The sequence below is a fragment of the Denticeps clupeoides genome, chromosome 15 (genome assembly GCF_900700375.1).
Source record: "Denticeps clupeoides chromosome 15, fDenClu1.1, whole genome shotgun sequence".
Classification (NCBI taxonomy): domain Eukaryota; kingdom Metazoa; phylum Chordata; class Actinopteri; order Clupeiformes; family Denticipitidae; genus Denticeps; species Denticeps clupeoides.
In genome coordinates this window covers 4399582-4536488 of record NC_041721.1, presented here as the reverse complement: position 1 = coordinate 4536488, position 136907 = coordinate 4399582, and the positions used below count along the sequence as shown (strand labels likewise).

At 43.6% G+C, this 136907-nt stretch overlaps 2 protein-coding genes across 17 annotated transcripts in view; both read left to right on the top strand.

Annotated features, from left to right (window-relative positions):
• The window catches only part of pcloa (piccolo presynaptic cytomatrix protein a), a 59000-nt gene extending 2578 nt beyond the window's left edge, over window positions 1–56422 (top strand). Inside the window, exons 1-28 of one of the 15 annotated variants that reach the window (XM_028955519.1) lie at window positions 3046–3496; window positions 5801–6515; window positions 9418–10506; window positions 22120–24198; window positions 24334–28612; window positions 28875–29969; window positions 30294–30463; window positions 30825–32925; window positions 34252–34317; window positions 35384–35472; window positions 35563–35638; window positions 36300–36425; window positions 38855–38963; window positions 39332–39399; window positions 39484–39689; window positions 42021–42071; window positions 42208–42338; window positions 43009–43035; window positions 43356–43449; window positions 45923–45994; window positions 46741–46978; window positions 47448–47657; window positions 48853–49014; window positions 50109–50253; window positions 50347–50402; window positions 52456–52590; window positions 52740–52885; window positions 53465–56422. In XM_028955519.1, the coding sequence (XP_028811352.1) occupies window positions 3246–3496; window positions 5801–6515; window positions 9418–10506; window positions 22120–24198; window positions 24334–28612; window positions 28875–29969; window positions 30294–30463; window positions 30825–32925; window positions 34252–34317; window positions 35384–35472; window positions 35563–35638; window positions 36300–36425; window positions 38855–38963; window positions 39332–39399; window positions 39484–39689; window positions 42021–42071; window positions 42208–42338; window positions 43009–43035; window positions 43356–43449; window positions 45923–45994; window positions 46741–46978; window positions 47448–47657; window positions 48853–49014; window positions 50109–50253; window positions 50347–50402; window positions 52456–52590; window positions 52740–52885; window positions 53465–53608 (14130 nt within the window). In that variant the 5' untranslated portion in view covers window positions 3046–3245 and the 3' untranslated portion in view covers window positions 53609–56422. The other 14 variants (XM_028955514.1, XM_028955517.1, XM_028955516.1 and 11 more) reach the window with 14 other exon arrangements.
• Window positions 56423–64374: 7952 nt separating this feature from the next.
• LOC114764347 (voltage-dependent calcium channel subunit alpha-2/delta-1-like) lies at window positions 64375–135788 on the top strand. Of its 2 annotated transcripts, XM_028953893.1 has the most exons (42): window positions 64375–64587; window positions 64678–64842; window positions 80402–80483; window positions 81596–81712; window positions 96470–96529; window positions 100159–100194; window positions 100377–100503; window positions 108118–108249; window positions 109082–109151; window positions 109868–109918; window positions 111446–111545; window positions 112821–112979; window positions 113445–113549; window positions 113641–113719; window positions 113979–114028; window positions 114162–114248; window positions 114409–114486; window positions 114574–114657; window positions 115090–115164; window positions 115940–116011; window positions 116158–116229; window positions 116354–116415; window positions 118587–118663; window positions 119091–119108; window positions 119907–119939; window positions 120585–120645; window positions 120752–120849; window positions 123395–123476; window positions 124075–124140; window positions 124263–124375; window positions 124458–124529; window positions 125034–125101; window positions 126408–126446; window positions 126547–126618; window positions 127768–127920; window positions 128614–128666; window positions 129438–129493; window positions 129667–129793; window positions 131342–131448; window positions 132344–132426; window positions 133331–133422; window positions 134413–135788. In XM_028953893.1, exons 2-42 carry the CDS (start codon window positions 64754–64756, stop codon window positions 134447–134449), a joined length of 3294 nt encoding a protein of 1097 aa, XP_028809726.1. In that variant the 5' UTR covers window positions 64375–64587; window positions 64678–64753; the 3' UTR covers window positions 134450–135788. The 2 variants fall into 2 exon arrangements, with proteins under 2 accessions (XP_028809726.1, XP_028809727.1); XM_028953894.1 differs by lacking the exon at window positions 133331–133422 and having other exon boundaries at window positions 64377–64842.
• Window positions 135789–136907: the final 1119 nt, after the last annotated feature.

Here is a 136907-nt window from a genome sequence, read left to right as displayed (position 1 = left end):
ACAGTCTAAGAGGGGTGTTGGGGGCTGGATGAACGTTTCTGGCATGGCAGGTAAATCTGACAGTCATATGCTTAGAGGTGAAATTGTATGAATATCACTATAGCTGCACGATTAATCTAATCGTAATCGCGATGTCAGTCTGTGCGATTACATGAATGCAAAAAGCTGCGATTTAACTGATTAGTACATGGATTGAATCGGCAACATATCACTCATTCTCTCACAGTTCGCGAGCTGACTGAAGTCTCACTTCAGTCGAATGTGACGTGTTTGGTCACATGACTTTCGATTCGGTTCAATGGAGACCTCAGATTTGTGACTCGCATAGACATCTGGGTAGACGCCGCATGACGAGATGCATCGTACGTCAACGTCGCCGCCATATTGCGATAGGCTCTGCTGTGGCGTGAAGCATATACATGTCTATGGAGAGAAGTGCATAAAAATGCCTCACTCTTGTCCTGCTTGGGGCTGTACAAACCGCTGTACGCTACAAACCAGATCCCCGGGGATTACATTTCATAGGTAAGGCTGAACAATTTTTTTGAATATATTTGGCCATTATAAAATCCCATATTATAAGTCTTAACCTTAGCTAAGCTAGGCTAAGCTAGCGAAGCTATGCATTCCTGTGTTCAATTCAGCCTCGTTTTGGCTAAACGTAGGTATTAACTATTTAGACTGTTCTTAGCTGTATAGTTATCTTTTCTCAAACTTTGAAGGTTTCCTAAAGAAATTCATCTCAGTTTACAAATCTTAACCTTAGCTAAGCTAGCAAAGCTATGCATCCCTGTGTTCAAGTCAGCCTCCAAACAGCGTTTTGGTTAAACGTAAGAACTATAATACGGGATTTTATAATGACCAAATATAATCAAAACAGTTGTTTAGCCTTACCAGGGTTTGTCGTTCGACAGTAATGTAAAGAGTTTTTTGTGATTATTTAATTTTGTAGAATATTGTATTTTGAAAGCACTGGGCATTTCAAGTTGTTATAAGTAGTTTGTATGTTTCACTTTGAAATGAAACATTTCACTATTAGTAATTTGTTTGCGACTTTTCATTGATATACAAGCAAGTGCCCTTTATCATATCGCAATCGCATATCGCAATATTGATCTCAATAATTGCAATATGTATTTTTTCCCCAAATCGTGCAGCCCTAAATATCACCATTGGTGCATGTGACCCAGGCTGAGGCCAATCAGCTTGAATTATTGTACTTTGAAAGTGAAGTGAAATTGAAGTGATTGTCATTGTGAAACACTGCAGCACAGCACACGGTGACACAACGAAATGTGTCCTCTGCTTTTAACCCATCACCCTTGGTGAGCAGCCATGACAGGTGCCCGGGGAGCAGTGTGTGGGGACGGTGCTTTGCTCAGTGGCACCTCAGTGGCTGTTCCACTGCACCAAAGTGCTGTACAGGCATAAAAGGACGTACAGACATGCACAAGAAGTACAAAGTAAAGCACGAGGACAGTAAAAGCTAACAAATAAAATAAATAACTACAAATTGGGGAGGCTGAAGAAAGTACAAAAATACAAGGAGAGTAAACCTTTAAAAGTCTGGGCGACCTAAAGAGAACAGTTGAGTTTAAAGGCGGGATTTAAGAGGTTCAGAGGTTGTCGGGGTTCCACAGGGCTTTGAATCCAATGCCTAAAGAATAAAAAAATGTACAAGAGCGCGAAGGCAGTAGGTCTTTTTTTTTTTTTTTAAATCACTGCGCATCAACTTAAAAACATACAGAATCTCTCTGAAACAGGGCCAGACGCTGTTCCGTGTTTAAGGAATGAGAAGGGCAGCTCCCCAGACACTCACTGCCGGCTCAATCAATGAGCTTCTGAATGCGGCGTTCTCTTGTGAACAATGTGTCCTGATCCTTTCCGATAGAGGGGCTTGGCACGCAGATTTGTCAATTCTGGCTCATGGTAACACCTTCATTGGTTTTCCTTTCACGGGGCATTTAATAGAATCCCATGTGAACTGCTGTCCTTCATACGCTTATTAACGCTTACCCTTCAGGGTCATATAGCCGGAAAAGAAAGCGAGGACAGCAGGCATGGCATTTTGGAAGTCACATGACTTCTCCATCTTCAAGACTGATCTGGTTTCATTCATAGTCAAGTCCCATTAATTTGCGGAGAACATCTTTATACACAGAACAACAATTAATTTCTGAGCATTGGTGACGAAGAAGGTCCATACTTATTAGAACATTTTTAAATAAAATGGATGCAGTGGTACAAATAATATAAAACAGACATAGAAACAAGTCTAGTTAAATCAAGTTAGGGTTGGTTTCCTATTTTGAAGCATTTGAACTGTTAATTAAACATGGAATCAGGTTGCTGCCGTCTCCCAGCTCACAGTAAATACACGTTTGGACGAGACAGGAGTGGGCTGTATGGTTCCATCCGCAGAAATCTACACACTTTACTGGAGTTTCAGGCATGTGACACATATATCGATCGTGTAACCTGAGTTGCTGCAGGGGGACTTTCTCCGTTATCATTGCAACTTGAATAATATGAAGAGCAAGGTTGAAATGAATGAATGTGGTGCAGAAATGGGCAGTGGTGGCTTAAGTAAACGGCCCCGTAATCAGAAGGTTCGAATCACATTCCACCAAGGTGCCACTGAGCAAGTCCCCACACGCTGCTCCCCGGGCGCCTGTCATGGCTGCCCACTGCTCACCAACGGTGATGGTTAAAAGCAGAGGACACATTTCACTGTGTGCTGCGCTGCTGTGTATCACAATGACAATCACTTCACTTATTATATTATGACAGAGCACAGGACCAGTATTTGTACAGCATAATTTCATTATGCAGGGTAATATTCTCTAATCCAGATCTAATCGCACTTAAAAAAAAAAAAACGCCGTGGCGTTTTGGTGAGACGCAATGAAGCCGCTTGTCCCCTTTAAATGCTCCTTCTCTCTCCTCCGGTGGCGTCTTCTGATCACCTGTCAGCGGCGGAGCATGCGCGTTGCAGGCTGGGGGGGGGATAGGCAGGGAGGAGGAGGAGGAGGAGGAGGAGGAGAATCGAGACCCTCACGGAAAGCAGGGATGTGCAATATCAACACCGGGGAGGGAGAGAACCGCCCGAAAAAAACGGAGATCTAGCATGAGAGCGACCGACATCCTCCCAGGAAGACTCCTTCGTACCTAAACAAAAAAAAATATTAATCATAACCATAAAAAAAGAAAGAAATAAAGATTTTTTTGGAGGGTGCTAGATCGTCATGGGGAACGAGGCGAGCCTGGAAGGGGGAGATGGGGGTCTCTCCGGACTGCCGGAGGGCCTGGCGCCCGACGGGAAAGGAGGCTTCGTCCGGATCCCCGGCGGAGAGGAGGCGGACCTCGGCCGGCTGAGCGAGGCGGAGAGGAGGCAGCTGGCGGCGGCGATGTCAAGGGCGCACGGCGGCCGAGCCGGAGAAGCCCGGGACGCTGCGAGCCACAGGCAGGATATTACCGCGCCGGTTCGGAAAACGGGGTACGCGGGGTGTGGGGTGGGAGGAGAGGAGAGGAGAGGAGGCCGTGTTTTGACGCGCGTTACCGCAGCGGCGAGGTTCACACCCATCCATCCCCGCGATGGGAAGGAGGAGGGTGCGCGTCGTCTCCAAAAAAAAAAAAAAAAAAAAAAAACACACAAACGAGAGTTTATTTTCTTTTCTCTGCATTTCGTCTCTTTTTTTGTTGTTAACGGTGATCAGATAAATGGCACAATTCGATGCCGCGACCATTCAGACACCATTCAGTCTCCCGTTACGTCCGCCAGTGAAAAGCCAGCATCCGGCTCTGTGCAGCTATGTCGAGTGGCCTGATGGGTAAAAATGAGCCCCGTGGACCATGACTTTTTCTCTCCCGTGGTTGTAGGTTATCTGCGTTTGTCGGAGATCCGCGCATCTTAACGCGGACGATGGAGGAATAAACACAGTGGGGAAGGAGAACGTGTCCCCCCCCGATGTATCCCCAGCGGTCGCTGTCGATATTAGAATTAATAGAATTTCGATTACGGAAGGATCCCGGTAAAAGAAAAAAAAAATCGAAAAACGACGATAATAAAAAAAATAATAACGAGGTTTTAACCGTAGCCCGGAAGAGGGGGGAGGGGCCGCGATATTAATACGGCTATTTATAGGAGCGGGAGCGCAAATGTCATCGCCGTGGATCGTCTTTTGGCGCGGCCGACGCTGTCCGCGGTGCTGAAACCGGCGGCCGCGCCTTCACGTTCAACGTCGGCTCTTCCCGGCCTGCCGGGCGGAGCTTCGTTCACTTCATTTACTCTTTTTGCCAAAAGTTTTTTTTTTTTTTTTTTTTTTGTCACCCTCCAGGGCTGCTTTTTGCGAACGGAAGTAGAACAAGTCGCCGTCTTAAAGGGACCGTGCGCGCAAATCAAATCGCAGGTTCTTCAAGGTCTTGTAATTTTTTTAATTTGTGTACATCCTAGCTGGTTTGACACTATCTGGGCATATTGGCCAGTGACCAGTTGCATTAAAAAGCCTTGTGGGATGTGAGAGACATTAATATGGCCATGTGAGATGCCACAGTGTGTCATGGTTCAAGGGACTGATAGATTTATTTGAATAATTTAATAGATTTATCTGAATAACTTTTTTTTCCTGACGACCAACGCAATCGATATTTCCGTGTATCAGCATTATTTTCACTGTCTCTCTGTGTTGCTCAATTAAACGAACTGCCTCAAGAACAAATCGGCATGATTCTCATTCCGTCTAGATGTTCTGCGTGGCTGGTGGTAGTTTGTAGAAGGTCCCTTATTCACTGGGCGGACCCCAACTAGATCTAATTAAAATAGGTATAGTGCACGTTTATCTGAAGATGAACGGTTGTAGAGTAAGTACATAATAATCTGTTTTTCAATAGGGGGTGGAGCCTGTCAGCTTAGGGGCACGTAGGTGGAGTCTTGCTAAAAGAGTCTCTTGCTAAGGTCCACAGAATTCAATGCTCCAGTAGATCTCACACTTAATCAAGGTCCCTGTAGGGAAGGATTTAATACAAGATTAGTCTTCATTCTGTGATTTATGGGCATTTTAAGCAAAAAGGTATTATGCTGAGTCCAAGACATAACTTGCTTTTGATTACATGTGCAGGCCCTTTACAGGTTTTGACAGCAATTTATTATATCTATTAAATTATATAATGTACCATAAATTAATACTATGGCTCGATTTTGAGGGATTGTCTGAGATGAACAGGTGCTTGGACAGATCAATATGTTACAAACAGAAGTAAGCAATATTTCCACACCAATCAGACTTCATTAAAACCCTTTAGTGAGGGTAATTAGACTGTTGACCTGTAGTCATAGTAGTAGCAGATGATGCTAATCTCTCCGGATGGTCGTGTTTGGTCCTGCTCCAGCCCCGCAGCTGACTAATCTTGTCATTAGATATTGCACATTGATCGCAAGTGGCCATTACATTACGGATCTGGAGTCTGGGTCCGGGGTTTATAAATGTGCTCAGGGTTTCTTTTCTTTGGTCCTGACCAGCGCTGCGGATGCTCCATCAGCACGGCAAGCCCCTAACACACACACGCTCAGAGGACGTTCACTGTGATGTTGACAGGCCTAGACCCCAAGGCACTATGACTGTGTGTGTGTGTGTGTGTGTGTGCGTCTGTGTGCATTCTCTGGAAAGAGATGCCTGTGTTCTGCAATGGTCCATGAAGTCTCCTTGGTGCAGAAATTGATCCTGATCTGAGGTACAGGATCTTGGAGAGCTCCCAGTTTAGTAAGATTAGATGCGCTGATCTCCGTCTATTTCTGTTCCAGGGCTTCGGAGGGCGCCACTCGAGGACCATCTGGCCTGAGCAAGAGCCGCACGGTCGATGCCTTTGGAGAGGGTCCACCACCCAAGCCGAAGCCCGGGAGAAGCCCCTCGTCCCTCAGCCTCTTTGAGTCCCGGTTCCGGCAGGAGCCGAAGGACCCCTCGGAGCAGAGGAGCGGTATGTTCTCCTCCGGCTTCCTCAGCGGGGCCAACCCCCTGAGTGCTGTATCTTCTGCCGTCTCCTCTGCCAGCATCTCCAAGTTCAGCCTATTTGGGGATGAGGAGGAGGAAGCTTCCAAGCAGGGTGGGAAGCCCCCTGGAGCACCAGTCGGTCCAGGCAAAGGTCCCCAGCCACAAGGCCCACCTAAGGGCCAAGGGCCACCTCATCAAAAAGGAGGGCCCCCTCCTCAAGGACCTGGCAAACCTGGAGGCCCAGGACCCCAACAACAGGGTCCTCCCAAAGCCGGAGGCCCTCAGCAAGGCCCTACCAAGGGTGGTCCGCCACCAGGAGGTCCCGCTCCGCCCGGGTCGCAGCAGAAAGGCCCGTCTGGACCTGGTGCGCCACCTCCAGGGCCGGCCAAGGCCGGTGCCCTCTGTCCCCTCTGCAAAGCCACCGAGCTGAACACGCAGGCCAAGGACCAGGCGCCCAACTACAGCACCTGCACCCAGTGCAAGCAGCAGGTGTGCAGCCTGTGTGGCTTCAGTCCTCCAGACTCTGCGGTAAGCGGTGGTCTTCTGCCATCTTTCACATATAGTCATATATTTCACGAAATATATGACTACAGTAAGCCATCATAAATAAAAGCATGTACATAACAATGACACGCCCTGACTCCAACACTAGGGGTGCAAGAGGAAAAAAATTATCAATGCTATTATTTGTATACTGTATGGATAATATTTACATTTTTTACAAATATTGTAATACTTATTTTTAATTAATTGAATCAGTGATTTTTTCAGGCTGGCACGTGCTGAACTCTAGGCTTAAATCTGTTCTAGGCTTAAATCTGTTTCTAGGCTTAAATCTGTATGCACATTGGTGATATGTGCTGTGTGCTGTCATAATTACTGAATTAATTCGTGGCCGTACATATTGAATCATAACCTGAGTGGATACAGATGAGAAGCATGACTTTGTGATCATAGTAGGCATGGGAATTTTTAATAAGGAAATATAATGCCAATATTATTTTCTATTCCATATATTTATGGTGGGCTTTGCGTGAGACTCCCCTCAGCATGAAAGGTTGGGAAAGTATCAATATTTGGCCCCTAAGGTCAGTGATTTGGAGAAACCCCCCCCGGCAGTCCGAGGTTCTAGTCGTGCCACCGGCTACACAGCGCGTTTCCTCACCGCGTGGGGAGCTTATCGGCCCGAAACAAGCTGCAGCCGGGGACTGTGTTAATTAAGAGACACTTTCTACTTTTGGGTTTGAAAGATAGCCGACACCACGCGTGCGTAAGGGAGGGAGCGTCTCTCCGCCTGGGGGAGCGAGGGAACATATGGGCTCCGGGGAGACGCTGAAGGTGACTGACGTCACTGAGACAGGAAGCCGCTGCCTTTGCCTGTTTAGTTAGCAGCCTGCGAGCCATAAACTGGACGAGTAAACAAGCTTGCGATTGGACGGGTGTGTCCTGCTTCAGAGGCTTTGCAGGCTTCTTTCAAATTCACACTATTTCCATTTCCTTTCTACTTCCGCGGCGGACATTCCATTCCCATTATTTGATGAATTAACACACCAGGACACCTCCTTCAACAGGATGAGCTTCTGATCAGATCAACCAGATCTCACCGAACTAGGAAAGTTTTAAGGACCACTGCTGTGCATTTAACCCTCGTATTCAATTTGGTTTTGACTCTTGAACCCTTTCTATGTTTTTGACCAATCTGAGCTAATTAAACTGAATGAAAAATGGTGTTGAAATTGGTGTTGAACCCTGGAAAAGTGTTAAGTGAAACTGTCATTGTGATACACAGCAGCACAGCACACGGTGCACACAGTGAAATGTGTCCTCTGCATTTAACCCATCACCCTTGGTGAGCAGTGGGCAGCCATGACAGGAGCCCGGGGAGCAGCGTGTGGGGACGGTGCTTTGCTCAGTGGCACCTTGGTGGATCGGCAACCTTCTGATTACGGGGCCGCTTCCTTAACCGCTAGGCCACCACTGTCCCTTAAGTAGAATGAAAAGTAGAATGTCACACGATTAAATCAATTAAACCTGTTAATAAATGCATTAATATGTCGGGCTGAAAGCCGAACAGAACAGATGTTCTCAGCACTCTGGCAGACGTATTTTGCTGTATTCGAACACAGCGTGAAATGTCAGTCCGTCGCGCGCAGTCACCTAGAAATGAGAAATGCTCCACGTCACTCAGCCACCGCGGCCTGAATGGGCGCTGGGAGCGTTTTTGACAGCAGCTGGCAGCTGTAAAGTGTATCGCGAAGACATCTGCCGTGCCCGCATCTACGCGCCGCAGCCGCTCCACCTCGGTCGCGGGGGTGTGCACGGAGGAACCGACTCCCAACTGACCTGACTGGGCCACTCGAGGGCTTTTTGGTGTTGGTTGCTGTTCTCGTTGTCGCCTTCAACTCCCCCCTGCCGGCAGCGCTTTTGCGCAGTTTTACTAGCGTATGGCAGTAAGTTTTCCTTCTGCCCAGACAGGGAAGTGGAAAAGGTCTACGAACAGAGGGGGGTTTCAGGTGATTTGTGGTGGCACCACGTTAGGCTGCTGTATACGAGGGACGAATCATTCTGGTCAGATATGTTTATATGCTGCAGGGTTTTTTAGCCCTGAATCTGCAGTCATGTGAATTACTTTCATAACAGTGAACTGCACCTGGGCATCACATTCAAACCATCACACAGATATAATCACACTCTTCATCTTAAAGGCCCGCTTCAAGGTGTTAAAGACAGAAACACTCATTTTATGCCTACAGAAAGCATGGGGGAGGGGCCATTAATATTTTAATAGTTCTTTTTTTCTAAGCTAGGTTTTTGCGAGATGGCAGAAAGTTATATGCACAGGGACAGAACAGCATTAAAGCAAAACTGCTGCATTTTTGCTGCCTTCTCTGGCGTCAGAACGAGGTCAAAATGGTCAAAAACGCTGGACTCGGAACTGCCCTCTACTGTATGTATGGTCTAACGTAAATAAAGTACAGACATTTGTTTACTCTTGTGCGTTATTAACTGTAGGGAATGTGAACTCCAATAAGTCCTTGAATAAAGTGTTGCTCTGATAAATAATAAAATAGGTTAAAGGCGAGTGGGGATTATCTGTGGCCAACACACGCAAATCATTAATTTGTGCAAATTATGGATCAATGCTTGACCTTAATTATAATTAAACTGATCATCAAATAATTGAAACATTCATAATTCTTTCAAAAGATGCAACCTTGCAATAAAAATAGTGCAATAAAAAATAATTGTTCAAAGTGATTGCAATGGATCTTCTCTCAACTGAAGAAGGCAGCCGTGAATCAAATGTAATTAATTTTTTGCATAAACAGGGTAGGGTGGATGTGTGAGTGATTAACGATGAAGTGCATGTCCATGTGTGTGTATGCTGGTATGTACTACTGTCAGTCTAATTCTGTCTGTGTATTTGCAGGGAAAGGAATGGCTGTGTCTGAACTGTCAAATGCAGCGAGCCATGGCAGGGGCGGAGCTACCCGGCCCTCCTGCAATGAAGCCGCAGGCCTCAAAAACCGGCTCTGCCCCTCCCTCCCCACAAAGGAAGGAGCCCCCGACCTCAGGACCACCCCACAAAAGCGAATCCAGGAAACCCCCGATGCTTACTAAGCAGTCGAGTATTGTAGACTCTGGGAAAGCTGGAACCCCTCCGGTCACCCCCAAGCTTAAGTCCCCTGGTCCATTGAGTCCCGGTCCCCCTCAGAGTCTACCAGGGTCCCAGCCTGGCTCTCAGCCCAGTTCACCTGGCCCTAAGACAGGGCCTGGTGGCTCTCCTAAAGTTGACCCTAAAACCGGCCGCCCCATCCAGCAGGGTCCTACAGGCAGTCCTGGAGCTTCTCCGGCCAAGGCGGCCCCTCCACCGAAGCAGGACACTGGCTTTTTTGGAAGTTTCGGACTGGGAGGGCTTACCGATGCAGCCAAACCTGCGGCCCCCAGCCAGGCTGCAGAGTCTGTCACCGGTAAACTCTTTGGAGGTTTTGGCAGCTCTAAACCTCAGCCCTCTGAGTCGGTAACAGGGAAGTTGTTCAGTGGATTCGGGGGTCTATCAGAGTCGGCAAAGCCCCCAGCCACGGCGTCCCAAGCTGCTGAGGCAGTTTCCGGGAAAATGTTCGGGTTCGGTTCCTCCATCTTGAGCTCAGCCACCAGTCTCATCTCGTCCAATGCGGACGAGGAGGAGAAGGGAGACTCACCCCCTGGATCTCCTCCCGACTCCCCCATTGAGGCTGACTCTGCTCCCGGGTCTCCTCCGGACTCCGATTCAGCCCCTGACACACCCCCGGCCACCTCCAAGGAGCCACCCACCCCCAAAGTGCCACCAGTAGAGCCTGAGAAAGCAGGCGAACCACTCAAACCTGCTCCAGGTCCAGAGGTCCCGTCCAGCTGCCCGCTGTGCAAGACGCCACTAAACGCCACGTCTGGTGAGCCACCCAATTACAGCACGTGCACCGAGTGTAAGAAGACCGTATGTAACCTGTGTGGCTTTAACCCGACGCCACACCTCGGAGAGGTAAGACCCCCACCCACACAACACTATATGCATGTTACACAGAGCCTCCCAGGGCAGGAGACCAGGGGTTTATTCATTTATTATAATGACCACATTATGATCGTAATTTTGAAATGACCTTAAGTAATTTTTCCTCGTACTTCACCCATCAAATAGTTTGAATTGAAGCGCTGATAACATGTTTCTGTTGGTAGTGAGCTGGCTGGGTAGTTAGTTCCTTCTCAACATACTGGCAAGCAGTCACTTCGTTTTTCTGTCAGATCATTTCTGTAAATCCTGCAGAAATGAATGATGTGACACGGTCGCAGTACTGATATTTCGTACGTTGAAGAGGACACCTGAGGCGGGATACTTTGACTTTGTTTTACGCAGTAGGCAACAGTACCCTTTATTTTTTTTTAGCTTTTGTCATAAAGACCAATCAAATGGAATCTGACCTTTTCATTTGCGATTTGAGATCATTTGATTTATGGTTTGTGATTTATGATAGCTTTTATTTAGTTTTAAAAAATCCATTGACAGTTCATGCCACAGCCATCAACCCCGCGCCACGTTGCTGTGTGTCTGACGTTGCCGGAGGGCGTGGGCAGCACAACACTATGCAGTCACGTCACGGGTGACACCTTTGCATTCACAGCACAGAAGGACCGGCTCAGAGGGCCAGAATGTCCAAATCTTCATATGACAGAGAACATTGGCTGCTCATCTTAGACTGTGTCTCTATATAAACCGTCCAATCAGATGTTATGGGGAAGGGATTTAAAGCTTCACTGTGTAGGGTCAAGGCAAGGTGGAGCAGTTGAAGGTGGTGCATCGCCCTCTCACTGGTCCTTAGAGCATTTAATGGAACTTTGCGTTCGAGAATTGTTCTCGGAGGAGTGTCTCTGACGGAATGTGCTTCCAACCTGCCACATCCTCCATTGGGTTGTTAACTTAACAAACATCTGATCCTAATTAAGCAATGGTGCAACCATGGTGCAGCAATGAAATGCAACGAAAATGAGTGAAAGATGTAAGGTCAGTGGGCTGGCTCTGGACGGCTGTGGGTGCGTCTTGGGCTAATCCCATCAGCGAATCAGTTTTTTTCATCCCCGCGAGTCTACCTGACCTTCGGTCACGTTACAGCTAATTGGCTGGGAGAGCTCAGAATTCAGCAGCGGAGCGAGTGCACTTTCGCTCACCTGTTGGACACTGTGTGTCTGACTGGTTCCTGGGGCACAGGCTCTGTAATCCGGCTGGACTATTTCAGGTAAATTGAGGGGATTAGGCCGAGAATGCCCGCTCGCTTGCCACTTGTTGCTACCGAACACAAAGATGGCTGCCAGTGTGTCTTTTAAAAAAAAAAAATTACGTGAACTAATGTGGCTACATGATAATAATGCCTCTTGAATGAAATTAATGAAAGTAATGAATGTTGTGCAAAATTGCATTCTGCTTTAATTAATGTTTCATGTGTAACAGTTAATGCATTACGGGTCAAACACAATGCAATGTCCCTATTTTTGTTTTCGTGGTTAATGCACTCCCTAGTTTGAGCCAGCGACCCATCTGTAGCAAAACACATCTCAAGCAGTAACACCACTAAATTTAGGGTAATTCTGACATTTCCTTCAAAAGGTTTTAAATAGAAAATGACAGTCACTGCCAAAGTTAGCAATAATGATATGGTCGGACTGACATTTTCTGATTCTCCGGATACTCAGCTAGTCTGACGTTGAACAGTGCTATTGCTTCTGTTTTTCAGATGTATTAGGATAGTTGCAAATAAAGGGATTCCCAACAGCCAATGAACATTTTAAAGTGACAGACTTGCATTAGTTGCTGATAATAGGCCTTGCCATATTTATGCATATATATTCCATTAATTGAAAGCAATTTGTACCAGAAAGATAGGGTACCCTATCTCACAACAAGTTGCATGATGCATTTTTTTATGGCAATGTCTGGATCAAAAACAAGGACATTAATGCATATAATGCATCACACAAATCCACTCTTTGTGGGTCATTAACATAATTAATGCATAAACTCGCAAATGCAGCAAAGCACTTTGATGAGTGATTCAATATACATGGTTCAAAACCTGGTCAAACTTGGAAGTGAGTGTAATAATCCTGACAAGAAAGTGTTTGTTTTAAAATGCATCATCTTAATTATTCCGATATTATTTCATTAAGGCAACAGATTTATTGCCAAAAATGTACTGAACCAAAACCAAGGGAACCTGAATTGCTGCTTCCCTTAAAACCTCTCTATTGGGATTATTGTACCAGTCCAACATAAAATTGCAGATATTAAATGTGACTATATTTTACAGCTTTGTCTTGTGGTGGATGTGGGGTGTGGGCATTTGCAATATTGAAAGCGATTGGCCGTGTTATTCAAGAAGAGCCATTGGCTACAGGCAGGCTCCTGACTCACCGTCCTTGGCCTTGCAACACACCATTATTGGGGCAGATTGTTTAGCACATGCCTCTGTTTATCATTGTTATTTTCCCTTTCTTTTTCTCACTCCGTCAGTGGATGACTGTAGAAATGTTACTTTTTTATGAATGGACGTCCATTCCTGTGCAGATTAATAAACTGTCTCAGTCGTGAATTAATGATCACCATTCACTGGGTTCTATCAAAATTACCATTGAAAATTAACATAATGTGTTAACATGTTATATGTGTGTTCAGAAAATACTCATCCCTGGGACTGTATGTTTTTATGCCTGGGACCCAGTGCAGGCCGTTTGCTGACGCTCCCTTGGCCGCAGATGCCTGCATGCTTGTGGGAGAATAAATGGCGTAATGGCCTGTGCAGAAGCCTCTCGTAACTTCCTGTTTTTCCGGGGAGCGTGTGCAAAATGCCTGCCTCCTCTGAGACCCTCGGCCCTGGGGGTGGAGGGGCACCGCCTCTCGCCCCTCCTCTCATGTCAGGCCGCTGGAAGGACGCGTTCAGGCTGGTGTTACGTAAGGCGTGCAGGCGCCAGCAATGTTTCTGCAGCAGTGGAGAGCTTGCTGTTAAAAAAAGGGAGTAGCCCCTGGCGGTGTATCATCTCTTTATGGGCTGATATGGACATTCATAATAATCCCCCACACCCAACCCCTTGGTCAGTTGCTAATTATTATAATAATCTTTTTTAATAATTTAATCATTATACATCTTATTGATGTATTTTCACATGAATGTTGAAACCATGCCTCAGAAAACATAAAAGAATCACCTTAAATTAACACCATAATGAATATGAATTAAGGACTGGTAACGGTACACTTGTTAAATGTAACTTTAAAGTAGGTGTGTATAAAAATGAGTGTAATAAAATGCCCAGAATGTCTAAATAGACTTTTTTTGTTGTCGTGGTTCATTTGTATGGGCCTTGGCCATGGAGCCTGTTTCTTTATGTTGGTTCCCATCAATGCAGGAGAATCTGACGTGTGGCTGTGTGGGAGTCTGAGTCGTGTCGTGGCTGGAGAGCCAACGGGCTAATCTGGCTTCGACCAATCAGCCACCTCCCTGTAGAAGGGCCGGAATTAGTCAGACGATACGATTCGGTTTCCCCCTGCGCTGCCTGCTGACATTGTTGCAGTAGAAGGGGGGTCCTGCAGCAGGGATTAGAACACTCTGGGAGTGTATGGTGTGTGTATGTGTTTTTCTGCTGCTGTCCATCTGTTCTTGGCAAGAGCTGGTGAGGAGACCACCTGATGAGCCACCCATCCCCCAACCTAGCCATATAGTGTGCACTTTGCAGTGTGTGCCACACCTGTGCTCTGTCTATGCTACACACACACACACACACACACAACTCTCTCTCTCTCTCTCAAATGTGTTGCATGATTGTGTATGCGTGTGTATGAATAAGAACTTTATTTTTTTTTGTGGGTCATGCCCACACACTTCCTTGCCCACTGTGACCCACCAGCAACCTATTCTGTGGGAGTACGTGCTGAGCTGGGAATGCAGACCCACCCCCCCATCTCTCTCTCTCTCTCTCTCTCACTGTGTGGACCTCTAGCATGCTCGATCATTCCTTATGTAATCCAGCACCATCCCTGCGTTCCCAGGACTGATGCAGGCTGGGAAATACACTGATATGATTATAGCCGTTGAGTTTAAATATGTTAAAAAAATATACAGTACCAGTCCAAAATTTGGATTATGGAGACTAAGATGGAAAGCCATGTGAAAGTATCCAATGCGAGAAACGCATTTAGTATTTGTTGTAGCAGGAGCAAGTGAAGTATGTTTGATGAATGTGTCGCCTCTTTTTACCTTCGTGACTGCTTTGTTCATTATCGTCATCATCAAAAGCCGCTTCATGTGTGTGAAATGCTGCCATTTCCCTGCTTTGGAGAAACACAAATCTTCAGCTCTTTTACCTTCTTTGTTATTTTTTGGTCTATTACATAACCTCACGTGTGATATTTCACGGTCCCGTGTCTTAATTTTTGTTCTATAATGTAAAATATGCAAGACCCATAAAACAAGTAGGTGCGTCCAAACTTATGACAGGTAGAGTAAATACCGTGATATAGGATTTAGAGCAACATGTCTGGCCTTCACAGCAACCAGCTCTGAACAGCTTCTTTTATTGGCCATAGCTGTGCTTAATAAAGTGGCCAGTGAATATGAAGACCTTATCTCTCCTCCCCCCTGTGGTCCCCGTGTTTGTGCGTCGGCTCCAGATCTCCGCCCCCTCCCTTTTCTCTCTCTGTTTGCTCGCTAACGGTGCATTCTCTCCATCTGTCTGTTAGCGCACTGCTGTTCTTTCGGCTGTCTGTGTGCGCCCGCTGCTTACAAAGAAGCCAAAATAGCCTGGGAGTGACAAAAGAACCGGCCAGGCAGGGCCACGTGGGGCTGCGGGGCATTGTGGGAGTTTGCTCTCTCTGTTTTTTTTTTTTTTTTGTTTCTTCACTTTTATTTTCACATTTTTATCTCAAAGGGCCCTTCTGAGTGGGCACCGGGGTCCAGTTAGCACAAACACGTGGTGGCCCACTCACGGGGCTGAAAGCTTGAGTATTTTTAGATGTTAAGGTGTCTGTGTGTATGTTCAGAAAAAGATTAAATGATGGCATCGGCCACAGTGTCCATAATAGTCTTTTTTGAGATGCCAATGAGGAGCATGTGTACATTAGAGACCCCATAATCTGTTTATTAAATCTTACAATTGTAATAATTATGTTAAAAGGTTAAATGTATATCTAGGCAATAATTTATTATACCCCAAAAACATATGTAACTATAAATACCATTGATATGAATGCTTATCTCCAGACTCAGTGTTAAAATACTGAATAATGTATTTGCCATGTTGTGCCAAAACAATAAGAAAAAGTATCTGGTGACACTGTGGTAGGCTCTATGGTGGCATTTTACTATTAGTTCATTCATGTGTTATACCTTTCTGCAATTTGACTACACCTTGTGTGAAATGGAATAGTTGCAAAATAATACATTTTACTTCAGAAGTTAATTACTTATTGGTAAAAATCCACTATTGACTCTGGCTACAGCTGAGGTGCACACTAGTTAGTGTGCATGTGTGTGTGTGTGTGTGTTGGAACGCAATCACAAATGCAGTGGACGTCCTCCCGGCACACACACCCTTTCGCTGCTTGTTAGTGAGTGGCAGTCGTAATCCCCCCATTAGCCGTGAGTGTGATTTACTGGACCTTTGGGCCTTCGCTGTGCTGTCACTGTGCCAAAACTCAAACACAATAAAATCAATAGCACAGACACGCACGGTCACACCGTCAGAGGAGAACACCTCACTGAGAATAAAAGTGAGGGGGATGTGTGATCAGGATGGGAAAAGAAGAAGGAGTTGGAGGATCTGTTGCCCAAAGATGCAAACCATTTGCCTGTGGTTGCAAATGGACTCTACTTATCCTCGGAAGTAAAACTAAACCCTGTCCTCTCAAAGTCTGATATGGAAACCTCAGAGGAGGGAGGAGGGTGGGTTCCTTGGTCCATGCTCACCTTGGAGCAGAAATATGATACAGGTCCTCTAGCCCACCACCCTAAAATAACAATCAGCCCTGTTTATTACTCTCATATAATAATAAATGCATTTTCACAAATTTTTGCAGAATTGTTCATGCAGCTCAAAGCTCTCTGCTAGTTACCACTAAGTATTTCAGTTGAATTAGTTGTGGTGGAACTTCTAAGCTATGGACCCCCGGGTCCAAGCATGGTGACCCCTGCCTTATGGCTATAATCAACATTTCTTAACTCAGTTGTTAAAACATGTAAATTTCTTGTTATTGTGATACACGGCAGCAAAGCACATGGTGACACAACAAAATGTGTCCTCTGCTTTTAACCATCACCCTTGGTGAGCAGTGGGCAGCCATAACAGGTGCCCGGGGGGCAGTGTGTGGGGACGGTACCTTGATCAAGGGGACCTCTGTGGCACCTTGGTAGATTGAGATGCGAACCTGCAACCTGTTTAATTCTACAATAAATGTGGATTCAAACTATATCAAAAGATAGAGTATAGACAGTAATGATAACAAAAGAAACGTTTACAACATTTATAAGATGTCCTTAGAGCAATCAGTAGTTACAGGGACAGTCCCCATGGAGACACTCAGGGTTAAGTGTCCTGCTCAGGGACTCAATGGTAGTAAGTGGGGTTTGAACCTGGGACTTTGTGGTTTCCTGGTTTGTAAGTATCTTACCCGCTACGATACTACCACAATGACAATCACTTCACTTTCATGAGTTAATTCCCTTTGTAAAGATGCCATGGCGTGGCCATGTTCTTACCTATCAATTCCTGCCGTTTGGCCGCAGGGCAGAACTGGGGTGTTCCGCACCAGCCATCTTGGTCGTGGTTTGGGTCGGTGTGACTCTGGGTTACCAGTCGTTGTGTTTTCAGATGTCAAACGTGTTCTGAGTGAGTGAGATCCTTCCCTTTCCTGTCTCCACTTCCCCTTTCCTAAAGTAGAATCTTCCATTTTGTTCCAGCGCCCGGGTCCTCCAGCTTCAAATGAAATATAAATACAAATATTTTAATTGCAATTAAGTAGTTATTAAAAGGCCATATTAAAACAGATCCAGTCTTCCTTCATGGTGGCACTGGTGGCTTTGGCAGTTTGAGAAGATCCATCCGTCCACACCCTACCAGCTCCGGTTATATTTGTCCCTGTCTCTCACCTACACCGGCACCTCCTGTTTGCACATCTCCCACAACCTTGACAGCAAGCTCAAAAAAACCAACAAAAAAGAAACAATATTTGCCACTTTGTCAGATTTTCTGTGTCTCCATTTTGCGCTTTGTTCTGAGTTTTTTTATTCTCTGTCGGCTTGACTCAGCAGCAAAAGCGTAGCTTGACAGGATTATCAGGCCTGCAAGTGATGACATTACCTACAATTCCCACTGGCGCCGCTCTCCACTTGTTCCCGTCGCAGTGCTGGGATGGGTCTAAAGTTAGCAATTAAAACCCTCGTAAGTAATCGACCTTCAGCCTGCTTAGCTCGGAAACACGGGCCAATTGGACCACAGGAGGCCGAATTTATTTGCAGTTGGAAAGTTTAGAACTCATTCTGAACCTGCCGAGTTAATTGCATCCATAATATAACAGTTTCCTCTCAGATATGGAAAGAAAAACGTTAGAAAGTTTGGTCAGTGACGCCTCTACATGTCTGAGCTATATCTGTGTGCGGTTCTAAACGCGCGTTGGCTGATGACGCCATGCAGGGTTCAGGGCCTCTTTCAGCACCGACTCACCGGGTACAGAGACTGAATGCTGGCACCGCCGCCGCCGTGAAGAAGGCCATAATGAGAAATGCGCTCTGACAGAGCCTGTGTGAATAACAGCAATCACAGTCATTACATTCATGAAGCAACAGTCAATAGGTTTGACATCATATGTGGAAAATTCCTTATCGGTCAATGTGGTTTAACTACATCTATTGGTGAGTTGTGCTACACGTCATTGGTACACAGAAGGCATAGGGCAAAAAAAAAATGCTGCTACTGCACTTAAAATGAAACAATATGCATTGTGTTATGTTCCAATAAATGGATCCTATTAAATCAGAAAATCTGTTGTACAGCATGTATACAGCTTAATGGTACTCAGTGTCAAACACTTCCATTGCAGCTGTAAGTGAGGACTCATAATATTAATATTATGCTCTCAATGCTCTGTAACAATGAGAGAATGTAACAGTGCTCTTAACTTTGCAGATTCATTATGACTCTGTATTCATTGTTTCCCTTTTATCAAATCTTATAACAAGAAAGCATGAATTTGAAATTATGAAAACAATATAAAGTCTCTTCAAGTAAGTGTAGCACGTGAAGCTGTGTGGCCTGACGCGAGCCGGCAGACATGTGGCGCAGGGAACTGGATTATGTCAATTATGTCTAGTCACGCACTAATTTTTTATTCCTAGCCGCTGTGAGCGAAAGATCAATTAGGGCAAAGTAAATTTTGTAAAAAAAAAAGAAAATCTCAAACGATTATAATTCTTGCATATTCATAGAGATTTTTTTTGACATCCATATTATTAAGCAATATAATTTTCGTTGGGCCGATATATTGAGAAAAATCCCATTTCCATGTGATCTGTCTCCATGTGCGTTAAGAGTTGTGTAAGGCTGTTGTTCTGCTTGTTGTTTCTGATTGAGCAAATCGAACTGTTATCAAAGAGCAGAACAAATATCTCACTCGGGTGTTCACAGTTCAGGTTTCTGGTTATAAAATGCCGGGACAAAGGTGGTGCAACAAGGATGAAGAGGTCCAAAACTGCATTAAGCTATAGCAGGATTAGGCATTAGCTGGAGATGGATGCAAAACAACGGCCTTATACGAGTTCTTCTGTGAAATGCTAAATGTCAGTATCCACCCACTGTGGCAGAGAATAAATAAATAATCAGGTGTCCGTCCATCCTGGTGCAGAGGACGTGAAGTAAGCAGGCCATTCATCTTTCCGGTTTAATTATATACGGAGACTGCAGCCACAACTGTCATCAAAAACTTTTATTAAATGAACTGCACTAAGATAATAATAATAAAATCTGGCACTTTTTGCTTTGTGTAAACAATATTATCTTGGCAGCTTAAGGAAATTTAGCGTGAAATGTGTGTGAACGGGGACTATATGGGCAGTGGTGGCCTAGCGGTTAAGGAAGCGGCCCAGGTTCGAATCCCGATCCGCCAAGGTGCCACTGAGGTGCCACTGAGCAAAGCACCGTCCCCACACACTGCTCCCCGGGCGCTTGACATGGCTGCCCACTGCTCACTCAGGGTGATGGGTTAAATGCAGAGGACAAATTTCACTGTGTGCACCGTGTGCTGTGCTGCTGTGTATCACATGTGACAATCACTTCACTTCACTTCACTAAATCCCACATAATGCTTAGAAGGGCACCTGCACTTGACAACATGAACTCTGACAAGATGGAGCCCTCCTTGTCTCGGCTCTCGGCTGTCACGCACGTGTGAGAGGACAGCATCGCCAGCACCAGCGCGTCTCCGGGCCTGGAGTGACGCATCGAGTGCTCAGCTGCGCTCCCATTACTTCACATCTCCGCCGAGCTCTCCGCGCTTGGAGGCCAAATCCTTGCGAGGCTGTAAAAATCACCGTCAAAAGGCCTGTCTTCCGGGCCACTGGCACGGCCTGCTGAACCGCACGATTTCTATGTTATTAAGGGAATCTCTGCTGATGGTACTTAAAGTCCGACGCGCATTCAATTTAGCTCCCTCTGCCGGTTTGCCTTCGGCTGATCTGATAACAAAATGTCACCAGGCACTTGGGGATGAAGGCTATTTACAGAGGGATTAGATTCTAAGTAGCTTTGGACGGAAAATGAGCAAAAGAAACAAAGAGAGATAGGAAAGCAAGAATAAGCGTGTAAACATTCCTTTGTGCGTCACGCGGCCGAGAGTTTCTGTCCTCGCTTTGCCCCCCTCCGCGCTACTGGCCGCTAATTCCTTTGTGCCGCGGTGCTCCTCCGAACACCAGGAAAGGCTCAGATCCCCAAATCTCTGCTGGATTTTGGATAAGCCCCGCAGTCAAACCAGGGGACCGCCGCCACGGTGTGCGATTCCGATTGGCCTGGGATTTGAGGCATTAGCAGCACAGCGTCACCCCCATAACTGCAACACCTTCTGCAAAGAATGTAATGCAAGAATACCCACCAATATATAGCACGCTCAAAAAAGGGACCCTGTATTAGATAATATATTAGAAAATATTAGATACCATTTTCGATGATAAGGGGAGAGAAATTGTTAACATGAAAAGCAAACGTTAACATGAAAGCACGTTGTAAGTCGCTCTGCATAAGGGCGTCTGCCAAATGCCTTAAATGTAAATGTAAATGTAATGTATTCAATGCCTTTTAAACAGTAATAAAACAATGAGTTGAACAATACCAACAATAACATAAGAGAGCACAATTTTGTATTTAACAAGGTAGGCTATGTATTTTAAGGTTGTCTACGGTAGAATGTTTTAGACACAGATAATTGTGTTATGCTCTTAAATTGTCTCACTAATAATGTTACAATAATGTCAAATAATTCCCTTATATTAATGTAACTGTTTCACTATTAGCAATAGCCAAGAGCCGCAACCTTAACGATGAATTCATGTTGCTAACGGCTAAGGCTAATCTGTGCTTTAGCCAAGTTGACCGCCAACAGTGGGGAACAAAGGCCCACCAGCAGCTGGTCATGTTCTACCAGCATGTTGTGGTTCTGTGAACATTCACATGCTCTGCTGATGGTGGGAAGAGTGGTTTCGTTCATGCATTTTCATAGCCGTGGGGTGTTGGATTTGTGTGTGTGTGTGTGTGTGTGTGTGTGTGTGTGTGTGTGTGTGTGTGTGTGTGTGTGTGTGTGTGTGTGTGTGTGTGTGTGTGTGTGTGTATGTATATATATATATATATATATGCTGGTTTATATATATGCTGGTTTATATATATGCTGGTTTCAGAAAGACTGCATTCACAGTCTTTTCATTGTCATGATGGAGCAAGGAATGATTGCAATGATTTGTGTGTGTGTGTGTGTGTGTGTGTGTGTGTATGGTCACCAGTTCATTCATGCAATCATTCCTTGCTCCATATATATATGGGTGTGCACATAATTTAGTAAAAAGAAACCACACAAAACAAAACAAATGTGCCATTTTATTTTCTTTATTCCTTTTGTAAGATACACTGAGTGAAACCATGAGTCAGGGCATCTCTAGCTGGCACAGCTAAACAGGACTCTCTCCTCAAGCCTACGCTGGTTGAAAACGTCTATGGGGATGGGTGGGGTGGCTTGCATGTAATGCGGGGGAACATGGTTTATAAAACTTATATATGGTCACCAGTTCATTCATGCAGTCATTCCTTGCTCCATCATGCCAATGAAAACGCTGTGAATGCAGTCTTAAGTCTTTCTGAAACCAGCTTGAAGAACTTCATCACGTTAGCATGCATTATGAGTGGATTATCTCTTGAGTTACATAAATGTAAAAAGCACTCCTGAAAGAGAATGGAGCTCACACTGGCCTTCTCGTCCTCTAAGATACATGAATTATTATTAAAAACAAAATTTGAAGAACTCGGGCAAACCTTAAGTTACGCTACACAACTATAATTGTTATTTTTTCTCTTCTAGATTGAGTGGCTGTGCCTGAACTGCCAGACCCAAAGAGCCCTATCTGGGCAGCTGGGAGACATGCCACCTTCACCAATGCCCTCCCCAGCCAAGCACCAAGCCAAACCAGCCTCGGCTGCTTCCACCCCACCCGCCAGCCCCGCTCCTGTCCCTGCCTCCCCTGCCCCTGATACCCAGCAATCCCCTGCTGTGACTGCTCCTGTTGCCCCTGCTAAAGAGTTGAAAAGGACTCCCAGCATTGCCCAGGTGCAGACAGAAAAGCCAGATCCAGAGCCAGCCGAAGCGTCGGAACGGGTGGCAGATACAGCTGCAGCAGCAGTGGCCACAGCGGAACGTGAGGGGGGCATTGCCCTGCAGGAGAGCACTGAAAAGGTATCTGAGGAGGGCCAGGCACAAACACCTGCACTAGAATCAGCAAAAGCTGAGAGTTTACCTGCTCAAGCTGAGCAGCCTTTACCACCACCGTCTAACATCTGTAGAGAGGCTAAAGATATGGATGAAGGGAGTGTTCAAGCCCCTGAAGTGCTGAATACACAGTCCGAGTTAGAACCAGAGATTGCAGAGAGCTCTGCTCTGTCTCCTGCAGAGCAGAAGCCAGATGCTGAAGAGACGGTAATAGAGCAGCTTGAAATGATAAATAACTGTACGTCTGCATGTGCAGAGGCTACTACGACTGAGGCAGAACCTGAGGAGGTCAAGCAAGATCCTCCTTTTAAAGCAGAGGATGATAATAACACGCAGGAAAGGTCAATAACCACGATTGCTGCACTGAAGCCTGCTGAGCTCCCCCTAGCTGATAAACAGGAAGAGATTAGCCCTGGAAAAACCTTGCAGGGACAATCAGAACCTCAGAGCTCAGACCCTGATCCAGCCACACAGAGCGTAACAGCAGAGGATGGCTCGCCATCATCCCCAGGTGACAGTAAGAACCAGACTCAGTTCACTGATAGTGTCTCTGAGAGTGCAAAGCCCAGACCAGGCGATCAGCAGCTGACCCAAGACTCAGAACCTCAGGTTTTGAGTTCCTCCCATGAGCCGGAACAAACATCACCGTTAGGTAATTCAGTATCTCCAGATACGATTGCTGATGTTAAGTCTCAAGACATTCTGTCCCATGTCAAAAGGGGTGAACAGACTGAAGCAAATATCAGAACAGATGCTCAGCCACCCCCTGTAGCTAGTGACACTTCTGAAATGGAGGCATTCAGCAGAGTGACTGAGTCAGAAGCTCGGCTAGGAAAGGATACACAGGAACTTCAGGGAGGTGCTGGTGAACCCTCTTCTTCAGAAGCTAGTGAGAAGCAGGAACCGAAGGTAGAAAATGATTTACAGGCCAAAGAAGCTGAGGCGTCAGAAAAAGCCAAAGCAATAGTCGATCAATCAAGTAGTAATAAAGAGCAAAGTGTCAGTAAAGAAAATGACAAAGTAAAATCACAGCATGAGACCACTGCAAAATATTCTCACCCAGAATGCACTTCAGGTCATGAACAAACTAATGAAATCGCACCAGAAACATTCTCAGACAGTAAGCAGGAATCTACACTAAGCTGTGAGACTCAAAGCTCAGGTGAAGTACAGACAGACAAGAGCCTGGAGGAGTCCACTCCTTCCATACAGCACGAGCCGTCCTCACCATCACATGTTGGACAGAACACTGCATTGCTAGAGCAGAACCGTGTTTCTAAAGACGGTGCAGGAACTAGTGAATGTGGGATCACACAGGCTGATTCTGCAGTTAGTGATCAGACAGATCACACGACACACATACAGCCGTTGCCCAGAACATTACAGACAGAGCAAACTTCGGCCACAGACCATGATTCAGACAAGAAATCTGTTCCACAAGATCAGATTAGCAAAAAATTTCTGAAGGACACAGACTCCTGTGTGAAAGTGACAGAATCCACGCCTGCTGATCCAGGTTCTGAGGATGTGTCAAACACTAAAGACCCAGTAGCAGTGCCAGAATCCCCCCCCTCTGTAGTTAGCAAACAGGTCAAGGGGAAATGTTCAGAGGAAGAATCGCTTCAGAGAACAGATGGTGAAACACCACCAGTCAGCGTGGATGATTTGGGAGAGGTAACCACGCTTGGTAAACTAGAAGTAACCCCTCATAGTTCAAAATATCAGTAGGTCCCTGTAGGTTTCACTTTATTCTGTTTGACTCTTCATATACGTTGTAAAGCTAACATTTTTAACATTTATTTTTTACAGCAGCGGGCAGAAGCTGTTTATGAATTAAAGGAGATGGAGCAGCTGAAAGCTGCTGTAAATAAGGATGCAAGCGGTCAAGAGGGCAGTCCTACGAGTCCTTCAGATCTGGCCAAATTAGAGAGCACTGTTCTACCTATTCTGGAGGCTCAATCTACCACAAGAACAAAGGAGGATTCACAGAAACCCAGTGACCCAGTAAAAGGCCGACGTCGATTGGAGGTGCTTCCAATGTCCCCAGAGCAAAGTCCAGATGATGAAGGGGCGGTTCAGGCAAAGAAGGATGAGTCTGGTGATGCTTCAGGCCCAAAGAAAGAGCGGAAGAAGCTAATGGTTCCAGCAGAATTGTGTAAAGATTCTCTGGAGGACAGCAGCGAGAGTGAGCCTTCCCCGAGCCTACAGAAAACAGAGAAATTGTGTACGAAATTGGATTATGAAGGAGACAGTCCAGCATCCACAGAAGAAGAAGACTCCATAAGAAAGCAAATCATGGAAATGAGTGCAGATGAGGATACGTTACCATCTGATGATGAAAAGATGAAAAGACAAAAGATTAGGGAAGATGAAAACAAAATACTGGAAAAAGATGAAAAGGAGAAAAGTGACGCAGGGAAGGTCAGACGTCTTCTCAAAAAGAGCAGCATTAGTCCAGAGCAAGACGACGGTTTGAAGAACCTCACCTCTCTGGCCCAAACTGTTGAAGCACCAAAAGAAGAGCCAGAGAAGGGCGATAGACCCTTAATTGAAAATGCAGCAGGTATCCGACACTTTAAAACCATTGAGCTGAACACTGCAGCCACTGTGCGACAGACCTCAGATGACGGAGAGCCTGAAAGTCTAACAGATTCTCCTGATGATCGTTCTAGAGGAGAAGGCTCCTCCAGTCTTCATGCATCAAGCTTTACTCCAGGGACATCACCCACCTCTATGTCTTCTCTTGATGAAGACAGTGACAGCAGTAGTCCCAGTCACATCAGATCCAGTGGAGAGGGCAAACAGCACCGTAAGGCTAAGCACAGACAGCCGGGTCAGGTGCTGCCCACAATAGAAGACTCCTCAGAAGAAGAAGAGCTACGCGAAGAAGAAGAGCTCCTCAGGGAACAGGAGAAGCACAAGGGCTCTGGAAAGAAATCAAAGAAAGACAAAGAGGAAATAAGAGCCCAGAGGAGACGGGAGCACCCCAAAACACCACCAAGCAACCTCTCACCAATAGAGGACGCATCGCCTACAGAAGAATTGCGTCAGGAAGCAGAGATGGAAGAGTTCCGGAGGTCATCGTGCTCAGACTTCTCCCCAAGCATGGAGTCTGATCCTGAAGGACTCGAGATTCATCCAGAGAAGATTGCTGCTGTGCAGAAAGTGTACCAACTGCCAACATCTGTGTCACTTTATTCTCCCACTGATGAGGAACACAGTGATAAACTATCTAATGAAACACGGCCACTGAAAACCGCCGATGAGGCCTATGATGAAATAATGTTGAGGGCTAAGTCCCCCAATTTTGAGAATGAACTTCCACTTGGAAAAGAGTCTTTGTATGGGGGCATGCTAATAGAAGATTATGTTTATGAGTCTCTGGTTGAAGATACAACTGAAGAGAGACAAACTGAGAAAATCACAGTAACAGAGAAACCTAAAATACTGAGATCACCAGATGAGGTGTACAAAGACATGATGAAGAAAAAGGAAATCATGCTCAAAGAGCATGAGTTGAAACAACCACAGCCATTGAAAAAATTGCCTCAGCCAGAAATCATACTATCTGACACTATCTCAAGTTCTGTGACAATCACGACAAGTAGTGAAGTGACATTAGGAAAGGATGGCAAACCACTGCTAGATGCAGAAGCTGCTTATGAGGAGCTTATGAAGCGACAAAAGTCTGTTCTGACCCCAGGAACCAGTCCTACACTGCCAGGTCCTGACATCAAGGATGTTGGATTTGAAGGAGAAGCAGCTCCAGAAAGTGCTGAAATTGTGTCTGGAGTGTCTCAAAAACGAGCTCTCTATCCCATACCAGACCTAAGGGTGATTCAGTGCTCATCAGGTGAGGAGGAACTTGACGATGACAGTATTACAGAGGAAAAGCCAGAAAATATGCCCAGCAGTTCACCTGAGCCAACAGAACCTGTCTTACAATCAACTACATCTCCATCTCCAACCACTGAACCAGTCAGTAATTTAGATCATGTTTTAGCACAATCTGAGGTACAATCATGCCAGCCATCTCCTGACGTCCAACAAACACACCCAGAAACATCTGTCACTGATCCTTTGGTAGTTGCACCTCATCCAGACTTAAATACTGATGTGGTTGACTTGTCTAAGACCTCAGTTTCCAGTCAAGAAGACTTGGCTTCTGCTCCTGCACCTGTTGTGGTCACCAGACCTTCAGCCCCACTTGCAGCAAGCGTATCACCTCTACCAACTGTACCTCAGTATGTTCCCGCTACACCAAGCATAGTTTCTACAGCTCCTCCCATTCCACCCAAACCAGCAGTGTTACGCCGCGGTGTATCTCAGGAAAAAACAGACATTCCAGTTCCCCCACCCCTACCGCCACCAACACTGCCCAAACCCACTCTCTACTCAAAAAAGATTTCACCTCAGGTTCCTCCAAAGACTGCTGGGATGAATGCTACCGGTCCCACTGTTTCAGTAAGGCAGCCTATGGCTCCAACATACAAGCCACATGTCCCTCCACCTGTGCCTCCAAAGCCAACCTCCATTCCAGCTGGGTTAACATTCAGTCACAGACCATGTGACAAACCTCCAGTGGCTCCAAAGCCCATGTCAAGTGTTCAACCACCTTCCCCTGCTCATGTACCTGTCAGACCATCTGTACTGACCACAGGGACAACAGAAATTGCTCTCAACTTGAGCCCTTCAGCCGACTCCAAGCCAGGTGCCACTTCACCCAAATGTGGCTCAACCCCTTCATCCCCTAGACACACAAAATCTTTACATGACACTTATGTGGTTATTACACTACCTTCACAGCCAAATTCACCTGTAGATGGCGGAATCACAACACAGGCCCCAACAAGCCCTGGCTCGACATCACAGTGTCACCGCATCACACAACCAGAGCCACCACCACAAACTACCCGGGTGCCACTTGCTTTCACTCGAATTACAGAATCTATAGAAAGCCAAGAAATTTGTGGACCAGAGAGGGTTGTTTCAAGCAGGAGTCACGTGTATGAAGCCATTTCATCAACGCAAGCACCAGCAACTTTACCTAATGCGGTTGCTCAAGTTGTCACCACAGAAATGCAAAGAACCACAGTGTCTGTTGTACATGAACGAGTACCTCCACCGCTAACTACCCCAGGAGCAAATGGACTTTCATCCACCCCTGTAAACCTGAAGGCCCCATCACAACCTTCCCAGAGTTATTGTGCTGGTGAGGTAGTGGATCTCCGCACCCCAAAGATAGATGCAGATACCATCAGAAAAGGTGTCGATCTTTCATCTTCAGAGTCCAGACGTCAGTCATTAGCCACAGAAGCTCTGCCAAAGCAAACAAGTGCTGTCCAGTCATCCGTGGTAAACCTGAGCATTGAACCGGCTTCTTCAGTATCTGTGGTGACGGATAGCATCACCATCCTCACTTGTACTGCTACTATTTCTTATGGCAGTGACACGTCGCAGGCCACCTCCATGCCTCTTCAGCTTACAACGGTCAAATCGTTTGAGCCAGTTTCGCAGATCGTTTATAGGCCAGTAGATGCCCAACCCGAGAAACCAATTAATCTCTCTATTGGTGTCAGCAAAAATCTGACACCTCCTGTGACACTTGCACCCACAAGCGTAACGAATGGCATTGGCGCCAGCATACCTCCTCGCATGGACACTGGCGTTTCTGGAGCCATGGATCTCACTACAACAAAACCCTTTCAATCCGTGGTGTCTGTGGACGGGTCTTCGTCAGAGGTGGTGACAGCAGTGGTCACAGAGGAAGATGGGAAGCCTGTGGACTTGACTGCTGGCAGAAGAGCTGTGTGCTGTGATGTTGTTTACAAACTCCCATTTGCAGGAAGCTGTGCTACACAGCAAACACCTGCGCCCTTGCCAGAGGATCGTTTTGGCTACAGGGATGACCACTACCAGTATGACCGTTCTCCTTATGGAATGAGGGGTTTTGGTGGAATTAAGCCCTCTATGTCCGACACAAATTTGGCAGAGGCAGGACTTTTCCTCTACAAGAGTAAGAACAGTTATGATTATAATGTAACAGAGAGCGCTGTTGACCTGACTTCTGGGAAAATGTCGGAAGCAGGTCAGTATGCCGACATCACAGATCTTTCTTTGAGATATTACTTTGAGTTGCCTCCTCTCATTTCTGGCTGAAACTTTTTTTTTTTTTGCATCATCTCTGCATGCTTTTTTCTTATTCCCCTGTTTTTATTCAAAAACGCATGTGCCTGCATGCTGTTTCCTAATATTTTGGCTTCACATCATTTGGCAAGACTTTTATTTAAAGAAATTTGAAACATTTTATAATTAAATCAAATGCTTTTTAACAATATGACTTTTAACAGGTCTAGCTGTGGACTACTCCTGCAGAACCACTGTGGCATATTCTGGCATGACAATTCCACAGTATTCCCAAGCCAGAATCACATCTGCTGTTGGAACCCACTTTGGTGCGACAAGTGTCCTGAGGTCCTCTAACGGTGTCATGTACTCTTCAGTAGCAGCCCCAGTGCCATCCACATATGCCATCACCACTCAACCAGGCTCAATCTTCAGCACTACCTACAACACACTCTCTGGCATGCATACGAGTGACACCATGCCATCACTCTCGTCCCTGCAAAGTCATCCACTCACAAGATCCCACAGCTTCTTATCAACCATTATCACCACTACAGCAGCAGAACAAGAGCAGGAGCAACCCCTGAACCTTGAGACTGGTTTCTCTAAAGATACTGTTTCTGCCGCCTTGTCTGAACCTGCCCCTATTGTGACCACCATATCCGCACTTGATTCATACACAGATGCCTCCTTAGAGGCAATTGCAGCATCCTTAGAAGCCCTATCATCACCAATGATGGCAGGAGATGGGCAGTACCAGATGGAGAGGGAGCTGCTTGAACTTGAGAAAATTAAGCAGCAGAGGCTGGCTGAAGAGTTGGAGTGGGAGCGTCAGGAGATTCACCGTTTCCGTGAGCAGGAGCAAATGATCGTGCAGAAGGAGCTTGAAGAGCTGCAGGTCATGAAGCAGCAGATCCTCTGCCAGCAGGAAGAGGAAAGACAAGCACACCTCATGATGCAGAAGGAAACTTATGCCCAGCAACAGCAACAGTTGGAGCAAATCCAGCGTCTGCAAGAGCAGCTTCGCCAGCAGCTGGAGGAACAAAAATTCCGGCAGATGTACCCTGGAGAATTAAAAGATGCTACACAACAGGAGGCTTTGCTTGGTCTAGCAGAGAGCAAGAAGATAATGGACAGTGGTGTTCAAACTGATGAGGAAGACAATGCAGCAGACCAGGCCTACAGTGGTGGGAGGAAGAAGAGGATAGCTAAGAAAAGTGTGGACAGCTGTGTCCAGACTGATGATGAGGACCAGGATGAATGGGAGGTTCCAGCTCGTGGTAGACGCAGCAAGCCACGGGGTGAGAAGTTCAGTACAGGTGAGCGTTCAGGGCAGATGTCAGTCCAGGCTCTCACAGAAATATCTGTCCAGACAGACTCCTCAGGTGGACTTAGGGGACATTCGCTTCAGGTAGACACCAGGGTGGAGTACCCTGACTCTGGTAGAACCTCTTCTCCACAGAGGGACAAGAGGCGTGCCATTCCGTTAGAGATAGACCAATCCCCTCACCTCAAAGCCGACTCCTCCTCACTCCAAGTTTCTCCTGCTCCTCCCAAATCCCCCAAAGTCCTCTACTCTCCCATCTCCCCGTGTGTGTCGCCCAGCAAATCCCTTGAATTTCTATCCTATGAAAAATCCTTAGGAGATACAAGTCCACAGAGGGCCCGGGCTGCAGCAGACCCATCTAAGGCACTACCTGGCAGTTCCAGACCAGCAAAGGTCATGCAGAGGTCAATGTCTGACCCCAAGCCAGTGAGTCCCACAGCGGAAGAGAGAGCAGCAGCAAATGTACAGTTCTCAGATGGTTATTCTGTAAGTCTTGTTTTTTCATTATGGTCAAGAGTCAGTTCCAAGGTCTATGTAGATGACATTATTAAAATCTGCTTAATTAAATTTTCTTTTGTCTAACACATTAGACCCCACAGGCTCCTTTTTTTTTGTGTCATTTTAAGTATGTTTTTTTAATATTTGTATTTGTATTTGGCTATTCATTAAATACAGTAAGACATTTCTCGAAGTTAGAATAAAATGCAGATTAGTTATGAATGATTGTTTTTGTTTATTATTCCTTTTTATATGATGGTACTTAGTACTAGTAATATTACAAAATCTAAGCAATTAAAAATATCATCAGATAAAGATTATATCTAAATAAGATTATTTCTGTCTTTAGGCAAAGGCCTCACCCGGTGGAACCCCAACAGGCACTCAGAAGAAAGTGAAGAGAACACTTCCCAACCCTCCCTCTGAGGAGGAGGCTGCTACGGCTGGACAGACTGCCTACAGCACTGGGTCTGCTCGTCGGCGACTCTGTCGAAGCAGCAATATGGCACGGGCAAAGATCCTACAGGATATTGACAGAGAACTGGACCTGGTTGAACGTGAATCGTCAAAGCTACGCAAAAAGCAGGCGGAGCTGGATGAGGAGGAGAAGGAGATTGATGCCAAGCTGCGTTACCTGGAAATGGGCATAAACCGAAGGAAGGACGTTCTTTTGAAAGAGCGAGAAAAGAGGGAGAGGGCCTACTTACAGAGTGTGGCTGAAGACCGTGACTACATGTCCGACAGCGAGGTCAGCAACATCAGAGAGACGCGTCGCGGGGGAGGAGGAGAGGAGGTTGGAAGCCATGGCCTGGAAAGGCCTCGCACAGCCCCACAGTCAGAACTGGAACAGTTTGTCCCGCCACAAACTACCCATGATGCCCAGTATGGCAAGTACTCCCAGTACCAGTACCCCCAACAGACACTGTACCAACAGTCGCTGTACCAGTCGCAACCGTATCAGTCTCAGTCCATCTACTCCTCTGTGCCATCACTCAGTGCCTCCCAGCAACAGAACTACCACCAAATGCTGCTTCTACAGCAAAAAGCCAGGCAACAGGCTGCCCTCCTCTCTGAACTGGACGCCACTAAGATGACCACATCATATGACGTGATTCGGAGCCAGTCAGATGCCTCCAGCTACCTGAGTGGGAAGTATGGCAACCACCTGGACCTTCGTGTTCTGGAGGACAGAGGAGGCAGCATTGCTGGAAGCCCCATGTCCAATGTGTCTGCCGACTCCTTTTATGCAGATGTGGACCCTCAAACGCCAAGGAGCTATTTGCTTCTGGAGGACGCTGCAGATCTCACCAAAGGCACTTCTGGACTCTCAGGCTCTACCTATGGCATGGCAGAAAAGGAGCTTGCAAAAGCAGAGCGCTTGCTGAGGAGAACTGCGGCAGATGTGGGGACAGACTACCTGGGGAGCTCCACAAGGCTCCACACTTATGGGAAGGCCCAAGAAGATGAGGACTCCATGGAGGAGCCTTATGAACTGAAACTACTGAAGCAGCAGCTCAAGCAGGAGTTTAGGAGAAGTGCCACAGGGACAGAAAGCCTGGAGCAACTGGCTGGACTCCCACACCACTACTACACCCCAAGCTCAGGAGTGTCAAGCAGTGCATACAGACCCTTCCCCAAGACTGAGAAATACAGCATGAGCAGGCTGACACTTGAGAAGCAGGCTGCCAAACAGCTCCCGACTTCCATGCTATACCAGAAACATAAGACCCCTCTAACTGACCCCAAACTTGGCAAGTATTCCTCAGGACAGGACACTAGGAGCCTTGAGGTGGACTACAACAGCTACTTGGGCTCCACAGGCTCATCTCCCAGGTCTAGCAGACTACTGCAGGATGAAATCACATTTGGTCTGCGCAAGAACATTGCTGAGCAGCAGAAATACCTTGGGTCCAACCTTGGTGCAAATTTGGCAGGGTCATTAAATCTGGGTCAGAGTCTCAACCTAAGTCCTGGAATGCGAACATCCCTGGGAGAAGATTCCTCTTATCCAAGTGGTAGCCGGTCCCGTCCATCGTCCAGGCCATCCTCCATGTATGGACTTGATCTGTCGCTCAAGAGAGATCTTTCGAGCTCCTCATTAAGGCTGAAAGCGGAAAGTGAGGGTTCCACTGAGACCTCCGCATACCAGACACCTTCTGGCCGAACCAAACCAACCAGTTTGCCTATCGGTCCAGGAGGAAGAGGACGGATTCCCATTGTGGCCCAGAACTCAGAGGAGGAGAGCCCACTGAGTCCAGTGGGCCAGCCCATGGGCATGGCACGGGCATCAGCTGGGCCCCTCCCTCCCATATCTGCTGACTCTCGGGACCAGTTTGGCTCATGTCTCTCCCTGCAAGACTCACAGCAGCAACACCTGAGGGATGATCCCACCAGAGGCCGTGGCTACGTCCTCATGGATGACCTGCAGGGTACTATGTCTGACAGTGAAGGTAAACCACATCTGTTGAGAGCTTACCTACCAACATGGCATGGCACTGTGTACACAGACCTGACTGTCCGTCTAGATATCTGTCATTCCAAACTGTTCTACATAATCAGTTTCAATTCTGCTGAGTCCATGTTGTCTTTTATCTGCATTGTGTACATCTGTCTTTCTTGACCATTTTGCTTTTTGAATGTGTATGTGTGTATTCTTCTTGGTATCTTAACAGTCACTGTGTCAGTCTTGTGTCAGTGTCTATCTCTTTTCTGGCTATAGTGTACTATTCTTTTTGCATGCAACTCTTAAAAAAAATTATTTTTGGTGCTTCCTGCATTGCATGCCATCCCTCACAAATGATTTTCAGTCTGGTTGCATTTGACATAAAAGATGTTTTACATGACTGAATTACTTGAAAAAATTTATTATGTTTTAACCAAGCGATAACCGAATCATCTGAAATCCCCCTAAAATCAAATTCTGCGTAAAAAAGCTTTTTAATCCCCCATATTGCAAGCTCAGGAACAACCAAAAGGGTTAATATATAACTACTTAGTCATCGTAATTTAATGCAAAAGTGCCTCCTTGACTAGCTGATTGTTGACATTTTTAGATTTAAATTATTTTAATTTAATGCAGGATATAAAACAGAAAGAAAATGGAAGGCAAGTTCACTTCAGACTCACTACCCTAAGTTCATTAATGGTGACAGATTTGCTGCAAAAGTGTACTGTCTGTTTTAGCTTTACCATTAACATATTCTGATTGCTATTATGAGTGACATGTAAGAAGGTAATAACAACTATAAATTAGTTTATTGCGGATGCTACTATATTTATGTTTACAATATGTTCTAAAATAGGTTTTAAAGTATTATGTTAAGTATTGGTTTCTTTAGAGATAGTGTTTAATTTTTTAGCATTCTCACTTGTGTTCATTCTTGTTTGGTGTTTGTTATAAAATAAAAGTTCCATAATTTGCATGACTTTTGTTTTACATGTGTTCTTAAGTTTTGCATGCTTGTGATATTGCATGACACTGCATGAAATCCTACAACTATCATTAACATTTCTCACACACTGATTACCAAATAATCCTTGGTCCAGTCCATAAGTGCATTCACCTCATGGTACTGTGTACTTAGATGATGCGCATGCTGTGACACTTAATCAGGTGGAGTATTGATTTGATGTGTTATACTAAAGGTAAAAGTGACTAATTTCACCATAGTGAAAACTTTGGGCAAGACCCAATGCATGCAATGCCATATGTTGGCATATGATGGCACGTTTCATATGCACCATGTGGAAAGTAAATGCATTTGCCTTGGTTACAGCACTAAGTGACTCGCTGGTGGTTTTGAACAGAGACGATCCAGGAAACTCACATGAGAATGTCAACGGTAGGGTATGATGGCATTAGATTCTGAATCCTCCCCACCCCTCCCACGTCACCACAACCCCACCTATCAGTCACCCATGAGCCAACATCCTACCCTATGGATTTCAAATGCATCTCATTATGACTGAAGACACAAGCATGTTAAGTAATTGAATTTTACCTGCACTGTATTGAAAGTAATATATTTAACAATAATTGCAATTTAACTTTCTATGGATCAATTCAATACGTTGCTAAGTGGGGGAATTATTATCCACCTTGTACTGCAAATATATTTTTTTGGTATAGGGACATCCTGGGTCACAGCGATATACTGGGTCCTAGCCTGAGAGTTTTCCAAAGTTTGTATATGAAAGGTTATTGAAAAGGAGAGGTTACATTTGGTGAATTTGTGAAATCGAAAACTATGATTTTAAAGGTCATCAGAATGGAGGGAACCTCTGAAATTTACATCAACAACACTGTCTGAATATCTGGTTTACAGATGTACAATGATGCATCCCAGATCGAACCTGCCTGTAATTTGAATGACATAACTGATTAAATGATAAACAATGAGACAGTGTGGTGGTTATCGCCTCAGGCAGAGATATCATGTTAATTTCATGTCTTAACTTCATAAATGCTGAAACCATTAATAATCTCTGTTTATCAAGTGTACACGGTTACCACAGTTTTCAGGCTTTTTTATCACCAACCATGACCAACACCAGCATATTTCCAACATTCTAGTACATTATTTAATCCCATGATAAAATCCCCAAGTAATTGACAAAAAAAACACCTTAGCCATTCAGTAATGGCCTCTTTTATCTCTTTTCTGTCATTTCATACAGCAGGGCCATTATATTACCGGCTTTATCCATGATGCATTGCAACCTCAATCCTCAAAACTCTATTTAGTCATATGGTGTATTAGAGTACAAGAGTACAATTTTGTCCACCAAGTCCTTTGCAGATCCTCGCTCTGAGCATGATCCAGTCAATTTGTAGATTTTGATTAGAAGGTGAAGCCCATTTGGTCAGCAGACTGTAAAATCCCTGACCTTCCACTCATTTCCCTGAAGCGTATCACCTGCGCCGGGAGGAAACCGACTGGTTTGACAAGCCTCGTGACGGGCGGCCAGAGACTGACCAGGCCACAGGCAGGAGACAGGTGACCCTCCCATGCCTCCACCCCCCCACCGTCTTTTGCTCAGATGTGTTCTTTGGACCATTTTATTTCAACCTGCATTGTCTTCTTCAGATGAAATCCATACACTACCCATTTCCCCATACCCGAGTTAGGATCCAGAGAGACCCCAAAGATCGCAGTGTATCAGGTAAACCACTCGTCTGCCCTGTCTGCATGCTCACCAGGCATAAAGTCAATAGATGTTACCACAGGAAAGGGCCGTCAGAGCCGTAATTTAATTCTGCACCCTTTCTGCGTCGGGAGCTTGAGCTTTATCTCCTCACTGTCAGCTTTGATATTGACATTTCATGGTGCCTTCTAGTGATTTGGTGGCTCTCCACACTCATCACTCAGCTGTAATGCACTTGTGATATTATCCACGTAATTAGAAACCGTGAAAGCAAATATTTAAAGGTGCCCTTCACTCACTTCCTGTTAACAGCTGGGGGGCGGAGCCTTTTATACAACGGGAGACAGACGCTTAGATTATGGAACTGTTTCTTCTCTATCTCAGACACATTCACATTCTGTAGATGACCCTACCATTGTGTTGTATCGTGGGTCAAATCAACCTGACAACCATGTTCACTAGTCTTACTGTCTGCATTAAGAAAAGTGTGCAGTGCCGTTTCTTTGGACCCACAATGTCATTTAAACGTCTGCACCGACTTCCAACAATCACAAATATTTTATATAAAGGTTCTGGTCCATGAATAAGTAAAGTTTATAAATGGACCAAACTGACCCGCTATGTAAAAGGAGAGTGAAATGATAAACAGAATGGCTCACACCATTGCTCTGGTCAACAGGGAACGGGCTGGGCATTCGCGTGGTCGGGGGCAAAGAAGTTCCAGGTGGAAATGGAGAGATCGGAGCGTACGTGGCCAAAGTGCTTCCCGGGGGAGCCGCAGAACAGACCGGGAAACTTGTAGAGGGTAAGGACCTGCAAAAGCATGATAAAAAATGCGAGAATATGCGCCGTTTGTGCTGAGTTTTGGCTGATGAATAGTCTCGTCTCGGTGACCCGCATTTGCTTTATATAATGTCGATTTTTTTCCCGTATGACTCATAAGTGCACCTCAGGCTCAGTTGGGTGTCGGGAAAGTAAAACATCCTTCGCGCTGTTGCCACGTACTATTGAGCTTTGACTGGCGAACTGAAATAGCAGCTCATTTGCATGACGCTTCCTCACCTCTAGGCACAGGCTGTGACTCGGTGAAAAATACAGCCCCACACCATGATCACACACAAGATGCGTTTTCATGGCCAGCTTTTAAATGGTCTTGTTCTTTGCAGCATTAAATACTGATACTACATGGTAACAAAATGATGGAACTATAAATGAATTATGAATGAGTTCGGCCATTTTTTGCATGATGGTCTTTTTGGATTGGATCTGTGGGGACTGTGGTTTCAAAATGAACGTGAACCATGTGATCAAAAGCTATGCTCTTTTAGAAAATGAACCTTGTTGTTCGTTCAGAGATGCCAAACAGGCCGATGGGAGAGGGAGAAAGTGTTGTGATGCTGACCCAGATCGGCGCTGATTGATGGTGCAGGCTGTGTTAAGGAAGCCGTATTGATTGCTGCAAGACACACTGACAGCTTCTTTCTCCGCCTAAACACTCGCATAGACGCACGCATCTGAACCTGGGGAAAATTAGCCGCAGTTGAAGCTCATTACAACATGACTGATAACCGAGGAGAAACCGTTCAGTGTTGGGCTTCGTTTAATTAGGCGCAGGGTGTTGTGGGATTCTGGGCAACATATTTCACTTTCATGTCTCATTTTTAATTTTGGCACTGCAGAAAAGAGTTTTTAAGTTTTTACTAATTTTAGATTTACAAAGTTACAAATTTAAATTTAATCTATATTAATGTGCTAAACAAATCAGAACATGGGGTGGTAGTAACCTAGTGAATAACACATTCGCCAATGAACCAGAAGACCCAGGTTAATCCCATTGTGTCCCTGAGCAAGACACTTAACCCTGAGTGTCTCCAGGGGGGGACTGTCCCTGTAACTACTGATTGTAAGTCGCTCTGGATAAGGGCGTCTGATAAACGCTGTAAATGTAAAATGTAAAATGTCTAAAAATACTTTAGTAGGATTTAGAAAGACATACTTTTTCATTTTGACCCGTTACGTTTAAAAAAAAACAAAAACAGAATATTTTTTAATTAATGTAAAAATGTAAAAAAAGGTAGAAAGACCAAATCCCCCCCAAAAAAAGCTTCAAGAGTACAGAGGTGAATGGCATGTAATTGTTACTATGATTACTGGTATGAATTGGAATTGACAAAATTGTTTCAGCCAAGTAGCTTCTAGAGAGTAAAATGGAATTAATCACTAATTGTTGACTAATTAACAAGATTGTTTTATTTTGTCCTCCTGTCTAGTAAAAGTGGATGAAAGTGGCAATGAACCTGTTAGTTTCCATCTCCATCCCTCTTCCTTACTCCTTTCTCAGCTCTTAACTTCTTGTTATCTCTCTCTCCATCTTTCCCACTTTTCTCTGATGCCTGTGGACGCTTTTAATGAGGCAACAAATGGAAGGGAAGGTGGGGAGAAGGAGTGGGCGTGCACGCTGCTTGTGAAAGGGCAGATCGTGTTTTACCGGGACCTTTAGCCCGCAGATTACAGACAGAACCGACGGCAGTTTGACACTCCAGACCTGCTGGAACGTTGTGGTGCCGTTTTGACAGGGATGCGGGTGAAGAGAGTGTCAAGAAGAGCGAGTTAGCACATGCGTGATAGCACTGTCAGTAAAATTTCAGATTCGAATACGTGTGTGTGTGTGTGTGTGTGTGTGTGAGCCATGCTGTGACTGAGTCATACACACTGAATGTCCTGAGCTCCCACATGTCCGTCACACAGCTCGAGCTCTCCGCCACAAAAGGAGGGCCTACCTCGCTTACCTCAAGACTCGCTTCCATCTGTGTAAGTGTTGTCGAGTGAAGTGTTTCCGTGTGTGTGTAGTGTGTCCATCAGCTTCTTCTCTTCTTTCAAAGTGTGTGTTTGCGGTGCCCTCCGAATTCTTTCTTTAACCCAGGGGTTTGCAGTGAGAGGCACAGTGGCACTTTCTCTCTCTCTCTCTCCACATTTTCACATTGTGTGTTCATTTCTAAGTACTGTAAATTTAACCGCACTGCATGTCTTTTGTTTTTTATTAAATAAAAGCAAGAAGGAATCTTGTCCATGCAAGCTCTAGGTGGGACTAAAAACGAATAAATCTTCTACTCTTCTACTCACTTGCATTAATTTCCAACAAATCAGAACCAGGCCAACCTTATTCATGCACACTCATGTGTTAAGTGTCCTAAAAAAGAATGAAAGTCTAATTGTCTGTATGTCTGTGTGTAGGAATGCAGGTGCTGGAGTGGAACAGTGTTCTCCTCACTGGTAAAACCTATGAGGAGGTGCAGGGGCTGGTCGGACAGCAGTGTGAGGAGGCAGAGCTGTGCATCAGGCTGTGAGTCTCCTTTTCATCTATTTTTGATCAGGGTTGTGCAAAATACACAGAACAATGGGGCTGAATACTGAATATTTATAACTGGATATCATGGATTCTGAATACATATGACATTGATTAGAAATGCATGTGTATCATAAGACTTATGCATCTTAAGTCTTTTGGGTGGTGAATTTGGCAATTACTTTTGAGTTTCAGCACAAGTCTGGGCTGTGAACAACTGTACTGAATATTGGCAGATATATTTGAATGTTGGACTTTTTTTAACAAAAAATAAATGCAATTTATCTGTAATATACTGAAATAAAAATGTCTCTTTCTTTCTTTCTTTCTTATTCTTTATTACATACACACACACACACACACAGCGACCTTAACATGTTGTCCGATTCAGAGATCTCTCAGCACCTGGACATTCAGGATTCAGGAAGAGCAGGTATTGCACATTTGATGAATCTTCCTAATCCCGTGGTTCATTTATATGCATGTAGCAGCCTCCACCCTTCCTGTCTCTCTGCAGGAGACAGGCAGAAGTCTCCCGGTGTGGACCCGAAGCAGCTGGCTGCAGAGCTGCAGAAGGTTTCTCAGCAGCAGGCCCCCGCCTCGCTCTCTGCGGGGGATAAAGGTCCCCATGCCGCATCAGGCACTGCGTCTGCCGCCTCAAGCACCATCCCCAGCCCTGGTCAGCCTAGCTCTCCGTCCATCAGCAAAAAACGCCACAGCAAGGTGAGTGCAAATACAAGCAACCAGCATGGTGAAGGTCTCCACACACCCCTCACATGCACTCTTCAATATTTTACCATCCGGAAAAAGGAACCAAAGCAACCAAAGTCCTCACTGCCAGACTGTGCAATAGCTTCTTTCCACAGGCCATCAGACATCACTCAGGAACTTTCCCCTTTGGACTGACACACACACACACACACACACTACCTCTGATATATTGAGTCATTTTATTGCACGGTTCCATTTTGCACAGCAGTGTTTGCACTATTTTTAGTTCACACATTTTATTCACTTCTCTAGTTTAGTGCTGTCTGTCTCATTGCTGTCTACATGTTTTTTGTTAAATGTTACTCTTGTATCCCCTGTTTGCACTTTGCATTGTAGCCCAGTTTGTCTGTGTCGCACATATGTGCCTTATATCAGTATAAATATATATGTTTGTTTAATTGTTTGAATGTCATATGTAGAACCTGGTTCCAGAGAGACATTGTTTACTTTCACTATGTACTGACATGTATACAGGGAGTGCAGAATTATTAGGCAAGTTGTATTTTTAAGGAATTATTTTATTATTGAACAAAAACCATGCTATTTTAGGGGGATATCTGTGTGTGCAGGTGACTATTACTGTGCATAGTTATTAGGCAACGTAACAAAAAACTAATATATACCCATTTCAATTATTTATTTTTACCAGTGAAACCAATATAACATCTCCACATTCACAAATATACATTTCTGACATTCAAAACAAAACAAAAACAAATCAGTGACCAATATAGCCACCTTTCTTTGCAAGGACACTCAAAAGCCTGCCATCCATGGATTCTGTCAGTGTTTTGATCTGTTCACCATCAACATTGCGTGCAGCAGCAACCACAGCCTCCCAGACACTGTTCAGAGAGGTGTACTGTTTTCCCTCCTTGTAAATCTCACATTTGATGATGGACCACAGGTTCTCAATGGGGTTCAGATCAGGTGAACAAGGAGGCCATGTCATTAGTTTTTCTTCTTTTCTACCCTTTCTTGCCAGCCACGCTGTGGAGTACTTGGACGCGTGTGATGGAGCATGGTCCTGCATGAAAATCATGTTTTTCTTGAAGGATGCAGACTTCTTCCTGTACCACTGCTTGAAGAAGGTGTCTTCCAGAAACTGGCAGTAGGACTGGGAGTTGAGCTTGACTCCATCCTCAACCCGAAAAGGCCCCACAAGCTCATCTTTGATGATACCAGCCCAAACCAGTACTCCACATCCACCTTGCTGGCGTCTGAGTCGGACTGGAGCTCTCTGCCCTTTACCAATCCAGCCACGGGCCCATCCATCTGGCCCATCAAGACTCACTCTCATTTCATCAGTCCATAAAACCTTAGAAAAATCAGTCTTGAGATATTTCTTGGCCCAGTCTTGACGTTTCAGCTTGTGTGTCTTGTTCAGTGGTGGTCATCTTTCAGCCTTTCTTACCTTGGCCATGTCTCTGAGTATTGCACACCTTGTGCTTTTGGGCACTCCAGTGATGTTGCAGCTCTGAAATATGGCCAAACTGGTGGCAAGTGGCATCTTGGCAGCTGCACGCTTGACTTTTCTCAGTTCATGGGCAGTTATTTTGCGCCTTGGTTTTTCCACACGCTTCTTGCGACCCTGTTGACTATTTTGAATGAAACGCTTGATTGTTCGATGATCACGCTTCAGAAGCTTTGCAATTTTAAGAGTGCTGCATCCCTCTGCAAGATATCTCACTATTTTTGACTTTTCTGAGCCTGTCAAGTCCTTCTTTTGACCAATATTGCCAAAGGAAAGGAAGTTGCCTAATAATTATGCACACCTGATATAGGGTGTTGATGTCATTAGACCACACCCCTTCTCATTACAGAGATGCACATCACCTAATATGCTTAATTGGTAGTAGGCTTTCGAGTCTATACAGCTTATACAGTAAGACAACATGCATGAAGAGGATGATGTGGACAAAATACTAATTTGCCTAATAATTCTGCACTCCCTGTATATCTGAAATGGCAATAAAGCTCAACTTCAACTTCAAATCTGGTGAACCGTCAGGTGGACAAATCTGCAAAATGCTCAAATGGGTAGTGTATGGTCAGTATGAACAACACTAGTGATACAATCCCTCTAGTGGTGTGCCTGGAGTCTCACATATTACTGTCAACAATCACAGCTGATGTCTTTTTAAAGGTCACCTGACATGAATTATTATTTTTTTGTTTAATAAAGAATGATTATATTAGGATGAAAATTGCATAGTTAACTAGTTACATTGGTTTATACTGCTGTATTTTAATGATATAAACTTACATTTTTCCATATTTTAGTCTTCAGATGCAGCTAAGACTCAGTCACATCCAGTGACGGGAGATATCCAGGTAAGGATTACAGTATCTTCTTGCTCTGTCTTCTGCATTAAATGGTGCCGTATTTTCCTCCTTCCTTCTCCCATGAACTCATAAATCATTAGGAATATCATGTTGTATTGGCATTGTATTTACCTTCATTTTACAGCTCCAGATTAATTATGACAAGCAGCTGGGGAACCTCATTGTTCACGTTCTGCAAGCACGGAATCTTGCGCCGCGGGACAACAATGGATATTCCGATCCATTTGTCAAAGTCTACCTGCTGCCTGGCAGAGGGTGAGTGACAGCTTTTTGTGGCCAAGATTTGTTGAAGTTTCTCTGACACTGGAAGTTAACCAGTTTTCTATGCTACAGATGAAAAAAGAAAAAAAAAATTACTACTACAAATGGGGCATTAATTCTCCAAATTTCATATATACATCTGTAGGCATTTGGAATTGTTTTCTAATTAACAAACGTCAACTCTATTAACAATGAATAGCAACAAAACAAGCATGATTCATCTATTAATAGAGACTAGCTACCACTGCTTCCTGCTTGTTGCAGAGCAAAGTGGAGAGCAAGGATCAATATGTCTGTAGTGTGTGTGTGTGTGTGTGTGTGTGTAATATGATCATGTCTCATGCTCCAATAGCTCTGTGCTTGGTGTCATTATGCTGCATTACGGATTAAGACCATCCTGCTCCTGCATCCACTTGCCTGTGAACTGCAGAGGATGTCATATCGGCTTACGCTCTTCAGTCTACTTCCATAGACACACACACACACACACACACACATCCTGTATGTGTTTTCACTGTCAAACCACTTTTGTTCTTGCTCAATGTTTACACACATACACACACACACCCTATGAGCCTCTTACACAGTCACACACACAGTATCACAGCACCCCTTGATTGTTTGTTTGTATGTTTATTTTTGCTGCATGTCGGACCCTTTTCAGTCAAGTCATGGTTGTCCAGAATGCAAGGTATGTGACTGTTGGCTGGGGGAGCTTCTCATTGGGTTTAGCACGACGGCGCCCCCTTCCTATTTTGCCGTATTGCTGTCTTGTTTACAGTGACGTCAGATGTCTGTGCGTGACGCCTTATATGCTGTGATTTAAGGCGGGTACTTCATATTTATGATTGGTATTGACTGGAAATCTGGGCATGCGGTACAGCTAATGCATGGGTCACTTACATCTGGCACAGTCCATTTCACCTTGACAGCCTTAGAGTCTGGACGTTCGGACGTACCATAAGCTAGTTGCTGTGGGATCATTCCATTTGTCTGTGGGTTTGTTGACAGTGCGGAAAACAAGAGGAGGTCTAAGCACGCTCAGAAGACCCTGAACCCAGAGTGGAACCAGACTGTCATCTACAAGAACATACACCTGGAGCAGGTAATGACAGCAAAATGTGACCTAAAACTACAAACCAGGACTGTAGTCAAACAAAGTTGAGATACAGTCCTTTTTTTTTTACAATATTGTTGCTCCTGGGTGACTGGGCAGCTAAAACAATTGTTGTTTCTAGCTCAGTTTTGAACATGACTGCTTTAGAGCAATGTTAGCTGGACTGTTTTTGAGCAGTGCGTTGGAATGAATGCACTCACGGTTATAGGTAGGTTAAGCTGGTAAGGCAGGTAGAACAGTTTAAGTTATGTTTACCAAGTTATGTTTAAAGTTTTGACCGGCATGTCTGACCAACTTACATTGTGGTTCGATGACATGTGACTTGACTTTAGACTTGACCTCAGCGACTTGAGACTTGTACTTGGATATTGTGACCTGCAAGTCACAATGTGACAATGCTCATTGCCCAGAATGACAAACAAGTGTAAATCACACCCAAAAAAATATTTTCAATAAAATAATTTTCAAAGCGCCATCCGGAAGCACATTTGCGAAAGCACATTGCTACTATGGCAATCCCAAGTATGTTCCCCGGCATTCATTTTTACATACATATTAAATACATTTATTTAATTCATCTCAGTCTTTCCAGCGTGTTGCCCAGCGCAGGCAGACTTATTTTCACCTGCCTGAAATGCGCGCAACGTCACGCACGCATGCAGCCACAGATTTCAAACCAACAGTGATGGCGACGACAAGTTCACCTGCAAAATTCATTATCACATTTGGTTATAAAGCCTTCACACAGACGGCCATCGGGCAAACAGCCACTTGCTACATGTAGATCAGAGCTTTATTGTTTCCCCCCTGTAGTTACCGTTTTATCTGATTAATATTTCGTTTTACTTAACGCATAGGACTAATCACCTGGTAGCCTAAAAAACCCTGTTCTGCTGTATTATATTTTGCCCAAGACAGTAACAAGCAGAATGTATATTGCGCTTCCCTCCTGCCAGGCACCCATATTTCCAGCCTATGTAGACCTACAAATTACAATACATCTAAGCTTTATGCTTAGAACATCACACTATGTGTTTTGTTAAAGGAAACATATGGTGGATAGATAGTCGAATGGCATTTTATTTTTGTATTGTCTTTCTATTAATTGTTTCGCTAGCTGATGTTATTAGTGAATAATGTCAAATCGCACTATCGCCTGTGTGGAGTGACTAGTGTGAATGAGAGGCTATGGGCTTTGCACTCTTGAGTCAAATAGAGCCTGAGCCATTTAAGATTTAGCTTCTGTTGATTTGTGGATCTTATCGCTTTCTAAAACTTTATAGTGTATCCTGATGGAAATAGTCAAATATAATAATAAGAATGGTTAAAGAAAAACAAAAAGGTTATTGGAAGGAATGCAATAAAAACATGACCCCTCCTGGGCTCCACACAAAACAGCATAGTCTACTGCAAAAATGCAATATGATCTAAAAATATTGTAGCAATGCATTTCACATAAAACCACAACAGCTTTTTTTCCCAAAATGTAGTGAATTTAATCAAATTAATTTATATGTTCGTAGCCCTCTGAAGTGCATATTCTGATCAATTTCGATATGGTGTATAATAATAGATGTTAAAGTACAGCACATGCTTTTAATCTAAAACATAATCTAATGTATTATTATCTGCAGAATGTTCATTTCATGCTCATTTGAGACTTGACTTGGACTTGGGACTAAAGACTTGAGACTTGACTTGACTGTCACTCAGGACTTGACATGGACTCGAACACAAAGACTTGTGAACATATCTGCTCCTAGATGGTGGAATGATCTTCCAATAGATGTTCAAACAGCTGAGTCACCAAAGACCTGGGTTCTTATTAGTGTAAATTGTATTTACAGAAAGTCCCTACTGAACCAAATGAGGGATTTCATTGATGGACATTTTAAAGCAATTATGTATGGAAAATTTTTCAAATGCTGTAAATATAAATGTAAATTCTACCAGTAAATGAACTGCAATGGCAGAAAACAACCTGATTTTTAACATCTAGAAGCGATTTGTCTCTTTAAGTAATGAGGTTTCATTTAGACAAGGCCTGGTTTGCACAACTTTTCTGGCTCCTGTGGAAACTGTGATCATCTCTGGATTCCCAGAAATGTTTCTCTTAATTAAGATCCACGGTCTTAGCCAGAGTAGCTCTTGTCGGTGATGGACATGGACCCATTCTCTGGTGGAGAAGACCAGCAGCGCGGAACAGGCTTTAATTGAGATGGAGGGTTGAGACGTTTACGGTGTCACTGGGATTACATATCTGACTAGCAGACTTTTGCACCACCTGGATTTCCTCACATCGCTACGTTTGTGTGAATGTTAATTGTTCTCCTTGGAACATCTGGAGGCAGAACAGTTCACTGCTCTGTCTATGTAGAACATCTTAGTTTTAATCCTAAGTGAATTGAAAATTTTCCCTTATTCAACTAAATCATCTTGTCTCTTCATGTGCCTCTACCAGCTGCGGAAAAAGACTCTTGAAGTGAGCGTGTGGGACTATGACAAATCCTCCTCCAATGACTTCCTGGGAGAGGTGAGATGAACTGTCAACAGGCAACACTGTTGACATAATCGTCATCAATTTCTGCAGGTGTGCAGTGGTGGCGTAGCGGTTAAGGAAGCGGCCCCGTAATCAAAAGGTTGCCGGTTCGAATCCCGATCCGCCAAGGTGCCACTGAGGTGCCACTGAGCAAAGCACCGTCCCCACACACTGCTCCCTGGGCGCCTGTCATGGCTGCCCACTGCTCACCAAGGGTGATGGCACATTTCGTTGTGTCACCGTGCTGTGCTGTGTATCACAATGACATTCACTTCACTTTCACTCAACAGAAACATACCAACCTTCACACAACATCACATACACAAATGCTTCATATAAACTATTTAGCTTGTTAATATACATAAATATAATATATTTACATTATGTAAATATTGTAAATATTGTATGAAGAATGCACCCATGTATATAGTGTATGTAGTGTAGACAGTGATTAAGGAAGCGGACTTGTAACCAAAGGGTTGCAGGTTCAAATCCCAATGCGTCAAGGTGCCTGTCACTGTGTGCGGTGATAAGCTCTGTATCACCATGACAAAAATGATCACTTTCAAATGCAAATTTACAGTCATCATGCAGACTATTCAGCACCCTAAACACACGAACATAGAGTCATTCATCTATTCGAATATCCAGCCTCACCAACTGAACACACAGATCCAATTTCTTGGTATGAGCATATACACAGTCACACCTACCGAAAGCAATAAATGAATGTGCTGCAGGTGCTGATAGACCTGTCGAACACCGCACAACTCGACAACGTGCCACGCTGGCTGCCTCTAAGGGAGCAGAGTGAAGGCGAGCACCACAGGAGGTCCCACTCTGGCCAGAGCCGCCAGCACTCCCCCAAACCACCTGTCCACGGCAGCCCCAAGACCTCCGGCCATGGCAGCCACGACTCGCCCAAATCGTCCGTCATCAAGAGCCGGAGTCACGGCATCTTCCCCGACCCGGCCAAAGGTGCGCTTTCTCTCTTTCTGTCATCTGTCTGTCTCTCTATCTGTCTATTTATCTATCTGCATATTTGTGTGCCTGTCTCTGTGGGTTTGTCCTCTTATTCCTTCCTTTTCATCTTTCCATCCTTCTGCCTGTCAAACTCTTCCCTCTCTCTCTCTCTGAGTCTCACATCACCGCTTTGGCTCCACGCTCCTCCATACCTCCACGTTCCTCTCATGAGGTGCACCACAGGCTGTTTCCATCTAAACCCCACCTGACCATGTAGAGTGTGTGACAGGGCCGAGGGGGTGGGATTAAGAAGCCGCCCTCCTGACCCCCCCACCCCACCCAACCAAAAAAGCGCAGCGCTTAAACTCGGGATCTGACAGGCCAGACTAAATCCAACTTCTCCTCCAAGATAAAAGTCCTTTTTGGTTTGGAAAGGGGAGGCCAGGCATCCCTTCCTTCTGTAATGCCGTTCTGGTTGTTTTAGACACACAGGTGCCAACTATTGAGAAATCTCACAGTAGCCCTGGCACCTCCAAGCCATCCCCGTCCGAGGGCCAAGCCCGCTCCCACGGACCCTCTCGCACCTCGAGCAAAAGCGGTGCGGCCCGGACGCACCACAAGGACGCGACAAGCGAAGCAGCAAATCAGCAGCAGCAGCAGCAGCAGCAACAGCAGCAGCACCACTTCCAACCAAGTAAACGGCGCAAATAAAGCCTCCACAGCATGGCCGCCTCGCACTCATCTGTTACTCCCTCTGTTCCTTCGCTCTTCTGTTTTCTGTTGTTTTTTTGTTTTTTTCCCCCCTACTTTTTATTTCTCTAAAGCAGCCTTCTCCCCAGTCTGACTCCCTCACCGCTGCTTCTCCTGTGTGTTCTCACCTGTGTAGTTACCAAACTAGTGACCACAGCCCGACCCTACACTGTTTAACACGAGTTTCAGAGCGCAATTAAACAGTTCATAAACCCATTATAACACTAACCATAGAACAAATAGATATTCTAAAACTAATTCTAATGTCTAAATGTTAAAACTTTAAAGCATGTTATTTATTAATGTCTAAAGAAAGTCATAAAAATAATATGCAAATATATATTTTGAAGTTATATTCATGAAACAAGGCTAATTAAACCTAAGCAGCGGAATGCTTAACTCCATTTCCTTCCTCCTGCAGTTGAAAACACATTGATGCATTCTGACACATGCTAAAACTCTGTGCCCACTAAGCCCCTCCAGGACAAGCTGTCAGTCAGCGTCGCGGTATTCGGCTGCAGGCTCTCCGCCATACCAGCCTTCCCGGTCCACAAGGGCAAGTAAGCACTACCTGTGAGCGCAGGGCGAAGAACCAACTGCACGGGCTGCCCCTGTGCTCTCTGACCGCACAGGATCGATGGGTTTAGGCATTTTGGGATTCTAACAGAGAGCAGAGCATTTTTTTTTTGTATACTTTTAGATTTTGCCCATGTGGTTGTGTTTCTTCTTCTTCTTTTTTAATACTAGACTGCCCGCTTTTCTGCAGCTGCTCAGGCTCAGTGAGATGGCTGTGCATGCATGCCATGGCCCGCCTCCACTCTCCCAGCCCCTCCCACCATCTCACGTTTGACACACTTCCTGTTTCCGTGGTGTCTTGGACCATTATGCACCTCAGTAGACGCTGTAAGCCCAGGTCCCTTAGAAGAAGGGAAGTAGGCGCGCACTGTGGATGCATGTGGAAGGAAAACAAAAGGAAACAACAAAAGCGACAGTAAAAGCTGGTATCTGTGTGTGTGGGGGGAATACACACTCTGAGTCTCCATTTTGCCCCCCCCGACCCACCCTTTTCCTCCCCTCCCCCCTTTAAAAAAATTGTCCGCCCCCCCCCCTTGCGACAACTGCCACCATCATGCCCACAGCCCAAAATGGCCGCCTCTCCCTGAGACACCACAGGCACAGCGTAGAGGGCGTGCTCACGATTCAGAGACCCCCGTCCGACTCTCCAGCCAATGAGAGCTGGGACGGCAGACACCTGATCCTCAGGAAAGCCTTGTCTGAAGAGAGGCCACAGACGGATGGAGGTGAGCGCTGTGCGTGGTGATTGGAGGAGAGAAAGAGAGAGAGAGAGAGAGAGAGAGAGAGAGAGAGTGGGATACTAACGCACATGTGCAGAGAAACTGAGAGCGAGAGAGACCTGACACTCTGCCACCTTTCCGGTTATTCATGCACGGAGGCGTGGCCTCCACCCACAGGCTAGCAACGCGCTTCACTAACACCAGAGAGCTAATCAACGAATCACAGTCACTTCTGGTGTGCAAAAAGACACCTCCAAATGAGCACAAAATTAGGAACCCCCAAATATTCATGGTGTTAGTGAACTTCCTGGAGCCAAAAATGTTGCTTAACCTGTGACTAAAAAAGAAATACAAAATTTAGTGGATTAAAAAAAAATAAAAACTTGCATGAATTAACCGCTGTACGAAATCCACGCATCTCACGTCACCATCAGTCATGACTCTGTCATGTTGTCACCACGAGGCCTCAAACTCTCGGCTCAGGACTTAATTAAAGCCAAACGAAGTGAACAACCCCAACATAATTGTAATTGTTATTATTACTATTAAACGATTTACTACAGTGACTATAGATGATAACTATATGATAATTAACATTTTATGCATTTTTCCATTATAGATTACTAATTTGTTGTCGTTCTTGTCGTTCTTGTTCCTTAGTTTGCTATTTCTATGTGCATATAGGTGCTTTCTGATGTTATAAATTTATTGTTCTTTGTCATGCATTTTGGTCTGGCCAGTGTATGTATGTGTGTGTGTGTGTGTGTGTGTGTGTGTGTGTTTGTGTAGTTTGTCCAATGGTCACACAAGTTAGATCAGGAGTTCGGAAATTGAAAGTAAAGTTTCGTCTCATCATCTTGTTTGGTTGAAACATGTCTGTGTTGGTTTATCATGCTCAATAGAGGCTGCAAATTTTGTACTACACATACACACACTAACACACACATACATACACTTTCTGTCTCTCTCTCTCTCTTTCTTTCTCTCTCTCAGTCTCTTTCATTGTCCTTCTTTCTCCCTCTCACATCCTTGGTTGAGGGAGCATGTCATGAAGTTTGAGCATGTCCTGTCTGGACTGATGTAGCCTATTGTCAAAACAGCATCGCGTAGCCACCGATCTGGCGACGCCCCGTTGACTGCGGCCTCATTGGACAGCGGACTGAGCGGCAGTGCTTACAGCCTTCTGGAGGAAGACGAAGATGGGACCAACGCAGTGGACAGCGCAATCTTCCATGTTCCCAGATTGTGCGTCCAATTCATTGGTTAAAAGAATTTTTTTTAAAACAAATGACTCAACTCAGCAAATTGACCGCTTGTAAATAATATTTTGTTGAATAGTGGAAAGATTCCCAATGGCACAGATGTGGTGAAGTCATCAGATGGAGACTCTGAAGGTAAGAAAAATGGTTCAGTTTTCTTGGATGAAATAAAGCATGTACGTTAGATCCCCATTAGTCACTGTATGTCTCAATACAAAAATCTGAGTTCTGTTCATTTAATAATATTATAATATTATCAGTATGAATACCAATAATAGTGCCCATGTCCATGTTGGTGTGTGTGCATGAGTTAGAAAATGAGTCAGAAACTCTTGAAAAGCTATTAGAAGAAGAACAACTGATTTGACTAGAGAGTGGAATTTCTCACTTGATTGACTATTTGAAAAACTAACCAACATTGGATAGTCTACGGCAGTGGTGGCGTAGGCAGACCCATAATCAGAAGGTTGCCGGTTCGAATCCCCAAACCGCCAAGGTGCCGCTGAGGTCACTTTCCTAAGTCTAGGGGTCTAAGAAATGCCACGAGGGTGTGGAGAGGAAAACGTCCACTGTTACACACACAACCAAACAAAGCACGTGCAGCGGACTCAGCACAGCTAACCAACATCAGTACAGCCTAAAGGAAGGGATGGTCAAGCGGGGACAACTCAAACACGCACAAGTTAACAAAAAGGGCACATAAAGCTAACAGGCTAACACAGGGTAACAAGGGTCTATCACACAACGCAACACAAATGAGATCCCCAACGGAGCTCCTTGCAGATCTCTGTGGACCCTGGGGACCTCCCAAAAGAGTAAGGGCCTGGCAGACCCTGGGGACCTCCCAAACCCCATCCGAAGTCTCTTTATATAGGTGGTGGTGACCTGGTAGGCTTCAAGAGACAGGACACAAAAATACATTCATACGTCCAGGGACAGAACAGTCCCACTGAGCAAAGCAAAAGCACCGCATACTGCTCCTCGGGTGCCTTTCATGTCTGCCCACTGCTCACCAAGGGTAGACTCAAACCAAATGTTCTGCCAATATAGTAAGAAAATGTTTTTTATATATACTTTTTTTAAATGTGACATCTCAAAATTGTCCATTGTGTCTTGTTACTACATTTTTTTTTCTCTTTATTGCTTTCACACGCACGCACACACAAACTGACACTTGCATAATACACAAGTATTGCACACAAGTACTCTTCCTCACCCACGCTTGCCCGGGCATATTCAAAGGCATTCATGCATTTGCTGCCCACACACCACACTGACAGTAAACAGGCAATAGAACTACATTATACGAAGCACTGGTTGCATGCCATAACCTTTTTAACATATTCAGAGTGAATAAAATGCATTATGCCGTTTGGTCGTCCGTTGCTTACCTGGCTGGAGACCAATCTTTTAAATTTGGCCCAAGCCTTCCCAGCCCACTCTTGCAAAACTGTTTCCCTCTGAGCTCCTCTCGTGACTGACAGAAAGCTCTGATCTGTTTGAAGAGGTAAATAACAGAATTTCAAAGATGTGCATCAGCGTGCTACCCACACAGCCACACAGTGCACAGTGCTTCAGGGGTCAAGTCACTTTGAGAGGTTAGGTTAGCACAATTGTTTTAGACAAAGATCGGCATATTTGGAATAAGAGTTAGTTCTGAAAGTTCAGATCAGGTTTTTTTTTACATTTACATTTACAGCATTTACCAGACGCCCTTATCCAGAGCCACTTACAATCAGTAGTTACAGGGACAGTCTCCCTGGAGACACTCAGGGTTAAGTGTCTTGCTCATGGACACAATGGTAGTAAGTCGGATTTGAACCTGGGCCTTCTGGTTCATAGGTGAGCTTTTAGTTTCATTTACATAGATTTTGTTTCATGTCAACTGTGGGTTACTCTTAGGACAAGCTTTCATGTTCATACTGAAATCGCAAAGTGGAATAGGGTGGTAGTAACCTAGTGGGTAACACACTTGCCTATGAACCAGAAGACCCATGTTCAAATCCCGCTTACTACCATTGTGTTCCTGAGCAACCCTAAGTGTCTCCAGGGGGGGACTGTCCCTGTAACTACTGATTGTAAGTCACTCTGGATAAGGGCGTCTGATAAATGCTGTAAATGTAAATGAAGAGTGGATGCAAATGGGTGTGAATCTTTATTCTAAACATTTCTCATTGTGTCTGTGCAGCTAAGACCCAGGTGATGGGGGAGATAAAGATCGCTCTGAAGAAGGAGATGAAGACGGAGGGAGAGCAGCTTGTGCTGGAGATACTGCAGTGCAGGAACATCACCTACAAGTTCAAGTCCCCTGACCACCTTCCAGGTAACAGGCTTTGCCTGAAATGGCCGTGTAGTGGTTGCATTGGCATTTCTCATACCAGTCAGATACCTGAAACCAATCATACCCCATTCTGGATCCAGTAATTTCAGATCATTCAGAGTACATCTCAAGAGCGTTTGTTTATCTTACAGACCTGTACGTGAAGCTGTATGTCGTGAATGTAGCCACTCAAAAGAGAATCATCAAGAAGAAAACCAGGGTGTGTCGCCATGACCGCGAACCGTCCTTCAACGAGACCTTCCGATTCTTCATGAACCCTGCAGGACATTCTCTCCAGGTACTGCAGTCAATTCATATGAACATCCAGCCAGTAACGGTTTGTTGACAGCACACAGTTGCTCTGTACACCAGGGGGCGCTGGTTTATCTGATGACCTGAACATAGAGCACAGACGGCGCCAAGAAGAAGGAAAAGAGTTAACAAAGGGGGTTGTTCCACATGGTAGGATTCCTCATTGAGCCAGGTCAACTTAAACTGCACAACAACTTAAACTGTTTAATCATCCGGTAATGTTACTCACCCCCCTGTCGAATACTTGGTATTACCCAATCTCTCTTTTTTTGAGGGGTGTCTTGATGGTTTTAAGAGTTCCCTGGTATTTTGAGGTGATTAAAAATTCTTCACGTCATGGGCTTCCTACACACCTGATCACGCAGAGGAGTTTTTTTACACATAAACTGTGTTTACACCATTTTAAAATTGTATTGTAAAAATATTGTAAAAATACGACATATATTACGCCATCCCCCCATTCCTAAAGTCAAAATTATGATTTCAAGCATTTCAAGCATAGGATTGTTATCAAAGCACATGCATAGTACATGCCTACTAACATGTTCTTCTTCTGATTCTACAGTTATTCCTGGTGTCAAACGGGGGGAAGTTTGTGAAGAAGACGTTGATTGGCGAGGCCTACGTCTGGCTGGACAAGGTGGACCTGCGCAAGCGTGTGGTGAGCTGGCACAAACTGCTGGCCAGCTCAGCGCAGATCCACTCCTAAAGGGACCGGCCGGGGGTGCGCCTGGGGTCCCGCAGGGTGACGACTGCTGTTGAGGACGGCCGGGAGGCTGGAGTTCTCCGTCTCCACCGCATGCTGAGGTGTTTGGCCAACCAGGGGGGGGACTGGGGTCTGGTGTTGGGGGAAAGGGGGTAAAACCAGAACCAGCCTTGCACCCAATTCACATATGTGTGTTTTGTGTTGATAGGAAGTGCACAGCACACCTCAGTGGCGGGTCGCTGCGAGTGTGTGAATAATTGAGCATAGATTCGCGCGTAAGGGTCAGACACCTTGTCAGCTAGAAACAGGGAAGGAGGTGCACACCACACTGCTCGTAAGATGTGTGGAAAAGAGGATTCACAGGCAACAAGCAGTACACACACACACACACACACACACACATGCACACATGGAAGAACTCACTTGCAATCTTATAACTGTGCACAGCTGTGCACCAAGAAAACAGGCAACCGGAAAACACTGAGGCGTAGAAAAGTAAAGAATGTTATGTGTTGTGTTATTTATCATATTTCACATAATTTACATGCACATGGATGAATCGCTCATGGATTTCATATTTGTTTATTTGCAGGGATTCTGGGAATAGGATGTAGAAGCGTGATTATGATATTGCACCACTTTTTCTTATTTTTCTACAATGACTGAAAAATAGAGGCTTATCTATAGTAATATTTATTTAATTACTTAATTAATTATCTTATCCTGTGCTATAATAAAATGATTATTATTAAGTAAACGCAAAGTATATTTTGGGAGTCCAAAGTACATTTCAATAATATTTCAAATATTTTTTGTTCCTTAATGCACATCTTTCTCCGCTCTGTTTTTGTAAATGTAGATGAAGACTTTATGAAAAAATATATATCTGAGTATGATCAAAGTGAGTTAACTGGAATGGAGGTGGTTGGTTGTGCACTGTACAGATCCCGACTCTGGCACATTCACAGGCTACATCAGTGAGGTTTTATTTGTACATAATGGAATATGTTGTCATTGACTTAAATTATATATACATACACACACACACATAAACACACACAATTTACATGGGCATAATCTAAATACAGACAATCTGATCTCCGATTCTCATCGTAACATTATAGAATACACTTTGTTGTTTTTCTATATTTTAGAACTCACTTCTTTTATTATTATTATTACTATTTTTTTCACATTATTCATTGAATGTATTGAATTATTCAAAATGTGTATACAGTGTGCTACCTACACCATCAGCAGGTTGATGGATGGCACTTAATGTTTTTCCAATTTTTTTTTTTTTTTTTGGGGGGGGGGGGTTGAGAACGTACATTGTAAGAACACATGCCAGGAACCAAAAAAATTGGCGAGGTCGCGCCAGCTCACAGTTCCACAGTGCTTTTGTTCCCTTCTGCATACATTTGAAAAATGTCATCCTCACCCCGCACTGGCGGGCTTATAGTAAAACTCTGACCGCCTTGGCCAGCAACTGGCCATAGACATTGGTTGTTTGAAATAGCTGCTCACACACAAATCCTTTTAGGTTATCCTGAGATTAGGAAGGGGCTAAGGGCTGGTTTGACAGTGAACTTAAACCTGTGCCAAGCTTTGACCAAACAGGTTTCTGTCTATGTGATTCTATGCAACCTGGACTTAATTTCTGATTTCCTCTAGAATATCAACTCAACAGAATGGTCCAACTCTATGGGATCATGTGACAAGAGGTATTTAGGTTTCTGTATTATTTATTTATTTGTTTGTTTATTTATTTTTATATTGTATAGCTTGTATTGATTATGACTGTCTATTATAGGTTTATTTTATTTTTGTATGTATTTATTGGGCTTTTGGCTGATGCTAAAGAGTGATTTGGCATACTTGACTACCACTCGAAATTTTAGAAATTTTATTTTGTGATATGCAACATTATAATGGCAAAAAAGAGAAAAAAAATGCTTTCATTTTTTTAAGTTTTTACTGCATCTTTTTTTTTTAAATAGTCATATAGATGTAAATATATATATTACAATGCATTATTGTCAGGTGCACAGTAATACCGTGCGTGTTTACAGTATTTTAGCAGATAAGATCTCTAAGATGCTAATTCTCATGTCCTTAACTCCCCCAAGTTCCTGCACTGAGTATGACATCTTCATTCTACATTATAATATTATGTTGGGAAAAAAACTGAGCAAAACACACATTAAAACCTTTTTCACCTAAGAATTACCATGTAAGTGCAAATGAACCTCTTTTCCATAGGCATGCAGCACAAAGCAAGCAAGCAAATCATCTGTTTCTTTCTTATCTTGTATATAAAACAGACCTTTTTTCTATAAGAATAATTTTAAATAAATCACAAAGCATGCAGAGGAACAGCTCTATGTGTGGATTCTCGATGTGTACGGATCATTCTAGAGGCATTTAGGAGGGTTTGCTTGGTGCCTGTTTCCAATGAACCAGTTTCCTACCTGCACAACAGACACAGATTAAGCCGTGTATGAAAAATCAACCTTTGAGTAGCTTCAGGAGAATATAAATGTGCTCACTCTGAATGTTGCATGTGTCGTTGGTGGTTTGTTCACTCTATTTTTGTGTCCAGATTCTATTTAAAAGACAGAAAAAAATATTTAAAGACGTATATTGACTGTACAAAGATATGCTTGTATAATCTGTCTGGTTTTCCACTCTATGTAAACAGAAAAAATGTCATGGTTTTGTGGTTGTACACAAAAAGGTATTGATAAATTATGCAAAATTGTGCTGTAAAAAGGCTGTTGCCACAAGTGTCATTATTAAATATAAGTAAAATTCTCAGTCTGGTATTTTTCATTCTTGAATGTATTAAATGATTTACTTACTTACATAAACGTATTTTACTCGTACTCAGGAAGAGGTGAAATGGGCTAAACGAAATTACCTTTTAAATTACCTTCTATTACGGCACTAAATTCACTAGATGGCAGCACGGCACTGACAATTGGACATGATTAATTAATGCACATGTGACAACCGCACGGTGGCGCCAAAATCCAACCAAGAGCTTCTGTGGTGACGTAATTGCTTGATTACCACTTTTTTTTTTAATACAGATTTAACTTAAGGTCTGACTAAATCACTCATCAGCAGCTTGGGGCCAGATGATCTCTGATAAATACGTTAAATACATACGTCAGTAGCAGATCTGGCCGATGACAATAAAACAATAAGACCAGGGCAAGGAGTTTTTGGTGGAGGGCATGGGTCAGCTTGGGGAGCCCTGACCTATCTGAGGCTATGCAGCACCATGCGCAGCAAACTGTGATGCCTATCTTATCAAAACCATATGTCCTGACCACTGCAGACCCGGAGCATCCCACAAGCACTCCAGCTCAAATCCTTCCCCTTTTTCCACCTCCGACACGTCATCTTCAAGGGCAAAAAGTATTCAAGCCACTTGCGGCTCTGCTTGTCATGTGACGCCCAATTCTTTTCAGTTCACTTCTCAGAGGTCATAATGTTCTTGCTTGTAGGCAATATGTCATTTGGGAAGCCGGCCGCACGCTGTATTACGCAAAGCAATTTGTAGATCCTAATGCACTGTGATTATGCTGCAAATCTACTTTCGTGCTCTACGTTTTCTTCATAGTCTCTGATTTCACGTCAGCCCTTCCCAGAATGCTCCCTGTTTACAGTGTCCTGCAGCCGCCCAGCAGTGTGCTGCTTAATCTCCGGCGTCCGCCCCTGAGACAGGAACACCGGACATATTGATTTGCGCGCTTGGCAGCGAGTCGGCCTGCCGACGCGAGATGTTGAAGTTTGGCAAATTGCGTCACGCGCAGGGAGAGTCAGAAGCCGAGCCGACCGCCTCACAGCGGAACAATAGAGGTTCCCTGCGCTCTGTCTTCCGTTCACCGGATTAATCAGGTAATGGAGGCCTGAGATTTATGTCCCCTGTATAAAATGATGGCCGTTTTAACAGATGAGGTCCTTCAACTCCTTGAAGCACTCGGGATTGCTTTCTTCATTTATTTCATGTGCTCTGAACACTGAAATATCAGAATGTTCCAAATATATGACTTCAGTGGTAATTCAAAGGTAAAACTTCTCTTGTTCTCTCTTGTGTTGATGGAGGGGTTGCATCATTTCCTCTTTAATTGGCATGTCTTAAAAACTTTGGGAAGTCGGTGAGGAGGCTGGGCATGTGTCTCCAGCTCAGGGACAGACAGCATCTGTGGCGTCGGCGTGGGCTTCCGGTGTCTCTTGAGCACCATGACAGATGTGTCTGGGTCCCTCAGCAGGGCACCAGCAGTTCCAACGCGATAAATCAGCGCTCCGTCTCCACCTGCCGAGACCCGACCATCCCGCCTGTTTGTCTGCGGTTCTGCAGCCGGGGTTCGGGCCATCTGTCACCGCTGGACACGATTTTTTTTCCGGACAGGGACGATTTATGAAATATTAGATTTAGAACAACTTGTGGGACGCGCATCAAATATGGGTCTGTGCGTATCTGAGAGAATGACGGTGACATCTCATGAAACCAGTAAGGTTTTTCCATCCTGCGGCGTTTGTGTTTGGCTATAATGAGTGGATTTTTCTCCGCTGATATGAAGTGCTTTTTTTGGAATTGCCTAATCACTGGATAACCTGATCAGCTACATAAAAACAACCAAGATAACCATGGCAGTAAAAACTAGCCATGACAGATGCATGAATAGGTTGCAAGTTAGCATGGTCATTACAGCCAGAAACAAGCAAGTGAGCCTTGTGACGTTTGGAGATGCCATGGTGCCACTGGGCTCACCCAGCTGACACCCCTTCACTGAGCAATGGGTCCTGACCATTAGGCCCATTAGGCTCGAGTGATCAGGACCCTTTAAAAGTGGACCTGCAGGATGTCCAGCTGTGCTTCGCATCATGGCATTACACGAATGGTTGCACTAGACAAAGAAAATAGTTTTAAGCAGAAATTAGGTATTAAGCTGAAGTCCACAGCATCCAAGTACCTGTTCTGATGGGTTGATGAGTACTGAACAACTATTCCCACATTCCCAAATCTCCTCTTCACATGTAAATCTATGACAATGACCTTCTCTGGACACTTTTTTTTTTGCAGTGGCAGTGTTGGAGGCAGATTTGAGGGACAAGTGATGGAGGACAAAACGGATGGCACTTTGATCACTGGACACCTGTACCTCCCCACAGTGACACTTTCATCCTTGTTGTGTGTCGGCTCAGAGCCTTGAAGTCTGGGCATCTAAAGATCTGTTTGTGCTTTGGTGCCATCAAAGATTAAATGGGCTCCACAACAAACAGTTCAGGTGTCACTAGTTTTTACTGCGTTTACTTTCCTCCTACTTTAGGATAAAATAATCTGAGATCTTTGGACACCTCCTTCTCTAATACAAAGTGGAAATGTATTCTTCCTTTTCATGAAAGAATACATTTCATGGGGTTTTCTTCACATCCTTCTACGCTCCTAAACCTAAAATGTAGTTGTTCCTGTGGTGTGAAGGTGATTGTCATTGTGATACACTGGAGCACAGCACCTGGTGCACACAGTGAAATGTGTCCTCTGCTTTTAACCATCACCCTTGGTGAGCAGTGAGCAGCCATGACAGGCGCCCGGTGAGCAGTGTGAGGGGACGGTGCTTTGCTCAGTGGCACCTCAGTGGCACCTTGGCGGATCGGGATTATGATTAACCGCTAGGCCACCACTGCCCCTGCCACCATCTATGACAACATTGCATTTCAGATATTAATGCACAGTTGCATGAACCAGACATTGATTCAGCAAAAAATAAGGTCTCCTCGCATTTAATAAGGTCCAATTATATACAATGAAAAAGTGAAAACAGACAACTCTTGGACAACTCTGTACTGTCAAGGACATTGCAGATCATGTTACCTGGTGGCATCTTGAAGAGTCTTTAGACCTCCTCCAAAAGGTCTTTTTTTATTTTAGATTTTTCTTGGCCCAACATGAAACATAAGACACATTCACACAAAAAACACCAAGACGTGGTAAACAAATAGCTTTTATTTAATGGCCAGACCTTTTCCTGGAAGCTAAATTTAGAACCAGGCCAGCTGCCAGGTTAAGGGGGAGCTGTCATTTGTTGATGACTATCGTCAAAAGAGCGAGATTCTGAATGTCAGATGGACTCCAAACCCCAAAATGGTTTTATTTCAGCTTGATGGACTGACGAAGCATAGGGTGAAATGTCCCGTTGACCGGTCCTGGCAACGGAAGATGATTGAGGAGGTAGGAGGAGGTAAACGACAGCTTGTGTGACTGTCTGGACTCTAAGAAGAAAGAGTTATGAGTATTTCCTCTGCTTACCTTGTCTGAGACGGAACCCTTTCTGATAAGATATAGCCTTGGGGATTTCTTCTGTGGGGACAAAAGTGAGGTGAAGTGATTCTGCATGAGGTTTTGCCTTCGGCAATAAGCAAAAACCATGAGCACCTATCTCTGCTTTCAGTAGTCATTATCTTCTCATTTACACTAGTATTTCTGATTATTCAACATTTCTGGACTTTGTAATGTCACAACAACTTGGCTTCTACATATATGTACTTCATATAAAGCATCCTGGCTTCACTTAGTCAACCACTTTCATAGTGGATTAATAAACAACCAGTCTAGAACCAAACTAAATAAAACATTTTTCTATCCTGAAGAAAATTATTGTTATTATTGGTTATTATTATTGTTATAATCCATTTTATTATTTGATACATGGGGTACTCATATATATTCAAACAAGAAAATCTTGTAAAACTTATGTGTATATTGCTATAGATCTGGCCATTTAAAGTATGTAATGCAGCATTACAGTGAAATTGCAATAAATTTTATAGCCTAAAAGTGTGTCAGAGAGTCTCACACCCTGGATGATGAATTCTGTCTAATAGCAGAGATATCGGCCAGCTCTAACCGCCTGACCTGTTTCTTTTTCCAATTGTTTCTAATTAAACCATAAATAATTTCACTGCCAACAGTAGTCATATTTTTACACCAAGAAACAGGTAAAAGTGTGTAATGTATATATATATTTGGCTGGAGTTTACAGCATTCTACAATCCAACAAATCTCTAGCATCCAGCGTGGTTCTAATCTTCCTCATAATGAGATTTTCAGAAAATTGAGTCAAGGGAAAACAATTGTTCTGTCAGTGTCTGAATGCGATGCTTTGCTCTGTCATTTTCCGGGGTAGTGAGGCATGATATTCATTTATTAATTCATTCAAGTTATGCATTAATTAACAATGTACCACTCCTGCTCTGACTCAGTGCCACTTTTGCTACCTTTTACATGCAAAAAACATTTACAGCAAGCTAATGACTCCATGATCTAATCAGCATGGATGTCTTCATGGATGCCTTCCTAGTACTTGCTCTGTTGTTTACATTCACGGAATTTATCAGAACTTATCAGTAGTGACAGGGACAGCCCCCTATGACACAATGGACACAGGGACACAATGGTAGTCAGTGGGATTTGAACCTGTGTCTTTTGGTTCATAGGCCGAAGTGTTACCCACTAGGCTATTGTAAAGTTATTGGTGACATAATGTTTAATAAAATACACTTTTGTTTTTACCTTCATTGCTTTCGTGCACACTCAAGTCAGCTTAAATATCGGTGAAACTCAGCCTAGCTACGCTTAACTACACTAAAAAGCTGAGCAGGTTTGTTATCAAGCTTCCGGTAAAAGTGTTAGATTTAATATTGCAGCAAACAATAGAAATGCTTTGTCACCGCTGAGCAAAACTTCATTTTTGACTAGGTTTAGCAGGTCAACGCTCAATGTAGAATCCTTTATGCTCTCTGCAGCACGCCTGAGTCTCGACATTTGGTACTTGCTTTGTCATGAAAATATACATTTTAGGTTTATCTAGATTCCAGATGAATTTGGTTAGCAGTAATTTGCATTGCATTGGCTAAGCTAGCAGACACGAGCTAGCCCATGCGAACACTCAAATTTTAAAATTTGGTTTATGTTAATAACCCATCTTTTCCCCTCAGGCATGTCTTAATACATGTTTCATGAAGGGCTTGTGGTATTTGACATTTACCTAAGGCCAGAACAGAAAATTCACCTCAGACTCTCAAAAGCTATCTGCTTCTAAGAAGATGTGGACGTCCTCCTGCAAAGACGAACATGGTCTCCTGGTGACCTTCCAGCTGCCATTCACCATGTGCGTGAGCTTCATTCAGCTCGGCGTCTCTCACAGATCTGATCTCGCCGTGCTGAAAGCTACCTTGAACGAAGGCTGCTGGAAATTTTCCACAGCAAATGCGATTGTGATTGATCCTTATCCTACGTCCACTTCCCTCTTCCCAATTCTGACTTTATTATTATCGTCGATACCATTACAACTTATCGCAGGTTCATGTGCCTGGAAATTAGTGGAAATATGCAGTTAATCTTTTAAGTAACAATGGACAACCAGACAAAAAGCACAATTTTTGCGGCAAATTGGTTACGAAAAAGTAATAAAACTGATTGAAGAGGAGAGCATGCAGGCATATCATTAAGATAATGTTTGCACTATTAACTTAGTATATTATTTTGGATATATCCTGAACAGACACTTTGGTTGGTTGAGGTCATTTTTAAATGTGCTTTAAACGTGAATAAACAAATGAACAATTTTATGGGCATCATAGAAAAATCTCACACTCGTAAATACGACGTTGTGTAAAATCAGTAACTATAATGGTTGCCAACAACTCCTAGAGGCCAATTTTTTTTTACAGATGGGCAACAACTCATGCAGTATTAACTGTAATTCATCTTTGCTCCACAAGTAAGACAGTGTATGCAGATTACATATTTCTGGCCACCTCCGTCAGGGCCAAACATTTCGGATTCTCCTGTAGGACAGTGACAAGGGGGAATTACAATTAAAACGTTAAATCAGCTGTTGCCGTGGAAACAATTTTCCTTGTAAGAATGAATAAATAAATTGTACTTGGCTGGCCATTCGATGGTGAGACAAAAGGCATGGTGGGTTTTTTCTGCATGGTCATAGTGAGTCCGCATCCACTGAGGCAACTATGTATCCCCGCCCGTCCCTCACTTGTGTCTCGGTCCACTCATCACTGATGTCAGTCTCCTTTCGTCTCGATGGATATGCGTGACAGACCTTAGAGTGGTTTTCCAGAGATGTAACAGGCTGGAAAATTAGTGACGCCGCTGGACGCAGTGGGAGAACGAGCCTTGCCGTACATCTTTCTAGTACTATTAACCCCACCCCCCACCCTGCATCACTCTCCTCTTACCACATGAAGCCCATTATCATCTGGCATTGTGATCAGCGAAACCACATAACGCCAGCTCCTCTGGGGCCGGCCGGATGAGGTAATGTAGTGAAACATGAACAGGCCCTGAAGGAGACGTTTGAAGAGCCGCCGATGCCACTATTGTCTTTACGCAGTCACTCATCTGGGCGTTTTTTTTTTCCTGTAATGTTTGCTTCCCCCCCCCTTGCCTCTGTGCGCTTGTTCCGCGCGTCTCCGGGTCTCCGAGGTGCACGCTCTCTCCGAGTGGAGCGGGCTCGTGTGGTTGTGAGGAGACGGTGTGGCGTTGCCAGGCAACGGGGTGAGCAGCGAATCCTTTGGTGGCTGGTGTGGAGTGTGTGGCTCCCACCTGCAACCCTGACTGCTCTTCTTTCGGTGGAGACGCTTTGTTCTCTTACCGAGGGTCACTCTGACCCCGTGCGAGGTACGACACAGTCAAGCCCCCTGCTTCCCATCCATCATCATAAACACAGACCTCGAGTCGTGAAAAGTGCAAAAAAATTACAATTTAAAAATCGGATTACCCCGGTACCACAACATCCTTCTTTAAAACCATGTAATCCTTTTTAAAATGAGCCATTCTCATAATCCCGCGGTTGTAGGAATAAGGATTAAATGTTCTAATCTGCCTGGAAGTTTGTCTTGGATATGTTCCTCCGGGCCCTGATACACAACGAACAGATGAATAGCACACTGCAATTTAACACAAAGGACCACATGAATTTACACGTGCAATTACACTGTTTTGTCCATAGTGCATGTAGAACCATATGGGACACAGAGAGGCTGCTTTGTTGAAACAACATGAGCTTCGTACATCATTTCAAATCAATACGCCCGAACGCCAATTAGTGAAAAAGCCGCCAGGTTGAATTCGGCCCTTGGCCTCAGGCCCTGAGCTCAATCCTGGAGCAGGGGGCCCTGGGAAAAATCTGTTTCAGGGCCATATCAGTGGATTTTATCATTTTTTTTTATTTGCAGGTGCGACCTGGTATTTCCCCCGATCGGAGCTCTCGGTGTATTTGTTCGGTAAACAAGAGTGTGAGGAGATTAATGGAGGAGATGGAAGAGACTTGGCTCTTCTCCTCGTCCAAGGCCCCCACAGCAAATGCCACACGTCCCCACAGACATGTCCACGTCTTGAGTCTGATGGTGTTTTCACTATTAATATGATTTATGTTGTGTCTATATTTCTGTGTTTTCGCTCTTGCTTTCCGGAAGGCTCCAACATTATCGTCATTTTGCCATTTTTATACTTTCTTGACTTTTACTATTTTTGTACCGTTCAAAAAATAATAATAATTGTCAAGATTTAGACTTTTATTTGGCTTAGTAGAATAAACGTGCGGGCCAGAAATAGACTTGGTGGGCTAGATGAACAGCTCTCCAGACCCCGTGACTGGCTTTCCGTGGAGCACTGCGCGCCTTTGGAAAGGGGTGGAGCGCGTCGGGTTGCGCTCCGGCTCTGGCTCCGTTTCCAGCTCCGGATCCGGATCCAGCTCCTGCTCCTGCTCCAGCTCCCTGGCCGGATTCCTTGTATGGAAGAGCTGAGCGCGATGATGATCGCCGGGCTGAGGGGAGGTTTTGGAAACTGATCTCCTTCCGGAGCTCCTTCCAGGCTCCGGGCTGCCCACGTCCCTTCTCTCCAGAAGTGGAATTTCGGCAGGAAGCGCCGGGACAACAACACAAACAAAGTGACCGGGGAGGAGGAGGAGGAGGAGTGACTGTGATTTTTTTTTTTTTTTTTTAACATTTGATTTAATTTGATTTTTTCCGGTTTGAAGAGGAGGTGGGGGGTCCAGTAGGAGCCCCGATGGCAGCGCGTCGGCTGCGTTGAAGAGGGTCTTCTCCACGCCGACGATGGAAGCGCGCAGACTGGCCGCCGCCGCGCTCCTGCTGCTGTGCGCGATCGGCTGCGCGGCGGCCGTGCAGTTCCCCACGCAGCTCGTGTAAGTACAAGCCCGACCTCGTCCGGCCGCTTAAAGCCCCGCCACGAGTTGCGCGCGACCCGTGTCGTTGTCCCTTAGCGCGACGCGTCTTCCCGAGACTTGATTTTGTCTCGTTTTCTCCAGCTCGGTGGGTCTCGTGTCCGGTCATTTCAATGCTTGTCGTCGGTCCCAAGAAAGTGACTCTGGACTGAAATGTGACAACGAATGTCAACTGCGCGGTGACTGTAGGTTATTTTTGGACCGGTGTCGTCGCTCAGGCGGCGTGTGGGTGTCTTTCAACTGCTGTTCGCAAGTTTTTTTTTTTTTTTTGGAGCTCTCCAAGCGTCATTATTATTCAGTTATTATTATGCAATAAGCACGGCGACGAGGTCGTGTACGTAGATGGCGACACGGACCCCTTTCGGCCCTCGATCGCCACTAATTGGGCAGTTTTATAGTTCTGTACGTTTCATTGTCGCCGTATTGTCACATGCCGTCACTTTTTGGTCACGTTTGGGTCCAGTTGGGTGTATTTATACAGTATCTCGATGATTTACTACCACAAAAAAAAAAAAAGAAAAACACAATACAATGCCACGTGCAGGAAAGTTTTAAGCTGAATAAAGAATATTCAACAGAATGTAAAAAAAAGAGTGTTTATGACATTGTTATGTTATTGCTGCAGAGATTTTGTAGCTATGAGTGGCCTGTTTGATCATGTAATACCACTGTCTTCCTCAGGAGGCGACAGTGAGTAACTAACGTAAAAGTCAGCACCAAAAGGGTGGTAGTAGCCTAGTGGGTAACACACTCGCCTATGAACTAGAAGACCCGGGTTTGAATCCCACTTACTGCCATTGTGTCCCTGAGCAAGACACTTAACCCTAAGTTGCTCCAGGGAGACTGTCCCTGTAAATACTGAGTATAAGTCGCTCTGGATAAGGGCGTCTGATAAATGCTGTAAATGAAATGTAAATGCAAAATGCTCATAATTTCATCAGTTGGACGATTGGGGCTTTGTTGCAGAGCTTAAATACTTAGTTTGCACAGATTGCTTTAATAAATACACAGTTAAAATGGTCGCACAAGAACATATTTAGCGTAGTGTAATCGTAAAATATGCATAGATCTATGTAAAAAGTGAATAAATTCGTAAACATTTGCAGAACACGTAATCACTTTAAAGGCATGCTCTCGCATCCGTCCGCAGTGATGCTCCGCATGAGAAGGACCAGAAAGACATCAGCCTTCGAATGGCTTTCACAGCGCCTGGACCCGATCCAGCACGTTCTAAAGTAATGGGACCACCTGGCCAATGAATTGCATGCGAATAACCAATACAAACACGCGTCTAGACGGTTAAAGCTGCCGTATTCTGAAACCGTTGGCACATTTTCAGATACAGCTGCTTCTATGCATTTTTCCAGTTTTTAATATTTGGCATGGCAACTCAATTTTAATGGCATTTGCAATGCATAAATAGCAATTAGAGATGATCATTAGGCCCGCCTTTGTTTTATTCTGTGAGGAGGGGGAGGGCACTTTGCCTTGTAATCGCTGTTAATTCTCAATGAACGACTTTTTGAGGCAAGGGTGAGAAAGAAAGAGACAAATAAAGAGAGAGGCCTTCATTTCGTGCTTCAGATGAAAAAAACTTTCTCATTCACTTAGCAGATAAGATAACCATCTCCTTTCCGACCATTCCGCATAAACAAGATGATTTCTTCTTTCCCCCTGTCTCTTTTCCTCTCCTCTGTCTCCTTCTTCCCCTCTGTCACCATGCGTGACTGCCTCTTTGTGCCCGAGCACTAACCTCACATGCCAGTGTCTGTCTGCTTCAGACGTTCTCCGCCCTCTGCCCCCACCCCTCCCCATCGCCCACCTCGTCTTTCCCTCCTCCCGCCCCGGCCGGAGCGCGTCTCCTGGAGTCGGCCTCACCCCCCTCACTGCCCCTGCGAGGCGGATGATTAACATCATCAAATCTGAAATGCAAAGTCTGATGTCGTACATTCTGCCCCTGAGAGTGTCGGGCCGTGTGCGGCGGGGATGCGGTGACACGGCCTTCGCCGTCGTTCCGTCCCCGTTTTGGGCTGTATGTTTCCAAAGCTGGAACCTGTCATGTTTTTATAATGCTCGTCGTCCCAGATTCACGTGTCCTACCATTCTGAGGGCGAGAGAGCGGGGATCTTTTTACGTCTTGTGCGACTTGTTCCTTTTTCATCTCTATGCTCTTTTTATTCATGCTTGGGCTCCCTGTCCTCGTTTCGGCTCACCGTGTGAAACGAGGCATTGTGTCAGGGCCGGATATGAATATGCATCCCACACGGTCAGCCTGCGAACTCGGCGTTTGCATTTATGGCCTGAACTTGTTGGCACGGAGGATCGGCCGCAAACAGCTGGACGGCTCAGTCTCACACTTGTGCCCCGATGCACTGTCCCTCTCCTTCTCCGGCCTTAAGTCGTAATTAGATTTCATGCTCAAGCTGCTAAGTGGGTACGCTTTTCACGTTCCCATCCCTGTCGTCTCCCATCACGCACTAAGATGTGAGGGCCGATCTGCCCACCATGAGCGAGGGGGTAGAGGACATGCGTTCCGTCCACATACGCACCAGCGGCTTTCGTCTCTTGTGTTCCAGGAACACGGCCCTGTTATGACCTTTGGCTAATTGCCAAAGGGGCAGTGGTGGCCTAGCGGTTAAGGAAGCGGCCCCATAATCAGAAGGTTGCCTGTTCTCTGAGGTGCCACTGAGCAAAGCACCGTCCCCACACACTGCTCCCCGGGCGCCTGCCATGGCTGCCCACTGCTCACTCAGGGTGATGGGTTAAATGCAGAGGACACATTTCACTGTGTGCACCGTGTGCTGTGCTGCTGTGTATCACAGTGACAATCACTTCACTTTCACTAATGTGAGTGAATAGAGCCAGAAAAAAAAATTCATATAGAACCTTAAAACCATGATATGAAAGTCTGTGTGGCTTCTGTCACTACTACATCTGAAAATTGAAATAAGCCTTTAATATTATGATCGATATTATTCTGATCATTTGAACTGCTGGATTTCTGAAAATCATTGGCCATCAGGTGGTAGGAGCCTAGTGTGTAACACACTTAACGAAGAACCAGAAGACCACAAAGACCCAGGTTAAAATCCCACTTACTTCCAATGTGTCCCTGAGCAAGACCCTTAATCCTGAGTGTCTCCAGGGGGACTGTCCCTGTAACTACTCATTGTAAGGCACTCCGGATAATGGAGCCTGCAAAATGCTCTAAATGTAAGTTTGCAATAATCATCATCAACATAAAACGAAAACATTACAGGTAATGTTTAATGAATACAGCATGTACAGTATAACTTAGTGATATAATGATGGGCCATAATCTGGCTAAAAATAGTTACAGTTACATTAAAAGCAAAGCCACAGTGGCGCAGAGGAACTGGTGAGAAAAGTGCATGAACGGTCACAATGTATGGCCGCTGTAGTGAAGGGAAGCCGGACCGGCTCCATATCAAAGGTTTTAGCCGCACGGTAAACGTTTCCCGTGTCTGCTGGGTAACATTTAACTTGGTTCTTGGTTAGGGAGTTTTTTATTTTACCTTTTTTTTTGCTTGCAACTCATTTTCTTGCAACTCATGAAAAAACTGCACTGCGAACTCAACACCATCAATCCTGTTGGACTGCAAGTCGAGCATATAAAGGTTAACCTATTTGAACGAGATCAACTTTTCTGTTTTTTTTGCACCAGTAGATATGTCTGCTTGTGAACTGCTAGCGTGTGTAACACCAAATCAGTACTGGGCCACTGTACGTGTGAATTTAAAGAGCAGCACATAGCCTCGCACCAGCAGATGCAAGCTATATCCATTCCAGCGATAGCAGGCATGTAAGGCATGCTCTCTTTTGCTTATATCTGCATTGAAAAAAAAACAAAAAAAAACCTGGAGCTCTGATGTAATGTGTCACAGTATCCGGGAGTGTCGGACTATAATTAGGATAGACGAATGCAGTTGGTGTGCATACCTTCACCACATGCTCTGGAGCAGTAGACATGTCCTTACTTAGACCTCTGCTGAAGACCTCTGCAGTGACACACATTTAGCCAGGCATTCCCATAAAGTGTTTTTTTTTTTATAGGGATCATATTCTCCAGGCACTACAGGTTCTGGAAAGCTTTTTGCTTAAACGTGCAGAGGATCTGCTCATTTTTCTCTTCTGACACATGTTGGGGGCGGGGGTGGATTCTGGGAACATTTTCCATGCTGTGCCTCGGATTTCCGGAATCACTAGCAGCTGGTCCACCATCCACCACAGGGAAAAAAAGTTTTGACTAAAGGCTTTTCTCGACTAATTCCGGACAGATAAGATCAGTGAGGTGTTGAGCTGTAGCTCCATTAGACTCTGAGTGTCTGCTGATGAAATACAAACTGAGTGCTAAGTAATATGTAAATTAGTCCAGTTGGGAAAAAAAAAAATCAGGTATTACACTAATACAAAATGTGGTTAACTGTTGGTATCTGGCCCACAGCTCTTGGCAGCCCCGGTGTTATTACTAACATTTTGTGAAGGAGCGCGATTATCCCGGTAATGGAGTGCCCGGGACGGATCATCAGCGTTATTTATTTATTCTTGAACCAGCGCCTTGGGGGGGGGCGGCGAGCACTCACATCCACCCAGCCCGCACACAGACACCTACATCCAGACAGTGCCATCAGAGAGCCACTTATGCGTGGTGAGCGAGCGAGTGGCCAGATTGATGCTAATTGGACATTTTTTCCCCCATAAGGCCAATTTGGCTATTTATAACCCAGAAACGGAACATGCGGTAGAACATCCAGTCAGGCGCGTCGCAGAGTGGAGGAAGATGGGGGTGGGTGGACTGATGGGCGTTGTTGATGGAGTGCTGTGATAAAGAGATGAAATTATTGTCCAACATTTTTATTGTTGGAAAGTTTAAAGTGGGAGGTGATGATTGACAGCTCTCACACTTCCTACTTCCGCATTCTGGACAGTTGAATGCCCTTCTGTCAAAATGACATGCAAGCAGTGTTGCCAAAAATGTACTTAAATAAGAACTTTGTTGCATAATATCTTTTCTAGATTTTTTCACCAAAAATCTGATTTAAATCTGGCAACACTGTGACAAAATAATTCATATACTTGTCCTTATCGAACGATTAGATTATTCAGATATTGCCAGACTAGAATCGAAGACACCAGAGATTATTTACATATAAAACCATATCTATCACTTCCCTCCTCGGCTCCGTTTTCAGCATTTTTTGCTCTTTGCTAGCTTTACGCAGTGGACCATTTCACAGGGTTCTTCTGTATTCCAGCACCTCAGCAGCCCAGACAATGCATTTAAAATGTTTTTTTGGGGCACACTCCCTCTGATAAGTTATCGGTTTTCAGATTTATCAGAACTTCTGTCCTTGAGAAGGTTATTAAAAGACTGCCCGCAATGAAGTCTGATACGTACACATTCAGTGATCCACACTTTTCCATGTTCTCTCGCTCTTGTTCAGTCGTGTTCTCAAGTGCTCGATGCACACATTACTCTCACGCTGTCTCGCATGGATGTTTCATTCAATTTGTGGGCATCAGGAAGCTGCTGTCAAAATGTGGCACAGTTCTCGAAATTCCGGGAGACTTGGGATGTCCATTTAAAAGTAATGTAAATACACACACCAAAGATGGTAATAACTGCCATTTTTATCATGATCGTGAAAAAATGGCCAAAACTCATCACCAAGATCAAGATATATTTTATCGTGAATTTCTTTCACTTCAGTACAAGCCAACACAAATCATATAATCGCCTGGCCCTATTTGTCTTCACTTTTTTTGTCCAGTTATAATACATTACTTAACAAGTTACAACATTTTAATACCCCTTGATCATTGTGCCATCAGCAGAAATTACAAGCATTGTCTGTTGTAGTCCCACTGCTAAACCATGCATGCAGACAGACTATCGGCACTTTAGGTCAAGAATTCTGCTGAATGTGAATGTGACATTTGTGAACGTCTCAACAGAACAAGTATTCCCCCCAGCATCATTTGATGACCAAAGACCAGGGTGTAAAATGTTTTTGCAGAGACAAATGATATTCGTAACACTAGTTTCTGTCATACACACATCATTTCTCCACTGGCCCATTCCAATGTGTGATTTAACACCTAGTTCCAGTAGATATATATATTTTTTTCACTTCAATACAAGCCAACACAAATCAGCTTTGTGCACAAAATTACCATATCAGTCACTGGGTCATGACTCAGTACAACGCATAACAGCATGTCTGCATCCTTCAAAAAATGTGGAAAAAAAACTCCCGAGCCAGAACGAGTTCTCCATGCCAACACCAGGGATCTGAATTTCTCTGGTGGTGGGGAGCATTGGCAGCGCCTGCTGCCGCAATGTCGAGACCGCACAACAACGATCCGAACGCTTGGAAAAAGTTAACACCAATAAGCCAACTGCATCTTTAGTGGCCCAGATAACGTCGCCTGTACAGCCCTGCTCGTTGCTAAGCTAACATATGCCTAATAAGATATCATCAAGCAAGAATCAGTTCGTAGTCTGGCAGGTCCTGGGCTGAATGCACAGTAATGCTGGCTGATATAATAAAATGTATGTCCTGTTTAATTATCTGTAGAAGATACCAAAGCAAGACAAGAGCTGTAGGCTTCAATGTGGAATATGATAAGATTGTTTTAATAATAGTTCTAGTCCGAGTGACAGTGACAATGACTCATGGACCGGGGGTATAAATCGTTTTTAATTATGTAAGCTACATCACAATGCTCACAAATGACATCACAATGCTCACAAATGATCAGATTAGCGAGATATTTGTAAATCTTTATTGACACTGCGAAGGCCTAGTAGATTATGACAGCTTGGTGACAGGCCATGGCCGGCCGCCATCGCCCCCCTGTGCTTTGGCCCCGGTGATCCGTGTTTCCGACGTCGCCGAGATCTCTTCGGGGAGAGCTAACGGGCCGTGACGTGGTGACGCCGTGAGCTTGATGATAGCCTGTGAGTCGTGCTCGTCTGTCAGGTCGCATACAAAACTGTGGGACACGATGCCACCCATTGCCCAGTGGGTATCATCACCTCAAACTGGGAGCAAGACGTAAAAAGTTCTGTCTTTAATGCCCAAATTTATGGAAAAACCAGTCAAAAGCAACAAGAAATCGCCTTTGACCTATGACGATGCAATATTGGTCCAGATACACCAGCATCACTCAAATGTTAATGAGTTTGATTGTAGGTATTCAGTTTCCAGACCTTAAATTTTAACTCCGCCAACATTAACTCAGCTACAGATTTTCGAGTAATTTTGGCTGCAAGAGATCACAAATACAATGTAATTGATATAAACGATTATTACCAATATCATTTCGCCATATTACGCTCTGCAATAATACTGCATTCTGATGGCCCTTCCAATGGCGAAACTTGCGCGTGTATTGGGTTGAGTCACATGATTCCATCCATGTGACCGGGAGCAACACGGAGATGAGGTAACGTGACTCCTATAAATTGGCAAGATGGCCACTGCCAGCCGCTCAGTCATTGATTGGCATTCGTCAATTCGACTCGGCTCCTTCTCCACCTCAAACGCGTAAGAATTATCCTACTCGTCTTCTCAACTATCAACTCTTTCCCCTCATCCTGTTCCTTCCCCAATTCAACCTAAAACGCGAACGACAACATCCGTGTGGTGTTGCATACTAAACCGGAGGAAACTTACCTGCCTCCTTGCGTGACAATCACTTCACTTTCACTAATGCAGAAAAAGAAGCAAAACTTGCACTCTTTAAGGCAACTCAGAGTTATATTCATACCTCAGAAATAATGTATACTTATATAACTTGTATAATTAAAATTTTAGTATTTATAATTTAGATATTTATAATTATAAAAGTACAATTGCATACAGTCCCTGACAAAAGTCTTGTCGCTTATCTATTTTGTAGAAACACCTGCTATTAACCTGACATTTAATTAATCATTTGGTGTTAGAAATAGCTCATATGAAAAGCTAAAACCCTACCAAATGATGTTTAATGCGTTGAAATGAATTAGTTTAACTGAAAAAAAGATTTATCATTTAATCAGAAAGGTCAAATTTTGGCTAGACAAAAGTTTTGTCGCCTATACAGAAATTGAACAAATTTATTGAAAATACAAAAAAATGTCAGCAAATTAAGTAGTGGTGCTGTGAGATCCAAATTTAATATCTTGTGAAGTGATGTCAGGCGCCCGGGGAGCAGTGTGTGGGGACGGTGCTTTGCTCAGTGGCACCTCAGTGGCACCTTGGCAGATCAGGATTCAAACCGGCAACCTTCTGATTATGGGGCCGCTTCCTTAACCCTAGACCACCATTGTATGACTTCCATGAGCTTGAAGGACTGCATCCATGCGGTTTGGCAAGAATTCATACAATTTATTGATTAAGTCATCAGGAATTGCAAAAAAAGCAGTCTTGCGTGCCTCCAAGAGTTCATCAATATTCTTTGGTTTCGTCTTCCATGCTTCCTCTTTCATCCTACCCCACACATGCTCAATGATGTTCATGTCTGTTGACTGAGCTGGCCAATCCTGTAGCATCTTGAGCTTCTTCGCCTTGAGGAGATGGAAGTATGTGATGGAGATCCATCCTTCTGCAGAATTTGGCCACTTTTATGGTTGGGAATATAAAAGGTAGCTAATATTTCTTGGTATTTCAGACCATTGACTCACACACTCCCATACTGGATGTAACCCCAGAACACGATTTTCTGGGCGGGTCCATGTGGGCTCCAGTAGGTCTCCTGAAATATTTGCGGCGAATGTGGTTTAATTCAACAGAAGATTCATCTGAAAAATCCACCTTCCACCGCTTTTCCAGCGTCCATCCATTTAGCAGGCTGTGGGCCTTGGCAAATGCCACACGTTTTTTCAATTGTCTTTTGTTTAGTGCTGGCTTCTGGGCACCGATTCGACCATGGAGGCCATTTCGAGACAGAATTCGACAAAGTGTTCTGGTTGACACAGGGACTTCAGGTGACCAGGTCTTGTGGAGCTTTGCTGCAGTGGAAAATGGGCTGGCCTTGGATTTTGGAGCCAACAAATGGTCCTCTCAAGCAGTTGTCTTGTGGGGTCTTCCTGACCTGGGCTTGTCAAAAATGTCTCAAGTCTCTTCAAATCTTTTTTTTATCCACATTAGCAGTGGATCTGGTCTTCAGCCTCTTGATAATCAACACTTTAGTCTCAGAGTGAATCTTAGGCATGTTTGTAGAGGTCTAGTTGCAGTTGATGTGAAGATCTAGTGTACTGGGGTTCTTTTTATACACACCTGAGACCTAATTGATCCATTATTATTTCACAGATGAAGCTCAAATGACAAGGTGACAACACTTACGTCTTTGCAAAAATGTACTCAATGGGCTTTAACAAGCTTTAAATATTAGAATACTTTTTGACTGTTTCATTTTGCAATGAAACATTATTACAAAAGCTGTTGGGAATAAAAGGAACCATTTCTTGTAAAAAAAACTCTTGAATAGAAATATATTTCAGCGACACTTGAGGTCAATTTGTACACAAGCGACAAGACTTTTGTCAGGGACTGTAGTTATCCTTTCAACTATCTTAAGGAAAGGTTTGTTTTTCCATGACAATAAATGCAATGCAATGTTTCATTAATCATGTTAAATGATTGTGACTTAAATATTGACCAAAGTAATCATTATTATGAATCAAGCAGCCTCAGCAGCATCTTAATCCAGCAGATGAACATAGGGACATTAAAATGGTTCGGGGCAGCACGGCATCTTACGTCCAACATCCAGCCCTGGATATGGCACTTTGGGGGGTACCAGAAGGAACTATGTGGCCTTCGGATTTCCTCAAAAGAAATTGAACCGTTGATGCCGAAACGTTTTCTTGTAATCAGAGACATTTTTATTTGCGGTGCACCCCACAAACTCACAGGCACGCACACAACTTCACCCCTGAGCATGTTCTGATGAGATGGGAGGAAATGATTTCCTTTTCCTCTCTCAGCTCTCAAACTCTAAAAGCTTTGATTAAATCCGGCTCCTTCCCAGAGACTCCCTTGCCGTTGTCAGGCCCACTTGTTCGAGAAAATAGCAACAAATGGGCTCTGCTGCTCTCGAAATAACCCCGCTGGAGATGGGCGTGCAATCAACGTCGATACCTAGATTCGTATCATGAACGAGGGGGCGTGGCTAGTTTCTCCGTTGCGCCAGCCACCTTCTCATCTCTGCCTCAGGTATCTGTGGTTGCTGAATTTCTTATCTCTGCATAAAATATGTATATTAATGAGGCCTGTCTTAGTTTGTGACAAAAAAGGCTCTCACGGGCCTTATGTGTGTCTCTATGCAGCACAGCATTACATTTTTTCATTAACAAAGTCAGTTCTGACAGCCGGATCAAGTCTGTAAGCTTTGAACGGCGGTTGAAGAGGAAGAAATTGCTCCTTGAGTGCTTGTTTTAGTAGTTTCTTTCTTTCTTTTTTTTTTAATTCCACCCTCTACCTGTCACCGCCTGCCCTCCCCTTAGCAACGGGGAAGAGATTATCACTAATGAGAGTTTTGGAGGCAGACAGCGTTCTCATTGCCTTCTTAATGAGATTTGAGTTTCTCTTTTCTCACGACGAGACAAGCTGTAGACAACCCTGTAGGGTTAGGAGTCATTACTGCCAGCGCAGGTGTCACCTTCGTCCCAGGGCGGCTCCTGTAGTCACACCTTTCCAGCCGCGTTTGCAGGGAGAGCAAGAGTCACTTGTTCAAAGGAAGAGGGTGGATACGTCCAAATACATATTTGGGGCATTTAATGAGAGCGGCTCTCTTTGAAAATGAGAACGACACACAGACTCCCAGGGAGCTGGGGGTCAAGCTGCAGTTGGCCTAATTTTGAGTGTCGCTTCCAGTTAATGCAACAGCATTGAGTTGCATTAACTGCACACCAGACCAGCTTTTGTTTTGCTGACCCTTTGACCTCTACAATCATTCGATGGCCACACATGTATAGTGGCCTATGAAATCCATTTTATTTGTTGTTTTTTTCCATTTCAATCCTTCTGAATTTCAAGTTTTCCATTATGAACGTATTTATTCTCCTAAAAACTGTGATTATGGAGCAGACGGAAAAAAGAACAAATGCAATATGAGGAGGTGGTAGTAGCCAAGTGGGTAACACACTCGCCTGTGAACCAGAAGACCTGGATTCAAATCCCACGACCATTGTGTTCCTGAGCAAGTCACTTAGGGATTCCCGATCCGCCAAGGTGCCACTGAGGTGCCACTGAGCAAAAGCACCGTCCCCACACACTGCTCCCCGGGTGCTTGTCATGGCTGCCCACTGCTCACTCAGGGTGATGGGTTAAATGCAGAGGACAAATTTCACTGTGTGCATCGTGTGCTGTGCTGCTGTGTATCACATGTGACAATCACTTCACTTTTTTTTTTTTTTAACCCTAAGTTGCTCCAGGGGGGGGACTGTCCCTGTAACTACTGATTGTAAGTCGCTCTGGATAAGGGCGTCTCATAAATGCCGTAAATGTAAATACTGTAAATATAAAAATCACATTTAATCACTGTTGAACAAGGTGCTTGGGCTTGCTTTTGTAAACCGTTTACATGTAAATAATATTTGCATTTCATGCAAAGAACTATTTCACAATTCTGCACATGCTTCCTTTTGAAAAATAAAAGTGCTTCACATTTGAAATCAACATAAAATTTTATCAAAATATATAAACATTAGGGGGACCTGTAATACAAAAAAAAGTTGTGTCCACTTGTATAATGTACTGGAACCATGATAATAAAACCACATTTTGAATCAGCTGATTTGTTTGCATGACCAAAAGCTGAACAATGCAGACTTTGCAGAGTTTGCCGAGTTTGCGTGGAATCAATCGGCCAAGTGGTCTGGATTCGGAACTGGCAGCCATTTCACCATAGCTGACCGTGCTTTTACTTTGCGTTGGTCTGTGTGAACAATCTGTCTAAACCAGAAACCTGTGTAAAACCTGCGACCAGAAATGTGAATTATTCGCAATTCAGTGTTACAACAGGTTGCACTTTATTTGTTGGATTCCGCGATTCCGTCCGTGTTTTCTGCATCACGGAAATCACATGGCCCTACATGTAGGGGACAGCTGGCCCCTATGCCAGTGTAATAAAAGTGGGTCCCTGTGAATTTCCACTTATAATTAGGGCACAATGAATGATTTAAGGCCTTGTACCTTTGGGACATTATAAGGATCATGAAGTACATGCAAAATTCTGCCGCATCAATCTAACTTCAACATCATTCAAAAAATGAATAGCATTATTGTAGAGGCGTTTGTAATTGAAACGAAAAATACAGTACAGGCCAAAAGTTTGGACACACCTTCTCATTCAATGTGTTTTCTTTATTTTCATGACCATTTACGTTGGTAGATTCTCACTGAAGGCATCAAAACTATGAATGAACATGTGTTCATATGTACTTAACAAACATGAAAACATATATTCTAGTTTCTTTGCTCTGATTACTGCTTTGCACACTCTTGGCATTCTCTCGATGAGCTTCAAGAGGTCGTCACCTGAAATGCTTTTCCAACAGTCTTGAAGGAGTTCCCAGAGGTGTTTAGCACTTGTTGGTCCAGCTCACCCCAAACCATCTGGATTGGGTTCAGGTCTGGTAACTGTGGAGGCCAGGTCTCCACTTTTTATTAAGTACATAACTCCACACGTGTTCATTCATAGTTTTGATGCCCTCAGTAAGAATCTACCAATGTAAATGGTCATGAAAATAAAGAAAACACATTGAAAGAGAAGGTGTGCCCAAACTTTTGTCCTGTACTGTTGATCGAGGGGTGAGAACCATGTGGGCGTAAGTGATATTTTTTTGCTAAAACAAAAAAATTACATTAATGTACGAATAATATAATGATCTAAAACGTCTTTTAGTGTGTTAACTTTAGTGTGTATGGGCAGCGGTGTGCCTAATGGGTAAGGAAGCAGACTCATAATTGAACGGTTGCGGGTTTGAATTGGAACTGCCAAGGTGCCGCTGAGGTCCCCTTGATCAAGATGTCGTCCTCACGCGCTGCTCCCCGGGACTTTCATGGCTCTTCACTGCTCACCAAGGCGATGGGTTAAATGCATTTTGATTGTGTCTCAATTTCACTGTCTTACCTATTCTGTCCAGTTAGCTATTCTTGAATATAAAATTTTCAAGATCCAGCAGCGAAACTTGAGAACATGCAGTTATGTTTCTGGCCCTGTTCCTCTGTAGATATTATGGGCACCCATTCCCGGCCCTGGTCGTCCATTTATCCCCCACCCCTCTCAACTCCTCATTCAGCACCCGGTGGATTGGTTGATGGGGGGGGGGTCTGGGCCACTGTGTCACTTTTTCCATAAACCGCTTCCAAGTTCCTGGTAGATCTTCCCTCCACTTCCATTAGTTTCTCCATTGTGGACATATTTGTTTCACCCTCGGATAATAGCTATTGTTTTTCTCGGGCTGTACAGCCTTGCCTTCAAAATGCTCTCTCACTGCGGAACATATGCTTTTTTCCCCACATCTTAATCTTGCTTGGTGCATATTTTACTTTGCGCTAAGTGCAGACCAATTATGCCATGTTTTGTGGAACCAACCCGAACAGCAGGGTGAGGTGGAGTTCTTGTTGTTTCTTCCCATTCATCCAGTCAGATGCTGCTGCTGTTTTTTGGTTCATTCTGTTTTAAAAGGAAGTATTCGAACAAACTATTGAGCATTTTACCTTTTATCTCTACCATACCGTCTAAGACTAAATATATTGTGCTTTCATATTAAGACCCATTGTCTCAGCATACAAAAGAAAAATCCAGAAAATGTTCTTAAATTTAGACCACATATAATAATATATACATTATTTGAAATTGGTCATCTCTAAGCCCTGGTGTCTCCCTGCGTGTCGATTGCATGAATGGTTTGTACATGCCTACGGCCGGTTTTGACAGAAAGCTCTCTAATGGTCATGTGCTCACCAGTGGTCCACCCCGGACCTTTGATGGGTGCCTCTGGTAAACGTCCTCGTCCTCGGGGAGGTGTGCTGATAACAGGTTCCATTGCGCTGAAACCTCCCAGCAGCTGCTCCGAAAAGCTAAATATACCCAGACCTGAGCTTAGCACCGGCACCTCGCCGATCAACTTTCACGGTGACTCTTTTTGCTGTTAATTAAATGTATCAGCTGAAGCAAAGTTGACTTAATGTTTTTTTTCAAGGTCTGTGGTCAGGATTTCTTAATATGTGGTCTAAATTTAAGAACATTTTCTGGGTTTTTCTTTTGTATGCTGAGACAATGGGTCTTAATTTGAAAGCACAATATATTTAGTCTTAGACAGTATGGTAGAGATAAAAGGTAAAATGCTCAATAGTTTTTATGAACAAAACGTGCTGCTGCAGCTTGATTGGTCAAACAGAGCAGAGCGGTGTTGCCAGATATTTAAAGGCTCAGCCCAATATCATCCAAAAGCTGCACAGTGAGACACAAAAACTGCCAAAACCGATCTGAATCGGTAGACTAATGGCAGCTAATTATCAATTAAGTATTCCCTACATCCTAAATACATCCTGACATTGTGTATTTGTTTCACAATGTGATATTGCTATTGGCTTAGTCATAATACATAATTCTTAATAAACTCGCTTTTGAAAGCCTGAAGCCCCATGTCTTCCAGAAACTACAGCCACACCTTCTGCTCGCCACTGAAAACATTATTTTTAATATTAATACTTAACATTAACAGCGTGTCCTTGTACAGCCAGGGCTGTGTGTTATGTCCAGATTTATGCTTATTTAAGGCATGTTCCAAAATGACTCCCAAGCCCTGCTTTTAAAACACTCTCCACTCAGCACTGGCACTTAGTCCTTTTAAGTTGGTACAGCCTGATGTCCTAAGTCAGGGGGCTGAGTCCACCTCAAAGGTTTGTCTGCAATCAGGTGCATGCCCCGCCCTTTTTTGGGTAATCCTAACATATGGTCACTGTTGTTTCAGCTTTGCGCTCCTACCTTGTCACACTGAATGTCATTAGCTGTTTTGTGTATAAGCAATGCAGATAAAGATGTGTCGTGTGGATATTGATCATTTTTGCATGCAGGATGGTGTCTTATCTTTGGGACGGAGTTTCCCTGCCTCTGCTGGTGAAATGAGTTGATAAGCTGTTTACACTCACCGCCACAGCACTCCAGACCGAGAGTAATGACTGGTGTGAATACAGCATAATGGGCACCATAATCATTCGGAGAGTGACGGAGGGAAACGGCGTCATTGGAAAAGAAAGCAAATAAAGGGTGGGCACGGAGCCCCGTGTCACGGGGACGTGGCCTAATGTTGGAAAAGGAGAGGACTTGATCTGATTTTTGTTGGCTGGATAATCCAGTGGATCTGATGGGGGTGTTTTCCCTTTCGTAGTTGATTAGGTTGCTTGTACAAACCGTAAATCCGGCGCCCTCTCTGTTCGTAGTTTAAAAGCTCTGGAGAAGAGAAGGAATCTGACTGCTTTCTCTCCGTTTTTGTCAGTGTGCGGGACTGGGTGGAGCGGATCCAGAAGGACGTGGTGTCTCTGATTGACACGGAGACCAGCACTGACAGCCTTGTAAAGGTGAGTTGTCACCCACATCTGCACCCCTGTCTATATAATTGTAGGACTGTTGCATTACAAATAACAAAAAAAACAAAAAAACACACCCTCTAAATTATTCATTGTTTTGTTTCAAACTGCCCCAAGGCACCGTTAATGACATATTAGTTATTTTAAATAATTTAGTGTAGCGTGTAACTAGGTAACAATGGCTACTGGGTAATAATAATAATAAACATATATATTTTATATACACTAGTCTCATGAGCCTTTTGTAATGTTTAAAAATGGCCTCAGTTTTGATATAAAACTATGCATAAAAATCAAATTGGATTAAAAATACCGTCCAGTCATTGTTAGTGGCTATGTCAGACTGTTAATTACATTGTTAACTAATGTTAATTACTGTTTATTATTTATTGTTATTGTTAATGAATGGAATATCTGCATGAACAAAGGGTTAATTGATCTTTAGAAATCCTTGATTATCAGGTGCATCAGCAAATGTAGGTTTGACTGCATCGTGGTTTCTAACAATCTATTCAAATTGATTGTACAATCTATTCAAATTGTATTCATGATTGTAAACTTTTATATGTAAAATATTTAAAACTTTTTTGCTTTTTTGTCTAAACTTTATGAGAACTGCTAGGCCACCTGTTGGTGTTCATACAAAACACCAGATACGCACAGAATGAGAAAGACAGGGTTAAAATATGAAATCCATATTTGGCTGAAAAGAGGTGCTTGAATGGCAGGCCCAGGTTAGGGATTTAATGTCCACAATGTGTCCGGTGGCTCGGCTGGCTCGGCTTTGAGGCCTGTGGTTCTGCAGTGCCTCATTGTATTTGCTTGTACACCCATGTGGGAGAGTAGCCATCAGCACGATGGCTTGGAGGTTAAAAGACTAAGAGGGTATAGAAAGAGGGTGAAATGAAAGGAGGTTTTTTTATGGGTTGGTTGTCTAAGCACCACTGGCTACTAAATAATTGGCTTTGGCATTTTCTGATTTTGTTCCCTCTAGTCTGCTGGAGATCAGTTATACAAGCACAGTTTTATTTTGATAAAGAAAACTTGAATATGGATGATAGTGTTGACCGTGACATAAGGTGCAATTTTTTCTCCCTGGCCAGATCTTCCAGAAACACAGGAAGCGTTTCACTGTGGAGCCCAACAATGCCCGGATGCTGGTGTCCAACGCTGCGAGCAACATCGAGAAGCTGCTGTCCACCCGTTCCAGAGCCCTCAAGGTGAGAGACAGCAACAGGTCTCGAATTGAAGGCCATGCCAGGTACAGCCTGGGACAAATAAGAAGCACCACGCTGACCCAACTAACTAGAGCAGATACATGAGATCACTGGACACAAGTTACATACTGAACAGTTACGTCTTCTCATATTTCAGCAGTAGACATAAACAGAGAAATCAGTGAAATATGTGAAATCAGAGATACAGAGGACACATTTTGTTGTGTCACCGTGTGCTGTGCTGTGTATCACAATGACGATCACTTCGGTTTCACTATTATCTATTTCATTTTTGTCTAGACAACATTGTCTGTCAACATTTTTGAGAAAAGCTTAATGTTATATACAGTACAGGCCAAACGTTTGGACACACCTTCTCATTCATTGTGTTTTCTTTATTTCCATGACCATTTAAGTTGGTAGATTCTCACTGAAGGCATCAAAACTATGAATGAACGCATGTGGAGTTATGTACTTAACAAAAAGTGGAGACCTGACCTCCACAGTCACCGGACCTGAACCCAATCCAGATGGTTTGGGGTGAGCTGGACCCCAACAAGTGCTAAACACCTCTGGGAACTCCTTCAAGACTGTTGGAGAAGCATTTCAGGTGACGACCTCTTGAAGCTCATCGAGAGAATGCCAAGAGTGTGCAAAGCAGTAATCAGAGCAAAGAAACTAGAATATAAAACATGTTTTCACTTATTTCACCTTTTTTTGTTAAGTACATAACTCCACATGTGTTCATTCATAGTTTTGATGCCTTCGGTGAGACTCTACCAACATAAATGGTCACGAAAACAAAGAAAACACATTGAATGAGAAGGTGTGTCCAGACTTTTGGCCCGTACTGTATATTAGAGGTGTGATCCTTCACTGGTCCCACAATTATCAATGCCTCGATTGTTGACACATCACAATGCGTCCCATAAATTGTTAGACATTACTTCACATTATGTTTTCAAGTACGTCAGTGAGATGAGAGTTAAGGGCTCATTCACGTGGATGTGAAATCGTCCACACGGGTGTTTAGATGGTGTCAAATAGACACTCCCAGCTACGTTTTCTTGGCATAAATTTGGTGTCAAAGCATGTATGCTGTTTTAGAGGGTGTTCATTTCGAATGTCTGTGTGGATGAGGCTGATATAATCTATGTGTGTGTATACACACACATGCACACAGACACACACACATATATATGTATATATGGGTTATCATGGGGCCATGAGACACATGGGCCCGTTCCTCCTGTTGCAGTCCAAGAGTGCGATACAGTTGCACAGTCATAGAGACAAAGGGCAATATTTTTGTCCTGGCACTCTGTGGGACTTGTTCACAAATGTAGTGTAAGGCGTCCTCAGGATTTACATAAATAATCATAAAACGAAAGAAAGATCTGTCAACAGGCTCCTCCTGTTTTAAACTGTGTTCTTGGTGACAGAAACAATTACACAGCAACCAGAGGTGGTTGTTAGTCTCTCATTTTTAAATACAATTACCAAACGGATAGTTGGTGTTCTGTCCATTCTTACACCGTGAAGCGCTGCACTTAGCAGAGTTAAAATAGAGACTTTCTTTTCAGGGAACATTTCTTGTCTCCGTTTCTCTTCTCAGATCCTCTGTCAAAGTGATCTGTATGACTTTTGTCTCAGATATGGAGAAAAATCTCTGGAATACACTGGCTGTGCACATGACAGCTGTCCCCCAGCCAAACAGAGACCAGCACCACGCCCTCCTAACTGAATCCAGAGCCGCAGGCACAGCGAGTACAGATCGATCGAGATCGATCCGGATCGATCCGGCCTGGCCACAATCCAATTAGTCAGCGCGGAGCGTGTCGTTCCGGCCAGGGCGTTAATTACCACGCCAATTGAACCCGCCCTTCTGTTTTTCTCGCGTGAGGATAATTATCAGTGAGATTTATTCAGCCCGGTGTGACGGGCCTCTTCCATCAGGGAAGCTGCGAGTCCGACGTGTGACGATGTCCCTGGAGACGTTTAAATAATAATAAAAAAAAAAGTCTTTGATTGGCTGTAGCAAAGTCCCCCATTAGTGTCAGAATGGGAGGTGCATATGTGACTGGTTTCTATTGACTGGTGTCCGCAGGTACTGTGATGGCTAAATGAAAGTATTGACTTTTTTTTTTTTTTTTTTTTTCGTTCTCTCATTTTTCACTTCGCTCTGTAATTTTTGACTCCATCCTTCTCCCTTGGTGTATTTCTCTCAGTTCTCATTAAAGTAAGTGCATTACAATGATTTCGTGGCATTAAATTGGTGTTTTTTTTTTTTCTGTTGTAGGCTTATTGCATTATAAGAAGCTTGTCTTCACCTGTCTCCAGACAAAACCAAGTGCTTTACCGCTCACCGACATCTTCTTGCCTAGATTTCTAATACCGGTGCAAGGTGAATTACATTGGGTATAATACGGACTACTGCTGTTTTTATAGTAATAGTTTGTAATTTATGTATTTTTCACTTTTGCTAAATGAGTTTCATAAAACAGCAGGAAAGGTCACAGTGATTATCATCATTGTGAAAGGGACATTTTTTTTCTCGGCGTGTTGCCCAGCCCTTCTCTGTCCCTTTTTTCGCACCGGACATATTCCGACCACGTCACACTGTTCCAGTGTCCTTGATTGAACTAATTTGGAAAAAAGCTTTTGCTTGACCTAAATATCCTGCCCAACTCACAAAACACCCACGCAGAAGCTCGTTTTTTTTTTTTTTTTTTTTTGGTTGCTCTACTCCCGCGTCTCTGTTACGAATCATCTCAGGTTAAGCCCCAGCGGTCAGACTCGGATTGCCTCAGCAGCGTTCCGTCATTTTTACCCCCGCTCTTTTAGCGGCCGCCCGCTGAATAGAATGTGCACTGATGTGTTATATGTTTTTGCATTTTTTATCTCTGCCAGCGGCCGTAGTCGCTCAGCTTTTCCCATTCAGCGGCCGGTGACCTGCAGGGGTGTCGCGGTTACGTGTACAGGGGGGCTCCAAAAATCTCGATAACATCCAAAGAAATACGGGCTTCACGAACTTAACAAGTTCTTTTTTTTCTAGGCTCCTAATCTGATTTGACCCTGACCCTTTGCATCTGCTAAAGGTCAGATCAGGTCAGATTTACAAGTATTAAGTTACATCACCTTTATGACTCCCGTCATCCTGGGAGAACATGGACCAGGGGACATGCCTGATTCATTTTTAAAAGATCAACATTGATAATATGTTCTGATCATCAGATTATGAAAGAATGGAAAAGCGATGGACTCTCTTTAATGGTCTGGCCAGTACACTCAGATATGCAAGTAAACCCAGAACACTCGCTTGCACACACACACACACACACACACACACACGCACGTCACAGCAGGAAGTGTGTTGTGCCTGGTGCCGGGGGAAATAAACTGAATGTGATTGAGTTGGAGACATTTCCCTTTTAAAACAATCAATATGTGTGTGTGTGTGTGTGTGTGTGTATTTCTGTGCATCTGTGTTTTGCACGGCCTGTAGCTAGACGCGGTGGCCGGGCTGGAGTGATGGACGCCGTGGCTGAGCTCATCGGGGCTCTGAATCGGCAGCTGTCTGCATCGTGCCTGGCGTGGACGTATGTGATGTGATGGGTGGTCACGCTCTCGCGCTTGTGTGCCTGCCGTGTGACGCTTGTTCGGATAATGCTGTTAATAAACGCTGCTCCCCCCCGTGCCTTTAGCCATAGCCATCCACACACAAATATATATACATACACACTCCTCCATTTGTTAATTATGTACACATAGATACTGACACACACACACTCATTACTTTTAAAAGATTGAACCCCAACCCTTAATTAATGAGAAATTGCAAGCCATTGCTGCTGTCTCTCTCTCTCTCTCTCACTCACTTGCCCTCACACTTACTTATGGGTAGTGTAGATGATGGTCTGCCAGATGCCCAGTTGAAGAGAGTGTGCGTGTGTGTGTGTGTGTATGTGTGTGTCAGAGGGAGATCATGCCTTCTGGGTATGGGCACCAGCTGCAGATGAGCAGGGCTCTGTACCAGGCCTGACCCCGTTCACCATCTCTCTCCTCAGGAATTTTCTCCAGTATGGATCATTATACTGAATAATAATTTTTGTTTACCTTAATTTTTTTATTCCAAGAAAGATGCAGCTGCCAGTGCAATTTGCCAGTGATTTGATGAATCGTCTAAGAAAGTGAAATGTTAAATTCATTTAATTTAATGAAGTCCAAGGTTCTTGCACTGCATGAACTAATAATCCTACTTGAAATGTGTCTTTTCCCCAAGGTTATGTTATGATATGTGAGTAAAAAAATGTCCTCAGGAAAGCCTCTGAGCAGCGGGAGGAGGCAAGAGGCTTTCTTCATCTCTGTTTCGGATATAAACAGATCCCTCAGATCCTTCGATTGTCAAATGTCCTCATAGAAAAAGCTGGGGAGTTAAATAGTGGTTTGCATTGAAAGATTTGTTTTTTTCTACTTCTTCTACCTTTACTTTCCCTCTGTCTGTGCCAGTTCTCTTGATTTGTGCTGTGAAGCCTGGGGCCAGTGAGATGTGGATGAGTAACTGTGGAGCTGCAGGAAATATTTCACCACAGAATCACACAGTCTGACTGCACAAAATCGGCTCCTGTGGAAAGGAGTCATGACTCAGGACTCAACGAGTGGAGTGTAACACACCCACACACCCCCACACACACACATTACTGGTGCCATTATGATGTCATGGCCATCTAAAGCCCGCCCAAGCACACACTCAAGCACGCAGTAAACACAGGACTCCAGACGGGTTCACGTCTGGTTCAGGATATGGGTGGCAGCACATCAGGGAAAGCGCTTCTAACTGTTTACTGCGATGGTCATCTAGAACCTGCATGACTCACACACAAACACTCACAAAAGTGATGAACAAAGGATATCATAAAATGTTGATAGCAATAATTCTTTCCATTCATTCATCCTATGCAATAATAAGCAAAGCCTTTGCTTCATGTAGGGTGGACATTTTGTGCAATGACAAAAAAAGTCTTTAAACTTAAAAATCTATGACATGGCTCATTTGCATATTTGGGGTTATCTAGTGGTGCTTCCATATGACGCATTGAATAGCAGAAAACCTTCACAAAGCCCTCTCCACATGAGAACGCTTTTCTCTAAAACAGCTTTTTAGTTTCTTAAAAAACTATTGTCATCCATATGGAGAGAATGGTCCTGTTTTAACCTCCCTCCACACCTGTAGGTGGCGCTGTAGTGAAAGTGACGTGATTGTCATTGTGATACACAGCAGCACAGCACACGGTGACACAAAAAACGTGTCCTCTGCTTTTAACCATCACTCTTGGTGAGCAGTGACCAGCCATGACAGGCGCCCGGGGAGCAGTGTGTGGGGACGGTGCTTTACTCAGTGACACCTCTGTGGCACCTTGACGGATCGGGATTGGAACTGGCAACCTTCTGATTACGGGGCCACTTCCTTAGCCGCCACCACTGCCCCAATTGAGACTCCTCCACGTTGAGTCAAACACGTCATTGTTCTCCAACCTTTTCTTTTCATTAGAATTGAACAACGTAAAGAGGATTTCTTGTAGTTGCTTTATGAGGTTCTGCACCTGCTGCAGCACAACCACAAATGTGTTATCCACCGCTGTTGTGTGTATGACACGATTGTGGGTTATAGGTCAGCTTTGGTGTTCACACGGTAGACAGAAAAGAGAAATTCACTCTGGAACCTGTTTCAGAAAGTACCCGTTCTGGGTTCACACCTCCATGCGGACGCAAGGCCAGATCAGATCGACATTTTCCCATTTTAGAGAAAAACATTCTTGTGTGGATGTGGCCTCAGTTAGGGCTTGCATGATTTCTGTTCATTGATTGCACAAAGTAAGACTTTGAATAAAAAATAAGCCTGGTTCAGGCAGGTTTTCACATGTATGGGTCACATGACATTATGGGCAGTGGACGAAGTACTTCTTCTGAGATAGAAGAATCACTGGATGCAAATGCACTAATTTCTCAATTGTGTTTTACAGACGTTTGGAAAACGCTTGAGTCAAATCCGTAATGCAAACTTGACTTGTGTCGTTTTTATCTCACTCTGATAATGGAACATGTGTGTTTGTGTTCTGACCTCTCTTTGACTGCTCCAGTCCCAGGCAATTGGACCCTTTGATACCCCACGCCATGCGTGGTGGGTCCTTGCGCTCTTGAGAGTGTGGGATTTGGTGTGCAGGGAGGTTTGTTATCTTCCCCAGTGGGTCCCACCTTCTAGCAAACAACCATGTCATTGAAGAACAATGAGTGGGATTCTTCCTGAGCCAGTTCTTTCTGTTTTTTTAAGGGCAGAGTTACTACTATGTGCCCTGCAAATTCATGAAATTGTCCCTGATGGATTGAAATGATTAGCATCCTTCTAGTTTCTGTAGCCTTCTAATGAAACACGTTGGTGTGTCACAGAGGACGAGTAGAAGGGATGGGGACCACTAACTCACACCACTCAAGAAGCCTGCGAAGACATGGCCGGAGGATGATGAAGGTTGTTCTAAATTTTGGAATCCTGCGGGACATCTAAGGACAAGGTCTTTGGAATTAAGAGACACTCCCACTCTGCCAAAAAGGGTTCAGAGGACCCTGACGTGCATCCCATAATTTAGAAAACCTCAGTCGAGCTGCGATAGAGGGACTGGGTACAGACGCTGGGCTCGTGTTATGCATTTGAATATTGATTCCAGGGGAATTGTATTTGTTGGGGTGTGTGTGTGCATGGGGGTGGGGGCGTGGGGGTGTCCATTAGCTTTTTGGCTCGGAAAACATTTGGCTCACCACCAGATTGCCTTGTCCATCACAAAACCCTTTTACCATTACTTTCAAACTCATTCCCGATGATTTCATTTTGTGAGCGGCCAGGCCTTGTGCGAGTTCTGGACCCTTTGCATTCACATGCTGAAGTCAAGGTACCATTAGAGAATTTCAGAGAAACGGGTTTGTGGGTTCCCCACCGCATTATTGGATTCCGTTGTTGCCATTCCACACAAATCCAGCTGGTTGGCCCGTTGCTATGACACTTGGTTGCTACGCTACCTTGGCTCAATAAACAGATACTGTGCTCTGTCTGTGGGCTAAACTTAACCTGCCGCCTGTCTCATAACAAGCGTTTGGGGACGAAAAAAAAAAAAGAAGTCATACTTCAGCAATGGCTGTTAAATGAATCATGTTCAATAAAACATGAATCCGCAGGAGGTCCTGCATTACACGGCTGGCCAGATCATCAGTATTATAGAACAACCTTCTTTTTTTTTTATTGATTCGTCTTCTTCTCTATCAGTATATAAAATTGAAGAAGAGTGTAAGTAACAACTTGTAACAACATTTCTATTAGCATTGCATGCACACATTTTAGAATTTACATTTACAACATTTACCAGACGCCCTTATCCAGAGTGACTTACAATCAGTAGTTACAGGGACAGTCCCCCCTGGAGCAACTTAAGGTGTCTTGCTTAAAGTGTCTTGCTCAGGGACACAATGATAGTAGGTGAGATATATTTCTATATTCTATATTTTAGAATATAGAATTTGTGCTCATTGGTGTTAAAATGAGTTTATAGTAAGTAATCTGATCTGTTTGATAGTAAGTAAGTAATTCTGATATTTGCACATGTGATGTCTTCTAGGTGCAGTTCAACAGTTGAACAGTTCAAACTTCATTTGGGCAGCTTACCAGCTTTAAGAAATTTGACGAGTGGCTCACTTTAGAATCTGACAAAAAGCTCTAATTAAAATGAATATAATTGTTCTTTTGTGGTGGACTGGCGCAGAAAGTGTAATCCATCCTCAGGAAGCAGATCTTGCCCCACGCTCAGCTATATTTAAAGGGGTGATTTCAGGGCTCGGAGACAGCCAGTAATTACATTGTCCCCTGACTGCCGACGGAGACTGCCGCTTGTTTCCAACGTGTAGCGCAGCGGATCATTAGAGGTTAGAGCTCATCCGCTGTTAGTGTCCTACAAAGATTAAGATCCTCCTAAAGGGATCCAGACCTGCGACTTGAAAACATAATGAGAGTGAAAGAGGAACAAATCCTGGAGGACAAGGGAGGTGTAATGATACCCCCAGTTTGTTGGATGGATACAATGAAAAAATCACCGCAATGATTACAGGAGTCTTTTGAATTGAAATGAAGTGAAGTGAAGTGATTGTCACATGTGATACACAGCAGCACAGCACGCGGTGCACACAGTGAAATTTGTCCTCTGCATTTAACCCATCACCCTGAGTGAGCAGTGGGCAGCCATGACAGGCGCCCGGGGAGCAGTGTGTGGGGACGGTGCTTTGCTCAGTGGCACCTCAGTGGCACCTTGGCGGATCGGGATTCGGACCGGCAACCTTCTGATTACGGCTAGGTCTGAGGTGTTGAATGTGTTGACCTCCTCGGCAGGAGGAACTTTAAATAAGAGAAACTCAAATGCCTGATGACGAGGGCAGAAAAGACTCGCACAGAGATGGATGTGTAGCACACTGCCTTGGCCTTCGGAAGCCATCTGTCGAGACGGCGACAGCCATGTGTTGCGGAACAGAACTGTAGGCGCGAGGACTCTGTGAGGCTACGACCATCCATGCTAGTGGCAGCCAGCAGACTTCTGCAAGGGCTCTCTGGCTTAAGGAAAGGTGCCGCGACCGCGCTGAGCAACGGGCTCCCTGAGCCAGAATGGCTGTCTTTCTGCTCAACCCCGGCTCTGCCAAGCAAGGGTGCACATAAACACGGTTAGTTCACTCTGCACTGAGCCAAGATGGCTCCCACTCGGTGCATCCTTTGCCAAATGAAAGCTGATGCTGCGACCCTAGCCTAAGAAACTATGGATTTCATGGCTCCGGGGGGTAAAATCTTACAACCGGAAGTGGAGCAGTTGCCATGACAACATCCAAATTGCGCTTCACACGATTGTGTCACATAAGATGAGTATGAAATGAATTACAGCAGTATGTCACTGGGTCATTGATAGGGCTTGCAGTCTGAATGGCAGTGATGCACTGTGGGATTTCTGTGTCCATTCACCTGTGGTACGTTGCTCTTGTAAGCCCTCTGATGTCTTCATTCCACATGCAGAATTAAGTGAGTGGAAATTTTAGCTTCCCTGGAAAGCAGTGTAAATATTTAATGCTGTAATGTGGCTGAATGTGCTGGATCAGACACAGAAGATTTCACTCACTGGTCCCTTTTGTCTTTCATCCATGCTCTTATTTTTTACTCATTCCTTCTTTGTAATAGACTAGAATTAGACTTCGGGAACACAATGGTCTTTCCTAAAGTCTTGATTGTAATACTACACATATAAAAATCTATACTTCAAGACATAATTTTGCATTATTTGGCTACAAATAATGCAAAATTAATAATGTGGTATTATTGCATTTGCCTATGAACCAAAAGTCCCAGGTTCAAACCCAACTAACTGCCTTTGTGTCCCTGAACAAGACACTTAACACTTAACTTTTGTCTCCAGGGGGACTGTGCCTGAAAATAAGGTCCTGAACCCTGGTGGACACACTGTTTTTTTTTCATCCCAAAATACTCCTGTAATACACCTGTAATTCCCAGGAGCTGCTGGGCATACACAGCCGAAGCTGCTGCACCTGATCAATCCTTCCTGAAGCCAATTAGGCACGATTGATCAGGGCTCCTTAAATTGGAGCTCACTAGCAGGGGATGCTGTGACGTTCATGTGGTTTGTTTGGTTTCTGTTTTGTAGTCCATCTTTCTGCCCTTCTGTCTTGTTTATGTTCCTTTATAATACAGTCCTGCAAGATGTCCTGCTTCTGCACTTCCTTCCCCGTCCAACATGTAGCATCCACCTTATACAGAAATTCAGGGGAATAAATTTGAATTATTTCATTTGCTTTGCCATCTCTGCAGAGTGTCAGTTGGAGATGAGCCTGTGTGATTCTGTCTATGCAATTAGTAGAGGCTGACGGGCTTGCTAAAGGCTCGCCGATGTTATAAAAAAAAAATGCAGATCGTGCAAATAAATAAAAAAAATCCCTGTATTTAAAAAGATTTGAGTTGTTCTTGTTTAATGGTGTCTTTGTTCTGAAACAGAGAACAAAAGCGACGGTGTAGCCAGGAGAAATTGATTTCCAACTGCCTGGGCACGAGCTCCGTATGAAAGCCTGTTCTGCCGCTCGCTCTCTCTCTGTCGTCCTCGTTAAACTTAAATGACTTTTGATGTCTTCGTGTTTGTGTGCATGTGAGAAGCCTTTATCTCCCCAGCTGTCATTTGTTTGGTTTTTTTTGTCCCGCCCTATCAGAGCGGTTTTTCGTTCACAGACAGGTAGCAATAGCAGCTGTCGTCCCGGAAACAGTGTCCATCTGAACATTTTTGGTTTTTTTTGTAGTTCTGACCCATCCCAGTTTTGTGATAAGAACTTGAGGAGCCAAATCCCATAAACACTTGACTTATACGATTTATTCACTAGTTATTATTATCATAGTACAGGGATGCATGGGTTTTTTTTTTTGTGTAAACATGGTGCACAATTATGATAGAATTATGAATGTTTGTGTCAGTGGGATGTGGGGGCGCAGAGTGTATTGTGATATATGAAGTGTAAAATATTCGAATTGGTGCTGTTCCAGTAAACACCATGTGGCAGTGTTCTAATGGAAGTACATTGGCATTGGAAATTTGCATGCAAATGAACAAGAATGGGAATTCACATAAAATTTGAATGCGATTGTTTGGAAAATGTTCTTCTCGGATTCTCACAGCACAGTTTGAAGGACATCGAGGGTTTTCTTTCGCTAATATTTGCCATTTGTACACATGATGGTGAAATGATTGTAATCCATTGTGATATACGCACACATGCGCGCAGTGCAGCTCAGACTTTAGCGGAGGTCTGCAGCTCACCACCTTTCACTCCAACACCAGGCTAATGAGACCACGGGCTGTCCAAACAGGCCACTCTGCCCCTTGTAAAAGCCGAACAGCGGTTCCAGCTGAAAGCCCCTGAAATGGATGCGGCGCCTCTGCAAATAACCCGGGTTTGATACATGGCTGTGCTGGCAAAGTTAGCCCTAGAGCACTCCTGGTGCATTGTGGGAGCTATGCGCTTAGCAGTGTTTAAATTTTTTTTCCCCCATTTCCCCTCTTCCTATCATAAGCGTCAGTTTCGCTTTGGTCCAGAATGCTACACGTTCGTGAATCATGGGTGGTGAATGAGAATGGAACCTGTTACTGTTCCTGATATTAACTTATGATTAACTGATGTTTCTATTATTATATGTTGTGAAGGTGCCTAGACATCTCCTGTTTTACTACGAAATTTCCAGCCACAACGGCAGTTCCTCGGGGTGTCTGTCTGCTGTGCATTATGGGATGTGGATTAGAGGCCAAACACTTTTATGAAAAACATTTGAATGAAGCATGCAGGAGTCCATATTAAAAACATGTTGTACTTGAGGTTAGAATTGCATGCCCTTTTCATATCTGGAGCATGAACCCAGAGCCAGGCCTGGTTTTTAAAAGTTCTGGTTTGGCCGCTGAGTCATCACACCTTTACAAATTGTGTTCTGAAGAGTCATGACCTGGGCTTATGGAACTTCTTTACCCTATCCCTTTCTCCAGAACGCCTCATTTATCACCTGGCTGCCTGTCTCTAATGAGACGGATGACATATTGGGCTCCGTCACTGTCTAGCCTGTCTTCTGCTGTCCCTCTGAAGGGTCCTGTTTAAGTGATTCATGGAACGAAGAACTCTCTGGATTATTAGGGCTTATTAATTTGCAGTGGTCAGCGGGTGCAGTATTAATAACCTTTAATAACCTTGGCTAGTCTACAGGGATCGTGTCCAATTGATCAGTATATTTCACCGCCGGACAGGAGTACCATCAGAAAAGTCATGAGTGTGTGAGTATGTGTGTGTGTGTGAGAGTCACTCCTCTTCCCTCTCCTTGAATTCAGTCTCTCTCTCTCCCTCTGATATACCCTCCCACTCACCTCATTTGTATTACCTGTATTTCACCCAGGGCTCCTGACCTCTGAGGATCAGCTGAGTTTGTAATGAGCAGTCGGCCTGAGCCTCGGCTGCATGACAGGTCATGATGAGGCGTTCGGTGTCGCGCGGCTTCATCTCTAATTCCTCTCCGAGGCTTCCCCTAAGCAGAATTGATCAGAGACCAGTAACAATGGCAATTTGTTAGAATGGAATTAATAAATGTCTGGGGCTTGTTTATGATGACCTTTCACTCAGAACGTGTCCATCACTGTGCGGCTGTCCATCTTAAGGTGGAGAAGCAGGAGGGAGACCTGGGCCTTCAGTAAATGACAGGAAGATGAGCAAAGGTGTAAGGTGCAGGGTTTCAGTTACAGCAATCCTTAAATAAATGGATATTTCAGCGCAGAAAGCGGAGCAGTCAGTGTTCTTCTCTGTGTTGATTTATTTAGTAAATTAGCCAGGGGCTGCATGTGACTAGTATGTGGGATCTCCGATGACCTTTCTGTGTCTGCGCAGATGTCACTGTGTGCGAGTGAGTGTGTGTCCATTCCACACTGCTGTGTATTAGTGTTGAACGCATGTTAATCATGTTGATATTTTGTGTATAAGTAAACGATTAAAGGAACTTGGGTTGTTATTTGAGGATAAATTATTAAGGTGTATCTTATATAATTATTACATCGGATATTGCATTAAACAATGCTTTTTTTCTAACCATAGAAAGGAAATTCCTATTGTATAGTCTTTGAGATTATTGTTTTATTGTGTAATATATTAAAAATGACACAACAACCAAACTAACATTAGTTAAAATCTATCATATTAGTAAATACATAATACATTATTGCATATTTGTAATATATTGTTGATAAATATGACAAAAACTATTTATTCTATTTTTGAAAATGTATAAAACAGGTGTTGAAATAGATTGAACTGATCTTGTCAGTAATATGATGTTATGTCTGACCTTTGACCTGTTGGATAAAAAAAAAAATCCTAGAGCTCCTGCTAATGAGGCACAAGTGGAGCGTTGTTATGGCAACAGCACATCAAATGGCAGGCCTTTTTGGGCGTCTGCGCGTAACCGGGTGGTGGGATGTAATGAGCTGTCAGAAGTGAGACGGCGGAAATCTTTTATTGTCAAACACGGCATTAGAGCCCTTCATTACACAGGCACAATACGTCTCACGCTAACAACACCCTAACAGCATCCGGTGCTGTGAAAGGGTTCTGTCGTGTGGCAACACGATCCGGGTGTCACACGTGCATTTGCCGATTTGTTCGGACCGGTCAATTTGGTGTGACAGGTGTGAACATTGTAGGACTGAGGACCGAGACACAAATGAATTAATGCGGCACCAGGCGGGTCCAGTGCAGATGCAGAGCTGGAACTGTCACGTTTTTTTTTCTTTCCTTTCATATTTCATGAACCACAGCTGCTCATTTTTTATATTTCACCCATTTACCATGTACAAATTGGCAAAACATATTGCTGCAAATATATTTTGCAAATTGTGGGACCCGTAATCAGAAGCAAATTAAACCAATAACTTTGTCTCAGGTGGGTTTCACCATTCACCGTCAGACAACAACTTTTTGCCGAGAATGCTATTTCACTTTCAACACATTTGCCGATTTTTTTTAGAAGATTTGCTACAATTTGCTTGTGGGGTTGGTTTGTACTGTACTGTAGTACTGGGGTGACAAATCTGTACCTGGCACCCTGTAAAAACCTTGTGACCCTCTGCACCCGGACAGATGCATGAAGTCCCTCACTGTAGCTAAATGAGGCAGTGCCAGGGTGGCCGGATCTAATTATAGCGCCGCTCATGATCTGACCACTCGCTTAAGTAACTCCAGATGCCTCGTGGTTGGATCTGCCTTTGAAAAGCCGTGATTTCATTAATTATGTGCAATTGTTATATCATGGTGCTAGGATGATCTGATCAGTCCTGCCATTAGCAGCACTCCATGAGCTACAGCATGGCACAGAAGGCCAGCATAAGCTTTTTATTTGATCTTTTTTTGGTTCTACAGTGGTTTGAGTGGTTTGTTATCAAGCCAAAAGAGGAGTTCATTATTAGGTTGTCATGTGTCATCTCGAATCCCAATATTCTGTTATAACTGATAGCTGATTTTGTAGTGCATTCCATCTGGTTTTCCAGAAAACTCATATGAGCACCTCGAGAGGTACAGCACGTGCTGCGAGTTGGTTTATTTCCTGTGGGAAATTAGTCCTTAGTTTCTAGACCGGAGGAGATTAAAAGATGGGACTTATTATCTGGCCATTAACCCAGTCATTACCCGGGATGTGGGGCAGAGAAGGGCCCGCTCTAATTTTACCATCCCACTTCTGCTACACACGGCCGCACGGCCATCACACCCTGTACTCTAGTACCAGTTTTCTTTTAATTGCTAGAAATTCTTTTAATTGCTAGAAATTAAGATTCTAGTGCATGATTTCAGTCACATTGATCACAATGTATACTTTACCTTTAAATGCCTTTCCATGCATTTTGTTTACTGAACATATGTGAAATGAACTAACCCTAGTCCCTGGAATAACCTGGGATGTCTGTGGCATTCACCGTATCCGAAAGAATTCTTGAATTTTCTCTTATATATTTTATACAAAATAAAAAAAAACATGCAGTGATCATTAGCTTCATTATTAGCATCTGTGTTCCCTAAACAATGCAATATTTTGTACATGTTTTATTAGTATTATAATAAAATTTCAGTCTTTTTTTTTGTCTTTTTTTTTTTATCCAGGCACTTGTAGAGGCCGCAGAGAAAGCCCAGGTGCAGCACCAGTGGACGGATAATCTTGAGGTAAGGTACCTCACTATTATTCATTTAAAGATTACATTAACATAACGGGATCTGCATGGTCAGGAACTCACTGTGTATATGGTAATGGAACTTTAATTCGCATTGTTCACTTACTGCACATGATTTTGCATTTAGTTAGAAATATCTGTGCTCACTGACAGTCCTCTGAGTCGTGTGTAATCCCTTCTTGGCTGTCTAGCACTGCCTTTCACAAAGTGTTAACCTAGTCCTAATATAGCAATCAAGAAAAGGCCTGTTTTTTTATGATGATTAAAAAGTAAAAGCTCCACGGCATTTCTCATACTTATCTATGCCAATGTGCATTTTAATTATTTCTTGGTTTCATTTAAAGTTACTTCATTTATTTGCCCTTTTCTAGTGCTGTTGGGTGGTGTGTGTGTGTGTGGGTGCCTTGGCTGTCAGAGGAAATTAATCTTGCTTTATGACACAGCACTCAACTTTATGGCCATTCAACACACACACACACACACACACACACACACACACACACACACACTAAAGTGCTTGATTGTGTTCAGTTGCTTGGTTAGTCTGGATAATTACTATCACCCAAGAGCCTCTGCTGCAAATGGCTGAAATGCGAATTATTCCCCGATTACATGGCCAGTCAACATGGCCAGTCCATAGTCAGTCATTCAGAAAAAAACAGTGCTATTCACAGGGACAGTCCTCCTGGAGTAACTCAGGGACACAGTGGTAGTAAGTGGGATTTGAACCTGGGTTTTCTGGTTCATACCTACTAGGCTACTACCACCCTAGTGTCCAAGAGAGGATCTGAGCTAGTGCTGTCAAGTTTAACTGTTGATGGCCTTATCCAGCGGTACCCTAAACTGATTGTGATCTTGGATTTGCCTCAGAAATCCTGTCAACTGATATCAGCCGTGGAATGTGCCAAAATGAAGGCTCTGTGCTGTGGTTAATATATGGCCACCATTTTTTAAATGTGTGGTCTTGCCGTTTTTATTTTAGATTGACTAATAAAGGATTATTATCTACTTTGGAATGCAATAATCTTGCTGTACAGCGTGGATGCTGACTCTGCAGGTGGCAGGCTGTTGCTTCAGGGCTACTCAGGAGTGGGGACGGGTTAATGTCGGGTTAGTGTAAGGTTAGCTTCTGAGAAGGGCAGGTGGTTGCCTTTCTTGGTTCGAGTCGCAGCTGTGGAGTTTAGCGTGATCCTCACCCCCCGCGAGCAGACTTCTCAGTTTCAGATGCTCAGCAGGGGACAGCCTGGTGTGTGTGCAAGTGTGTGAGTGTATTTCTTTTTCTTTTCAACCTGGATTCTCTTAGAATATCCCTTCCAAGAAACAAGAACCAACCTTTGCACATTGCAGTTTCTCCACTGGGGCTATCAGAGAAACATTGAAATTCCCATAATTTACTATAATATTATTTAGATATTCACTAATATGATAATTTTCAATAATTTCATAATGTCAAGGATCTGTTAGGGCACGGAAGAAAGTATGCAATCACATAATGTACAAACACAGGGATTTAATACGGTGCCAGTAGCCTATAGATACTCATCTATGAAGCAGAAGACCACAAATTCACAGGTTCATGTAAAAAGTAATAAACAAGAGAGCAATGGGTCTCATACAGACATGGCATAGTGGTACAACACACATTAAAAGTCAATGACTGGACAAGTAAAGACACAGATAAATAATAATAAAATATTTATACACCTGCAAATGCATAGAATAAGGTAATTGGGGGCACACACATTGAACACGAAATTCTGATTCAAAACGGGGAACCTGAGCACCCTTAAAAGTCACGATATGACGGTACCCTTATAATCATAGAAACAGAAATGCAGGAATCCTCGGTCCCACCGTGGTGAGTGCCAGGACCCTGCTGGACACTACAGGAGTCGGCTGCGTCCAAAAATAATGGGCCTGTCATTCTGTCAGAGATCCGGCAGAACAGGGAGGAAACCGGAGCACCCCAAAAAGTCAGGACATATAATTTCATAACCATCTATGTACAAATTTCATACATGGTGAATATCACAATGGACAATCAATGGCATTATCATTTGAAGCACACTACCATTATATCTGGTACGGTGAGATGTGGAGGGTGTGTGGGTGTAAGTAATTGTTTGCAAGGTAGTGAGCATGCATGTGGGAATTGACGACCCCCTTGTTAAACACTTGGGCCCACGCTGTCAGGATGCAGGGGTTTCGCTGGCGTACTGCTGCCAGCCTCGCTGTTGTGGTGCTGCAGGTGTCAGACAGGTGGCGCCAGCCAGTGATCCGAGTGCGTGTCTCCAGGGCGACCATATGTCAGAGGCTGAGCGCGCTCGTTAGCGCCCCGCTATCATCTGCTCTGACAGAACCCAGTGCGAGAGAAGAAGACCAGGCAACGATAACAGCATTACACCCTCACAGAGATGAGCCGTACACAGCAGTGCAGTTGCAGTTTAAATCTGGTGCTGAGGATAATAATGCACAGTTCTAACACAGCTGTTTGCGTCCATAACATGCGTCCCATCCATAACTTATCCATTAACAAACCTAAAACTGCCATATACAACCATAACACCAGCCATCCTAACACAATCATAACATAGTCATGCATGACCAATACATAGCCTAACATAGTTATACACAATCAAAACACAGTCATGCACAACCCCAACTTAGCTTAGGCATTAGCAAACCTAACACAACTATACGCAATCACAATAGAGCCACTAGCAGCCTTAACATAGGTAGGCACAGCCATAAATCAGATGCGTGCAACCATAAAACTGTCATAACATAGCCATTGGGAACAGTCCTGTACACATCCATAACACATTCATACACGGCCGTAACACATCGACAGAACAGCCAAATCCCAAACAACTACCATCAATAGCCCTAGTAGTCATGTATATAAACCATAATACAAAAAGATGCAGATGCATTTTCACTCGGATGATAAGGTTATTAGCATTGTTTATAGTTTATTTACGACTTGAAGACAGCTGACAATATACCAGGTAAAATCACATTTATTTCTGTGTTGCCCATGATGGCCTCTTAAACCAAGCTTAGTTGAACCAACGCTCTGGTTTTTAAATAAGATTTAGAGTGGGTGGTAGAGTGGGTGAGCCTAGTGGGTAACACACTCACCTATGAACCAGAAGACCCAGGTTCAAATCCCACTTAGCCTAGTGGGTAACACACTCACCTATGAACCAGAAGACCCAGGTTCAAATCCCACTTACTACCATTGTGTCCCTGAGCAAGACACTTAACCCTAAGTTGCTCCAGGGGGGGACTGTCCCTGTAACTACTGATTGTAAGTCGCGTCTGATAAATGCTGTAAATGTAAATGTAAGATTTAAAGATTAATTAGTGCATTCTTATGTCTGCAATTATAGTACGTTTCAGGGGTTCCCGACCCTGCCTCTGAAGTCACATGTTTCTAATCATGCCACATGCATCATTAGAACTTTATCCATTCCTGTTTCTAATTAAACAAACGTTGGAATGAAGACATTCTAGAAAGGAGCCTGCCTGAGAAGCCCCTGGTGTAATTGTTTTTTTTTTTTTTTGTGTAGAAAATATTGATCTCTCTATTGTTTTCTTTCTTCTTTTTTTCCTCCCTAGGCAGGAAATATTTCCTATTACAATCCCAAAGACAATGTGAGTATCCGTCCTCTCTTCATTTCCCAGATGGCTCAGTTTGCAGGAGATGTGAAACAGAAACAATATGTTCAATTAAATCCAAACCGTGCTATGGAAACAGTAACCATAGTAACCAAAAGGCATGTCGGGGAGTGTTACATTCCCTATGGAATGATTGTAACTGTTTTTTTTTCCCACAGAATGAAACAGACCCTGTTTTGCTCCAGAATCGAACCAAACCAGACTTCCGTGCCGACCCAGTCTTCAAACGCCACGTTTCCTTCAACCACACGGCCGTGCACATACCAACAGACATCTATGAAGGATGTGAGTGTGTATAAGTTTACCCACGTACACACATACATCAACACACACACACACTGGTCCAGCCCTGTTTTTTCTTCCATGCACATGCGTGCGTATATTCTTACTCTGACTTTACTCTGTTGCACAGAGACATGCATGAATGATGGGAGTATAAATACATGCACCGCAAACTGAATTGCTTTCACTACTGAAAACCAGTTCCACACACCAGCAGTCATCAAAGTCAGGCCGTCATTTCTTTGGCTCTTGGTCAGATTATGTGTGGACGGGTGGGCGTTAGAAAGCCCGCCTTCCAAATTTAGCGGCAGCTCCGGCGGACGTGGACGTCTCACCGCAGACACCAGCTGCCAGCCGGTTCACACCACCTTGCGCCCCCTCCAGGCCCCGAGACCTGCAGCGGCGTGTCATACGCTGCGAATGTTAATGGAAGATTTCACATCGAGTCATCAACACTTCCTCCAGAAACACTCCTAGTCCACTCTACTCTCTCTCTTTCTCTCTTTCTGTATGTGGAGGAGGAGTAACGACTTTCCTCCATTTATTCCTGCTCATACCGCTCATCATACCCCCCATGGCAGCAGAGCAGGACTCCGTCCCTGTGACGTATTTCTCTTTAAAAGGCATCGTGTGTAAATGGCCACCACAGCGAGGTCACGTCTTATCGGGGTCAGTTCCCAAGCTCTGTGTGTTCTGGGAGCCTTTTTTTTAGCAGACATTTGTCCGATAGCAGAGTGAATGAGGAAAGTGTGTGTAACTTGGTGAGAGAGTTATATTACACACAAACCCCTGGACATAGGGATGCTCTCTCTCACTATCACGGTCACTATTTTTTTCTGCCTCTGTCCTTGTCTCTCTCTCTCTGGGTCGTATTTATATAAGATATATGTAAGACTTAGCCCCTGGGGAGTGTTTGTAAATGTCAGAGCATTTATGTCTTCTGGATTTACAGAAGAAGTGGCTGCTCGCCACTTATATGTATAATTATATGTATGTTGGAAAGGAGGAACTAACTACCCACCCAACCATTTGGTCTGTGTGTAATTATTTCCCAGAAGATTAATTTTAATGATGCTTTTAATAAACTTTGTTTATTAAAAAGAGTGACAGCTGTCACGCACCCTATTAACCCCCCCGTCAATACGCCACATGCCTCCTCCTTTTGTCCTCCGTTCCCCTTCGTTCTCCATACTCCTAGTACGCAAACGTGACCACGCCCCCACTACCAACACCAACATGCAGAATATCAGCGCTTGAATGTAAGCGGTCTGATGGGTGAACTGGTGAAAGACGCTGGTAAAATATGTCTCCCTGTTCTCTGTGACTGTGTTTTTCATTGCCTGCCTCTCCACCCGCGTGTTCAGCACACAGTGCACACAATGAAGTGTGTCCTCTGCTTTTAACCATCACCCTTTGTGAGCAGTGGGCAGCCATGACAGGCGCCTGGGCGCCTCCTTAACCACTAGACCACCACTGCCCCAATAGTGACCCAATAATGACTCTTGGGCAGACGAGGACACATTTTGTGCCGCCCATTCGCAGCGAATCACCTGTCTGCCCTTTCTGACGCTCAACATGCATCCAGATGAGGGGAGTTAAGGGTCTCTTGACCCGTCAACAGACATTCCTGATTGTTGCGCCTCTTCAACCCACTAAACAAATTATCAACAAATTTGACTCCTTTTCCTGTCACCATGGAGACGCGGTCTGAGAAAAGTGTCCTTGTGCTTGTTAATGTTCTCCGTAATGAAGCTTGTGTGCAGGACTGCCACGCCCTTATCTTCACCCTGGTGTTCAGTCTGTCTCGGTCCCTCCATCCATCTGATACCCCCCTCGCTTTCTTGCATCCTTGCGTGTGAGGTGGGGGTGTGGGCTCATTAAGTCGATTGCTCTGTGGAGCTTGTGTGTGCAGCTTGTGTGTGTTTGTGTTAAGGGTTTATGTGTGTGTGTGTTTGTTCTGAACAGTAATGTGGGCTGATGCTGGTTGTCATCTGCCATCCCCATTCTCACACACACATTGAGTCGTGTACTGACACTTGTGTGTTGCACGTGCGTGATAGCCCGACAGACAAAGCTAAATCCAAAGAGAAGTATTGTGCAGGTGTGATGTGTTCCGTGTGTCTTTTTTTGGGGGGGTTATGGTGCCACAAACTAAATATACCTCTACACATTTTCTGTAGAGGGAGGAATTAGCATTATTGTTTAGCTGTTTTATTTAATATATAAATGCTAACACATATAACTAGCATATATACGATTGTCTGTATGCTCAGATTTAGTCTATCAATTACTACAATTTGTACTTTAATAAGTTATTAATGTTATTAATTAAAGTTATTAATAACAGAATTAGCACATATACTCTCTGAACACATAATTTCTAAAAAATAAATAACATATTACAATCCAACAGTTACTCAGTACTTAAGTAGTCTTATCACTAAATACTTTTGTACTCTTACTTGAGTAATTTTTAGATGACTACTGTTTACTTGTACAAGTGCTTCCATGGTTAGGCAAACCAGTGGGCTTGAGTATTAAGCATAATAACTTAAATAAATAAAATATTAAAAAAACCTAATTAAACATAATAAAAGTTCATATTTTATCTTCATCTGTATAGTTCACTATTACACATCAACTAAAAAGGGTGGATAGTTAGAACCTCTTCTCCGCTGCTGTTTATTTCTGTAAATCTAATAGCAAACACTCCCCATCTCTGTTACTGCTCCAGGAAAGTATGGCCTCAAGAATGTAAAGCTTTGCTTTGGCTTTTGAAGTGAAGTGAAGTTTTTTATGCATTTGATGCATATTTATTACTAAATGTGCTCGCTAGTCGTAAAACGTGTGTGTGTGCTTGTGTCTGAGTGTCCCTGTGGTAAGGCACATAGCCCTGAAATTGATTTCTCTCACTCCCCCTGCTTGATGCATGTCCTGATTCATTTAGAGCGTTGGATTCTGGGCCGTGGTGAACAAATTGCTCTCCATCTCCCCCTCTCTTCTGTGTCTCTGTGGGACCACTGGGGGAATTGAACCTGCTCTCCACTCTGTCTGCCATTATCAGGTTGACAGTAAAGGCTAGCTGCGCTGGCGGAGAGCAGACAGAAGCAACAAATGTCCGCTCTTCTTCCTGGGCTTGTCTCAGAAAGCACTCAGGTTTTAACTAACAGCATCAGGTCATCAGATTAATTGATTAATCCAATCGTTGTAACACCAAATGAGTTAAGTTCATCCATAAAGTAAAGTAACACGGGATTTAAGTATTAGTATTTTAGTATTGTTTGTATGTATGTGTGTATTTTGTTGGGTATTTCTGTGAGTAATTACAGCTTTAGGGTAAGAGACAGATCACGCCACCCCTGGGCAGTTCTGAGTAGGTCCCTTTGATCACCTCCATGGTGCCTTATATTAAGTTTATCCAGATAATTTCAATCTAAGTGTGTTCATTAGTGCAAATGGACTCTGGACTAATGCATGTGTTCATTAACACCTTCATTAAGTAGAGTTATTTATAATTCCTGTGAGCTGAATGTGTGTATGGGTATGAGCATGTGTGAGGTTGCTGGCTGTCTCCAGAAGACAGGATGAGTGACGAGCTTCAGATAGCAGTGTGAAACCTCATCTCTGTGTAACGACACACGCGCACACACATTCTAACCTGCCATTCAGACACACTGTATCTCCCTCATGTGCAGATTCAGACACACTGGAACATGGTGGGGCAGTGGATGTGGCCTTCAGTGTTTTATGACAGAAGTGTGTTTGTGTGCGGGTGTGCGAGAGAGACAGGACTGTGTGTCCATCATGTCAAATCTTCAGCATTCGCATGACAGTCTGACCCCTTGTGAACACTGTGTGTCTGTGTATAATTAAAAGAGGATTTAAAGATGTTCTTCCAACATGAATTCTTATTTAAATGCTTATTACAGGTATTCCCCTTATGCCACACACAGTTACACAGTTAACTCTCACATGACATGGAGATTTGAACATTTGAATATGATTTGGGATGAATGTTGCAACACGTGTTTAAAATACACATCAGTTTTTTTGGTTGATATTTATCACAAGTTTTTCCCTAGACATAATAAAAAGTTTATTAACAAAAATGTAGAAGCCAAATGTGTGATGCTTTAATTTACTAGTAGAATTGTTACAAATGCTAACAGTAAATGGTTATTGTGTCTCTATAACAATAAAGAGATTTAATATGTAGTATATAGGTGGTGCTATATGTTACATTTGGGTTTGTGTATATTACTAGTGCACCGCCACTTTAAGACGTTTTTTATCGAATGCAGGCAGATTGGTAAAAACGTTTTTTTTTTTTTGTACTTTAGGTTTCTCTGCAGTTTAACTATTTTATGTCGTTCTGAGTCTTATTGGGAAATACTTATTTTCCCTTGAGAAGAAACCCATGTTTTAATCTTAAACACAGTTTATTTTTATCAATCACAAAGTCCGGCAGAAGGTCTTTCCTTGACTGGATCGTGCCCATGAGTTAAGAAAATGATTTAGCATCAACCATATTAAGCCAAATAACAAACAAATGAAATAAAGAGTTGAACCACTCACTTGGTTGGTATTGTTTTTAATGGTCAAATACGTTTGTTCTATTGCCTGGTTTTGAAGGCACCAGCGGCTTCATTTGCTCCATGTTGCTTGGCTGTAACCAAACCATTTCCAAAAAAATGATGATGTGTAACCTTTCCTGTCAATGATGTCTTCACGTGACTGCACATCATCGATAATGATACAGCACAGCTATTTTACACATAGATTTCAAAAAAGTATTTTACATGGATTTTAAAAGATTACTGAATTTACATGGATTTTAAAAGTTCTGAATGCAGCACTTTTTGACGCAAAGTGTCAGAATATATTCTAAATATATTTAATATAAAATAGTATTCAGTATTTAGTCATCACAACTTTTTAAAAGTATTTAGTCCAACCCTGGTTTTAGTTAGATGTTTCAGGGCTTTCACTTGCATGTAGCTCTAGAAAAAAAAATGGATCAGTAATTCTTTTGTGATGTGCCTCTGGTAGAGTTACTGCTGAGACTGCAGAAAACCATGACTGGATCTGGATTCAGGGATCCAGATGTTTAGGTGAAGGTCTCTGCTGGAGTCCACTAGCCTGACTGTTGAGAATCTTCTGTGCACAAGGGCCCTTTTATTGCAGTAAATCTAAACCGGTGTCCTATGTGCTAATGCTCCGAGCACAGGCGGTGGTCCTCTTGGTTGAATGAGTCACTCCTCACCCTGTCCTCTACCAGAGAATCATGTAGGCATGCGTCACACCGCTGGTCCACAGGCCCAAGACAGTTTCCCATGACTCTTTCAAATTGGGATGTTATGGCCCGTTTTACCCCCTAGATAGTAAGGTATACAAGAGTAAATAAATAAATACAAATGGTTTCGCTTTGACGTAACCCCTAGCCATTTGGGGTTTATAGCATTTTGGCAAAAGTGGTGTTCTCATATGTTTGAAAGAAACACACCAGCTTTACACACCAATACAATCTCATCTGGCAGTGGGTGGGACATATTGAACAGCAAGTATGCATCTGAAAGCAGAAAAAATGGTCAAGCGTATGTCTTGAGTGGCCCAGTTATGACGGCAGGAACTCTTTGAGGATGTTCAAACCTACCAAAAATTGTCCAAGGGAGGAAAACATGCATTCCAGCAACAGTATCACAGGCATGCAAAGTCTCACCAAAACGTTTGGGAACCACCCGTGATGTCCTGTCTAATTAAAGAGCTACTCGGACCACTGATAAATAGCAGATAGTCGCAGGATAATGAGTTGAATGTGTTGACCTGGCATGTGTTCCATGGAGGCACCACCTCACAACTTAAAGAACCTGCTTCTGATGCATTGGTGGCAGGTTCCACAGCAGACCTTCATAGGCATTGGTGGTGTTTTTGGTGGCTGTTTTGGTGGCACAAGGAGGTCCTAGATGGTTGTAATGTTATGGCTGATCCAATGACGTGTGGTTATGACGTGTTGCATGCACCAAATGCCTCACTTATATTCAGATTCCATCATCATCCAGCAAAGCAAGGAGATGCTGAGAGCTACATACTTTTTCATCTGTTCATATTTTACTCCACTCTTCCTCACTGCTTTCAGTCCCAGCAGAAACGTCTAATACTTGTCAGCAGCATCCAGCGAGACCGGCAGTTAAAACACAGACACAATGCTCAGGAACCGAACGCTACGGGCTGTCGGATGGTGAAGGGGAGAAGCGGTTGAGTTTAGTGCCACTCTGCGCTGCAGAGCAGGAACGCCAGCTGTTCCTCTCACAGCCATCTGTGTCCGTCTCAAGGAGTGAAATAACTACAGCAGCTCGAACGGAGGCACATGTTTACACCAAGCGTTGGTGTGGTTTAACATTGCAGAGGTCAACTGTGAGAGTATGGTCAGGGCTCCCACTCTTCTTCATTGCTGATTTGATTGACAAGTAATTGCACTTTTCAGGTGGACACAAAAGGATGTCTTATGTAAAGACAGTGTGTTTCCAACTGTGGGTTTTTTAATGGGCTCAATGGGAAAAGGGAGAAATAACATATTATTGTTATTACTGAAAATATTGTTATTACTAAATATGAAAAGGCAACAGAAATTCCAATATAGTGACCAGCCTTTTGAGTGCGGTCATTGGTGACCATTTCAAAATGCAATTAATCATCTGACCGATTAATCGGTCAACACTAGGCCTTGCAAAGATAGTTCTTGCACTCGGTATCCATTAATGCCCATTGCATACAGGAAGTTCTACATTAGATGATGAGGAGCAGAAATGGAGATAAAAAAAATTGGAGCGGTAGGATGAGCATAAAAGCAGAGCTGAGACAGAAAGTGTTTGCTGATGGAGATCTGAGTAAATCCCGGAGTTGACGTCGACTTTGTGACTCATCACTTGCAGACTTTTCTTTTTTCTTTCCCTTTCCTGAGGAAATCGCTGCCATTTCTAACTAATTAGATTGGAACTGCACTGACCAGTTTCTTCCCTGCCAGAAAATCTCTGCCATTTACTGTGCTGTACCTGACTAACAGTGACAGATTCTTGTCCCTTGCACACGTTCACTCTCTAGGTTATGACGAAGGCAAATAAAGTTTAATTGTCAGTAATGTCACTGCTGCGTGTAGAAATGCAGAATCATTGTGTGAGTAGCGTAATCCTGCTTTTTCAGATGTAGTGCCTGGGTTTATGGGGACATTTTGCTGTGCTCTGTTGTATCATATAGGGACCTTCTACTCTATTGTATTTGTTGGTGTGTATGTGTGTCTTAGCAGCATAATGAATAATCAAGTGTAATTGTCTGTGTGCAGCGTTTTGGCACAGGCCCACGAGGGGCTTCGTGCGGCTGCGCTGTGGCCCGGTCATGGCGACAACACACTCGCCCCTCCAGGGCACAACATCAAACGTCCAACACACACATCTAGCAGCGCTCATTAACAACCGTCATCCTGCGGCCCCCGCAACACACAGATGGCAGAATGCATCCACACTGTTACAGTGAGTGACTCCAAAGATCCTGTGTGTGTCTTGCTAAAATGTCTGTGTGTGTGTGTGTGTGTGTGTGTGTGTGTGTGTGTGTGTTTTGCAGCGACCATAGTTCTAAATGAGCTCAACTGGACAGATGCATTGCAGGAGACGTTTAAGAAGAACAGGGAGGAGGACCCCACCCTACTCTGGCAGGTCTTTGGTAGTGCCACTGGATTGGCCCGCTACTACCCAGGTGATGAGGAAGTACAGTGCTGACCTGAATTTAGAACGGCCCCAATTTTTGACAATTTTTTTCTGACAATTTTTTAGGGCAAATCTTGAAGGTTGTTGTTTTTGGAATTCATTTAAATGAAACCATTTAATGACTTAATCAAAGCTTTTAAAATAATTTGTTCCATTGAATGTACAGTTCATTTACACAAGTAAGAAAAGACATTGGGGTCAGCTCACAAAAAAGACTCAATATTTTAGTGCCATTTATCGGTATTCATTTATTGTTAGCCAAACTGAATTTTCTTTCACCCCGCGGCCAAAGGCAAGAACTCAAAATAGTTTGATAATGTAATAGTTTACATGATGTGGTGGTGCATGGGTGGTGCCAGCCAAAACCCTGAACTAAATCTGAACTAGACAAGTTCTTACCAAGTTCCAAATTCAAAATCATCAGTTTGTGGAGGAAACTACATTCTACTCTGATTAGTAGAATATGCTGGAAATATACATGCAAAGTAAGGTTACATAGTGAGGACTGTACACACTGCATTTATTATTTCACTTCTAGATTCAAATTAATGAAGCGCATAAGGCGGTAAGTCTCATGTTCAAACCCCACGTACTACCATTCTGTCCCTGAGCAAGTCACTTAACCCTGAGTGTCTCCTGGGCCACTGTCCCTTTAACTACTGACTGTAAGTCAATCCGGATAAGGGCGTCCGGTAAATGTCATAAATGTATTTGTTATGATTAGCTGATGCAGTGATGGGCTGTCACCTCAAAAATCGCATTTTTGGCTAAAGAGAAGCGTTAGTGACGAATGACTCACTAAATGCCTTTTCTCTTCACAGCTTCCCCGTGGATAGACAAGGAGAAAACTCCAAATAACATCGACCTTTATGACGTGCGGAGGCGGCCATGGTGTGTACCCGGGCAACATAGTCAGCAGCCCAATATATAACATTTGCATTGGGGCATTTCACATATACATATATTATATATTCACACACACACACACACACATACACTACCAGTTAAGTTTGGACACACCAACTTGCGTTTGCTACAATATGGAACAAAACTGAGGACTCAGGGCTATGAAGTAAAACACGTGAGGTTATGTAATAAACAAACATAAAGCAAACCAGGCAAATAGTTGAATATTTTCATGCAGGGAGCTTTTGCTGTGATGGCGGCATCTCTCACTCTTGTCTTCTCTCCACCACCTTAAGTTGGGCAACAGCAACTTTCTTATCATTCACTCGCGTTAATGAGCAGCTCATCAAGCGGCTTTTGATGAAGACAATAGTGAACAAAGCAGCCATGGAAGTAAAGAGGCGATGCTGAAAAAACAGATTCATCAAACATACTTCACTTTCTCCTGATACAACAAATACTAAATATGTTTTGTGCACTGGATTCTGCAAAATAGCTCTATCTTAGTCTCCATAACTGCCACTGTGTAGGTGCATCCATAATCTGGACTGGTAGTGTTTATTTTTGTGTGTATATGTGTATATATTTATTATGCTATAAATATATATAAATGCATAAATGCTGCTGTTGTTTTCTTATATTTTCCACAGCAGACATTCAGAGCTGCTGAAAGGTTTTTTTGTCTCTGTTGTGCTCCGCAGGTACATCCAGGGTGCCGCATCACCCAAGGACATGCTGATTTTGGTCGACGCGTGAGTGGCGATTTCTATGATTCGCACTGGGAGTCGGACCTCATTAAGCACACACACTCTCACACTCTCAAACACCAACCCCCTTACTTTGCCCTCTGCGGCCACCCAGGAAATATCTACATGCTCTTCTGTTTTTTTTTGTGTTTTTTTTTTTTTTTGTCAGTGCAGAATCCGTGGTTATTATTGTAATACACCTAATGCACTCCCGGGGGCGGTGTCTTCATAAATCCCCATTAGCCTGAGCAAGATGAAGGCCCTGCTGTTCAGATGTAAACCCACGTGAATGTGCAGTTTGGCCCTTTTTCTCTGTGATCCAGCTTCATACAGCAAATTCATGATGCACAATGATAAAAAAGTTGAAATGGACACCGATAATGAGCAGAGGAATCTGACCTGTAAAGAGACGTGCGTAAAAAGTATGGGGAGTGTGAAGCGTGTTGCTTATTAAAAAAACGGCGTCTTTGAACCGCACCGGTGAGGATGATTAATTGCTGGCTCTTGGCCAGATCTAAATGAGAGCTCTAAAAAAAAAAAAATAAAAAAAAAATCAATCCCTCCCTTTTAACTCTGAAGCACATCTCAGATAATTGGAAGAGTGAAATGACGAGTTATGAGTGAAGGTTATGCAAGATTTCTGGGATGTGCAGAGGTTCAATTCCCCTTTTCGTTCAAATTGGATTTTTTTTTTTATTCATGTTCACCTGCATGGATTTGAAAACCCCGTAATACAGTTTTGTATATTATTGTAATGTGTCATGGAGCAGTTTTTATTGACAAAATAAAACAGCATGAACTGCTGGCCCCATGCTAGGCACCCCAATTCCCAGGCACATCCCAGAGACATTTTATTTTGTATTTTTTTAATGACCATCTTGTGACCATGTAACATGCGGTTCCCTGTGGTTTTTGGGTCCTAAGAGTTAATTGGGATTAATTCATTGCAGAATTTGTGATTAATCGTTTCACATCCTTAATCTTAAAATATACATTAATATGCGTGACTTTTTCTTTTTCATGCTGTTTACTCCAACAATATCATGGCGACATCCTCCATGTTTGACCACGTGAAAATGGCAGTTCCATAAAAGCCCTCTATCACATCCAGTACCACGCTGCTGAACACTTAAGCTCTGAAATATGGCTTTTCTTCAGGCAGGGTTGGAGCGTTTTTAAGCGTGCCGCCCCACCGCGCTTATTAATGGACCCATTTAGCCTGAAGTGCCCCTCAGCCCCGCTGGCCAATCAGTGCCTGGTTAGAATAACTCAGCACTTTGTGTGTGCGCATGCACCCCATTACCTGCGACGACCCACACTTCTCAACGGCAACCGTATTAATGAGTCGTAATAAAAAGCTTGTTTGCATTATTCGGAGTTATTAGATGGTTTGCTTGCGAAATCATCCTACGAACCTACCGGGTAGATTCTGTGTCCCTGAAGATCTGATCGTCCCCTCATTCATTGGTGAAAAATGTTTATTAGTGTGTTGAGGGTGTAAAAATGATTTTTTTTTGTGTCTTGACTCTGCAGCAGTGGCAGCGTGTCGGGCCTCACGCTGAAGCTGATCCGCACCTCGGTTAATGAGATGCTGGAAACTCTTTCTGATGATGACTACGTCAACGTGGTTTATGTGAGTGCTCCAAGGAGGGAAGGGACTCCGTGTCAATAATGAATAATAGCTTTGGGAATGGGAGAGTGATCTATGTGTGTGTGTTTCTTTATTGGAGCCGTGTGTGAAGATTTTTATTGTGTGAGTCTATGCTCTGACTTGATAATATTGGTGCGTGTGCGAGTTGTGTATTTGAATGGAGTATGGATTTGTGTTGTGAGTGAGTGTGTGTGTGCAGGATCTGGGATCTATTGAGGTATTGTGAGTGAATGGAGCCTGGATGTATTTTTTTTTATTATTTGTGCGTGTGTGTGAGCATGACGTGTGTGAATAGACCCTGTTCTATTTGCTACTGAGTGCATGTGTGTGTTTGAGTCTGATCAGTGTCTGCATCATTCTGGTTCTGGCGTGTGTATGAGAGCCCCAATGTGTCCTGTGCTGTGGGCAAAAATGATCAAATATGGGAGCAGGAGGAAATAAATAAACAAAAATTCCCCGCTGGCGGAGGAAATCTCCATCCATCTTTGTTTAGTCCAGCACGTCACTTCCTGCCCTTCCCTGATTTGTCTCAATCAAGCCTTGTGGCTGAACCCAGTGATGCATGGACGCTTTTCCGTCCATTAGGTTATGAAAATGGAGGAAGCTTTTATGTTTACATTTATAAATCAAGAGTGTGTCGCTTTTTTTTTTTTTTTGTCGCTGTGAAAAAATACGCAAAAAAAAAAAAATCGGAGAGCTTTATCAATTTTTCCCCCCCCCCCCATTTGTGTAATAACTCGTTTGTGGCATCTCGACCGTGGGTCCCAGCTTCGTCGCGGACACTTGATGCTAATCGAGATGGTCTGCAGTTTTATAAGTACATTGGTGGACAGCAGCCAAGGGTCTGGATGTTTAATGGGATTAACGAAGCCTTCGTTAAAACGACAGTTTTCAGAATGAGGAAATGTGTGTGTTTGCCGAGGGGGGGCTTGTTTATTTCAGTATATGCATATGTGTTTGTCTGAATACAATTAGGGCTTGCATGTGTCAGTGGATCTTTTTCCTGTGTATGTGTGTGTGTGTGTGTAGGTATTAGTTTTGTTACCTTTACTGACTAAGCTTCACTACAATTGGTGACACTGACGTCCCCCAGAGTCATTAGCACTTCCTGTCTTCCGTCCCCAATATGTCAAGAGAGCCCGTGACTCGGCCATCACTCAAATTACCCAGACTGCTGTGCATTGGCGCCCACACTGGCCACGCAGCAGCACTACGACCTCACTTAACTGTAAATAAAATGCATCGTCTTTGTTGCAGTTCAATGAGAAGGCCATGCAGGCGGCCTGCTTCGGCCACCTGGTCCAGGCCAACGTTCGAAACAAGAAGATCCTGAAGGACGCCGTGCAGAACATCTCCGCCAAAGGCATCACTAACTATAAGATGGGGTTCGAGCTGGCCTTCGAACAGCTCCTCTCGGTGAGTGTGTTGACCTGTCAGCCACGTTACAGTTTGACTTTATTAGTTCTGTGATGTCCAGGTTGTACATCTGAACATTAGTGCTTTTTTATAAATTAGAAGGGCGATTTGAATTTAAAATTTGATTAACAAAAGGTAAAACCTTCATAAGTGCTATACACACTTAATCATCGCTGAGTTCAGGAATCCTGTATCTCAAATTTTTCTTCAGGTATTTTGAAACGTTCTAGAAGATGCATCTGACAAATTACTCATAGCATATATTGCGAAGTTGTTTAATATAGATTTCTGAGCGGTTGCCTGTGGGAGGTAGTTTGTTGTCAGACGTCGCCCTCTGCTGGTGAACCAGCAGACCAGCAGCAGCCTTTCCTGCGAGGCGCTGCTCAGGTGGCAGAACGCAGGGAGACGCTGGCCTTGACTTGACAGGCTGAGGTTTTAAAATGAGCCTTCGTTCCATGTCTCCAGTTCAACATGACGCGTGCGAACTGCAACAAGATCATCATGCTGTTCACCGACGGCGGGGAGGAGAGGGCCTCGGAGATCTTTGAAAAGTACAACTATCATAAGAGGGTGGGTGGATTGGCGCCGACAGACTTTCTTTTTTTTTTTACGTGGTCCTTGGTGTGGTCAGAGTAACCGGCTGGACTTTTCTCCTCTTTAGGTGCGGATATTCACCTTCTCGGTTGGCCAACACAACTATGACAAAGCTCCCATACAGTGGATGGCTTGCACAAATAAAGGTATCATCTCAGGCTTTATTCTGTTTCTGTTAAAGAGGCCTGTAGACAGCACCAATTACTATGATGAGGGAAAAACGTTAAAAGAGATTATACATTTTTTATACATTTTTGTAACATATGGGCATATTTCTGTGTTGGTATTTTTGAATGTCCAATCCTGATACAAATCCATGAATATTAATTATCTTATTACTTGTGCGTGCTGTAGAACAGGAGATTATATGAATTAACATATCATGATTACATTTTCCTTTTTTAGGGTACTACTATGAGATTCCATCTATTGGTGCCATTAGGATCAACACACAGGTGAAAATATGTCATGTTTTATGTCCAATTTACTTCTGAATTATATGTGTTGCACATTTCATTGTGTTTCATTGAGCTTTTTTTAAATTATGTCTAATTAACATACTATATGGTGTATATTTTTATGCTGCAGGAGTACTTGGATGTATTGGGAAGGCCAATGGTTCAGGCAAAAGAAGCACAGAAGGTTCAGTGGACAAATGTTTATTTGGATGCACTGGTGGGTGTTAATACAGAAAAAAAAAATTACGTCTTACTTTGCACACTCTTGCAATATATCAGTGCGAATATGTTTTATTTTCCTCTGGGATGTTGCCTGTTTCGCAGAATTTCATTAAATTCATGTGGTCATGTTCTCTCTGACTCACTGTGGTTTGCAGGAACTGGGATTGGTGATTACTGGAACACTCCCTGTTTTCAATAAGACAACGATAAAGGATGAGAACAACCGGGAAAAGGTACACAACACCCACATACACCCAAAATGTCCTCTTTTTGGCATATCAACAGCTTTCAACTTCCACCGCTGCACTTGTGCTTCACAGAAGCAACAAAACCAGCTGATCCTGGGGGTCATGGCCATTGACGTGTCACTGGAGGACATCAAAAGGCTCACGCCCCGCTTCACCGTGAGGCTGCAGGGGACAAATGCCCCGTCTAGTGCTCTTTGCTAAAAGTCAAACATTGTTTTGTTCAGTTTCAGGCTGTTATTTAAAACCGGCTGTTGCTTCTGTGGCAGTGGCTCCTAAACCATCCCTCCAGGGCCCTTCTCTTTGTAGATAAGAACGTTTTTTAAGGGCCTGGGGTTAAAAGACATTCGGAAATTAGGCCTAAATGAGAATTGACTGCTTTCAACTATCTTTTGGACATCCGCCCCAGTACTCATAATCTATTTTGGGAGCCACTGCTCTGTTGTCCTTTTCTGTCCTATTCAGTCTATTTTTTTTGTCCTTTTTTTAAGCTAGTATGTAGGAAAAATTATGTTTTTATTTAATAATAAAAATAAAAACAAATTATAAATTTTATTTATACAGTCAAATTCCGTCTTTCTTTATTACTAGCTTGGGCCGAATGGATACTACTTCGCAATCGATCCCAATGGATACGTCTTCCTTCATCCAAACCTGCTGCCAAAGGTACGTCGCTCATTGACCACTTAATGACGCCGGATCCGACGGCTTTATTAACCTCAGTCTATATAACTGTCAGCAGCAGTCCCAAAGAATGTCCAACCCCGTGTAATGACATTTTTTGGCTAGTATTTTATCACCCCAAAAAGGTTACCACATGGCTTTGCGGTTGTCACTACCTCGGACAGAACAGAAAACACAGGAACATCTGCGCTGGGATATTTTTTTCCCATCAAAATGAGACCAGATATCGGTCGCTTAGGTATGTTGAGTTAAAAGGAACTACCTGGAGAGCCAGTGGAGAGGTCGTGTTCTTTAAAGGGAGACCGTTCCCCTGAGACGATAACACTGAACTGAAGATTTTCCTGTGTGATTAAGCAAGCTCATTGTTTTAAAGAAAAAGGAAACTTCTCGTGTGTTGCACAACGCTCAGAGCTGTTGGTGGGTTGTTTTGACACTGGGAAGGAGAGATTCACTGTTTACGAGGTGTCATTACGCCACATGGACGTCACATGGACGGACCACATGGACGTTTGGGACGACCCTCCCAAACATGGACACGCAAAGAGAAAACAATTTGGTTGCAGTTGCTTAACCCCTCTGAACCTAAGCAAGACTCTAGTGTGTGTGACAGAAGGTCCCACAATAGGAAGCAGGCCATACGCCCTTGTTACTCAAGGTCTGAAAGATACATAAGTAGTAATTTGAAGGTATCTTTATCTTTAAAGGCACAGTAACATGCTTTATTTTGCAAGGGTCTCTAATGGTTCTCTTTCTGTAGAACCCAAAGTTCCAAGAGCCGGTGACCCTAGACTTCCTGGATGCAGAGTTGGAAGACAGCAATAAAGTGCAAGTAAGATGAGCCTTTATAAGCTTTATAGCGATGCCTCATTGAGAAATTAGCTCGAAGGACTCAGTATTACATATTAATAATCACATGTTTGATAGCATTAAGTTCAATACTAATAACAATATTTAAAGAATATTTTTTTCCAACAGATAAGAACAGAAATGATTGATTTACGCAGTGGGAGCAGGAAATTTACCACATTAGTGAAGTCCCTGGATGAGGTAATGCTGTTCTCTTTCACAACTGTTAAGGCCATTGAGGTAGAAGTGATGTAGAAGCTGCACCTAGACTCCAAATTAACACAATTTCAGCTGTGATTTCCTTCCTCTTTTCTGTTTTTGGTAGAAATACATTGACATTGGACATAGAACCTACACATGGTCCCCTGTGAATGAAACTGACTACAGGTAAAATATATGTGTGTGTGGGTGTGTGTGTGTGTGTTCTGTGTTTGTATCTTGCTGGGACCAAATGTCCTCACAAACATAGATTATTTTTTTATTATATTATATTTTGGTGTGGAGTTATGTTTGAGCTTGGTAATTACATATTTATAATACACGTGAAGTGGTTATTTGTATGGTATTCACATAGAAGTAAAAAAAGCATGTATGTGTTGACTGCATTAGTTATGCTATGATCAGTAGGGGGCAGTATTTTCTGCAACAAGACTGTTTCACCTGGGCTTGAATATCATTAACAGCAGCGAGACCCACCTTGGCGGTTAAAAACTATACGGAAGATTGTGGTAATTTGTGGGAGAGGGGGGATGTTGTTTCTAGAGAAATATAGAGGAATTTGGTCATGACACCACACATGCCAGTTTACTCATGTTGCAACCAAGTCAGTGTCACTGCGTGAGAGGAAAGCACATTTAAATTCATTTAAAACATTTCTATGATCAAGGTTTTTTTTATTGTTGTGTGGGGACAGTAATGGACGAGTTTGAAAGCATTTCACACATGTTCAGTACATTGGGTCTGCACAGCTAGCATGCTGGATGAGGGCTTTTTCCCCAAAAGGTGGGGTTGGGGTGGTTTGTGCAAAATTTGTCATGAACATTTTAAACATATAATTTTATTGCAATTGTACATTGTATTATTACATTTTGTTACTAAAACTATGTGCCATTCTTAATTTTAGACCAAAAAAGTTTTAAGTGGAAGACAGGCAGGGCTCAGAGAAGCAAAATTGGGTACTTACTTACTTAATTTAAACTGCAATGGCTCAATGAGGGGAAAATGAAGAGATATACTAATAATGCTAATTGACAATGTAATTGGTTAGCGACCTTTAAAGCACGACAGCATTTGTCATGCCGCACTCCTTAAGCTACCTCTCTTGGTAGAGCTACTGCCAACATGGGGGAGTTTGATCTGCTCACATGGAATTGGCCTTTGATGTAGCAAAATGAACCTCAAATGAGCAATGTTGCATTGAATTTGTGTAGCTTTTATAGGCACTGCATCCGGAATGTATTCACAGTTCATCACTTCTTCCACATTTTCTTATGTTACAGCTTTATGCCACAAATTTTGCTTGAGGTTTTTGGCATATTTCTTAAAAATAAAAAAAAACTCCGAAATCACATGTACATAATTATTCACGGCCTTTGATCAGTACTTTCTAAATGCACCTTTGACAGCAATTACAGCCTTAAGTCTTTTTGAATATGAGGCCACAAGCTTGGCACACCTATCCTTGGTAAGTCTCTCTTTGCAGCACCATCAGTCCCATCAGGTTGGATGGGAAGCACCGGTGCACAACCATGTTAAGATCTCTCGGGATCTCTCCTGAAAGATGAAACATCACCCCAGTCTGAGTCCAAGAGCACTCTGGAGCATGTTTTCATCCAGGATGTCTCTGCACACTGCTGCTGTCATTCTTCCCTCTATCCTGACTAGGCTTCCAGTTCCTGTTGTCATTATGGGGTGTTGAGTGTAAATTTTTGAGGAAGAAAATGCATTTAATCCATTTTGGAATAAGGCTGTAACAAAATGTGGGGAAAGCGAAATGCTGTGAATACTTTTCGTATGCACAGTTGCATTAAAGTTTCTGAGATTAAAATATTGTGTTTTACTTAAATATACAATTTACCCCAATGTATTCTCTCCAAAGGCACAACTTACCCCACACTGGGGCAAACAAAACCACTTTTTTCAGGAAGCTATATTTCTTAAATATTATTTACATTTACAGCATTTATCAGACGCCCTTATCCAGAGCGACTTACAATCAGTAGTTACAGGGACAGTCTCCCTGGAGCAACTTAGGGTTAAGTGTCTTGCTCAGGGACACAATGGTAGTAAGTGGGATTCGAACCCGGGTCTTCTGGTTCATAGGCGAGTGTGTTACCCACTAGGCTACTACCACCCTACTACCCTACTACCACCCTATTATATTTCAGATCCAGAGTGATTATTCCCAGGGATGCACCACATCCAGAAATATATGTACATATGGCCTTTGAAGTCACTTTAAGTAAAAACTAATGCCAGATGTCATAATTGTTCTGTATAAATGAGCATGCATTTTCTTGGCTTATTACTGACTAATTACATTTTTTGTATGTGTTCAGTCTAGCACTTGTTCTGCCAGATTACAGCCTCCATTACATCCATGCCACCATTGGTGATACCATCACTCAGGCCAAATGTAAGTGATGCCATCTATTTTTCAGTGTGAAAAATTCCTACTTCCTCTCCTTGCTGAAAACTGTACTGAATTAATGGTTCCCATCTGAAAAACCATGAAGGGTCTTTTTATTAGTTTTAAAGACACATTGTAAATTTTATCTCATATAGATGTTGGTGCAAATCTCATCCAAATAAAAACCAATCAGCAATAACTCACACGGTCAAAACCTGACCTCTGACCCTTGGCTTTAGACTGGGCTCTGATATAGTTGGCCTCTAGTGCTGTTTATAATGGCTCCTGGGACTGAGTGAAATTTTGGGTACTGTAATCCCTCCCATTTTTCCTACTATGAACCCCCCTCCCTGTCTGTTTATTCTAACCTTCCCTCTTTTTTCCTTCCTCCTCTTCTTTCCCCTTCCCCCCCCGTCCCCGTGTCCATCCATAGCCTGGATCCCCAGTGAAGGCAAGTATCCGCTATCTGCTCCCCTCCCCTTTTTACTCACTGGTACACCCTTACATCCACCCAGCATCGTGCATACACACAATATGCATTCAAATGCAAGAATGCAGACATACGGAGACACAGTGACACAAATGTAAATGCAAGCTAATCCACATAAGCGCATGGCAAGTCAAAAGCTTCCATGTGCATGATTAACACATGCGATAAAACAATATACCTGTATATGACTTGCATGGGAAACACAAACAGGACATTTACCAAATGCACACACACACATAAATCAACACTGGCTGATGAGTGGACGAGTGTTCAGTAGTATTGCAAATACATGAAAAGCATTTATTTTTAAAACTGCAGACACACTTCTACACCTGTGCACATGGTCCTGTACACCATCACATCTGCAGCTGACATGTACATAGAAGCAGGCAATCAGTTACATAACTGACGTACACGACAGATGAGACGCCGGTGAGGCTTTGAAGTGTAATCACCGTGCTGTCACGCCATGCGATGTGGAGTCCATGTCAATGCATTATTCATCAGGGATCCCGTGCTCTGATCAGGCTGACGGCGCTATGTTAATTCACTCACCACATGTAAAGCTGCTGTCTGGCTGCCTGCTTCGGTCCTCCCCGTCTCCGCTCTCACCTCAAGCCCGAGCCACATGACCAGAGGGCAATATTTTATTCAAGGCTCGCTCTGTGAATAAAATATTGTTGACGTCTGACCCCCGGTGGTTTTCACCATGTTGCTCCTTTCTCCCTCCATGGTTGGTCCTCTTTCTCTTTTTTCCAGACTCTGAAGGATCGGACACTTCAGGAACCTCTGGCAAGTATCTTTTCTTTTTTTTTTTTCCCAGTTCCCTTGTTTCACACCTCGTGTTTTAAACCCTGGCATGCGCAGCAGTAGCATCTCAGGTGAAGAACTGCCCTGTCATCTCCCTTCACTGTGACTTCAGCAGTCCTTTGCAAAGTCCTCAGGAGCCCCTATGTAAATTGCCAAGTTGGGAATTGGAGCCGCTGCAGATTTTCAAGACCTTGAATAGGCATGGTTTGAGAGGCAAAATACGCATTAAAACCTATTTTAAAATATGTCTGAAAATGTGGTGTTGTCTTACGTTGGTCTTCTAGACCAAAAAAATAACGGTAGATGGCCTGTACGGAGTTTGGCCTGTAAAGAGCTGGTTCGAATAAGTTCACAGTACTGGGCAAGGGTCATTTGATGGAAATAAGGCATGATTGCAGATCTGGGTTGAGTTTATGCGCCGTTCATTACATTTGTGTTTGAATATTGAATACAAAGCCCACGTCTGCAGACCACCTGTGTGAGCTTCTCCACTCTCTCGCTCTCTCTTACTGCGAATAAGTGTTTCTAACAGGCAGGTTCTACCAGCTAGTTTGTCTAGTTGATAATAATAATAAGCATAGCCCATTGTAAGATTTCTGCTGTCTGACTCTCATCTTTGTCCACTAGTCTTTGAGAGCTTGCAGGTGGAGAACTTTGAGGAAAACGGATACACATATATTGCTCCAAGGTCAGCGAATGATCTTATCTCAATCATTCATTCACAGACAAAAACAAATGAAGTACCACGAATTGAGCGGAAATGGACATTTCATTTGTTTATTGTGTCGATGCAGGGAGTATTGTAAGGACCTGAAGCCGTCCGTCAACCACACAGAATTCCTGATGAACTTCACCGAGTACATCGACAGAAACACCCCCAACCACCCCATGTGTGAGTCTGCAAAGCTTTACTGAAGCGGCCCACCCAGTCAATCTCGTTCCTTTCTGCATCCTTCTGATCTGCTCCTGACCTGCCTATTTGTGGTGTAATCTATTGGCCTTTTTCCAGAGATTTATTCATCTTTTTACATGTCTGTGTGTGTGTGTTTCTCTCCCCCTTCGTCTTACCCTCTTTGATGTTAGCATTGGGGCTATGGCAATGACACGGATCAACACACACGTGTTAAGCATGTAGGGTTCCCTGCAATATACCACCCCCAATTCCCCCTTCACACAGGACCAATTACCCTGTGTCTGTGAGAAGAAACAGGACGTGTCAGGCCAAAGGCAGTGTGGTCGGGGCGCCTACTGCATCACTCCACTTTCTTCTCAGTCCATTGTAACGCTTTATTTTATCCGTTAACTTAAGAGGCTTTGTGGAAAAATATTTACAATTGCATTTTTATTATATACATTTACACTGATTACACTGATTCATAAGCCATTATTAGTCAGCCGTAATATTAGAATCATCTGAATGGGTCCCTCATAACATGGAAGCTATACTGTGGTATCTGGTACCAAGTGACCTGGCACCTCCATGGATCTCAGCACTTGTGCCTGGTGCTTGACTGGACAGAGATCTGGAGAATTTGGAGGCTTCCAAGTGTTCAGTTATTCTGTGGTTCAGTTTTGTTGCGCGCATGCTCATTGTAGGCACTCTTGAGGGTGGGCATGGGCCATGGGCACCCTGACTGGCCTGCAGCTACACTGCCACTGTGTTCTGACACCTTTCCATCAGAATCAGCTTTTTCAGAAATCTGAGCAGCGGTGACTCAGCGGTGACTTTTGCTGTGTCTAAAAACATAGGTTAGTCAGCATTCTCCACACGCATCACTATTCTTTCCTCCAAAACTGCCAAAAGAGATGCGGTTTTTTAGAGCTTCAATGACCAAGGCATCCAACCATCAAAAGTCGGTCCGTATCATTCAAAGTTATTCAAATGCACTGTTTCTGCTTCCAAAACCTCTACTTCAAGTATAAAATCTTCACTTGTTTGCTTGCTGCCTAATATATCCCACCCATTGTCATTTCACAATGTACATATTAACAGTCTTCATATTTTAAAATTTTAATATCATTCTAAAGCTCATTTGTTTTTGTAGCTTAATTCAAAGGTTTCTTAATACACACATTAATACATATGAACACATTAAGTTATGGCAATTATATATTGTCATAACTTATATGGATAACTATATATATTATATATATTATAGATCAATGATTATGTATTTATATATTTGTATTAACATAGATAAATTATTAATCAATATTTTGCTGTCAAATAGCTAATAAAAACAATAATTCATCATAGTTAGTATGTTACTTGCTTTCAGTCAAGTAAGTGATAAGCAATTATCTATTTTTTGATAATTCATCCAATTCACATTTTACAACAGTAAATTTGAAATATGGAAATTTGCATCATTGTAGGTTTATGGTTTTATTACGATAACCATGTTTTTATTATATATTGCTTCATGAAACCACCAAAAAAAATTCCCCCAGCAGGTTCAAAGTGAAACCTGGGTGCCTCAGTGAAGGGTGAATGTTAAGATGTTGGTTATAATTGGGGTCCGTGGCCGTGCCCCTCGAAGGTGGTATTTTTTAGTACATAATTGACTCTGAGGGGATTAGAATTCCTGTGCTGCCTTTACCTGCTGGACCTAATGGAAACCAGGCTGCAGGGTAGGGGGACAGAATAAAGTGTTGCACCAGCTGTTCTCTCTGATGTGTGTGGGGGGGGGTCATAAAGAGGAGGGTGGCGGTGGCCACCAAATCAGGAGGCATTAATAGACTGTAGCAGTGGTTGCAGTGTACAGGAATGTGGCCCTTTGATCTGGCGTTTCACCTGTGTGCCTTTGAACAAAGTAGTTGCAGGGATTAATGTGCACGCTTCGTTTTATGGCTTATTTTTATTAAGTTCCACTTTTGTAATAACTTTTACATGAGCTTAAGAAAGTCAGATGGTTCAATCCTGCTCACAACCTGTCTGTTTGTAGATGAGCATGTGACTGAGACGCTGTGATGGTCGTTGATGGGCAGCTCTGGCATTCACCTGAAGGAGAGATGATGCCAGTCATTGTTCTCAAAGGCAGAATTTGGTGACTAAAGTCCAGGATCTATAGTGTGGAAGTAGCCTAGTGGGTAACACTCTCCCATGAACCAGATGATCACGAAGTCCCAAAAACCACTTACCACCATTGTGTTCCCGAGCAAGAAGCTTAACGTGTTTGGGATGTTATTGGCAGAACCAATCCGATACACTTGGACATGTGATGTAATTAACAGAAGGGGAGTTTAAATCGTGCAAAATGAGGCTGTGTAAGAGCTGTCACTCATCATTATGGGCCCCTCCCATTTTAAAAATAGTTTATCATTGTTGGTGTGAACAAGCTAATTGATTTTGTCCACAGGACAAAGTATAATGTACCATGGCATTCATTGTTTATTAAGTGTAAATTGTACTGTTATTACTGTTGCTTATTTCTTAGGCAATGATGCCCTGGTGAACAGGCTCCTCTTGGATGCAGGTATTACATCTGAGCTGGTCAAACTTTGGACTGAGCAAAGCCTGTGAGTGTCACTTGTATCAAAAGATGTTGACTAGTTGGCAAAATGTTAGTAATGAAGCATTGCTTTATACATATATTTTGTGATCTTCTACTGGACTGTGAATGGACTAGACGTCATCAATCCAAAACAGTCACAAAGTGCCTTAGTATTTGATTCATGGTATGTTAAGGAATGCTGCTAGAGGTCAGACTGCAGTATCTATAAATTTTGCTTCTAGCTGCCTTACGAATGGGAGACACAGAACCAGCACCATATGAACATTGCTATTCTATAGTATGCAATGCAATGACCTGTGGCTCTCGGTTCCTGTGCTGAGGACACGCCTTCCTACACAATTGAAAGTTTTTAAGAGCACTATACACTGGCTCCAGATCATCACCAAGCCCTTTATAACATGGACCATGTGTGCTGGGCTTCTGAAATCCTAAAAGCTATGAAAGACAGTGGTTGAGAACTATTGCTATACATTATACTAAAGTTAATTGGTGACAATATCATTAAAAGTCATGACACAAGACCTGAACGATACAGGTGGCCAATAAAGCACTGCTGCTGTGCTTAGCATAATGACAAGGTTCTACTGTTCTTCTGTTGACAGAAATGAAAAGGTTGCTGCCCGGTTTGTAGCCACAGATGGAGGAATAACCCGAGTGTACCCCAGCAGGTACATCATAATTCTCCATTATGGGGACATTTCATTGGTCCCCATTAGGTCATTTTGTATTTAAATGAAAAAATAATGATCTGGTCTCCATATATGTTTGTATTCCAACGTCTGTGTTACAGTGCTGGTTCTGACTGGTTTGAACTTGAGAACCCAGAGACATACGAGTCAAGCTTCTATAAACGTAGTCTGGACAATGATGGCTACATCTTCACGCCACGTTTCAGTGATAACGGTGAGGGTCTTGGGATTGTGTGAGAATGTGTGTCTGAATGTGTGTGTGCTTTGTTGTGAATGTAGCTGTATTGTGTCCCCAGACACAGACACCTCTGTTTTGGTGAGCCGAGCTGTGCACCTGAATGTCGATGGCATCAATCTCAAACCAGCAGGTAAGTAAAGGAATTACTGCTCACTTATTCTCTCAATTAATCAAATCTTTCCCTTCCTAGTTTGATTTTGAAAGTGAAAGAAAGTGAAAGTGAAGTGATTGTCATTGTGAAACACTGCAGCACAGCACACGGTGACACAACAAAATGTGTCCTCTGCATTTAACCATCACCCTTAGTGAGCAGTGGGCAACCATGACAGGCACCTCGGGGAGCAGCGTGTGGGGACAGTGCTTTGCTCAGTGGACCGGGATTGGAACCGGCAACCTTCTGATTACGGGACCGCTTCCTTAACCGTTAGGCCACCATGTAATCAGCAGTTAATTGGGAGCTTATGGCTGCCTCAGAAATAGAAAGGCATTTCATTAATGGTACTCATATGCTTATCTTCATGCCATAAATAGTTATATGATGCTGTATGCCGGTTTTCACCACAAAACTTTGCTCTGTGTTGCAAAAAAAAAATGGAAATGTTTGAAATCTCACTTCTAAATCATTTTGTTCTAGTGGTGGGAGTGAAACTGGATATTCAGAACTGGATGCAGAGTTTTATGAATGCTACAGAGAAGGCCAATGTGAGTATATTTTGAACTTAAAATGTGGTTGACTGAACTGAAATTATGAATTTGTGAAGCAACTGTCAAGATATACTGTCAGGGGGGAAATGGATGCAAGTGCACATCTAACAAGTAACAAAAAAATACACAAATCTAAACAAAATGGCACAAAACAGTGTGAAAACAAAACACTAGGACACTGCGGCAGGACACCTCGACCCTACGGTGGAATGTCATGAGCATCAAGGTCATGCCACACACATCAGGCATTCGCGCTTCCTCGAACCGTGCGTGGCCCCACTAGGAAACCATGGTGTGGGCATACACGTCCCCATCACTGATCATTATGGGTGACTGGCCCCTGCAGAGAACGTAAAAACAGTAGCCGATAATTAGCCTGGGATAGGGACGGCTTGCAGAAAAAGTCCAGAGGGAAGATTAGTGTCTGGGCCAAATAAGCTATGTCCAAAATGTGGTCCGTTCATTCTGTCAGGAATCCATCAGGGCAGGAGAAAAAGGACCAAAGTGCACAACTAAGACTAAACAAGAATAGACAGACGTAAACAGTGCAGCAGTGGTACAACATCAATGACCAGACACGGACATGACTCTTCAGGATGCATTTATGCAAATGAACACGGATGGACACAATCAGGTAATCAGGGTGACATCAGACAAACACAAACTCAGGTCAGGAACGTAGACTGAGCAATACTGAGCGATAGGGATTAGAGCCGTAAGTCTGAAGGTCGCATGTTCAAATCACGTCGGGTCTTATAAGACCCATACTTGGAAGGTTGGCGGATTGATGGTTAAAAAGGGTGATGGTTAAAAACAGAACATATCTGCAAAACATAGAGGACACATTTTGCTGTGTCCTCTATGTTGCAGTGTGAAGTGAAGGGAAGTGATTGCCATTGTGAAACACTGCAGCACAGCACACTGTGACACAACGAAATGTGTCCTCTGTGTTTTGCAGCTATGTTTTGTTTACTTTATGTGTGGGGTCTGACCTATGACATGGATGAAAAGTTCATCCTATCCATAAACAATCCCTACATAAAGATGGAGGTGGAGTTTTAGGACCTATTCAGATGATACCTTATCCATGATTTATGATTCGTCATTTTCAAATGGTGACAAAGTTCTCAAAGCAATTTTTTATGCCTACAGATGTCTGTCTGAAAAATATGACTATACACATGATTATCAATCAATTAATACATAGTTCTTATCAAACTAATCTTAACACTAAGCAAGTTTACTCATTAAGTGTTGTATGGAATGCTGGTGTTTACGTCTCTCTCCTTCTGTTCCTGCAAAGTGCAAAGATGAGATCTGTGGATGCCGAAGGAATGACAAGGTAAGCAGAGTTTAGATGTACTTCCTGTGCTCTGTTTTTTGTCTTTTCCTGACCCTTCCCGGTCTCCTGACTGACCATCTCTGTTTTCCTCGGATTCCAGAACGTCGACTGTGTCCTCCTGGATGACGGCGGATTCCTGGTCATGTCCAATCAGGATGATCACATTAGCAGGGTGGGCATTCAATTTCCTCCAGCAGCGTTCCGTCTCAGTGCAGCGACTTCAACGTCTCACCCCCTGCTGAACTTAGAGCACATATAGAACCCCCCCCCCCGGTCAGTGCTGTGTAAATGTTTTTAGTACGGCTCAGCGCCGGCGCTGTGAAGGTCTAATCAGGCCTCCGTATGGGTGGCATAAATCAGGCTCTGCCAGCGAGAAGGCAGACCTGCTTTCCATGCCTAACCCCCCCCTCCCCAAGTTGAGAGCCGAGTCTCAAGGGAATTCCGGCCGAGCGGCACACTGACCCTGAATTTATTATTGGTGTTATTGCACCACGCCGAGAGAATCGTGCAGATTTATATTACCGTTGGATCGCCACCAAATCACCAGAAACCTGCAGCATTCTGTGCAATCACATTTTCATCAGCCATGTGTGTGTGTGTGTGTGTGTGTGAGTGTGCAATGAAACCCTACCATGGAAATGGTATGTTTTCCTTCTCCTTCACCCACACGCTGCTTTAATTCATCTGAAAACACAGAGACGGCTTTCTGCCCCCTAATTTATGATTGCGCGGTGATTTCAGCTAATGAGATTAGAGCCGACTCCCACGCGTGCGGCCGGCGTAAAACTGATTTGCACAGTGGGCTGGACTCGGCCGGAGCCAGGGGGCGTGAGGAAATCACCACAACGCCTCGCGGCACAATGATAAATCCTGCTGGATTATGCTCGCATAAAAGCCTAAATGTGTTAATGTGGATTTTAATGGCTGACAATTAGGCTGTAGAAATACTTTAGGAAAGAACTTACATTGCGTTGCATTACATTACATTATGAAAAATATGTTGCATTGCATTTCATTAAGAATTTCATTAAGCTTAAGAATGCCAGGAGACAAAATGCTGCTCGAATTTGAGGTGCATGAAGTATCAAATAAGCATTTAGGATGAGAGGTGAGGAGGCGGCATCTGGGCAGATTCATCTCATTAGCCCAAATCTTCATTTTAAACAGGTTTTGTCATTCTTTTAATAACTGCATTCAGCATATCTGCAAATTTTCCGAGTGATGACGCAATGAAAGAGGAGGCCTGAAATAATGATGAAAATGAATGGTTTTGCTCATTAACGAGGCGCTTTTCTTTTGTACCTGTTGGCACGTCCTCCAGATTGGCGAGTTCTTCGGAATGATCGACCCCAGTCTGATGATTGAGCTGGTTAACACATCCCTGTTCACCTTAACCAAAAGCTACGATTATCAGTCCCTGTGCGAACGCAAGACGGAGACCAGAGCTGCCGCCGGCCTCCGCTCCGTCTACGTGGTGAGTTTAAAAATGTCTCAGAAAGCTCATTTTTATACCCATTTTATGGTATAAGTTATGTGTATGCATTGCTGGAGTTAGCAACATACCGTACAAAACACAATAATATAACACAAAAACATACAAAACATTTTTAAACATGAATTACAACAATGAAGCATTGTGACATGTATCTCGTTTAAGTACAATGGATTAATAAAATTGCATTTGCGACTCAAAGTAATAACATTTTATTGCCGACTGTGGGTTGATTTGGCGATGAAGAACATATTTGCTTTTATTTGCTTCGAGATCAAAAGAACAGACAGTGTTTCTGGTAGCATGTTCACATCAAACGCTCTTTATTGCATAATGGCCTAATGGCTGGAGATCACGATCATGTGAGTTATAGCAGCGTAATCCGCTACAGTGTGTCATGCAACGTGAGGATTCATCGGCGAATCACCCGTGGAAACGGGCCTCGCACGCCGACGGTAATGAAATTGGCATGTCTGTAATCTCTCGCAGAAGCGCACCAGCTCCTCCTCCTCTTTTGTTTGTAGATTTACGCTGGTGTCTTGTACGCTGCAGGCTAATTTCCTGCGACTCGTTTGGCGCCGTGTCTGTGTGGGCCCGCCAAGTCAATGCAGCGACAGGAAGTGAAAGTCCGTTTGCGTTTTCTGAACTTTTCTGTCCCTCCCCTCCCCTTCACAGCCCACCATAGCAGACATCCTTAACGTTGGCTGGTGGGCTTCAGCCGCCGCGTGGTAAGTTTCTCTCTTTATTACTGATAATTAGTCATATTACAGACTGTACTGCTTTTAGCAGGACATACACGAGTCCCTCCAGGATTTTGGGATGTCACTTTTGCAGCAGTAATGGGTGTTACATCATGGGAGATGGCATTTAAAGTCTAAAGTAAAGCTTGGATTGAAAGGAATGGGGGCAACAGAGACTGATTATGTACATGACCGAGAGTCCTACACCCCTGGCAACAGTGTGACCTTGCATAACCTTGCATTTACTTTTTAAGACATAAACATAACCTTACGTGTGCCATTTCATAGTTTTGAGTTGACACTTCTGCTCTATGATATAACTTGGTCAGAAAAAGAAAAATGCATAAATGAGAAAGCTTTGACCATCACAACATGAATGCATTAATATGTGTTATAATGTATTATAAAGTAAAAATAAAATAAAGATATAAAAGATATAAAGATAGCAAAAGCAACACATATCAGGCAGCCATATTGCTCACATTTACAAGCAAAAATGATACTAACAAAATACAGTTTATTTAATATATACAGTATATTATACAATTTCATTGTCACAACTGTGCTTATAAATATGTTGCAATTTTTTATGCTGGAACACGTCCAAGAATAATTTTTTTGTCACCATCTCCATCTATCTAAGCCTCATTACTTTCATCCGTTACTCAAAGTTTTGGTATCATAAGATCCTTAGTTCAACTTGTGGTTCGGTCATTTGCTGTTCCTCATGCCTGGTTCTTCATCTTTTTTCCATCATAGGTCCATCATGCAGCAACTTTTTGTTAGCATCACTTTCCCCAATTTCTTGGAAGCAGGTAAGAAACGTTGTTTTGGGGGGTTTTCCTATTTATGGGATCATCATGTGCTACTAGAGGGTATGCAGTCATAAATTGAATATTTTCCTGGAAGTTTTGGAAGCATGCCGGTCCTCCGTTCCTCTGGTCTTGGGTTCTCGTTCTGGCTACTGACCGTCATTCCATATCTGCAGCGGAACCGGACGAGGACCTGTCCGACGCTCACTCTAAGGAGAGCTGCATCACAGAGCAGACGCAGTACTACTTTAACGACACCGAGGGCTCGTACTCAGGAACCATGGGGTGCGACGCTTGCTCAAGGTAAACAGACCTCCACTGAACTTCCCCCCACTTCCCCTGAGGGTAGATGGATGGACGAGGGGCTTCAGTGATAGAAGGACGCAAGCCAGCAGAGGCAAACCTGCTTGCATGCTCTTTTTTCCGTCCTATTCCGCACTCACTTCCTAGTGCAACATGGTGGAAGGTTGGAATTAAGGTGGAATTCCAGCCGATTTTACATAATGATCCAGTTTACAGTTAAAGTGTTAAATGGAGCTTGGCAGAGCATGTGATGGTGTTTTTACATCGACATAACATTCAGATGCTGGTTCAAAGGCGGTTAAAGGGCGGCTGAGTTAAAGGTCGTCCAAAAAAGCTGGACACACACCCAGACCCTTTTTGGAAGAATTTTTTTTTCACTTCTGTGCTAATAAACACAGCAGGAAAGTGTGTTTGCTTATTTGCTGTCATATGAAACGGCCATAAACAAAATTCTCATTTATTTACCTGTCCTGGTAAATAGAATTTACTCAGTGAAAGTAATAAAGTTATTAAAAGTCATAATATTACTCAATGCCAGGAATAATTATTTACATTACTCATTATATTACTATGTTACTTTGGGCGCTCATCCTCCGCTAGAATAAAACTAATTTATTAAAAAACGATTTACTTTGGTGATCAAACGGCATAACTGCAAACACTGCAGCCAGTATGAAAAGTTATAAATGTGTAAAAGTACAATAGTAGAGTGAAGTAGCGATGGTTCACGTTGCTACTTTTGCCATTGAAAAAGTATATGAATGGTAATGTTCTTTGTAATGTTTTCTGTTCTTCTCTGTTCCTAGCCTGTTCGGGTGGTCTTGAAAAATAAACATTTGGACAAACCATCAAAAAATTCTAACAGTTTTGACACTTCATACCACATTTAATATGTATAGTAATGACAATGCTGTTTGTGTCAAATTCTAAATAATGTTATTAATTCTGAATTTTGAAGCTAGAGGGAGAGAGTACTGAGCATCATTTATGTCTGCACAGATTGCAGCAGAAACAGACAAGGACCTGATTAGATACTGTAATATTCTATAATAATATTGTCATTTTGACTGTCATAATCCCTTATCCTACTCAATAGTGGGGAAGTTCAAGGAAATTAAAATCAGTGGTGAAGGGTCTTATATATAATATAAATTGCTGTAGGAAATACATTTTGCAAGTGATGTGTTAAGGACTAGATTAAAAACGTTGGTAGCAAATTTTGTAAAAGCTTTTTGGCTCATTTTTGTTGTCCGTGTATTTTCCTTGCATTGTTCTTGCATTTTAAGATTTTTTAGGCTGATCTTTGTTTGATCAAACACTGTAGAGTCGTCAAAATGTCTCCAAACCTGTTCAGGTGGTCTTCAAAAAAATTGTGACACACCCTCTACAATAGTTCATAACTCTTCATACCACATTTGTTGTATGCTGCTCTCATTAAAGAGACAGCATTCTCTGTAGCTGTTTGTCACTGTAATAAAAGATGGAGATTGTTCCACAAAAGCATGGCCATAAATGTCGTGTTGCGGCACCTGGCTTTTGTTTCCGCAGACAGTACCTTGTGGAGAAACTGCTGAAAACCAACCTGGTGTTCATTATCGCCGAAGTCAGCTGCAAGTCCTGCCCGGTCAGCGTGCTGAGCCAAGCCGAGAAGCCTTGTATCCTTTCTCAGTGGCTGCCTGAGACACCAAAGGAGCAATTGCATTCTGGGAAACATTCTACTAGAGCTGGGCGATATAGTTTCCCATATCGAACGATTCGATTTTTTCCGACCGATTAGTTTTACACATTTTTCTGATATTACCAGACTGAAATAAAAATCGGTTTATTAACATATGACACCATGAATGTCGCAGCTTCGTTTTCAGCCATTTCGCAGTGAACCACCTTTCTTGTTTGCGCTGCCTAAGATTTTAACGCGCATCTCGTGTGGGCGTGGCGTCCCGTAATTGGCCGGCAAGGAATTTTAAATAATAACAAATGTTTACCCAATTAGGCCAATAATTAGGAGTTTTTCTTTTAATATTACTTTCTTCTAGTGTGCATGCTATTGGGAAATACCCAAACAAAAATGTCTGCCATTTGTATTGTGATCATGAAAAGATCCCCAACGCTGATCACCAAGAGTTGATCTGAATTTTATCTCGATCATCGTTCCAGAACGTATAATCACCCAGCCCTAGATTCTACACACATTTGCACTACATGTTGCTTTGAGGTTGCTTTGGCTGATGACAACCTTGCACTAGATTTCAGTCAACAAGAATGTTATTAGGCTGAATTAACTATATTATTTATTGGGTATTAGAACATTTAATCACAGTTAATGAGGCTTACGGTGCTTACATTACATTTACATAAGACGCCCTTATCCAGAGCAACTTAAAATCAGTAGTGACAGGGACAGTACCCCTGGAGACACTCAGACTTAAGTGTCTTGCTCAGGGTTACAATGTGGGGTTCAAGCCTGTGACTTTGTGGTCTTCTTGATCACAGGTGAGTGTCTAATGTACTCGGCTACAACTAGGTTTTTTCCTGAGCAGACGTTTACAGCTTCGGGTCCAGATCCTTGTGAACTGGCCCTGAACCCTCGGTACCGGAAAGGTCCAGACGTGTGTTTTGACAACAACGCCAGTGTAAGTTTGTCCTGTCCTTCTCTCCCTAACAGGGATCTTCAGAGGCGTTGAGCGTCAGAAGAGTGAACACCGTGCAGGGTTTGCATGTGCCTGGTCCTGTCTATATTGTGAATAACGTGCCGACTGCTTCCAGTTTCTGTTCTCCGCAGTACTGACAAACGTTCCGATTTAGCACATAAAGACCATCCAGTGGTTGATTCATCGTACTGGGGCATCACATGAAAACCTTAGGCTCAATTACGAAAAAAAGGATTCACAGTACAAAAAGGTCCAGCTTCATTTATACAGTTAGTTCGTTTATTCTAATAAAAAATAGAAGATATGCTGCTTTCTTGTGCAAAAAGCAGAAAAATTTCCAGACAAGGCTAACCAGGAGTTCCATTAAGTACTCACAGCAGTGTTTTTTTTTGTTTGTTAGTTTTTTTCTGGCAAATTTTTTTTTGCTCAGATGTTGTTGGCAGGGTCAAATTCAAATTCACATTACAAAATATAATATTTGGCACCAATTCTACGATATTCCATTTTTTTTTTTAATCTGCTTAGTAAGACAACATTATTTACATTTTGGGCGGAAAGGACAGGCCAGCAGGGTAAATTACATATTTTTTTGTGGTGCACGGGTGTATTTGATCATGGGGTCTTTGTGTGCGAAACCGCCCTGCGCTTTGATGCCTGTTTTGCTCTCTACTCACGTCCAGATGCTTCGCGCACCTCGCTCAACGCCATGTTACTTTCTTTGTCTACTCTCCCATGCATTTCTCACGTGTGACACTGGAACTGCCGATGACGGGAATGATTCACAGCATGACTCTTTCTCTTTCTCTCTCTTTTTCTCTCTCTGTTGGATTTGGTGGGGTGGTGGGGGGGGGGGGGGGGGGGGGTCTTGGCTGCTCATTTATGACAGGATGAGGAGGCCAGGTGCAGGACGAGCGGTGGCTCTCCGCTGGCCTCTTCTCTGCACATGTTTCTTCTGCCACTGTTCATGTCCTGTCTCGGGTCAGTCGCATCTTGCTCTATCACCCCTGTCTGTCTGTCTGTCTGTCTGTCTGTCTTGATTAGAAATACTCCCATATACCTTTTGCCTGTTTCTCCCTTTTTGAAACGTCTCCTCTCTCTCCTCACCTGTCCATGTCTGCATGTCAGATGTCTGACTAATAAGCTTATTACGCTTGTGGCCCTGAGGTCTAATCTGTCAGCGTCGCTCTTTTGTTCTAGTTGTGTACCCTCACCGGCCATTTTATTAGAAACACCTACAGGCCTGTCATGTATAGAGTTGAAGACTCTTTTTCCTGTTGCTATATACAGTAATATGTATATGAAAGTGATGGGATTGGCATTGTGAAACACTGCAGCACAGCACACGGTGACACAACACAATGTGACGTCTGCTTTTATCAATCACCCTTGGTGATGGTTAAAATGACAGGCGCCCAAGGAGCAGTGTGTGGGGACGGTGCTTTGCTCAGTGGCACCTCAGCATTTTGGCGGATCGGGATTCGAACCGGCAGCCTTCTGATTACGGGCCGGCTTCCTTAACCGCTAGGCCACCACTGCCCCGTAAATCCTCCATAAAGACCATTCACTCACATCATTTCTCACTACACCTGAGCATGTGACGTATGTGAAAGTAGGGTTTATGAGAGCTGTCAATCATGCCTACTGGCTCCTCCTTCTTTTACACTTTGTTTATAAAACCATTATTAACGTCTGTCTTCTGGTTCTCATAAATAACTTCCAGTTCGAACAAACAGTCAGTTTTGCCACTCTTTGGTCCTGACCAACACCTGTCACTGCTGTGTAAAGAATGTCTGAAACTTATCCAGTCGGCAGTGGCATGCTGGTCTAAAAGTGAGGTCTACCTAATAAAATGGCCAAACACATTTTACTTATATACAGTACACCAAATATGGCTTCATTGCATATTTGATTGATTTGAAGCTGTGGGACTCATTTGGGGCTCCGCCCTTCACATTTTTATTGTGCCAGGAGGAAGATGTTGACTGCGGCGGGGTGTCCAGCCTGAGCCCGTCACCCTGGGTGCTGGCGCTGCTGCAGCTGGCGCTGTTTGGCCTCCTCAGCGGCTGCCGACACTGCCCATCATGACCGTTTCCGTGGTGATGCACAGCCGACGCCTGTGAAGTCTGCGCCAAAACACCCCACTGCATCCTGTCAATTTCTTCTTCTTCTTCTTCTTCACTTCAACACGAGGGAGGGGCAATCAAGGGGAGGAGCCACCGATCCAGGAAGAAATTCACATGACGTGATTGGCCGTCCCTGTCCAGCGTTGCCATGTTTTACTCCCTCAGCCCCCCCCTTCCTTGTTGAGGACATCGTCACTGCCAGAGTAGTGGTTTCTTTTACAGAGGCTTTGTGTGCACATCGGCCGGCCTCTTGCAGTATTAACAGCGTTGTTTTTGTTTTGAGCAAGAGACTGCCGGACGCTACCCGGTCCACTTCTGCACCATCTGTGGCAGTTTTTGGCCGGGTGCTCCCCGCAATTTTCATTTTTTCAGCAAGATCGTAGGCAATCGGATCCATGTGTTTCTGTCCAACCGTAGACCACTCTCCTCTCTCCTTCTCATGCTGACAAATACATTTTGATTTAGAGGAATACACCCGGCGTACCCTTCCTGTTGCCAAAGTTACCCCCCGCCCTCTTCCATTTGCCCATGCCAGCCCCTCCCTTCGTGTCACAACTCCCCGTGGTCTGACCGGAGTCACCTCTAGTGCCATCTACACTGAAACCACTGAAACCCTTTACTCCACCGCTAGTGGCTACTCATGCTGGGTTTTTTTTTGTTTTTGTTTTTGAACAGACATAGATGCATTTATTTATACGGCATCGCTGCATGCTTCTGTGTTTTAATTGGATTTTATTTATATATTTATTTATTTATTTAATTGCCAAGTCCGAGGTCTGGCGGTACTGAAGGATGCACTGCCTACTGCTGAAAAGCCACAGAGGGCTTTTATTATTTGTGCCCTACTGCCGGAGAAAACTATTTTCTATCAAATAGTTTGATTTCATTATTAAAGAGTTTTTTTGTTTGTTTTTTTTATGGAAGACTGAATTTTAATAGCACCATATTATTTTTCTTTAATCAGAACCTCTGGTTTTTCCTTTGGGTGTGCCTTGTAGATTGTGTGTAAATACCTTGCTTGAGAAAACTGGTGTGTGAAACTTTATATATCGACTTTGATGCACTCTGCTGGACACATGGTACGATGTAAACCTCAGTATATGTAAAAAAAAATAAATAAAAAATAATTAACTATTATTACTTCTGGCTGAGAGAAAAATACAAAAACAGGATTATTAACTATGTGCCTCAAAATAAACAGGACCAAAAAAAAAAGTGGAACGGGTGGTGCTGTCTCTTTGACTCATTACATAGGAACGCACATTGATGACGGTGGTTAATTAGATAACTGGCTGGTTTATTCGTAGCAGGCCAGAGATTTGGTTCTATGTGATGTAAGTGTGTGTGTGTTTGTATGCGTGCGTGTTCTACCGACCTGAGAGGCACACTGGTTGTTCTTGGAACGTGTCACGTTAACCTCATATGGTGGCCTGTGCGTGTCGTGAGATTTCCACGCATCTGATTGGCTTGCCCGTGGCACTGTGATGTTGAGTGGAAATAATTTGACGCCAGATAACAGGAAAGCGGCAGCAGCTGCCCATCACGCTGGTCGGAATAGTGCCCTGCTGGTAAGGTACGGGAGGGTCACGCACCATTCCCCGCCAACACAGTTTCTCCAGCAGCCTGCCATCTTCAGCACTTGCTGGGGTTCGAAATAGGCACCAATTCCAGTGTCCCATCCTGTTTTTCCCAGAAATGGCTCACTCGGAACAACTGCTGAGGAGTACTGATGCTGCGGAGATTGAGCAGCTAATATTCTTAGGGAATTTGGGGAAACACTTAGCTGTCCCTTCTGCATGATTCATGTTATCGGCCGTCGACAACAAGTAACCGAAACAGGACTTACTGCTGCTTCCACATGATGTCTGTTGTGGAGTCAGGAGGACTGGGTGGGGGGACGGCATCTGGTTTAGCTGTTGGTCTCTCTCCAAAGGATCATTCGTTTTTAAAAGCAAGGAAAGTGATTCATACGACGTGTAAACATACAAAGTTAAAACCCCTAAAATCTCGAACTCTCACCAGCGGCGCTGAAATCAGATACTGTCCTCTTAAAGGCTAATTTATGCTCCTTTTACGAACAAAAATTTACGTCCACGTTCTTCCACTAGAGGGCAGTTCAGAGTTTCTGACAGCAACAAGCATAGATCAAACATTCACACTTAACCGCTACAAGAAGTTTCCAGCATCTCGGCTTCCGGGCTGTAGGTAGCTTTCACACGGCAGCCATGTTAAAATGAAAACGAGGCTGGGGTGGGCCCCGCTGGACGTGTAAATGTCATCGGCAACCATACGAGCCGATAGAAGTGTTACTCGTGGTTTTCGACCTTTCCGTGTTAATTA

What these genes read in the sequence shown, in the direction of transcription:
- LOC114764347 (XM_028953893.1), top strand. Translation starts at nt 64,754, where the DNA reads ATGGAAGCGCGCAGACTGGCCGCCGCCGCGCTCCTGCTGCTGTGCGCG. An exon ending in TAGTGAAGTCCCTGGATGAG is followed by an intron (nt 116,230 to 116,353) that starts GTAATGCTGTTC and finishes TGTTTTTGGTAG; the next exon opens with AAATACATTGACATTGGACA. An exon ending in TGGGCTTCAGCCGCCGCGTG is followed by an intron (nt 128,667 to 129,437) that starts GTAAGTTTCTCT and finishes TTTCCATCATAG; the next exon opens with GTCCATCATGCAGCAACTTT.